Here is a 144,179-nt window from a genome sequence, read left to right on the forward strand (position 1 = left end):
AAGATATCTAAATTGCATTGCATGGTCTATGGTAGAAACTGCTAGTTTACCATCCTCTTTCAGCTAAACCTACACTTCCCAGCCCTTCTTAGAAGGCAAGGCAGGGGCGCCTGGGTGGCTCAGTCAGTTGGGCGGCCGACTTCGGCTCAGATCATGATCTCATGGTCTGTGAGTTTGAGCCCCGCGTCGGGCTCTGTGCTGACAGCTCAGAGCCTGGAGCCCATTTCAGACTCTGTGTCTCCCTCTCTCTGACCCTCCCCTGTTCATGCTCTGTCTCTCCCTGTCTCAAAAATAAATAAAATGTTTAAAAAAAATTTTTTTTAAAAAGAAGGCAAGGCAAAGCTCTAGGATTAAGTTCCAACTCATGGAAGATAAGTAGAGGTGATAGCTTCCGGAACATTCCTTAAAAGGAATGCCACAAGACTTTTCTTCTCCCTTTCTTTCCTGTTTCTGGAATGTGAACATGGTGCTAGATGCAGGAATGGCCATGCTAGACCGCAAGATGAAGCCATGTGTTATAAATGAATATAAATGGGTATAAATGGATAGTGACAAGCTGGAAAAAGCCTGGATCCCCAGCCCTACTTAAATTTAGATCTTTCCATGTAATAAACCATCTTATATAAGTCAATGTTACTTTGATATTTATTTCAGTAGTTGAACCAATACCCCAACTATAACATAGCCTTTGCATGGAAAACCAAAAACGAATGACTGTTTCCTACAAGAGGAATTGTAGCCATTATTCAACAAATGTTTATCAAGTCACCAAGGTCTGAATGTGAACAGCTGAGCACCCTTGGAAAAACTGTTCAGGCTGGTGAAGCAATCCAGCCCATGTGAGTTGATGCGTGCCCAATGGAACACAGGGCATACAGCCCAGGGAAAGAAAGGTTCAGGATAGGCCAGAGAGCTGTCTTCGGACATAAGAAGAATTCATGTGAAAGAGGGGATAGACTTGTTCTGTATGGACCTAACGCGGTGAACTAAGGCCAACAGGTTTATGCAGGGCCTGAAGTGCTAAGATGTAAAGAGTTCTACGTTGACCCAGTTGTTGGCTTCAAGTAACATAAACAGACTCTACAGTCTTAGGCAAAAATGAAATTTATAGGAATAATATTTGGGGGAATCTCAGAATTGACCAGAGACTAGAGAACTGGTTAGGAACCAAGAGAACTTTGGAGTGCTGGTTAGCAAGAAGTATAACCACAGCCATTGAGAAGGAAGCGTCTGGTGAGCATGACGAGTGACCTCTAACTGTTCCTCATGTCACTGAGTCATTTACTCAGGACTCAAAATCATGAGAGAGAGTCTGATGGTTGTACATGGATCATTTTCCGTTTGCTGGCTGAACTTGGTGGAATAGGGGAAAATCTGTCCCTGTTGACCCTGGCATGGAAGTTAGGCACCACCTCCAAGAGGAACCCAGATACGATCGAACAAATATCTGGTGCTACCTTTTGACGCTTTCAAAGCCGATGAATCTGTGACCAGTGTCTCAGGATTGGGAGGGACTAGTCCATTCAGACAAGTTATCTCCTTTCCACCTTCCTCGTATATGCTCATACGCTCTTTGCTGAATGATTCTGACAACGAAAAGCTCTCTTCCTTCTTGTTGTTAAGATGAAATATAGGCTGAGAGTTTAGACTCTCTACCTGGAACTCAAGACCCTCCAACTCTGGTCTCACTTTTGTAGAGCTAAGTCCTGTGAGTCTTCTACAGACACCTTTCCTCCTGTCAGACTTATTCACTCAATGTCACCATTTTCTGACCCCACCAAAACATCTTGTGTTTATTCTCTTTTCTCCTCCCATCTATCTAAATGTTATCCATTCTTCACATTCCGGCTCAAATCCCACATCCTACATGAAACATTCCCAAGCCATCCCAGCCCGAAGTCATGTGTCTTTGGAAATTTTTGCCTCGACTGTTCATTAGGCAGTTAATCACTCCCCTTTTAGATGTTTTCTACTTCTTAGAATTGACACTTAAACCCCGTTAGACAATTTAGTTTTAAACATACTTATAGCTTCTCTCTCTGCGTAGATTACAATTTCTTAAAGACATGGAGTATTTCTTATCCGTCTTTGCATGTGCTGTAAAACTGAAAATTCTTTCCATATGGACCTATTTTTTTTTTTTCTTAATTGATGGGAATACCAGAGGTGAGTGTGGTCTTCACCTCTTATTCAGGAATTTGGGGAAGGGGAAGCAGGGTAAGAAGAGAGTAGAGATATATCAGAACAATGACCTAGAATGGCTTTCCTGAGTATAATAATGATGTGAATGATTTAGATTTTCGTAGGTTTTTTGAGGTTTAATTGATACATAATAAATCACACATATTTGAAGTATATAATTTGGTAAGTTTTGACCTAGGTATACATGCACGATAATATTGCTCTAATCAAGATAATAAAAATATCCATCATCCCTAAACATTTCCTCATTCACCTTTATAATCCCTCTTCTTCACTTCTGCCTCAAGCAGCCACTGATTTGTTTTGTGCCACTGTAGTTTGAATTTTCTAGAATGTTATATAAAAGGAATCACTTGGTATGGGCTCTTTTGCAGGGGAGGGGTCTGGCTTCTTTCATTTGGCCTAACTGAGGTTCGTCCATGTTGCTGAACGTGTGACTAGCTCTCTTCTTTTTACTGCTGAGTTGTATGAAAAGATGGCTGCGTTCAGGCTAGTCGAGCAAAGGTTGGCGTGAACCCCAGCGTGCCAAGGAGGGTTGTGAGCAGAGCATAGGGCTCAAGCTGAAATGTCATGAACCAGATGATACTGTCAAGGAAGACTTAATTTTCAGTATCATAACCAGAAAAATTAACCACCTCCCAGAAGCAGAAAGGAATCTATTTGAACATGGATCAGTATATATTGCACTTAATGCTGCTCTCTATTGTCTAATAGCAAATAGTCTTTTTTGACGCATCTTAAATGTGATACAGGCTCACACAGCTGCTGGCTTACCAATGGCAGTGATCCCATTTTTGACTGCACATGCACCTTACAAAGGTTTTGTAAATCTACCTTTGAATACAGGTGACTTGAATTGTGAAACCTGTACCATAACACAGGGTGGACTGGTTGGTCTTGTTTTTGGTGGTCTATACCCTGTTTTCTTGGCTATACCTGTGAATGGTGGCCAGTTATGAGTCAGCCTTGCTACCAGAAAAAGGAAACATCTTAACTTGCTGGACTAGAATTTCTAAGCCTGCCTTTAGAAAGATGTTATTTCCCATTTTGCTCCAGACCGTGTTTGCAGCATACCTTGGATCTAGACAATATAAATTAGTTATAAAGGCTCTTCAGGTACCTGAACCTGGCCTAGAAATTCAGTGATTGTTAAACAACTTTTTACACAAAAATAAAATTGTAATGTATGGATAAATGTCTAATGTATGAATAGAAAAAAAAGAAATGAGGATGATAACAGTACTCACCCATGGAAGTTTATATATATATATATATATATATATACATATATATATATATGCCAACTTATATAAAAGTTGGCTTTTATATAATTTCCCACATAAACTAATCATAATTAGTTAGGTATTACTTAATCCACTTAACGGATAAAGAACCTAAGACATAAAGAGATGAAAATGCCTTGGCCAGGGGGTGCCTGGGTAGCTCAGTAGGTTAAGCACCCAACTCTTGATTTCAGCTCAGATCACGCTCCCAGGGTTTGTGGGGTTCGAGCCCTGCCTGCATCAGACTCCGCATGGACAGTGCTGAGTCTGTTTGGGATTCTCTCTCTGCCCCTCCCCCACTTGTGAGCGTGTGAGCATGCTCTCTTTCTCTCAAAATAAGTAAACTTAAAAAAAGAGTTTAAAAAAGAAAATAACTTGGCCGGTGCCCTGTAAAGATAAAGGTTACACTTAGGTCTTCTGACTCTCAACCCATGGAAGCTCCAGTCTTTTTATAATGTAAACTCAGAAGGCAGATCCTATCACTTCCGCTGTATACAATTCCTTAGGGTTTTTAAATGTGGATCACAGTCAAGGACAGGGAATTATATAAAGTGTAATACCAGTAGGCAGAGATCATAGGAGACCATCCGAAAGGCCACTTACCATAGGCCCCTTCTCTTTGCCACGTGGCAGTGACACAAGTCTGGTAGGTTGGGGTTGTGATCAGAAGCTTCTGAAATATGGAATGAGGTGCCAAAGAGAGTGTTCCCAAGCCAATGACCTAATGGGAGACTTTGCCCTTCCCTCATGGAGAGAAAGTGAGATCTTAGTTCCTTTGTCCGTCATTGCACACTGGCAGCACCTTTTATTTTATTTTATTTTTTTTATTTTTATTAAAAAAAAAAATTTTTTTTTAACGTTTATTTATTTTTGAGACAGAGAGAGACAGAGCATGAACAGGGGAGGGTCAGAGAGAGGGAGACACAGAATCTGAAACAGGCTCCAGGCTCTGAGCGGTCAGCACAGAGCCCGACACGGGGCTCGAACTCACGGACCGTGAGATCATGACCTGAGCCGAAGTCGGCCGCTTAACTGACTGAGCCACCCAGGCGCCCCTGGCAGCACCTTTTAAGTAGAAAGCACAGTGTGGGTAGGCCCACGGAAAGAAGGGAGGTGGGGTGCCTGGGTGGCTGTCTTAAGCTTTTGACTCTTGGTTTGTGAGTTCAAGCCCTGCATCATCGGGCTCTGTGCTGACAGTGCGGAGCCTGCTTGGGATTTCTCTCTCCCTCTCTCTCTGCCCACCCCCCCGCCCCCCCGCTCATGCTCGCTCTCTCTGTCTCTCTCAAGGAGGGTAGGAAGGAAGAAAGAGAGAAAGAGAGAAAGAGAGACAGAAAGAAAGAAAGAAAGAAGGTACTAGAGTTGGGCCAAGCAGTTTTCTTCTGCCTTCAAGATGATGCCAGAAACATGTTCATATGGAGTAGGCATCTCATTTATTTATTTATTTATATTCACTTATTCACCAATATTTACTCGGCATCTATCACATATCAGTCCCTCCGGTTGGCACTGCGGGCACAAGAGTTTCTTTTTTGAGAATTTACGTATTAATTGTTAAGGCCACAGGGTAATGAAGAGATAGACACGCTGTTAGATCGGGCTGTCTAAGAAGCAGACACCAAGACGGGATTAGACAGGTAAGAGATTTCCTGGAGGAAACGCCTGTGAAGGACAAAGGGAGGGAAGCAGAGAAGGCTGGGGGAAGACATTGCAGGTCTGACACCTGTGCAGGAAAGGGGGAAGGCCAGAGGGGAGGGGACCGTCGTACAATTCCAAGAAGGGTTTGTTCAGGTCACTGCGAAGTCTTTGAGCCCAAGTCACCTATCAGAGGAGTACTGTGTATAAGAGAAATGAACCTGGGAGCAGCCGGAGGGACATGTGGCCTCAGAACTAATAGAGCAATGGATCCAGAGGGACAGCAGCTGGGGATCTCAGCAGTATCTTTTCGCTTCTGTCCTGTGCATGCTGTAACACGGTGTGGTTCATGTGATGATGGAGTAAGCACAGGTGCTAAAAAGAGCACAGATCAGGTGCACCTGATCCAGACTTTCAAGTTTAGAGTAGCATTCCACTCTGCACATGTACCTATATGCACCCGTCTATGCGGACAAGATGTTCCCAGTGTTATCATTGGTTAAAGCCACCCACGAAGGAAACAACCATGTCTGCCATCCCAACGGATACACAGCGGTTTAGCTGGACAATGGAGCATCTTCAGCGATGAAAATAAATGAGCCACAACTACACTCCGTAACTTGGGGAAGGGCCTGGAGTGTGTTCCAGGCAGAAGACGAAGGACAGAAGGGGAAGTGTGCACAGGGCTCAGGGGTTGCGAACACCAAGGAGTGACACTGAGGAGTGGCGAGAGGGGTGGAGGTAGGCGTGTGTAGGTCGGGGTGGGGGGGTGGGGGGGCTACTGCAGAAGGAAGGGCCTTGTAACCAACTCCCTGTTGAGAGTTTGGACTTTACCTTCAGTGCAAAGGAAAAGCCACTGAAGTATTTAAGCTGCGGAGAAACTGAATCAGATGTACGTTTTCAGAAAGATCCTACGGCCGCAGTGTGGGGATATACCTCACAGTACCCAGATGGGTGGCAGTGAGGTGGGCAAAGAAAGGGTTCCTGGTTCTAGAGTGTTGCCTGTGGCACTTGTCCAGGGCTTGCAGCTGTTGGCTTCCAGCTGGAGTCGAATTTAATAGCACCGATTCCCAGGCCTGAAGGTGATCTTCCTGTCAGACCAAAGGCCCTCCTTTCTGCATGTAGGGCCTTTGCCGTTTCTTAATTTTTTTTTTTTCAACGTTTATTTATTTTTGGGACAGAGAGAGACAGAGCATGAACGGGGGAGGGGCAGAGAGAGAAGGAGACACAGAATCGGAAACAGGCTCCAGGCTCTGAGCCATCAGCCCAGAGCCCGACGCGGGGCTCGAACTCACGGACCGCGAGATCGTGACCTGGCTGAAGTCGGACGCTTAACCGACTGCGCCACCCAGGCGCCCCCTTTGCCGTTTCTTAATCACCGAATCATTAACAATAGGAGGAGATTCTCCTATGTGGCTGTTCTCTAATGTCAACCAGGCATATTATGGATTGAAGATAAAGTGTCATCCTTGGTCCCAAAGGCCCTCTCATTTAGATGCTGAACATTTTGGGGGCAGAGGAAGAAAGAAAAAAAAAAAAGAATTTGTAAATAACTGATCACTGCAAAAGCTAACCCCTTAGGAATTCCCTTTCAGGAATCATTTAATGATAGCACTACATGTAATGATTCTTTAATTACTAAAATGACTTGTTCCATTTGCAATATTATAGAGGAGCACTGGGTTAACATGGTTGTTTAATATTTTCTTAGTAATTATGTATTTAGTATTAAGTTGTGGACTTCTTTATTCAAGTTGGGAGCTAAATTCCCAAGATATTTCCTGCGTATTCTCTTCAGGTCTTGGTAACCCTAGGCTGAAAGTTCAAGATGATTTATTGTAGGAGGTATCATCGGATAGCTCCCAACTACCTTGTAATTTTCATTGCGCGTAGGATTTTTTTTCCTTTTGGCAGCATAGATAGCTGCTGTTATTGTTGCCATTAAGTTTGTTTTTTTTTTTTAATATGGGCAATTTGAAAAAAAAAAATAGAGATTATCTAATACTAAAATATTACATCCTGACTTGGTAGGCTCTAAAGTATAAAATCTTCCTGATAGCTGCTTTTGAGGGGTTTGACTTCCTCCCAGACAATGTCTCCATTGCAAAAGATCATTTCCTTCCCGAATATGTTGTCTTTTGGAATCCCCTCTGCCTCCCACATGCTCATACCCGCCTGTCATCTGCCTTAGTAAAAGGAAAGTCCAAAGAAGTTCGGATCAGATCAAGGACACAATTCTGTTTTGACCCTGAGTCAATGGGAGGGCTGCGTTAATAACTCTTGGATATAATTTAATGCCGATGGGCTTTGCTCCTTTTATCAAATCTGTGCAAGCCTTTCTTCTTATAATTAGGGCATTCTCCCCCACACGAATCAACAGAACCCTAGCAACACAGACGAGATGATCCTCACAGAGGGCTGGACTTTGAGATGATACTTGTATATTGATCTTCTTACCAGGAAGTGTTGACTAGCGGTGTCATGACACCCAATTTTCAACATTCCTTGGGTGGCCAGATCATTCAGGTGGTGGATCCTCACAGGCTTTAGGACTATCGCTTTCTTTCTTTGGGTTAAAGCCCTGAATAGGGAGACTATTTAGAGCAATGAAAGATACCCTGTCAGTTTTTCAGAAGATTATAATCTCGCTGTGAAGATTTATGAAGCTAAGACACCCTGAGAAAAAAATACCAATACGTTGAATTGTAATAGAAGTTTCATGAATTAGGAGCTGAGGAAATACCACATGTAGGCGGGACCAGAACCAAGGAAAGTCAGTCCAGAATGTCTATTGAAGAGAAACCTGGGATCCGTTGTTGCCTCACCAGCTACCCGGCAAGTATCCAATCAGTCACCAACTCCTACAGATTCTATCCCCTCACACCCCTTCCCTCAACTTCTGCCAGCCCCCACCCCCTCTTCGGCCTGTGCCACGCCCTCTGAGCTTGACACAGCTCCTGCACTTGCCCCCTTTGAATCCGTTAGGGTCTGATTACCTTCTGCCTGTTCATGTCCAGCCTTAAAACTGCTCTTTGCTGAGCAGGCCTGGCTTGCACATGTCTTGGGCCTCACCCTGAGCGACGGCCCCCTAGTTTATTTTGCTGGGTGCTCCCGCTCGCTTTATACAGCGCCTCCCCTGGGGAAGCCTCGTCCCCTGAAGACCCCTTCAGATGCTTCCTCGTCCCCCTGCACGTCTTCAGCTCGCAGCCTTTGTTCCTTTTACTGAATCTAAACTCCTTCCAGGTGCGTTCTGGATTTTGCACTTGCGGAGCAAGAACATAGAGCTGTTTCACACCTCCGACATTATTGACATTTAACATTAACGTCCCCCAACGTCGGCTGTTGAAGACATTGTAACAACGTCAGAAGAAAAACTAAGCTCTTCCCTAAGTGAAGATGCAGCAAGGATTTTGTTTTTTTAAAGTTCAAAAATATAGTATTTTTTCCTAAAAAAGATCTCACTTTTTTTTTTTTTTGCAAGGGAGGGGAGGCAGAGGAGAAAGTGAGGAAACATTCCATTGAGGCAACCTTTGCTTCACTTCTTTTTTCTTATAAAGTGGAGCCCAAATCTGAGCCATCTCCCCCACCTAAAAACTTTCTTGATCAAAATTAGAAAAATGATTAGGAAATTAGTGGATCAAAAGAGCTCCAAAAATGCCTGACCTAATAACATACGTACGTTGCGCAAAGTGTTTCACGCCGGAGGGCACTCTGCCAATGTCACGTGGGAGATGACCCTATAACGGTCTACAAGGGTGGGTGATGGTGTGTGCAAGGGGGTTTGGAACTAACAGAGTTCAGGAGTGCCTGGGTGGCTCAGTCTGTTGGGCGACCACTTGGGCTCAGGTCATGATCTTGTGCCTTGTGAGTTCGAGCCCCGCATGGGGCTCTGTGCTGACAGCTCAGAACCTGGAGCCTGCTTTGGATTCTGTGTCTCCCTCTCTCTGCTCCTCCCCCTCCTTGCTTGCTTTCTGTCTCTCAAAAATAAACATTTGTTTCTTTTTAAAGAAACGCCAGTGAGTTCACTAGTAAGACATTAAACACAAAATAAGTTTGAAATGTGACTTGGGTCTGGGCCATCAGCTGAGGAACAAAGATAGCCGCTGAGCCGTCAGGCAGAGAAATGGCGGCGTCCTTTCCTCAGGGAGAAGATGATAGGCTGGGGAGAGTGATGACTGACAGCTTAAAATATGACTTGGCTGGACTGTGGGATTATTTTCTCCATTAATTGAACACATGCACATTTCTTCACTTTTTGAGAGTTGTCTTTAGGTGAAGGAGGCCTGTCTTTGACATATCTTTGAGAATTAACGACCTTGTGTGAGCTCAAGGTAAAGCCTTATTATACAGTAATATAAAATAAGAAGGTAAAAAATATGATTAAACTGCCCCAGGGCATATGCTGAAGTTACTTTGTAGAAATAGGGTTGGATTTCAACTTCTGTCCTTATTTCTTCTTTTCTATTGTCTCTCATGAAGCCTTACTTGAAGATGAATCAAGATGTCTGGTTAACCAAATCTTAAATCCATACCATATAAAATGTTTGGGAGACGCTATGTGGCGGAATAATTTTTTTCTTGTATAACTGCAGTTTTGGATTCTTTCACTAATATCACTCACCTCATTGCCCCTTTCTCCCAGCTCCTGGCTATTAGAATCTCTGCTTCTATGAGTTCGACTATTTCAGACGCCTCATGTAAGTGATACGTAGCATTTGCCTTTTTGTGTCCGTATTTGTCCTTCAGTTTCACCCGCGTTATCTCAAATGGCAAGATTTCCTTCTTTTTTAAGTGTGACTACTATTCCATTGTACCCCATTTTCTTTATCTGCTCACAGACATTTCGGTTACTTTGATGGCTCAGTCAATGCGAATAATGCTGCAATGAACATAGGAGTACAGGTGTCTCTTCAAGGTCTGATTTCAATTCCTTTATTTATTAAAAAAGTTTTTTTAATGTTTATTTATTTTTGAGAGAGAGACAGAGAGCGCAAATGGGGGGAGGGACAGAGAGAGAGGGAGACAGAATTTGAAGCAGGTTCCAGGCTCTGAGCTGTCAGCACAGAGCCCAACGCAGGGCTCGAATCCACGGACTGGACCGTGAGATCATGACCTGAGCCAAAGTTGGACATTCACCCGACTGAGCCACCCAGGCGGCTCTGAATTCCTTTATATATGAAACCAGAAGAGGGATTGCTGGATCATATGGGAGTTCTGTCTTTGATTTCTTGAGGAGTCTCCATACTGTTTTCCATAGTGGCTGCACCAATTTATATCCCCACCAACAACGTAGAAGGGTTTCCTTTTTTCCACATCCTCGCCAACACCTGATAACTCCTGACACCATTCTAACAGGTGTGAGGTGATAGGTCATTGTAGTTTTGATCTGCATTTCCCAGATGATTAGTGATATTGAGTACATTTTCACATACCTGGTGGTCCTCCTTTCTTCGTCCATTTTTAAACCAGGTAATTATTTTTGTTTGTTGCTGTTTTTGTTATTGACTTGTATGAGCTCCTTATATGTTTTGGATATTAACCCCTTATCAGACATATAGTTTGCAAATATTTTCTCCCAATCTGTAGGTTGCCTTATCATTCTGTTGATTATTTCCTTCACTGTGCAGAAGCTTTACAATATCATGTAGTCCCATTTGTCTATTTTGCATGTGTTGCCCGTGCTCTTGGTGTCATGCAAAATATCATTACCAGGGCCAACATCAAGAAGTTTTTTTCAAGGAGTTTTATGGTTGCAGGTCTCATATTTAAGACTTTAGTCTATCTTGAGTTGATTTTTGAGTGTGGTGTAAGATAAGGGTCTGATTTCATTCTTTTGCATGTAGATATCCAATTTTCCCAAAGCCATATATTAAAAAGACTGTCTTGGGGCACCTGGATGGCTCAGTCAGTTAAGTGTCCGACCTCGGATTACAGCTCAGGTCATGATCTCACGGGTTCATGGGATCGAGCCTCGCGTCGGGCTCTGTGTTGACAGTATGGAGCCTGCTTGGGATTCTCTCATTCTCTCTCTCTCTGCCTGTCCCCCTCTCATGCTCTCTGTCTCAAGATAAATAAACTTAAAAATAAAATAAAATAAAAAGACTGTCTTTTTTCCATTGTGTATTCTTAGGTCCTTGTCAAAATCAGATGACCATTGGTTGACCATATATGTGTGTTTATTTCTGGGTTCTCTATTCTGTTTGGTCTATATGTCTGTTTTTATGCCAGTACCCTACTGTTTTAATTACTATAGCTTTGTAACATAGTTTGAAATTAGGATGTATGATGCCTTCCACCTTTGTTCTTCTTGTTCAGATTTGCTTTCACTATTCTCTTGTGGTTCCATATGAATTTAAAATTTTTTCCCCATTTCTCTAAAAATTGTCATTGGGCTTTGCTAGGGATTGCACCAAATCTGTAAATCACTTTGGGTAGTCTGGGCTTTTTAACATTACTTCTTCTAATCCATGAACATGGATATCTTTTCATCTGTGACTGCTTCAATTTCTTTCATCAGTGTTTTATAGTTTTAGCGTACAGATTTTTTATCTTCTTGGTTAAGCTTATTCCTAAGTACCAGAGTAATTTTAATACATTAACTACTACAGTGATATTTTATAACTCTAAATGCTGACTTACATACATAGTACAAAACTCAAAGAATCTTTTGGTGAATTTAAATTTGTACTTATAACAGGAAGACACTAAATTTGCATCAGCTTTCCTTGGGATTTTATCATTTTATAATGAACCCATGAGCATTCTGGTGCTGTGCTTTAAAAAAGAAGAAGTTGAAGGGGGCAAATCAGGGCAGCTTGCCCTTCCTCTTCTTCTCAGAAGAAATGGAGTGAGCCTGTGGGCAGCCACCAGATCGGGAAGGCTGGGGGTGCTGTGTTGAGGCATTACGTAATCAGGCTAATTTCCTTATGCCAATTGACCCCCCTCACTCATCCCTGGGTATTAGCTAGGAAAAACTATGGAGCTTCCAAGAGGAAATACTGAAAGCTGAAGTCAACTGGTGGTAGTGCCCTGGCCTTTGGTTTGGCATATTACTTTGGGGTCTGTGTTTTCTCATTCCCAAAATGGGATATGTGGCTGATAACAGGAGGGACACCTGAAGTAGGGACCATCTTGGAACACCTGTATCTCACTTCTAGAGGTTCAAAAATTCTTTGCTTTCTTCTGTAATTTATTTATAATATTTTTTTTTTTTTTAACCAAAAGTGACATTAGTCAGCACTAACCAGGTCATTTGTATTAATGCCTGTGTAGTTTTTCTTTGGAAGAATACAGATTGTGGAGAAGCGCAAGAATAGAAAATGTTAAAACCCAAATATCACAGAGTAGGCGTGTTCAAATCATCTTTATCTTTGGTGGGAGCTGGGAGGTAAGCTACGGGAAATACTAAGGTCTCTGGATAAGGTGACAAAGGGGCTCTAAGTTTACATGGGAATACCTGGTAAATAATATTATTATTAGCACCTTAGTCTGTGTGGTAGGAGACAGGCAGAGGCTGGACTAAGTATGGGCTCAGCCTTCCTATGTGGATCCAAATTTTCTCTATCACTGTTTGACCTGGGCCTAGTTACATAACCTTTGCGTGCCTGTATCTTTGAATCCCTAAAGTGGGAGTTAATAATAGTACGTGCCTCATAAAGCAAGAATTTTTGGAGAGGCATGTAAAAACCTTAGCGTGGTGCCTGACACACAGTAAGTGCTCAGAAAGTTTTACCTCGTATCATTAAAGCACTTTGAAGGCAAACATTTCACCTACAGGCCCTTTTAATGGGACAAGCATGGGCAGGGGTGACAATGGCCGCACGCTCAGTCTCTAAGGAGTGGCGCTGGAGAAAACGCACTTTATACAATGCCTGCCAGGGAAAGTACAGCCAATGGTTGGAGGGAAAGGTGAGCCCTGCGTGCCTGTTTTGGGGGTAAAGGGAATGCACCACGAGACTCTCCTCCCTCCAGAGCACGCTCAGGCTCCCAGACGGTTACTAAACGGCTTTCCAAGTTCTCAGCTGGTCCTCTAAATGAACACTGAGCAAACATTTAAAGAATATCGGTTTGAGCCAAAGTATTAGTCTGCCCTTGGCAACAACACGTGGGTCAGACCGGGCTCACACAACAACAGATGCCTGTGTCGCGCCTCACTTTGTCTGTGCAGGCATCGTTGTCAGCGGTTTACGTGCATCAGCTCACTCAAAGGCATCGCGGTCCTGGGAAGTAGGTGCCCTTCACATCCCCTTTCCGCAGCAGCCTGCCAAGGTCAGGCTGCCGGCGAGGAATGGGCCTGACCCGACCCCGCGCGCAGCGGCTCACGGTCTGCGCCTTGCGCCCACCTCGCAGGGGAAGGGACCCGGGAATCCGCGCCTGCAGCCGCGTGAGGTCGGCTGTGGGCAGGGGGCGAGAGGGGCAGGGTGCACCAAGCATTCCCTGCGCGCAGAACCGTAGTCCTTGGCCGGAACGTTCTGGAACTCCCCTGCGCAACCAGAGGCGGGGAGAGCCCAGGTCCAGCCGCGACCCCGCCCGGAGCAGCGTGGACGCCTAAAAGGTCCCCCGCGCCGAGAAGTCGCGGGAGAGGGGCGCGCGCACGGACGAGACCGCACTGTTTAGCGCACGCGCACACGAGGGCGCACGCTCGCCCGCCGCCCAGGATGAGACGGAAGGCATGGAAAGTTCCAGCTGGTTCGAGAACCGTAGGTAGCTGGAACGGCGGCGGCAGGGTCGGAGGCGGAGTGCGGCCCGTACTGGCCCCTCCTGGCTGGGCTCGCGGAGCCGCCCCCACGCGGGGGCTACGGGGCCGGGGGGGTCCCGGCGGGGATGGCGAGCCTGGGGGGAAAAGAGACTGTCGAGGGGGCGCGGCGCGGCCGCCTTAAGGAGGGGGCGGGGCGGGGTGCGAGGGGGGGCGGGGCGCGCCGAGGGGGCGTGGCGGGCCGTCTGCGCAGCTGCCAGAGCCTTAAAGCCCGGGCTCGCGCGGCCGGAGCGTGCTTTCGCCGCCCGGGAGCCTTCCGGCCCAGCAGTCCGTCAGGCCCCCGCGGTTCCCTCCCCTCCTGCGTCCTGTGAACCGACTCGGTCCGGAGCCGCGCGCGGAGCGTTCGGGCATGCCCCGCTACGAGCTGGCTTTGATCCTGAAAGCCATGCAGCGGGTAAGTGACCTTCCCCCCCCCCAGAGCCCGCCTTCCCGCGCGGGCGCCCCCCCCCACCCCCAGCCGCTAGGCCGTCGCCCCCCGCCCTCCCCGCGCGGCCGGGGGGAGGCCGGGGCCGCGGGCGGGCTGCGGGCGGCGGGCGTCCGCGCTGAGGGGGCGCGCGTGGGCCGGCCGGCGCGGCGAGGCCCCGTGCGCGCGGGAGGCGGGGGTGTGCCCGCGCGGGAGCGCGGCCGCGGGAGGGTGTGCCTCGCACGCGGCCGGCCGGCGGGGCGGGCGGGGGGCGGGGCGGCCGCGGGAGTCCCTGGAAGGTCCGCGGGAGGACACGCGCGAGCGTCCGGCCCCGCTCCCGTCGTCGCGAAGCTGCCTCGTCGCCGGTCCCGCCGCCGCCGCCCGCTCCGCCGCCCGCCTCCACACTAGCGCCCGCCGGCCGCCCCGGAGCCGTCCGCGCTCAATAAAACGTCCTCCACAGCGTGTTTGTGCAGTTATCTGGACCACGGGCGTTTGTAACCGGTCTCACGTTAAAAAAATCTTTGACTTTTCTTTTTCTGACTTCAGCGAAAATCCTGCTCCGGGTGCCCTTAGCCCGGTTTCATTCATCCAAGTTGTGGCCTTTTTTGCGCCTTCCGGAAGAAATTTTTTCTCCCCCTGCTTTTGATTGCTCTTGAGGTAGGGAATTTCAGGTCTGGAGGGATGCTAAGCGAACCTGCAGCCCGTTCATTGCAAGTGATGGTGTGGCCGAGGACAGGGCCCCGCGGCCGGAAGGCAGCTCTTCGTCCTCTGTTCTGGGTCAGGTACTCCACCAGCCTTCGCCGAAATCCCCATTCTTCCCGTGAATTCGGTAACGTAGAGTGTGGTGTGTGCCCCCCACCCCCACCCCCAAGCCCAGGTATGATAAAAAAAATAATAATAAAACCTGTACCACGTCTGAACTTGGGAAGCAGAGCTGTCTACAGCTAGATGATCACGCTCTGGGTCAATTTTGAGGAGTAGCTATTCAATGAAGTTTGGTTCAACTTATTTAAGGCTGGGATCATGGTCTAACCTCTGTAGAAAAACTGGCAGTCAGGGAGCGGTAGGAAGTTGTTACAGTCTTGGCACACTATAAAGTGGGAAAGGACACCAGTGCCTCTTGATCAGGTCCGGAGAGTCTGGTCAGGCATGCCATTGTGTCCCAACTTCGTTCTATCAGAATTTGGAAGAAGATAGGATTGTGTTGTTTAACCTCTGGAGTATCTCCCCCCAACCCCGGGTCTTCTGTCTCCATGCTGAGACATTATGCCTAAAGAGAAGAGGAACGGGGGATGACAAAAAGCACATTTTTTAAAAGGAAACGTTTTTAATTATGTAGAAATTGGTTAGGCCCTGCCCTTTAATCTGTGCTTCTGAGGCGATACCATAGAGCTTGGGAAACGTGTTTTATTGACATTTATTTTACCTCGTTTTGGGACCAAACAGGTGATGGCTAAAGAGTCCGAGTATAGACCTAATGTTTGTTCATTCCATAAACCTTTGAAATGAAAACGCTGCGCTTTGTCTTTAGCATAGCTGCCAAGTACATTGGGTAGTTCACATGGCTCCAAGTAGATTAGTTAAATGTTTTGCCTTTGCCATGTTCTATGTATTTTTTTGTGTTCTGTTTTTTTGTATGCTCCTGTATGTGGCACAAACATTTTTTACTTTAGTGCTAGTTTGGGGAAAATAATTCAATAGTTTCTTTGAAATTCAAGGGGGTGGGGCGACCCACTAGCAGATAATCAAGGTGAACTCCTCCCTGGAGGAGGAGGCCTCCGTGGCCTCTGATAGGACATTGTAACAGTGGTGAAGTTGTATTGAATTCCTTGACCTGAATAAAAGTAAGATTAAACAACAGCAAAAACACCTTTTTCCCCCCCCATAAAACTAGTTTTGGAGGAAGTTGTGAATGTGTAACAAACAGACTTCTGGTTTTGAACAGTTTTGTTTTCAGTTTAGGAATTGGATTCTAAAATAGCATCGATGCTTGGGAAAATGAATGAAAAAGTGAACGTTAGGTATGTAATGCAAAATGCCACTTGCGAGCTTGAACACCTTTGGCAGGCCTGGGAAACCTCCGTTCCAGTCTGTGGCAGTTTGTTTCTGCTGCAGGAAGCCTCTTGTAACTTCTCAATTCCAAGTTGCATGTTTTTCATATTTTTAGATTCTGAAACCCCCTCTAATGGTGATGGTTTACCCCCCCCTCCCCCCGTCTCCCACAACCAACCATTTATGTGTCTTGGAATTGAGGAAATGGGTTTATGTTGACAGTTCTTAACAGGAGACATGGAAGTTGAGACTGTGTTTTTTCCAGCTTTTTGTTTTTTGGATTCCCAGAGAGGTCTTCCTCTTTGTTTCTTTTTTGTGGTACTCTGGAAGCCTGAAGAGCATTCCTAGTCTCTTTGGAGTATGTTACTCTCCCCTCCCCTATTTTATTTCTTTTGACTCCTAGCTGGGCTCCTTAAAAATGAGCAAACAAGAACTTTTAAAATTAAAACACACGATACCGTGTTGAGGCTCAGCATCTCGTGGAGCGGAGACCCAGTGCACTGTAGTACAGTCACTTGTGGGAGTTTCCGTTGACAGATTTCAGGGTGTAGCATACAGCACGAGTCCTTATTCAGCTATACAATTTTGTGTTGATCAGTCCCTTAGAATGTCCAGTGCTGTGTTCTTTCTCAGTTTGCAACTGGAAGTTAAAGGAGTCTGTTTTTGTTGCATTTCCCAGTTTATACATTCATGAATGTAGTTAGTTACCAGTCCTTCCGAGACCAGATTTATTTGGCGGGTGCCATTTAGCTTGAAGTTTGTTTTAATGTGTGTATATAAAAAAAAGTCATATTTTTGTTTCTCCCCGACTTTTAATTTAGCATGAAAAGTAGGTGAAAGTGTGGCTAAATTCTGAAATTAGAAATGGTAAAGTAATGGATGTTGTGAAACCAGGCCTTTAAAGGTGATGACTAAAGCCATTTGAAAAGATGGTTCGTTGCTTAGATCATTCTTAGATTATATTTATAGAAGGGCTTCCAGAATAAAAAGATTGGAATCTTGATATACCTATATCAGGTAGCATCGGAGTTTTCTGACGACTGAGAAACTACCTACCTGTGAGATGGAGAGTTCGTTCTTCACCTCCACCTTGTCCTCTTGCAGTGGGAACACTCAAGTAGAGAGAGGAGGGGTGATGCATTTCGGGTGAGGTCTGACACTGACTCCTGAGGACCTTTCTCTGGCGAGTTTGAGAAAATGGCTGATGTCCTTTCATTTCACCTTGAAATTAGATTTTAAAGGTTGGTATTTAATTTCAGTTAGGCAGAAGACAGCTGCCAATATGTGAATGATAAAGCCACGTGCTGTGTAAGAAACGCCTAGGAAAAGCTGTGTAAATTGTATAAAATTTTTACTTTTAGGATGGGTTCAGGAAGAAGAATTTTGAGATGAAAAAATCTATGCAGAACATTTATATTCTGTGGTTGCTTTGCTTAGGAAGTTTTTTTTTTTAAGTTTAGGAACATTTTAATTGTCATGTGTTAGTATGTTTCTCAGAGTTGGCATGTTTAAAGTTGTGAAAACCCTGAGCAAATATCTTTTCCTGAAGTTTTCCCATGGCTACTCAGGAATTTTTACATGAAGGATTAAAGATTAGTGGTTTAAATAATAACTAGTTTAATTGCTAAATGAATGCACATGTGTACAACAAAATAGTGTTTATTTATCTTGTATATACTTTTCTAATAGGAATAAAATAGCAGAGAGCTACTTTGGAAATCTTGAGTTCTTTTCCATTAAAACAGATTTCACTGGTCATTTTATGTTTAATACTCTCATTTTAAATTTCATTGGAAAGCAGATTATATTTTAAATTTTAAAATCAGTCATTGAAGTAGTTCTTTGTGAAGAGTTTTATGTTGTAATCTGAGTTTAACTTACTTACAACCTGGGTTTTACAAGTTTAGAAATAGAAGTGTAGTGATATTCCAATCCTTGAATATTTCTACAATTTCTGTAATTCCTATAGAAAGCAGTAGGCTTTCTGATTGTGCGGTGAAGAGTCTTCTATTTTTCTTTACTAAAGCCTTTTTGATGAGAAAGACTGGCAACAGTTTTGTGTTTGTTCTAGAGTTGTTTCCACCATAGAATCCTCTGAAAGTAATATCTACAGAATGTTTGCATTTGAGATCCCTTTTGGAGACATAAAGTGCTAATGATAATGAACTCAAGTATGGGACTGGCCAAACCTAGGTCATTGCAGCTTGGCTTGTTGGCAACATTTGATGATGAGGAAATAGTGACATTTCTGCTCTCAGGTGGTGGCAGACAAAAGTTCAAAAGGAAACCTCTTTGTTCTAGCTGTCAGCTGGAGAAGTTAGTCTTTTTCTTTTGGGCCCTCCTTGAACAGCTTAGCTTGTATCTTTAATAATCACCCTTTGTGTTTTGTCTGCTTGAAACCAGACAACTGAAAATAGTTCTCCAGTAATGAAAGACTTGAGCCTTGTGGGCAATGTTATACTCTCATTTGGTATTAAAGTTTTCTTGGGTTACAGCTCATTGCCGCAGCAAGTGATTGAAGAAGGAGTCCTGTTCCTGCCCCTGAGCTACAGCTAAGGTACAAGGAGTGGCTTGGGGGTAAGGAATCCTTCCTCACCAGATGTGGTTTGTATTTGTTAAGACTGCTTATCGGAAGTTGACATTTCTGCACTAATTTTTATTTTCTTAATTGTTACTCATGACCCGCACATTCGTTACTCATGTTTATAGGTTTTTAAAAATCTGGGGATTTATGTGCAGACTGCTATTGAATCTTCTCACCTTTAGATCACAAAATCACTTTAAAGGAAACAAAGAGTTTGAAAGCAATGAGGGACAAATTCTAAGGTAATAATTTTCATTCAGTTGCCTTTGCTGTATTTGTAGTACAAGCATAATTTTTCTGTTCCTTATAAAGAATACCTCTTCTTAGTGAAAGGCAATGTTCTTACCCAACAGGGATGTCAACACATGTTCTCTCTTAGTGGAACCAAATTTAAGGAAATCAACCAAATTTAAGGAATGTCTGGTAAGGTATTAATATATTTAAAGGAAAAACTGCCCTTAGGAGTTTGGAAAAGGACAGTTAATCCAATTCTCGTATCTTTGTTCTGTGCTACAGCAGGGAGTCCGCAAACTGTGGCTCACAGGCCAGTTTAGCTGCCGCCTGTATTGTATGGTTTGTGAGCTTGGAAAGAATTTTACATTTTTAAGTAGTTGGGGAAAAAAATCAAAAGAAGGGTAACTTATGTGAAAATTTTATGAAATTCAAATTTCAGTGTCCATAAATGTAGGTGTATTGGAACATAACCCTGTTTATTTTTTTTATATTTGTTCTCACCCTTTACAGAAGAAGTTTGCTGACCCTTGGTTTAGAGTATACAAACAAAATTTCCTAGGTTCAGTATTAGCTTTACGGTGCTGTTTTCTGACATTTCTGCATCAATGCCTTCCATTTTCCTCCTCATATTTATACCTTTTACTTTCATATGGATGATTTGCCTTTTTTTGGTAACAAGCCCAGAACCCTGGCGTTTTGTGCTCTTCTGTGTGCTGGTTATATAGCCTCCTGGATGTCCCCTTGGCACTGCAAACTCAATATGGTTCAGACTTGAGTCGCCTACCCTAAAACTGGTCTAACTTACTCTGTGGCTTCTCTGTCTTCTGTCACCTGTGGCTGAGCAAATGCAACTCCTTATATTCCTGCAGTCCCAATCCCATGTAGTGTCTTCTCTGCTCAGGTTGAACCACTAATATTTCTATCTTGATTCTTGCAGTTTCTTAGCTGGTCTCTAACACACTGCTGAGGGGAGGATAATTAATGCCTGTAGTAAATATGTTTCTTGGAGTACAAAAATAGTTCTTGAGATGCTGTAAGACAGTCAAATTCAGATTCAGTTGAGATTCATTTTTAACTAGGAGATAATACAAAGCATTGTATAGTGGTGGCTTTCTGACTACTTCATTGTCTTTCATAGTTGATTGTGTCAACACTTGCCAAATTCCAGCACACCTCTCTTTTTCAGAGACATTCAGAATGAAGTCTGGCATCTAAGGCCACCTGTGATAGAATGCCCAACTTTTTTGTTTTTAGACTTCATATCAATTTCTTTCATTCCCCTTTCCATATATTAAGTACACAGACCTGTTGTAGATCTCCATAAATACCATTACGTTTCATTTTCTTTGGTGCCTGTGTCATCCTGCTTTTCTTGGAATGCCCTCCCTTTCCATATTACCCATGATATACATGAAAACTTGCCTCAAATTCATTTTCACTCCGCTAGTACATTAAAAAAATATTGAGGGCCTGCACTGTTGGGGGAGTATAGACTGTAATTTTTCCTTTGGATTTGCATGGTGTTTTCCTGTGTCTTATCACATGGATCACTTTCTACTGCATATTGTAGTTAATTGGTGAATGTTTATCTTCTTTGCTAGATTACAAATTCTTGAGAGTCCAGCCTGTTTCATTTCTATCCTCTCCGCTCCTCTGCACTGCACATGTCTGTGTTCACTTAGCTGCCTTATGGGATTCCTACTCTCATCTCTGAAACAGTTTTGGGTGATAGCATGCTGACCTCTTGTGTTAGTGAATTGCTTTCAAGTCAGTGCACTTGGCTTGCACTGGGCAAGATAATATGCCTACCAGAAGTGGTGTTCGTTTTCAAGACTATTTGATGGCAGGTAATCTTGTTTTTATAATAATTAAATATCATGTAAACTGATAAAATGAGTGCAAAACTTTTTTTCTCCCTGAAAACCAAGTTGGATTCTTTGGAAAGACTTGATAAAGGTGAGTTCCTAAAATAATGGCTGTAGAATTAGATATGGCCGTAGTAACTAAAAGTTTGGGAGGAAGAACATTAGTCCCAAAGGATTCTGTGTGCTTTCCACTTTAATGAAACTGAAAATGGAAATTGTAGATGATGCATTAATAGGTGTGGTTTAGATCAAGCAGAAGGAACTTCAATCAGCAAGGCGCTCCTCCTCATCGATCCCATTCTCCAAGTGCTTTGACCCCATATTAAGATTGGCAAATGAATGTACATTTATGTGTAAACTTAAATAAAATGTTTAAGGTACGTATGTATGATATTTTGACTTCCTGCTTTAGCGTTAATCCCCCCCTTTTTTTTTTTAACCTGTTACGTTTGGATATGGTTGGGATATGAAAGCTTCTGCTTCAGTAAGTGTTCTGATTTTTGTTTTCTAAATGATTAGAAGAACATAAGACCCTCAATGAAGATACTGGTTGTATTATGTCGAAATAAACAAAGAACTGGCACGGGGATACTAGAAAGAGCTAGAGACAGATCGACCTGGTTTTGGTTCCTGGCACCTATCTCCTAGGGATCTTAACCTTTCTGGATCTTCATTTCCTCGCTGTAAAATGGGAGTAATCTCTAAGTTGGAGAGTCTGAAGATAAAGTGGTAACAAGACCTTGGAGGTAATAGGTGTTCAGTATGTCACTGAAGTAGCTTTGTGATATCAGGCAAGTTATTGAACTTTTATTATGTAGTTTTTCATTATGGCCGCTTTATTGATAAGAAGACTCCAAAAGGTAAATTTTTTTATATGTAAGTTGTTTTGTCAGAATCTGACAGTTAGTCAGACCTGGAATATGGTAGTTGCTCAGTAAGTATTTGAATTTATAACATGAGTCATACTGCATAATAGCTTGCATACTAATTAAGCAAGGGCAAGCTTTTGATTCTAGGAGATGTAGCATGTGAGTATGAGGGTTCCTACGAACTCCACCAGCTTAGAACAATCTGTCAGACTGATGTCCATCATTTATATTAACAACTGCTGGCTTTTGCCAGGCACTGTGCACTGGGACTCCTCATAAAGAGCTACACTATTTGCATCTGGTCTTTGTGTTATCATTCCCATCCAACTTTATTATAACTAGTGCTTAGTAAGACTTAGTATTTTAGGTGAGAAGTTGGGAAAAGTGACAAATAGGGAAAATCTAAACAGAAGAATTCCTTTGGATACGCTCTTAATTATTAAGGTGACTTGAGGCAAGTGTAGGGGGAAACAGTATTTTGATTTATTCAGTGAGTATTCGATTGCTAATGTGACCAAATTGCTAAAGCCGTAAGGGTGAACTCTTCGGTACGAAAAACAGATGGAGCAGATAGATGATAGCCCAGTTGATTTCTCACATTCCATGCTATTTTCAGTTAGTATTCTATTTTTCATTTCTGATGCAGCATTGTATTATAAAACTAAATATTTCATTTTAATTGGTGATTTTAAGAGATTTGTTCCATTCCTGTTGGTACAGATTTTACTTTTATGAAAGAATTAAAACTATTTTACAGCACATGTTGCTGGAATGTATATATTTATTTTATTAATACGCTTTTATTTATTTTTTTTTAGTAATTGTTTTGTAAGCCAGGAATACTCGTGATCTAACGAGTCCAAGATAAGATCTTCTACAAGAGAATGTGCATTTTTTTTTGATGTTTACTTAACTGTCAATCTTTTAAATCCAACTTCATTTCAGACTTAATTTGTTACTTTGTACCTGATTATTTTATTTTGCTGAAGTTGCATAATGGGATTGGGGATGGTATGAGGTATTGGGCACCATTTGAAGCACACTTGAGAAATGTGTATATGTGAGTCTATAACGGAAGAAACCAGACTGTGACCAAGAGGAATAGCAATGCTGGTAACTTAAGTCCTTTTCATTCTGTTTGGGAGCCGGCAATGTGAATGTAAATGTATTCGTGAGTTAATAAAAGCTACTTAACAAAGTTGCCTGAGGAATAGCCAGGATGTGTGTTGGATTCTTTTAACTATTGTGTTTTAAAACCGGGTAAGTATGAACTGTCGTCCTCGGTTTAGATTATATTTTGTCCTAGTTCGGAGTGTCTCAACTCAAGACTGCAAAGGGTTGGGAGGGCCTGTGGCAAAATGGAAGGGCTGCTGGGTGGAGGAGATTGTGTGTCCTGGTAGGGACGGTGCTTATTAACCAAGTCTGTTGCCTGGGAACGTGGGTCTGGTTTTGCCAGCTTGTCCTTTTCTGCCCTAGTGTTCACAGCCAGAAATCCAGATTTTATAGAAAATTTGATGTTTAAGATGTTGGCAATTAACTCAAAAATATTTAAACACGATGAACCAAATGAAATCTATCTGTTGGTCAGATATGCTACCATCTTAGAATTTATGATTGAGATCATTGGCTTTAGACATTTTTTTAAAGGTGTCCCTGATGGTCTTTAGACTTCTTTTAGAATTTAGGTTTCAGAAATTGCTGCTCACATGTTGATAAACTCACTTTTTAACTGGTCATTGGTTTACGATAGGACTAACAGTTAATTACTATAAATGGCAAACATGTTTAATTCTTTTTTTTTTTTTTTTTTTTTTTTTTAAATTTTATTTTTTTTTTTTTCAACGTTTATTTTATTTTTGGGACAGAGAGAGACAGAGCATGAACGGGGGAGGGGCAGAGAGAGAGGCAGACACAGAATCGGAAACAGGCTCCAGGCTCCGAGCCATCAGCCCAGAGCCTGATGCGGGGCTCGAACTCACGGAGCGCGAGATCGTGACCTGGCTGAAGTCGGACGCTTAACCGACTGCGCCACCCAGGCGCCCCAAACATGTTTAATTCTTAAAAGTAGTATTGGTTTCTAGTTGGGGCTACTGTGTTAGGTATGCCCATTTAGGCTAAAGTGTATGTATAGACTTCAGAGACTTGCACAAGAACTGCAGTATGACTTAATGTAAATTGTCAGAAATTAGTATTTTTAGTACTACACTTTTTTTTTTGTATTTTGTATTTTAAGCATGCATTAGTGCAGTTTGGTTTATACCTATTGTACTAAGCTGTTTGGGGTTTGCAGTACTATTTTGAGCAGACAGCTTGTCGAGAAAATGAAATTTTTTGAAGTTTGCATTAGCTTATATGACCCATGAGCCTTGGAATATAATATTACCCTGAAAAAATGTAGGTGCTCTTCCATTCACAGTTTAGAACAAGGGGATGATACAGTGTTTTTTTATTGTATTAAAAAATTTTTTTTTTATTTTTGAGGGAGCAGAGAGCGCAAGTGAGCAAGCATAAGTGGGTGAGGGGCAGAGAGAGAGACACAGAATCCAAAGCAGGGTCCACGCTCTGAGCTGTCAGCACAGAGCCTGACGTGGGGCTGGAACTCAAGAACCGTGAGGTCACGACCTCAGCCGAAGTCGGATGCTGAACTGACTGAGCTACCCAGGCGCCCCTAGTATTTTTATTTTTTTAATGTGTATTTATTCTTGAGACAGAGACAGAGCATGAACAGGGGAGGGGGCAGAGAGAGAGGGAGACATAGAATCCGAAACAGGCTCCAGGCTTTGAGCTGTCTGCACAGAGCCCAGTGCGGGGCTTGAACCCATGAACTGTGAGATCATGACCTGAGCCGAAGTCGGACACCCAACCAACTGAGCCACCCAGGAGCCCCAGCTAGTATTTTTATTTTTGACCAGGCTTCATGTTTCTGTAGATTGGAAGCCAAGTTATCTTGACTGACATTTTTTGTCTTTGTTACTTCCCCACTCTCACTTCATATACATAATAGCAAATTAAAAATCTCAGGTCCATCTCCGGTTCTTTCTTGCCTTTCTAGTCCTGCTTCTCCCCGCCCCCCCCCCCCCAATTCATTTTTACCATGATTGCAGTGTCCTGGTTAAGGCAATCCCTACCCACTTTGGGGGACATTTCAGGAGTGGTTGGTGTGGGTGAGAGCTTAAAAACAGAATTGCAAGTGAAGAGTGCGGATTTAACAAAACCTTAATCTGAATCTCCTCAACCTGGAGCCCTCAGTGCTTGAAAACTGGCTTCGGTTGCTTCTGCCCCAGAATCCAGAAGTGCTGGTGTTGTCTTCATTTGGACTTCAGTTTTTAAATGTTCTTGTTGACACCCACCCTTACTGTTAAAATGCTGGCGTTTTCGTCAAGAAATCCAAGTGCAGCTATCATATAGCCAGACTGCTGTGGAGTAGTCCAGTGTGGGAACATTCTCAGGGTGGTGATCAAGACCTTAGCTGCACTTGGATTTCAGGTGCTGAGAAGGTCCTTGACTTGGAACCCATGTGTAGCCTTTGCTTTAGTTAGATGGGTACATTATGAATATAAAATACCGTTCAGTTCTGGTTTTGATTCAGTGTTAAGGTGAGTGTTGGTGAATGAAAGGCTAAATTTGAGAGTAGGGTCTATGCCAGGTGTATGTTACATATAGAAAAGATGTACTTTTAAAAAAATCGGTTGAACCTGTTAAGTAAATGCATGATCCAGTGATACGTTGTTTTGATTCTCATTCTTTTGCTGGTATGCTATTTGCCTTCTGTTTTGTTAGCATACTTCACACAGTTGCTTTCTCATACACAGTAATTGCGGTTTTGAAAACCTTAGACACCACATTTCCATTAGGATGAGCTTAAGTCCGTAGTAGCTGTAGTAGCAGTGTCGGTCTCAGGAACCATTCTCGTATGGGCTAAGGGCCAGGAGTGCTTGCCAGGTCAGTTTAAGAAAACCAAGGTGAAGAAAAAGTCCTCCTGATAAAGTTTTTTAAATTAAATATTTTATCTGATTAGGCTGAAATAATTGGAAGCTGTAACTTAAGCATCTTCAAATTTCTGACATTCATGGAAAGCAGTTGTGATCCTATTTTTCCGGATTTTTTAGACCAGTCTCCTTTCCTATCTTTGAAATACAAGGGGAAAATCTAGCTGCATTCGTAGTCTGTAACACCATACCCCGGTTTTATGTTCACTTTTTACATTCAATTCGAGCCATGATTTCTACCAATCCTTCCAAATAGAAGTAAAGTTATCCTGTTTTGTGGTCTTACTTTTTACTTCTTGAAAATCTTATATTCCCCAACCTTTGAAGAAAATTAGAAAGTTTAAAAGTTTTCCAACCAAATGTATCTGCTTGAGGAAACATCCCAGTTTCAGGATCTTCTATTTATGCCTTGGCCTCGTGGGAGAATTAGAATCTGGTCTACAAGAAGGCTTGTGTTTATATTTTCTGGCCCTTGTTACATGGAAAAAGAAAATTTTGGCATGTGTTCCTTCTAGGAATCTTTTTTCCAGGAATATAAGACATCAAGTTGGATGAGCACAGAAAACATGAAGGTGAACCACAGAGTTGACATGGTGGATGTTCTCCTTCTGAACCTTCTGTTTGATACTCCTAGTCCTTAGTGGGTGGTTCAAGCAGGGTGTGTGTGTGTGTGTGTGTGTGTGTGTATTTTCTCCTTCAGTACTTGGCCATCTTAAGGGTGAGGTGGTGTGATCTCCATTTTCCAAGTGAAAAACCTGAAGCAGAAAGGTGCCCAGGGTCACACAGCTCAGTGAGTGGCTGGGCCAGCATCTCACGAGCAGTCTCAACCTAGAAGCAAGCTCTGCTTTTCATCACTGTATCTGTAAAAGGAGTTTACAACATCATGGTGGTACAGTTAAAGTCCCTTTAGATTGAAAGAAGTAGTTCACATCTATTTTGAGTGCCTGCAGAGAGGACTGGCAGTACCATGTTTTGGGGGAATATAGTGGTAAACTGGAAGACAAAGTTCCAGCTTTCTTGGAGCTTACGTTCTAGTAAGGGAGACAAACCAGCAGATGCTAGAGAAAGCATGATGAGAGACAAATGTGGCAAATTGCATTTTTGTTAGAGTGCTCAGGCAAGGCGGAAACTTAAGTGAGGAGTCTTAAGTACACTGCTGCCGGTAACTGGGGGCAGAAGAGATGAACAAGTGCAGATATGTCAGAGTTCTGTGTTAGCTTTGCATTCAGTTCAGCAGGCTTTTGTTTTGTCGGTTGCCTTCAAACCTTTCCTGAAAGAATTGACAGTGCATAACAATTGTTTATTGCTTATTTTTTGTCCACAGGGCCTTTTCATTTAGTAATCTAGACGTTGCTTTAAGGTACATCTTTTTCCCCATTTTATAGAAGTGAAAATTAAGATCCAGAATTGAGCACACATAAAAGGACATAGTGTAGTGAATCTCCATACTGTGCCCATCACCCAGCTTCAGCAACCAATCAACGCTTACCAATCTTGCTTCATCTACACTCTGCCCCTTTGGTTTTGTTTTCGGAAGTATTTTATCTTATTTTAACTTTATCTTAAAATTTTAAATCTTCGGAAGAGTTACAGGACCAGGGATGCTTGGGTGGCTCAGTCAGTTAAGCGTCTTGACTCGATTTTGGCTCAGGTTGATCTCATGGTTTGTGAGATTGAGCCCTGCTTTGGGCTCTGCACTGACAGGGCGGAACGTGCTTGGGATTCTTTCTCTGCTCCCCACTGCCCCCCACCCCCCAATGAATAAACATTTAAAAAAAAAAAAAAAGACCAGTTCAATTAACACTTGCAGGCTTTTCACCTAGATCACTGGTTGTTAGAATTTGCCATATTATATGCTGTTTTGTTTTGTTTTTGTTTTAATCTGCACTGTTGGAGAGATGCAGACATCTTGACGTGGCCCTTTTTTTTTCTTAAGGAATAAGGGCTTTACTTCCTAACTACAACATAACCATTGCACAATTCTGACATTGCTACTGTATTATAAAATGTTCAATACACGTTCAGATTTATTCCATTAATATCTTTTAACTTTTTAATCCAGTATTTAATCGAGAATCAATCAAGGATTTAGTTTAGTCTCCTTGATCTAGAACAATTCTCTGGTCCTTGTCGTTAATGACAGTAGCACTTTGAAGAGTCCAGGCCCACTGGTCTTCAGAATCCCTCAATTTGGATTTGTCTAGTTGGTTTTCTCATGACTAGAGATAGGTTAAACATTGTTGGCATAATTATTAAAGAGGGATGTCAGTGTATTGTATCAAGAGGCATGTCAGTTTGTCTCACTATTGACGTTAAGCATTCAGTTGGTGTAGGTGATAGCCATTAGATTGCCCTAATGTAAATGTATCTTCCTTTTGTAGTCCGTGACCTCTAGGGTGACAAACTTGAGACTGAGTATTCTCTTCAGTCTTCCACTGGGGTTAGCATCTGTTGATGATTCTGAATCATTTGTTGCTGGACTACGTTAAAGCAAAGTACAGATATAAGATTTCACCTGTAAGTGTTTCGTATGCATCCAAAAGTTAAGGGCTTTAAAGAAAAACAAAAGCCAACCACAATGCTTTTATGACATCAAATGAATTCCATAACAGCTCCATGTTCAAATTCTCCGAATTGTCTCAAATGTTTTTCCCCAGTTGGTTTGCTTGAATCTGAGTCCAAACAAGGTCCACAGGCTACATTTACCAGATGGCCTGTTGAGTCTTTTACTCTAACAGATTCCCCACCCTTCTTTTCTGAATTTGATAATTTCCTGGTGTTTTATGTGTTCATCTATTCCAGGTATTTTCGTAAACTGGCAGGTAGAAATTTGATTGTTTCGTTTTGCAAAAGGACATAAGTATTCTGGGTGTGGCATTATATGTCTGCCTTTTAGAGAAGATTGATTCTTGATACTGTCAGCCTCATCCATCCAGTTTAAAGTTCCCCATCAACCTTTCACCTAAGGATTCTAGCATGCATTGTAACCATTGCGTAGGATTTATATAGTTGCTTTTTCATGATTAGAGATAAGGTTAGACTTTGATTCATTAGGGACTATAAAGGGTGACTGTCTAATTGCATTTTTCCTTTTGTATCAGTGAGGTTTTTTTCTGACTTGTGTTTATTCCTGTTATGTGTATCATCCTAGGGAACGTTATAAAAGGATACATTCTTCATCTTCGTTTCGCTGAGGATGTTCTTGGACTTCCTTCATGATACGTCCTCAATTTTCTCATCTGTAGATTGAGGATAATTACCGTGCCTTCCTCTTGGGGTTTTTGTGAAGATTGGATGAGCTGGTACATGTAGTGTAGAAATGGTGCCTGGCACTAGTGTTGGTAAGTGTAGTTAACAAAGTAACTCTCAGTTCTTTGGAAACATTTAAACCGTCAGGTGTAATGAAGAGGCGGAGAAGGGAGAGAGTCTTCATAAGCTGACGTTAGCGAGAGGCTTGGGCTTGTATTGAGTGGGCTAAAGGAAGGTGCTGCTTGCCCACACTGACGTGCCTTTTGCATGGAAATGACTGCAGTACAAGAAGCACTTGGATATCGCTGCGCACTACGAGGTGGATGTTGCTAATACCTGGAGCACGTTCTGAAGTGGAGTGAGCACAGTGAAGTATGTAGACCACTCTTACGGTGGGCAGGTAGGATGAGATCGTGTCTCCGGACACAGATTTTTACTACCTCATGGCCCATTGAGATTTTCCCCCCAATTGAGATTTTTATCTGAGCAAAAGGCTTCTTGCCTAGTTGGATTTGCCTGGTCATTCCACACACCTTCCACACTTTGTGATAGCTGATGTTTTTGTTATGGGAGGAAATGCTATACTCCCTTTTGGCCTTTTAATAATCTGCCATCATTTATTGCCTGAAAAGACCCACCATTGATGATTGTGTAGGATATTGAAAGTATCGGGTATCTCGGTTGGGTACTTGATCATTAATATTTGATTCTTTTACTTAACAAACACTTGGCCTGCCTGCTGTGTGCCAGACTGTTCTAGACATAGATTGCATCACTGAACAGCACAGACAAGAATCTCTACCCTGATGGAGTTTACATTCTGGTAGTGAGGAGACAGCAAACATAAACAAGTTTACAGTATGTTAGAAGGTATCGAGTGCTGTGGAAAGAAATAAAGCAGGATAGGGTGCCTGGCTAGCTTAGTCAGTAGAGCATCAGACTCTTGGTCTGAGGGTCGTGAGTTCAAGCCCCACGGTGGGTATAGAAATTACTTTTAAAAATAAATAAAATAAAACAGGATGAGAGACTGAGATGGCTAGGGCAGTTACTTTTGAGCAAAGATGTGAATGAGAAAAAAGCAAGTTTTGTGAAAATCTGGGAGTGCTGAGTGTACCCTGCAGAGGGAACAGCAAATGTCAGGGCCCATAGGTGTGTTTGGTGCATTGTGAATAAAGGGGTGACTGCTTCCTGTGTTTGTTGATACCGTGCGGCGGGCCAAGGGCCAAAATTTGGAGGTAGGTGAAGAGGTGAGGGCATTTCGTTAACTAGACAAGATTAAATGGTGATTCGGATCAGAGTTCTAGCATTTGAAATTGTAAGTGGATTGATTTTTAGATACATTTTTTGAGGTAGACCCAACAGACCAGTGGACTGATTGTGTGTGGCTTGAGAGAGACCGTGCAGCAGCAGTCAGTCAAGGATGACTGTGTTACTGACATCGTAGGACTTGGGCAGTAGTGAGGATGGGTTCCCATTCCTTGAGATGGGGAGGACTGACAGGAAGACGGGTCTAAGGGATATGAGCCAAGTTATTCACACTCCCAAACAAGGATAGGTGGTCTCCAAACTTCAGTCAGAACTGTGCCCCACAGATTTTACTACGAGAACTCTTTCGTCCGAGAGACGAAAGGTATTGCCAGTTCTTTTAACCTAATGTCTTAAGGATGGAGGATTTAGCAGGTGAAGGAAGCCTGGCTTGGGTAGTAGATTGATAGAAAGTCAGGTGGAGAAGGGACTAGATTTAATTTTTTATTCTCTGGTGAAAGGACTGATTAACAGTGCAGAGAGAATGAAGGCAGAAGCCTTGGCTTTGGATGGTGAGAAGGAGGATAAGCCCTGGTCTTACAGCTGACTCCATCTGCTCTAATTGTTTACTTACCTCAGTTTCTCCTTACATGTATCCATTTACATGTGATCGTACATAAATACTTCAGTTGAATTTTTATCCTGTGTTGTTGTTGTCCATTTTGTAAACATTTGTTGTATGTACATATATACATCTCAGGTATTTTCTCTGCAAGCACAGATTTTTAAACATGGTTGATATGGAATGATCTTTTATTAATTGATACGGTTTATGTTTCTTCCTATGAGTAAAGAAATGTTCTTGTCATTAAAGTTGGTATTGCCTAGTGATGACAAGGGCGGAAACTATTTAGACAAATGAATGTGAGTGCAGATTTGATGTAAATACAAATAATAACTGATAATAAGTGGGGCAAGTTATGCTACTTTTTGGATTCAGGTTTCTCATCTGTGAAACGGTCATTAATAACTACTTGTCCCGTGATTGTTGTGAGGAGCACAGTCATGCACACAGCACTCTGGGTACAGTGTCTATATAAGGTGTTAGGACTTAGGTCAGTTAGTGTCATTTATCACTCACTTGTCTTTGACCGTCACCTCTTACAAGCAAACATAGGCGCTGCTGCTGTCTTATTTCATATTCTCATTTCTCTCAAGAAGATTATTGGAGTTTGTTCCATATACGTGATGTGGTATCACCCACATAAACGTTGAGATTGGTGGTAATTTGAAAGTTGTCCCCGTACCCAAAAGGTTTTCATTCTCTTGAGACTTTTAGAACAACAACGACAACAACAACAGTACAAAACATTGTGAGCCAGACTTCTGTATTGATAGAAGCAAGTTACAATGAGTATATCTTGGGGAATGTGTGTATATGGATAAAATGATAAATCTGGTAGTTTATGATTTTTCTTAGGTGAATAAGATTTTATTTGAAGAAATGGTTTACTTACATGGGAAACCGTCCTCCTAAACCCCTTCCCTCCCCCATACTTCGCTAAAAGTGGAGCTGTTCCCATCGGTAGGGGGTTGCTCGAGTGGGGCTCAGATCCCTGCCCACTCTGCCTCTCCTTCCACCCCTGTGATGATACACTGGGACTAGAAATCCCTAGAATACACTTTAAATGCCATTTGAATTCAGAATTTCATGCATTTCTTATGTACTTTTAAAAATTTGAATAGGTAAGGTTGTAGGTATAATAGAAATGTTTTGTGGAGAGATTTTAAGGGCAAACTCCTTACATGTTTTAGGGACTGTTCTATCATATGATTACATGTAGTGTTATCTTTAGCTCCACTTGTAATTTGAAATTGGCTGGAATTCATATCAGTTGTACTAGGAACACTTCTTTCGCTTTTCAAGTGTCACTGATAAACTGCTACCAATACTCATTTCTACGTTTTTAGAATAAGTGTGGGTTGAAGAAGGTCCTGTATGAGTACTCACATACTCTGTACCATGCACCATTAGTCTACTGTGCTAGTGGAGTTTGCTTTACTGAACCTTGAGTCAAGGCGACAAAAGTGAAAATGAGTTATGAAAAGTCCCTAAGAATTTTGTATAAATTTAGTTTGTGTTTTACTTGAAGTGACGTAAATAGGAACTAATTATTCATGATACGGTTGAGAGCCTCTTTGAAATATTTGTGGGAGAACTGCACATTTAATATATTACTTTACCTAGTTCTTTTCTTTGTAAATAACTTTTGTGAAGAACCTAATATGCCTGTATTATAGTTGACAATTTAAAAGGAGTTGATATCATTTTTAGTCCACACAAGTTGTAGAAGGTAAAGAGACACTTACTGAGTGCCTGTTTGTTGTAGCGTCAATATTCTGTTCTTTCTGTGTTAATTATTCCTTATCAAATCATTAGGAGCTAGTTGGTGATTTGATTTTACAGAGGAGACACTTGAGGCTGATAGAGATTACTTGCCTCCATCCTGCGTTTAGGAAGAAACAGCTTGGGCTCCAGCCCTTCAGTTTGTCTGCTTTCTTGATTACGCCGCTTATATACATGTTAGTTTTCAGAAGTGTCTGTGTTCTATAACCCTGAAATTACTAGCTGTTACAGTGAGCATTTTTCCATGGATCAGAATGTAAGCAAGACCCGACAAGAGTACTATTAGTAGTGCTGGACTGGCCTGTTCAGGTGGTCCTTTGTGTGGTTTTTAAAGTGACTCCAAAGCTAAAATGATTGTTGTTTGGTCACTTTTAGTGTCACTGTATTCTACCCTTTGTTAGTCCCTTTGCTTCATTGAATTTGTTATGATGTGGAGCCCTGATAGCTTTAGGAATTGTTTTTCTTGTTCTCTGTTGGTGACTTTATTTCTAGAGTGACTATATGTCCTGGATTTTATAGATTGTCCCAGAATAATTTCCTAGTTTGGAAGATAAATTACCTGGTCACCCTAGATACTAGGAAAGAGATGTTGGATTTGCTTATTATAATAATTATATTTTTATTCTATTATCTAATGGGAGGTTAATAGCTGATTTGATTTAATTTGGTGTTACCTGTTTTCCCTTTTTAGTTCAAACACAGCAAATATTTAGGTATGCTTCTCTATTTAGATTAATTCTTCGGTTGTAATTTAATTCATCTGAACAGTACCAAAATTGTATTCTAATTTTGTGCAAAACTATCACCAAAACACTTTCTGAGAAAGAAGCTCTTTCCTCTGTGGGGGCTTCTGCTCTGTTTTACACTGACTCCCCTTGTGTTTTGAGATTTGGCTAAATTCATTATACTGCCCATCACCACTAGGGGACCACTTTATACATTCTACAAATAATACTCCTATGATAGAAATACTTGTTTCCTTAAAAATTTACTACCAGGGAACCAACCCATATATTTATCATTCATGTACCTCTTTTATTACTTGTCTCACTCGATGGGATTTACCTGAACCAAGTAGCAGCTTTGTTCTAATAATATAAAAACATAAAAAGCTTCTTTTTGGCTGATGAAAAAATTTCTGCATGTATATTTTTTCTGAAAATAAAGGAATTCTGGTTAGTGTTCATTGTGTTTTTGTCTTAGAAATATTTACTTCAAAGGAAAGAGAAAAATACGAAGAACTTATATTGTATATTCTATTTGGAACCATTTTTAAGGAATGCACAGTTTATTTCCTAACAGAGTAAAGTTCAAGGCTGTGACCATCTGTATTCCTGACTGGACTGTAAAATTTAGCTGCATTGCATTATAGTATTTTATATCGTTCTACAAACTAAGTTGACCTATTTTTGGTTTTGTTTGTTTTTCCTTTTCCAGTCTACCGGGTACTGGTCTCTGGATGTTTTTCGTTTAAATTGGAAAAATCTTAAGCCTGCCCACAGACTGGTATGGTATCCAGTGAGATGGGGACTTGTTGGCAATGGCTTTTGAATGGTCTGAGGAGGCATAGGCAGACAGAGTTGAGCTAGTGTTTGGCCATTCTCTGCTACCTCTCCTGTGGGCAGAACATCTTTTCTGTAGCTTACTTGCTGTTGTAGAGAAGTTAGGGGTTAGACCAGGGTGAACATTTCATTCATCAGGGAGCAGAATGTGGTTCGGATATCTGACTTGCATAGATTGTATTTGACAAGAAGAACAAGGATACTGATATTAGCAGTGCTTACTAGTGATTTAGTGATTGTTCTGTTTCTGAGCACTTGGTTCTCTGAGCAAATAAGCTACTGGTAGGGGCTGCTACAGCATGTATTCTCCCCTCCCCTCCCAGCAAAACCCCTGGATGTTTTGTTTGTCCCTTCTTGGGGGAAACAACATGGTTGGTTGGTCAGCTACCGCCACTGAGAAGAGCAACACCTGAAAGGGCTGTTCTGATTTGTGAGTTAGGCTTTTCTGTGTAAGTTGAAACAGGCGGCTTGGTAGTTGAATGGTGGGGAGAGCTTTGTGGAAGGCAGGATTTCATAGCTACCAGCAACTATTTTCTTTGTAATTAAGGACCTGCCCCTTATACTGAAACCTTAAAGGTGCCCCCCGCCCTTTTAGAGAGAGAGCCTGCGTGAGCATGAGAGAGGGGTGGAGGGAGGTGGCGGGGTGGTGTGTGTGTGGAGAGAATCTTATTGACCTTGGGATCATGACCTGAGCCAAAATCAAGAGTCAGACGCTTAACCGACTGAGCCACCGAGGCGCCCCTAAAGGTGCTCTTTTAAATAGTTAATGCTTATTAGTCATCTGATTATATTTTATAAAAAATTTAGGTCATTCTTCTTACATAATGTCCAAGGGTTCCTTTAGAAAGTTTTGGAGGTCACAGAACTAATGACCAGCTTCAAGATTTGGCAGGTATGAAGTGATACAAATCCCAACTGTTAGTGTATTTTATGCTTTTGTATGTGGGAGTTTTATTCAGTCATTATTGACACTGGCTTTTAGGAGGAAGGATTTTAATCAGTTTTCTAAGTATAATTATTATAGTGCTTCACGCTTAAAAAGGCATAAAGATGGGTTTAAGTAAGACATGTCTGTCTAGGCAGCATTATGAATAAGGCCTAATAACCTAACTTGGTAGAACATTTCTGTTTAGGCATTGTTGCCAGCTCCTTTCCTTGCCAGTGAGAGGTGTGTTTTTAAAAGTTTTTAAAGGGGCGCCTGGGTGGCTCAGTCAGTTAGGTGTCCGAGTTCAGCTCGGGTCATGATCTCACGGTTCATGAGTTCGAGCCCCACGTTGGGCTCTGTGCTGACAGCTCAGAGCCTGGAGCCTGCTTTGGATTCTGTGTCTCCCTCTCTCTCTGCTCCTCCCCCTGCCCATGCGCGCGCATGCACGCTCTCTCTCTCACAAAGATAAACATTAAAAGGAAAAAAAAGTTTTTAATACTGTGGTCTGTTTTGAATAGTTTTGGAAAGAAGTGGCTTTAGTATCATTAATAGGGTTTAAGTTTACTACTGATTTTTAAAGGAAGTTGCCTAGATTCATCAAAAAGCAACCTACTTTGTTGAGTATAGGAAAACATTTCACTTTGCGGTTGCTTTATCACAAAAGGAGAAATCACATTAGAAGTTGATGTGTGGAAGGCATTAGGTTGAATAACAAATTGTTCTTTATATTGATCTTTCAGCTACAGTTATAATTAACTTTGTAGATTTAGAATTTGTCTCTTTTTCCAGGAGAAAAACCATCAGAGTCATGAACTTGATTTTAGGTGGATTTAAATGTCTGTTTTCCAGAGTGATTTTTTTTTTTCTTAATCCAGGACTGAAAAGTTATCTGATTGACTTAATTGAAGATAATATATTATCTAATGGTTGATAAATGTTTGTTTTATTGAGGTTTGGAAGATATAATAATACTTTATTTTTTGGACTTTCAGAAATTTTTTCTTCCCCTCTCTACTCTCCTAGCTTTCTATACCCTTTAACAAGAAAGCATTATTAAAAGGAAAAAAAGTACTCAACAAAATCAAACCTTATGTCTGTGTGCCTTTATCCTCTCAGATTCTCTTGGAAATAATGCCTGATGAAAAAGAAGGCAAGGAAATTACCTTTTTGAACATTTTTTAAAAATCTTCTGATGTCCTCCTTTTAGCTAGCAAAAATAATAAAATTTTAGGGTTTTTAAGTTGTATGTTCCTAATTTTTTTGCGTGGAATGTTTTGTTTTCCTTTAGGGCAGGAGTCCTCTCACAGTTTCTACATTGCTGTATAACTACCACAGATAGACATTTGTGGGGATTTAGGAAAATTTTATTATAAATTTGCATAGACTAAGTGATACTTAATTTGGGGGTAGATGATAACATCCAGTAAACTCTACCTGCCTGTTCCATCCTGGACCGTAACTGGCTATAAGAAGTGCATTGTTCAGGATTTATAGCATTTGAAGATTTATTCTGGTGCCCTTATGAATAATTAGTGTTTTTCTCCCTTGCTCCTTTAAGGTGCTTTAATTAAGATCTTGGTGTCTCTTCCAGTCTGAGACGATCACAATAAGACAAGAAAAGGCAATGTCATGGTAGGCAGTTCTTAGTTGCTAGAGAAGTTAGGCCACTTAGTTATCAGGTTGATGAATTTTTGTTCTTAGTTCAAAATGATAAATATTCTCATGACTTTTAAGTATCAGATGTGCTAGTATAGTTCTTTCCTCTGGAACTGAAGTATATTTTAAAAGTTTTTCTTTTTATAAAGAATGTCTTGTTGCGCCGTTTTGCTAGACTGAAAGTTTCCTCATCACTTGGTGAGACCCTCCTCTAATTCAATCTTTGTCTTTTGTCTTTGCTGCCTTGCAGGGTTGGTACAGTAGGCTTCACTAACTTAGCTGCAACTCAGAATTTCTCCTCCAGCACCTGAGTAAATGCTGATGGTCTTGTGGAGAGTGGATTAAGAGTACGAGCTAAGTTCTCAATCCCAATTAAGAAGCGGAGGAAAATTTAAACTGTCTCCTTCAAAGTTTATCACAACCACCACCATCAAGACAGCAAACCAAAGGACAAAGACTTTGACCTGCTGTATTGCTCTGTGTAGTCCAGTTCACGTATGGTTTACAGACTTGGCTGGGGTTACTAATGAGTAAATAAAAAGTTGGACACTTCCTGTCGTTGGACACTTATTCACAAAGTTACCAAAATGAGGGCTGTACTGGAGACAGCAGACATTGCCATAGTGGCCCTGTATTTTATCCTGGTCATGTGCATTGGTTTTTTTGCCATGTGGAAATCTAATAGAAGCACCGTGAGTGGATACTTCCTGGCGGGGCGCTCTATGACCTGGGTAGCAATTGGTGCCTCTCTGTTTGTGAGCAATATTGGGAGTGAGCACTTCATTGGGCTGGCAGGATCTGGAGCTGCAAGTGGATTTGCAGTGGGCGCATGGGAATTCAATGCCTTACTGCTTTTGCAACTTCTGGGATGGGTTTTCATCCCGATTTACATCCGGTCAGGGGTATACACCATGCCTGAATACTTGTCCAAGCGATTTGGTGGCCATAGGATTCAGGTCTATTTCGCAGCCTTGTCTCTGATTCTTTATATCTTCACCAAGCTCTCAGTGGATCTGTATTCGGGTGCCCTCTTTATCCAGGAGTCTTTGGGTTGGAACCTCTATGTGTCTGTCATCCTGCTCATTGGCATGACTGCTTTGCTGACTGTCACCGGAGGCCTTGTTGCAGTGATCTACACAGACACTCTACAGGCTCTGCTTATGATCGTTGGGGCACTCACACTTATGATTATTAGCATGATGGAGATTGGCGGGTTTGAGGAAGTTAAGAGAAGGTACATGTTGGCCTCGCCCAATGTTACTTCCATCTTGTTGACATACAACCTTTCCAACACAAATTCTTGTAATGTCCACCCTAAGAAAGATGCGCTGAAAATGTTACGGAATCCGACAGATGAAGATGTTCCTTGGCCTGGATTCGTTCTTGGGCAGACCCCAGCTTCAGTATGGTACTGGTGTGCTGACCAAGTCATCGTGCAGAGAGTCTTAGCAGCTAAAAACATTGCTCATGCCAAAGGCTCTACTCTTATGGCTGGCTTTTTGAAGCTTCTGCCAATGTTTATCATAGTTGTCCCAGGAATGATTTCCAGGATACTGTTTGCTGATGATATAGCTTGCATCAACCCAGAGCACTGCATGCAAGTATGTGGAAGCAGAGCTGGGTGCTCTAATATTGCTTACCCACGCCTGGTGATGAAGCTGGTTCCTGTGGGCCTCCGGGGCTTAATGATGGCAGTGATGATTGCGGCTTTGATGAGCGACTTGGACTCTATCTTTAACAGTGCCAGTACCATATTCACCCTCGATGTGTATAAACTCATCCGCAGGAGCGCAAGCTCCCGAGAACTAATGATTGTGGGGAGGATATTTGTGGCTTTTATGGTGGTGATCAGCATTGCATGGGTGCCAATCATCGTGGAGATGCAAGGAGGCCAGATGTACCTTTACATTCAGGAGGTAGCAGATTACCTGACACCCCCAGTTGCGGCCCTATTCCTTCTGGCAATTTTCTGGAAGCGCTGCAATGAACAAGGGGCTTTCTATGGTGGAATGGCTGGCTTTGTTCTTGGAGCAGTCCGTTTGACACTGGCCTTTGCGTACCGTGCCCCAGAATGTGACCAACCTGATAACAGGCCAGGCTTCATCAAAGACATCCATTACATGTATGTGGCCACAGCATTGTTTTGGGTCACAGGACTTATTACTGTCATTGTTAGCCTTCTCACACCGCCTCCCACAAAGGAACAGATTCGTACCACCACCTTTTGGTCTAAGAAGAGCTTGGTGGTGAAGGAGAGCTGCTCCCCGAAAGATGAACCATACAAAATGCAAGAGAAGAGCATTCTGAGATGCAATGAGAATAGTGAGGCCATCAACCACATCATTCCCAATGGGAAATCTGAAGATAGCATCAAGGGCCTTCAGCCTGAAGATGTTAATCTTTTGGTGACCTGCAGAGAAGAAGGCAATCCAGTGGCTTCATTAGGTCATTCAGAGGCAGAAACACCAGTAGATGCTTATTCCAATGGGCAAGCAGCTCTCATGGGTGAGAAAGAGAGAAAGAAAGAAACAGAGGATGGAGGCCGGTACTGGAAGTTCATAGATTGGTTCTGTGGCTTTAAAAGTAAGAGCCTCAGCAAGAGGAGTCTCAGAGACCTGATGGAGGAGGAGGCTGTTTGTTTACAAATGTTGGAAGAGCCTCCACAAGTTAAACTAATACTAAATATTGGACTTTTTGCTGTGTGTTCACTTGGAATTTTCATGTTTGTTTATTTTTCCTTATGAACTTTTAAGGATATGATGAGACACTAACTTAAGAAAATACTGGTCTTTGGAAAGAAAAAAAAGAAAACATGTAACTGTTGCATCTCTCAGGCATTGTTTACGCTGTAGGTTTTAGCCAAATTTTACTTAGCAGAAAATCATCTATTTGCAAGACTTTATTTTCCCAGAGATGGATGAAAGCAAATTTTCAACCTAAATGAAGTAAAACTTGTTTAACAGACTGAATTGTGCAAATGTGGTTTAAAATTTTCCATACCAAAGTAAGGAGAGACCAATTATTCTCATAGAACATGTAGAGCAGAATATATGCTATCACAAATAAGGTATACTGTCTGCACTGCCAAATCTTGGTAGGCCTTCTTAACCTGAAGTAGAAGACTTGCTCATTTCAAAGTTTTTTCTGTCTTTGTAATCCCTACTACCATTTAAAACTGAATTTGTAGACATTGTATAATCAGTTGTGTACTGAAAACCTAACTCATGTTCTTGTGGGGTACTTGTGTCAGGACAAGTTAGTTCATTTGCCAGGCTCATTTTGCTAGCATGAGCCTATGGATTCTGAATGCCAAAAGAAAGGAAGAAGAATGTTTTCCTGTAGCTGTTCTTGTACCACCAATATATGGAATGTTGAGCAAAAGTTGTTCCAGTTCCTTTTTTTTTCTTTTTTTCCTGCTTTGACTGAAGTTTAAGTGAACCATACTCAAATGACCATCAAGTCTATCTTGATACATTTATGTCATGACTGTATTGTCAGATGATTAGGGGAGAAAATGAAGTAAATATTGCTGATGATCCCCAGATTTATTGACCAAGTTCAGGTTGTTTATACAGTTTGGGAATTAGCAGTCCTCAAGCAGTGTTTGGTCAGCTTTATGCTAAACAGGTGACTACTCGTACTCCACTAATTCTCTAGCTTTGTTCTTTGTTCTTGTCATTTGGTAACATTTTTTATTAGCCACATATCTTTCCAAGTGGATTCAGTCAGAAGATATGTCCAGAAATTTGAAAAAAAAAAAAAAATTGTCACTGCCTTTGTGCTGGGTTGCCCCATGATATATTGAAGTTGAGCTTTTGGAGGGAAAATTTAATTCTGAGATCATACTGTGTCCTTGAGAAGTTCCCCCCCGCCCCCCGATTTACTTTTTTTCAAAAGACTTGCCATCTGTACACAGCCTCTACATTTTTGTTTAAAAAGTTATATTGACCTAGAGCATGAGGAGGTTTCAATGCAAACTGGGCATCAGTAACAGAAAAGTCAGAGTGCATGCTTTGCCATTGGTAGATTGTCAGTATTGTCTTTCTGTGGAACAGCATGTTAAAGAGGTGTCAAGAATAAGAACTTCTGGGCTTAATAGTATGTCTTGTGGAGGATATTGTAGGACTTGTGTAAATTATAGGACCCTCGATCTTCACATGGCATGGCACTCCGTTGTAACCTTCATGGATGGGAATCTTTTTCACAGTCTGATTCCCCTTCGTGAGGGCAGGGTACAAAAGATATTGGAGGAAAGCTCTATAGATCATGTAGTTATGTGTCTGTGTGCTCAACATGGTCCTTTTTCCTTTGTGACATATGAAGGAAACTAATTGTGTATCTACTTTCTTTGACTTTCCTGTAATCTCTGATACTTTTTAAATTGCATGATTTTATTAAGCTTGTATTCTTTAGGGAAAAGTATTACTTTTTTAGATACTTTTGTAGATTTTGAATCAAAACTCAGTCCTAATAACTTTCAATTTTTTGTATTCTGTAAACTAGTTTCATTATGATGGACTTGATTAGTCCAAAGTTGATTTTAGAAATTATCAGGTAGCATAATGTCTTCCCATCTCCAGGAGGCTTTCTGATGGACTGAGTCTGTAGATGAAAAAGTAATTTATGTATGAGTAGCATGATTTCTGAGAGCTTAGAGTGCCTTGTAGAATTTTTTTTCCCAATTTCATTCTTAAGATTTAGAAGTTGGGGGCCAAATAAATAGGGACCATCCTTTTCTTGTATGGAGGAGGCTGTGGCTGTGACATATCTAAGGTTACAAAAAGTCTGTTGGGGAGAACAGAGAACCATGTATCCAAAGCTGGACTCATGGTTAGTCCTTTTCTCAAAGGAACTATTTTCCTTTGAGACAACCTTTTTGGTATTTGGGAAAATAATAGGACCTTAGATTTTTCAAATTGGCTTTTAAGTCATAGGGATTAAAATTTTCTTTGAACACATTGCTGTGTAACTCTCCACAAAGAGGATTGACACATTGGCTGGGCAGCCTTCTTAACCCTTCTTTTTACGGCATAAATTAATAGGTGGTGTTTATGTAGGTTTTTTCCTCTTTGTTTAATGTTGAGTCCTAATAGTTTGGAGTATTAGGATCCCCCTATTTTCTCTTTGCTGCTGTCTTAGTACGATACGTGAAATACATCATCTTGTGTCTATTTGTGTGTATATAGCAGTAGGTCAAGTTTAGAGTACTAATGTCTGTAAATAAGGAATGACTATTAGCATATCCATTAGGATGTTTATTCTTGTCAGTATAAACATCACTGTGTTGAGACTGAAGTCCCTGAAGCTTGCCCTTCGTATTGCTTTCCAGTAATAGATAATGTGCTTGAATAAGTATGTGGATTGCCGATTGCAACTTCATTCAGGGGACCATTGTTCAGTCTAGATTTCATTAGAATGATTGCTCATGGAATGATACATGGTCTGTTTTAAGCTAGCAAAATGTTCATACTTTACACTAAATGGGTCCTAAATGATGACATTTGCTCTGTAGACATATGTATATATTTTTATATTGGCTCAAGCTAAGGTTCAGAATTGAGTAAGAGTGATATTGACTAGAATAGTTACCTAAGAGTCCAAATGAAAAGTGAGAACACTGGTCTTCAAAAAGTAGAGACAAATATTGTCTTATCTGTTCTTAATGGTATCCCCAGTTCTTAGATTTTTGTCTTTCCACACAATCTCAGTCTTAAGATCTGATGAGAAGAGCTTATTATTCGGGCATGCAGAATAATTATTGGCTCCAAAAATAACTATATCCTTTTGCCCCGAGATAGTATGTGGCTTTAGAAATAGCTGAGCCGAGCTTTTTCTGCAGCCATTCTTTTCCTGGTGAGGTTATCACTCATATCTTTAGGTTAGAGAAGCATCAAGCAATAGTGGTGGTACTGTGTCCTTTAGCCTAAATTCAGCAGATCTGCTCTCCCAAGGCTTCCGTTTCCCTTGGCTCAAAGGATCCATTGTCTTTTTGTACAAAGAGGCTGGCCAGGGTCATAGTTCTTAGCATGTCAAGTAATTAGCAGAGACCTATCATATGTGAAACTTCACATTTTAAGAATTGATTGGGAGGTTGTCACTCAGTTCTCTAACCTGAGGCTAATTGGGAGTGGGGGACTGAAGTCTTGTCCAGGGCGCTTAGAGTCTATAAGTGTCTCCGTTTCTCAGTCCGCTGTTTTCTTCCCTATACTTACAGGGTGAGTGGATCTTCTCCTCTGTCTTCGAATATCATTTAGTGTAGCCTGTGGGCTATTCTCATTCTTTACCGTCCTGAAGACTGGCCATATTATTAGACCCGTCAATGTTCCCACTTGGCAGTATTTGGCTTACTTACTTTGCTTATACTTTTTACTCTGCTGTGTCATTTTCATCTGAGGTATGATGGCTGGAAAGGACCATGTGGGTATGGAGTAGTTACACCTTACCATTCCCCAGGTTTAGATTGAGAGATGTATGTAGACCATTCCTGTTACATTATGTGACCACGGAGACATGCCAGGACAATTGTTCTAAGAAGCCAGAAAAACTATAAATGAGATGCTGAGAAGAAATACCTGGGTGATAAAAACACAAACTTAACAAATTAGGTAACAGACAAACATTAGGTTAAAATGTGCAGACGTAGAATTCTATTCAGTGAATTCCAGAACTTGAAGCATCTTGGCTATCAGCTTATTTAAGCCTTTCCTCATATAGATTCGTATATCAACGAATAAGATCCAGCCTGTTAAAAACCCTGGTTTGATGTTAAATATTGTGAAGTAGGAGTTTTTAAGCCTATTTGAGGTTAAATGACTGATATTTGATAGTGACGCTTTAGTAGAAAAAAATGCTTTTAGGCTTGTATTCATAAGATTTCTCATTAGCAAAATGTTACATTGCATAAGTCATTCTGATGTTAGCTTGAACAGACTTTACAAATAGGGTATACTCCTATTTGTGTGTATACTCACCTACCATTCAGAGAGACTGGTCTTTCCCTTTGTCTTCCCTCACATGCTTTAATTTTTCACCTATTCTTTTAACATTTCTCAGATTCCTGTTTTGATCTTTTATCAGCTTACTTCACTTTCAGGTTTATTGCTGTGATGTGCAAAAGTGCTGCTTTGCCCCAGTTTTGAATACTTGGATCCAAATAATGATTCATTAAGTATAGTCGTGTTTAAATATACAAAATTTCTATAAGCTTAAACTGTTAATTCTCCAGAATGATCTTCTCAGGCTAATGTTCACTAATAAATGCCCTAATAATCCATCAGTATTTTATTCTGAAAACTCTTTTCTTCAAAAATTAGGGAGACAACAATAGTTAAACTTCATACCGATCCCTTTGAAATGGTGGTATCACAATGCAGAGAGGAATGGAGTTTGTTTTGATGCCAAAAAGCCTTGTTCTTTCAGTACTTTAAAGGTGAAAAGTTGGAACTAGTCAGTTGGCATATAGAGAAACCCTTTTGTACTAGTAAGGTGTGAAGCTGGATTATATAAGAAGTAATCTTTTGATTACTACATTCGGTTAGCTTATTAACTCAGGGCGGCAAACCCCTTTTCCTCCATTAAGGTCACTTCTCTTCATTTGGTATCCTTTTTATCAGACTCTCCCCTCTGTTGGAAGACTTGGTATTCAGCTACTCTGACTCCTAGAATTGGATTTAGCTAAGGTTCAAACTATATAATAGGCTTTGCCAGTGCTGAGTCCCACACCATCATTCACATAGTCATATAAATGTTTTTATTTAAACTTCTCTCTCCAATGCCGGGAATAAGGCTTTCAACTACTGATTCACCTTTAAAGGAATGTTATGAGAATGGATATAATTTATGTTTCTGTTTCCATCTCAAATCCTTTAGAAAAGATAGGACTTTGGCTTAAGCACTCTTGTTTCTCTGGTAACTAACAGCCTTAACCATTGATATATTGCCTTTTATTCAGAAATAGACGAGAAAGATTTGATGTATTTGTATCGTTACTCATTTCATGTACTTTACTTTTAAGGGGAGGACCATAATTGGAAGCTGTTGGTTTAAACCAAATAACCTTACTTTATGTAATAATTTTTCAGTGTGGTTTGGTTACCTGGATTCATACTATGTGTGAAGAGAGGGATGCTAGAACAAATAGGCAAATGAAGAGCAAGTCAAGACAAAAAGCACAGCGGTCTCAGATTTTTCTTAGTGTAGGAGCAATGGCTTTACTCGCAGAAAAGCACTAGATCATAATTGTTGCCCATGATCCTAAAGCCCCTCCAATCCTTTCCTACCCCTACCCCCAGTTAAAAATAGTTTACAGTCCGTGAACTCTATCGATAGGGGAAATACATATTTCAGTGATTTCCGTAACAGCACAAGTTGACAGTAGATAACCACAACCTTATTGGAGACTTCTATTTATCTTGGTAAATTCACCTTGTACCCCAGTGCTGCTGGAGGAAGGAGTGTTTACTTTGTTTATCGCCTTTGGACAAACTAGTCTGGATAATTTTTCAGTATTTAATTGTAGCCTAGACTTCTGTAAGTGGAATTTTCCTTAATAACTCGCTTTTTGGTAATAATAGTTGGAAACTGAAATTAAGCTTATTGCTATTATTGAAATCCCAAATTGGCAAAGGCCAGTATATAGGGTATTTCATAATATAATCAGCTTCTGAAATTTCTGTTTTGATTAGTGCCTTCTGGTTGCCAATATTGACCCTGCTAGTTTACACATTTCCCTTTCTTGATAGAATATATTTATTTGTTACAATTCCTCTTTTTAAATTTTGTTATAACTAGTCAAGGAAATACAAAAAATGCATTTATATTTACATACTTTATATGCAGCGTTTGTTTAGGTTCAAGGAAACCAAGTAGCTCTAATTCCTGTTGCAGTTTAAATGTTATTTATTCATCTATATTTGTTTTGTATCCTTCATTAAAACTATAAAGTTACTTATTCTGTGAGTATATTTTAACTATTGTGTTTCCAGTGTAGGTTTAATAGGCATATCTGAGAACATACATGTGGCAACAGTTTCACATTCCATGTTAGATAAAGAGCTTAAAGTAGAGGTCCGTAGAAAGCACAAATCCTGTTCACGCAGGTGTGTATCTCCACACGTAGAAAGCACAAGACTCACAGTGTTTCTCAGTGTCCCGCAAGTGCCAGTCATAAAGCCCACCAGGCGTCTGTCTTGGGAGTTATGGAGGACCACCGTTTTGAAAGCCCTAGACAGTGAGGTCATCTAAATTGTGGTCCTAAATGAGAAGGGATTCAAATGTAATAATCTGGATAAGTTTGTACTGTTGTGGTAGAGGGAGAGAAGACCAATGTCAAGAATGTTGCAATTATTCTTGGGGTTACAAGTGAAAATGGGGTTTATGGGTTCTTTCCTATAATCTGGAACTAACTGGGACAGACTTTTAAGCTTTTGGTGGGTGGGACAGTTTGATAAACTTCTGCTTTAAGTTGTAGACCCATTTGAGTTGGTTTTTTATCTTAAGTCTTGAGGAAGTTTTACCTGCCATCAGTAGGTTCCTGAAAACATGGAGAAATTTCACATTTTGACAGGGCAAATACTTGTCTTTCATCTTTGTGTAGGTTTGTAAGAGGTAAACTTATCTTTATTTTTTCGTGTGCTTTACTGCACTTCGTTTTAATAGAGCGGAATTTGGTCCAAGTATTCTGAGCATCAAACTAAGTCTGAGACAGCTCTGCCAAACGAGCTACTTTGCTTTTCACAGTGGTTGTAAGAGTCTAAAGGATTCTTTTACCTGTACCATTCCCCCCGCTTCATGACCAGATGAGGTGAAATCTGTGGGTGCAGCAGAAGAAAATGTGTTTTTCTTGCACTCGGTTTTGCTCTTGTTTTCTTTACCTGCATAGTCCCAGTCTATCAAGAATGCATAAATAATCCCTGTCTTGAATTTTGCCCGTATGTCAAAAGCTGTAACTCTCAGAATGGGAGACAAGTGACTACCTTTGTTCCCACTCTCCTCTATTTTGTGTATTTATCTTCTTAGGGAAAGACTTGGTCAACTCGGATAATACATGGAATGAAGATTAAAGCTGGTGTAGACTGGTATCACATGTTTTAGAGGGGTTAACCAGAGCGCCTGAAGGGAGAGATTCATTCCCCCTCCAGCAAAAAGCAGTCAGGTGTGTTCCCTCAGTATTAGAATGTAAAACCTCAGGCTTGGGGTGGGGGTGTGTGTGGTGAGGGCAGAGGGGTGCCAGAAATACAGGAAAAAAAAAAGGCTTGAGGAGTATCTTTGGCTTAGCGATGTGTGATAAGGCAAAACAGTTATAATCTGTTAATCCTATATAGTATGCGTCTGTACCTTTAAATGTTTTTAAATTTAAAATCATTTGCAAGAACTTCATGCTTTTGAAGATTCCTTTGGCAGAATTTCTTTCATTTAAAATTCCATGGAAAGTTGCTTTAATTATTCGTCTAGGTGAAAGTAGTCCTAGCAGTGTAAATATGTATAATTAGAATTTTCTAATTTCACTTTGAGATCTCTAACTTTTGAGTGGCAAAAACAGATCAACAAGTCTTTTGCTCATGGACTTTTCTGTGGCGTTGTTAAAATGCAAAAGCTTTATTTTTGTTAATAATGACATGTCACGTTAGTGTCAGATGATGATACGGCATCTGTTCCCTGCCTTTCCCCACCGGTACTGCTTTGGTTTATAGATTGCCAGCAGAGTTGAGAAATGGAGCAGGGATCTACCCATTCTTTGCTTGGACATCCCATTTTCTGTTGCCCAGACCTGTGTTGGCAATCATGTATGAACTATGTTATGCTTCTCAGTACTTATTATTTTTTTTTGATAAGGTGGATATCAAAAATAGTTGCTGTGCAAAAGTTAGTAGTCTTCTTCAAGAAGAAAACCAATTCCTTTTCTAATATCCTGTGAAATTGCTTCATTCATTTCTTTATTTTTAAGCCAAATGTCAGCAGAGTACTGCTGCTTTTATCTAGTACTTTTGATATGTAAGTATTGCATTTTAAAAAGATGTCTACATTGAAAGCTGTTTTTCCCAGTGTCCTCCCTATTATACTCTGTTCATATTTTCTGTAAGAGACCAGTCTGTGCACTGGGGGTGTGTATTGTGTAAATGTACCATTTCGTCAGTTATGCATTGTAGACCAAATGTGATTATAAATGAAGCTGTTGAGTCATTGGTGAGTTTTTTGAATTGTAAACTGATTTCCAGTGACCGTTTGTTGTCCACAGGTTTTTTTGTTTGTTTTGTTTTGTTTTGTCTTCAGGTTTGATCGGGGTCCATCTTCACATTGTACAATGTTTTAGTTGCAAGCAGAAAGTAGAATTTGGTATAAACCAGGTTATTTCTGTATTGAAAGGAATACCATTGAAATTGTAGATTTAGGATTGTTAACCATACATGACAAGTCTAACTTGACTATTATTCTAACCTACTGTATACAATCTGATTTTTAAAATTGTAGACCTGTATGATCTTGGTTTAATGTGTTTTTAAAAGTGTTATTGTTGAAAAAATGGAAAAACAATGAAGCAAATCTGCTAAAGAGCTGTCAGTTTTCATTACTGACTCTGTAAAATACACTGTTCTTTGTGTACTGTGTGTTATTTTGCCAGCTGCTGCATTAGCCTTCAAAAGTATTTGGAAACTTCAGATGAACTACATTTCTTGAAAAGTATATTCCTTTCTGTGGTATCTTGTCCTGTAACTGAAGTATAGTAATTATTTTATGGAAATGTTATTAGCACTTCTGTACCAACTTTGAATAAAATGAAAAATTTACATTTCTGTGACTGAGTATTTTCAGTATGAACACATCTGCCCTCAAAACTTGACGAGGTTCTGTGTCTAGAGTTGAAGAGGTTGTACCTCAGTGCCTTTTCTCTTGGCTCACCACAGGTTTTCCCTGCCAGTTAATGCTGTTCTTTACCAGTGTAAACCAGGGCGTACAGGTGTTGATTCAGAATCGAGTGACATGGCAATCACCGAGTAAATAAAAATTCTCTTAGTTTATCACTTCTATTTCGAAATGACTTCAGATCACAGGAAAGTTGTGAGAACAGTATGAAGAACTCCGGGATCATTTTCATCCAGATTCACCAGTAGTACACATTTTTGCCACATTTGCTTTGTCATTCTTTTATCATGCACACTTTTCTGAACCATTTGAGTGTTAAGTTGCAGACATCATTCCCCTCTACTCCTTCAGTAGTTGTAGTATATTTAAGACCAGGACAGTCATCTAATCAGAATGTAATTATCAATATCTGGAACATGACAGTGATGCAGTATTTTAATCTGACGTCTTTATTCAAATGTTGCTGTTCCAATAATGTCCTTTTGTAGCATTTTTTTTTTTTAAGTTTAGAAGCCAGTCCGTTGTATTTAGCTTTTATGTCTTTCTCCTTTAATTAGTAATTCCTCAGTTTTTCTTTGTCTTCCATGGTATTGATAGTTTTGAAATTTAGAGGCCATTTTGTGAATGCCCCTCATTTCCTCATGGTTAGATTCACACTGTGCATTTTTGGCAGGAGTATGACATAAGTGAAGCAATGATAATGTCCTCAAAGCTTCATGTTGGGAGGTACGTGATGTTGTTCCCTTAATGTTGACATTAACTTTGATGCTTGGGTAGGACGGTGTCTGTCGGGTTTCTCCACTGTCAACTTACTGTTTTTCCTTTAGCCAATAAATAATTTGTGGGAAAATAATAAGAGATTACGTAAATAACTTACTCCTCATCAAGCTTGAACCCCTGAATTCAGTGTCCATAGGTAATTTTTGCCTGAGCAAAGTTACTACAATGATGATGCAAAACAGTGATTTTTTTTTGTAAGTTTTGTTGTTTGCTATACTCAAATGAAGAGCTTCCTCCTCTTCCCATTTATTTGTATGAACTCATTTAGTGGGTTATACTCCATTACTGTCATCATTTTGCTCAAATGTTTCCAGATTTAGCCATTGATACTCTCTTCAGGCTAGTTTCTGTGTCCTTGATGCCCATTTGTATCATTTTTTCAGTGCTTCCTGATTTCCCAACACAGCAAGGGGTTGCAGGCTTATCTTGTACTTTCCTTTCCCCATTGGGACCAGGCATTTAGTTAGGGAATGGAATTTAGAAATCAAGGTCTGGGTGTGCCCATTCTTTACAGGGGTGAACATGGCCCTTTTTCTGGGCCCTTTTCAGTATACAGAAGTAGGGTATTCGTATACATCTGATGCCTCCTAATTCTACACCAGCGCTAGAAGGTTCTTTTAGCTTTCCCCATTATTCCCTTTTCCAGCTGCAAGAAATCAGATAATATTGACACATTAACTCATTTTTCAATCTTACAACTCTTTAGAATTAAAGTTTTTGCAGGTGTATAGATGTTTTTAAGAGTTTTGCTGAATATGGAATTGTAGATTGGGAAGTATTTTTCTTCAGTTTTTGTAAGCATAAGACTTTTTTTTTTCCCTAGCTTCTAGTCTCAGTGTTCTGAAATTTCATTATTACATGCCTTGAAAGTTTTTCTTCCATTGTGCTGGCCCTCGGTGGGCTCTTTTCAGTTTGGCAACCGAGTGTCTTTTATTTCTAGGATGATTACTCTCTGTTTTCTCCTTTTTGGAAAAAAGGAGTTCTTTCAACTTTGAATTTTGTTCAACTCTTTGGATCATGTGGACTGGTCCAGTTTCATAGAGTCTCTTGTTTTTTAATTTTCTTAATTGTCTTTGTCTTTTTGCTCTTTCTAAGGGTGTTTCTAACTTTATCTTCCAACCCTTCTGTTGAAAAAATTTCTCAGATATTTACTTTATCAGTGCTGCTTTGTTCCCCGAATCTTCCTTTTTTCCAGTCTCTTGTTTCATGGTTGCTGTATCTTTTCATCTCTGAAGATAGTGTTTTCTCTTCCTGCAGTGTTTGTTTACTTCAGTTTTTTCTGTGTTGAGCTCTCATGTTAAAGGCTTTTCTCAAATGTATGCGGTCTTTGGTTTAACAGAACGCACTACTGAATGCGTGGGTGGAGCTTGTCTGCTTCATTGTCTGGCCTGGCTGTTTGTTGCATGACTCCTGTGGTATCTTTTGAACAGGTCAGATTGCCCAAAGAATAGTCTTAAGAGTTTTTGACTGAAGGATGAAAGGCCTTGGGCCATTATTCTGGGAGCTAAGTGGGGAAAGAGCCCAGGGGTCTCATCATTCAGTATGCATTTTTTTCCTCAGTCTCTTTTTGGTGTGGTGCCCCCACTTAGAGCTGTGCCTGTGTCTCATAGTCCAGAGGTTTCTCTCTGTTTTGTCCACTCCAGAGAATAAACCTCCAGACATGCATCTAAGGATCCAGTTTATCCTTACGCTTTTGACAGACTTTATTTTAGCCTCTTACTTCACCCCCACTTTCACAGGCATACCCCGTGTTGCCACTTGTTAAGTACGGTTGATTCTTGGTTTTCCCCATTGCTGCTTTCTTTCATATATTTTCTTTCTTCTCCAGATTGAATTGCTGTGTTCCCGTCTCGTCTTCCTCATTCTTTCAGAGTTGTACCTTAAAAAAAAAAAAACACAATAAAAAGCTTTTTACTGTAGTTCTAGTAGGTTTTTCAGAAGGAGCATAATTAGATGCTTGTGTTGCAACTTCCAACTTACTGGGAAGTTTTGGTATCTGCTCTTTGCTTAGTATTTGAAAGTTGACATTTCTGAGTCTATAGCCCATTTCAGTCCTTCCCAAAAAGAACATGTTGACAACCAGAAGCACAGTTGGAGTTTTAAAATTCTGTTGGTCTCTGAAAGCGTGGAGCTAATGATGGTTCACATTTCAAAAGGGGCCTTAGGAATTGTGTGTTTGATTCTTCTGTACGATGCACGAAGCCCACCTACGAAAACATTTTTTGTGTGTGGAGTTTAACATACATACTCCATCCCATGAAAATGAACTGGTATACAGCACAGTGAGTGTGGTTGCTACTTGTTACTTGTGGCAGTTACTTTCTGTAAAGTGGCCTCTAACGCTGAATTCGTGAATACAAGTCATTGCCCCTTGAGGAGATGCAGGGTTGGGTTCCTGTGAGCCTCTGGCTGGTCACATTTTAATTAACTGACCGATACATAACCTCATTTTATGTGTGTTTCTGATAAAGACATTATATTTAATACATTTGATTCATAATCATTGAGCTCAAAGCCAACAGCATCCTAACCCGTGCCACGAATGAAGCTTTACCTAATGCATTTTTCCTGTAAGGCACATCACATCCTTCTTACACCGAGGAACATTTAGGACAGCATGTCACTACACTCAGGGGACCATTTTAAATAGCATTGACAAAAAGCACCAGAATGCAGGAAAACATGGCACTACGTGGACCGCAGAAAAGACACCTGCTTATTACCATGGGAGACCTGAAACAAGAAGGCAGAGCCTTGGTTGTTGGGCCTCAGCCGGGAATGTGCATGTCGGGTGGCACATTTTCCACCAGTGTCCACATGCGTGTGTCTGCAGATGACTGCAGAAGTTGGTGGGAGTGTCCACCTGGGCGGCACAAATAAGTTTTCACTAGCAGACGAATTGGCACGTATGGATTCCGCGCGTAATGAGGATCCACTGTACCTGCGAAGCAAACACCCGTGTAACCACCACCCGCAAGAACTAGAACTTTGTCAGCGGCTCTCCCAGAAGGTGCACTTCAATTACAGGAAGTTCTGATTTTAAAGGGGTTTCTTACCTCCAGTCTGCCTCTTTAATTTGCAAGCTCAAGTTCTGCCTCTGAAGTGTTACCTTTTTTCCCTTTGAGTATTTGAAGACAAATATTCAAGATAAAGGTACTCTTAAGTCTCAAAATCCAGCTTTATCTTTTTCATTCTCTTGGGTGTGCAAGAGAGCCTTTACCTGTCTTTTTTTTTTTTCCAGACAACTTTGAGGCACTTTGACGTCCCTTTTTATATGTTTAAATCCGCAAATACAGTCTCCAGGGTACACACTACTGACGTTAGACTGTAGGGATGGGAAGTAAACACAACAGTGAAGACTACCATTCCCTTGGTTTCACTGTCCTTCCGGTTGTAATAGGAAATTTCATTGTCACACCCTCTGGAAGACACTGTACAATGCTGTTGTCTCTACTTGGTATGTAGAGACAGCACGACCTGCTGACTCGGTTTCCAGAAGTTGTCCTAGCTTTTCAGAGTCCTGAAGTTGGATGCGTAATATTTCCTGTACACTCTAGGTAGGAGTAGAATGTCCATGATTCTTGATTATGTCCCAAGAATTCTTAGAAGTCTGGAAGCACCTTTATGAGTCTGGCTGTGTCTTTGTTTTGTATCAGTCTCTTACCTGTTTATTCCTTCTTCCTTGACTGTGCATCTGTTTTTGACTAACAGGATGTGCTTTAGCTTTATTATGCATATCTGTCTTTTGAAAACAAATGGTGCTGTTTTCCTCTTTGCAGTTGAATATCTTATTTCTCCTTGAATTTTCTGACTTGGCTTAGCATTTTCTTTCTCTTCAGTGAATTAAAGTGCAGTTAGCAACTTCCATCCCTTCATTTTTCCATTTATTCTTTGACTTATGCATTCATCAAATACTTAGCAAACACATTCTGTGTGCCAGTTGCGTTGCATCTCCAGCATGTAGTAAAGATGAATAGATGCAACCTTGAAGAAGCTTAGTTAAGGAAGGGGATGGTACTGGACGTAATTGTACTTGCAAGATGTGTGTGGAATGGGAGCGGTCCGTGTAGGATCGCAGAGGAGAAGCACACTTCTAGGAAGTAACTGAATCTGGAAGGATGTTTTTATTCCTTTAATTCCACTGTGCCTTTATACCCTGCTCCTCCTGCTCTTCAGAGTAGTGCAATCCCTCAAATGCCTTCTTCTCACCTCCTAAGTTAAGCACCCCTGCAGTGGCCTGGTTGGTGGACACAGTTGGTCTGTAGGGTAATGCAGATCTGACTCTTGCCAAGGCCCGAGTTTCTCCATCAGTGCATATTTAAAAAAAATACTTCTCTTAACCAGTCGACGAACACATTTTTTGCTAAACTCATACACTGATGTTTAGAAGATTCACAGGATATAAAATATGATTCTTTCTTTAATAACCCTGTTGTCTCTAGTCACTAAATCTTTTGCGGGTTCTTACCTCCCTTGGTCTCCCTGTCATTCCAGTGCTGTCCTCCTACTCCCTGCAGAGGCCGAACTGTAAGATGAAGGCAGGGAACTGAATTGTGTGTGAAGGAGAGCAGTCCACAAGACAGGTAGCTCAGTGATGTATACCTGATTCCTGCTCTCACTATCCGTTTCATGAGCTTTGGCATTTCATTTACTTGCTGCCATAGTAACCAGGATTCCTGCCAGTCTTCCTCTTTCCCATCTTTTATTCATCTGTACAGGCATCTGGAGTGGGGATGGGGAAGATAGAAGTGGAAATCTCCCAGTAAAAGGGTGTGGATTTCAGAATGTCCTCAGAATAGCAAAGATGGACATCCTAATTTTGGCATTGTTTCCAGCTGTTCAAGTACTATTAACCACAAGTAGTCACCTATTGGGGTTGTTATTTCTCTATTTCATGTCAGGGAGAGCTCTGTTATTGTGAAAAAAGAAGTGGAGCTTTTATGTTTATTAAATTAGAGTTGTAGGAGATCATTGCTGAAAATCCTTGATAAACTACAGTTCGGCCGGAACCACTCGTTTTTTGGCTGATGAGAAGCCAGCCAACTTCATACTAGAATGTGGTTCTCAGCTTTGTCTGTACCTGGAGAGTTTCAAAAATGCTAGTGCCCAGGATTCTTAAATTCCTAGGCCAATTGAATCAAAATATCTGAGGTGAGACATAAGCATCTCATTTTTTAAAGTTCCTAGGTTAGGGGTGCCTGGATGGCTCAGTTGATTGAGCATCTGACTCTTGATTTTGGCTCAGGTCGTGATCCCAGGGTCATGGGATTGAGCCCCGCATCGGGCTCCGTGCTGGGTGTGGAGCCTGCTTGAGATAATTCTCTTCTCTGCCCCTCTCCCTCTGTCGCTCGTTCTCTCTCTCACAAAAAAAAAAAAAAAAAAAAGAAAAAAAAGTTCCTCAGATGATTCCACTGTGCTCTAGAGGATGCCTTGGTGATTCTGCCCTTTTCTTTTGATGTACCCAAATCATGAAAGGAACTGCTGGTTGTATGCAATTGAACCTCCAAATTTGGCCTGAAATGGCGTCTATCTGATTGATATTCTTTGACTTGAGACCTGGGAAACAAGTGGATTAATTAAGGAACAAAACTGCATTATAGTCGAACTACACAGATTTACTGTTAACCTGGGCCCGTAAGTAACTGACAAGTCATAAATTCATACAGAGTTGGATCTCATGTAATCATGACTTTCTTCTTGTTCTGTGAGGTCTTGAAATTCATTCATTTATAATCTTTTGACACCAAAGCTGGTATTGGTATTGGTGACTCACTGTGGGCTAGCTGCAGGGTCCCTTAGTAAGTCCAGTTTATGATTTAGAGGCAGTCTTGCCAACCTTGCAGCTGAAGTTACTGATCATCCTACTAACTACCTTTACATTTGCAAACTCAGCCATGCTATGAAGTGTGACTGCTTTATTATTTTCAGTTTGTTATTGGCACACATTAATCTGTGCTGGACTCAGCAGTTATTGGACTCTTGCTCCTCTGATTTTTTTTTCTTCCATTCTTCCCTGGGTTCTTTTTATTTTTATCACATGCCCCAAAGAATAAATTTTTATGTTTGATTTCCCAGGTCTCAAGAATCTCAGTCCTGGTGCATGGCCATAGAATATGGTCAAGTTCCTCTTTTCTCATCACCTTGATTTCTTCTTCTTCTTCTTTTTTTTAATGTTTATTTTGAGAGAGAGCGAGAGCATGTATGCACATGGTGGGAAGGACAGAGAGAGAGAGAGAGAGAGAGAGAGAGAGAGAGAGAGAATCCTAAGTAGGCTCCACACTGTTAGCGCAGAGCCTTACTTGGGTCTTAATCCCATGAACCATGAGATCATGACATGAGTCAAAACTAAGAGTAGGATGCTTAACCCACCACTCATTACCTTGATATCATTGACCACTGTGTTCTGAGGGCCAGACTTGGTCTTGTCCTGTCACATGTCCTTAGTTGGCTCTGATTTTAGGACCAGTGATCTCTAGGCTCCTGACTTCTAGATTTCTGGTTTTTCTCTGATTGTCAAGAATCCGAGCAGCCAATGTAAACATAGCTCATGATATTAGAAGTACAGCTTGCAAGGCTCTCTCAGTAACCACTGAAAGCTTATCTATCAATACCTCTCTGGTCAGTATTAAAAATGTATATGGAGGGGCGCCTGGGTGGCGCAGTCGGTTAAGCGTCCGACTTCAGCCAGGTCACGATCTCGTGGTCCGTGAGTTCGAGCCCCGCGTCGGGCTCTGGGCTGATGGCTCAGAGCCTGGAGCCTGTTTCTGATTCTGTGTCTCCCTCTCTCTCTGCCCCTCCCCCGTTCATGCTCTGTCTCTCTCTGTCCCAAAAATAAAATAAAACGTTGAAAAAAAAAATTAAAAAAAAAAATAAAAATGTATATGGATGTGGAGTCTGTGAATGAGTTCTAAATGTTTGAGGCTTAGGTTTAGGACTTCAGTACAAAATTTGCAAAGTATGGCATCCATAGTAAGATAGCAAGCAAGTCTCTGGCATAGACTTAGGGGAAGAAATCCTCTTTAAATCAAAACAAAACTGAATTTTCCCCAAAAGCAGTTTGTTTCTAAAACAACTTTTTATTGCTCACTGTAAAAAGTCAGGTAATAAAGCAACATGAAAAGAAAACACAACAGAATATTCCTGTCATCTTACTACCTAGGGAAAAGTAGTAACATTTTGTTGTATATTCATCCAGACTTTTTTCCAATGTATGTGTACATAAGTACTTTTTTCTTTTAGAAAGAAAATGGATTGACCCTACCGGCTGATTTTTAGTTTTGTTAAAATATTTTTGTGTCTTACGTAAGGATCAACGTCCCTTTTTTAAATGGCTGTGTTACTATTCAGTGAAAATAATTTATTGAACCAGTGGTCTGTGATGGACAACTACATTTCTATTTATGCACTATCCTAATAACTTTATGGTGAAGTTTTTCCGAGCTAAGTCCTTGTGCATGGGTATGGCAGTTTTCTCAGAGTAAATTCTTAGAAGTGGCTGTAGTATTGAAGGTATACACATTTGAGACTAATCTAGATTGCCATTTGCCCTCCAGAAAGTATACATTTTTACCAGCAGTATAAGTGAGTGTTTGAACAGAACTCTTAATGTGCTAAGCAAAAAATTGCTTAGAATGGACAAAAGTGATGGCTTCTGCGTGTGCCAAACACAGTGCCCATGTTGATTCTATCCAAAAATAAATGCCATCTGACTCTTTCTGTCCTTCTTTCCTGCTGTTAGTCCAGACCTGCTCTGAGAGCACCCTAACGGACCCTCTCTCCACCTCTAGGAGAGGTGTTTGGCTGTCCTGGACCAGTTGCAGTCCGCTGTCTCTAACCCTGCAGTCAGAAGTAGCAGCTCCTTTGGAGTTCTTGTCACATTGATGCTTTTTGATTCAGTCTTGTTTAGGTTTAACTTCTGTTTTAATTAGTTTACTTACATGTGTCTGTCTTCATGTCTGTATCACAAACTTTGAAAGGGCTGGGACTTCGTGTTTCACATCCTTGTGGCTACCCTTTTGGAGGTGGATTTCACAGTAAGCAACCTAGAAATACTTGGCTTGAAGAGGCCTTTGAGAGGAATGCTTCCAGATTAATATTAGGTGGAGCCTTAAGAAATGGTCACTATATGGGGCGCCTGGGTGGCGCAGTCGGTTAAGCGTCCGACTTCAGCCAGGTCACGATCTCGCGGTCCGGGAGTTCGAGCCCCGCGTCGGGCTCTGGGCTGATGGCTCAGAGCCTGGAGCCTGTTTCTGATTCTGTGTCTCCCTCTCTCTCTGCCCCTCCCCCGTTCATGCTCTGTCGTTGAAAAAACGTTGAAAAAAAACGTTGAAAAAACGTTGAAAAAAAAAAAAAAAAAAAAAAGAAATGGTCACTATCTGACTATACTTAATCTCCCCCAATGGCAATCTCAACCTGTATTTCTGAACTCACAGAATTTGGTATGCTTGTTCAGTTTTCTTTCCTTTTCCAGATGTCAGGAATATGCTTCCTCTTTTATAATTGATTTGTGTCATTAAAATTATTTTAAAGTTGTTCCCCAATAAAGATTTCTAGGTGGTCTCCTCTTACAACTGTTTCTCGTAAAGATGATCGTGTAAATTAAATCTCGTATTCATGGGTTCTTTTCACTTGTTATACATTTTAGCAGCTCTTAGGGCTCGTAACTTTGTTAAATGATCACTTGATATGTATGAACTGTGAATGTACAGTTTTTAATCTGAAATTGTTTTTAATATTTGAGGTACTTTTCTTTTTGCAGAGTGCATGATAGTTGCTTACAAAAAGGGTTTCACTGAATTCTAATTATTTGTTATTTTCCTAGTACACTTTATAGATGCTGGTTCTCTTACTGTCTCCTGTCCTCTCCCCCGCTTTTGAAAGCCTGTTAAGTCTTTCTTCAGTAGCTCGTCCATATTTGTTACAAATGGTCTTTTAAATAAGATTCATAGGCAAAGTAGTAGAGCAGTGCAGTTCTACTTCTAGAAGCATTTTCTGTCTTTGACCTTTGAAAAGCCTTTGAAAGTTACTATGCTGGTCACTTACCCACAAGTTATACAGTGTACATATTATGTAATCACGTTTGGGCATGTATTTATGAAGTTTTATTTTTTTAGTTTTCTGTACTTCTCTTTACTGAATCTTAGGCTAATTTTTAAAATTGCTTCTGTGCTTAATAATTTTTAATCTTTAAAGACTGCAACTCTTGATTCAAATTGTGGGGCAACAGGGGTTCTCTGATCATAAAAATATTTTATGAAACAGTTCCCATGGAATCATTTTCAGAGTTGGGCTTTGTAGATGTTGTTAGGCAGTGCTGGCACTTTACACATTTTGTTCTAGATGGTTGTCCATTCTGTTCTTCTGAGGTCTGCTAGTGACAGAAACCTTCTTTAAATCCTGTTCTACTGTTGAACGGTGCTCACAGATTTCCTTTTCTCAAATTGCTGTGAGAATCTCATTGCAGAATTTCCAGGGACATTCTCTCTGAAAATGCAGGTTTCAAGGGAATTTTTTTTAAGGACATAAATTCCAGAATTAAGATGTGGCAGAGAACGAGAAAGGCTTTCACTCTTACATTTTCACAGGTGTTGACAGTTTTCTGGCCTGGCTCCGCCTTCCTTAAATCCTACCTGCTCCTGGGAGTTGCACACCTCTTTGTTATGTGAGAAAGGTGAGGGGTACGTGGGTGCTGCACACTGTTAGATGTTGTGTATTCTGTGTGGTTTTTATTTCCTGGTGGACTGTGAGGCTGTTGTAGCGATAGCTGAGCGCATCTGAGGGCCACTGGCTTCAAAAACTTAATGGTTGGCAGAGAGTCAAATTGACAAGATAATTTTGTTCACAAGCTACTCTTACTAGGACGAACATATGTTTAATTAGATAAAATGTTGGTATTGACCAATGGTGGTGGTAGAGTACTCCCATGAATTCTTAACTTAAGTCACCTTACTGAATGGAGATTTTATGTTGCGGGCAAGTAGAGATGTCCTTCCTTTTATTTTTCCCATTTGTTTGCTCTCATCTTTATTGTAGAAACTTCGACCATTAGAATCTCTAGAACTGGGGTTTTCAAAATGTAGCCTAAGGAGCCTGGGCTTCCTAGGGACCCTCTCAGGGAACCGTTACAAAAGCAGTAGAAGCAGTAGTGGGTAAAAGCTGTTGCCTTAATATAAATCCAGGCAACAGCACCAAACCTGACTAGTAGGCATTGTATTCTTCACCACCATGCAGTTATAGTTTTTTTTAATGTTTCTGTATTTTTGAGAGAGACAGAGAGACAGAGCATGAGCAGGGGAGGGGCAAAGAGAGGGAGACACAGGATCTGAAGTAGGTTCCAGGCTCCAAGCTGTCAGCACAGAGCCTGATGCGGGGCTCAAACCCACGAACGGCGAGATCATGACCTGAGCCGAAGCTGCACACTTAACTGCCTAAGCCACCCACTGGTGCCCCCCAGTTGTAGTTTTTTTAAAAACCCACTTTCACTTCACAGTGTCCTTCAGGATGATGAGTGGTGCCAGAATAGTATTGGAATTTAATCTTGGCTGGGGCTTTAGAAGTTAGCAAGACCAGCTTCCCACCTAATGCAAAGATTGATTCAGTGGTCATCCTCTACCTGTGCACTTCTAGTGATGAGAGGGTCATGCCAGCCCATTTCACTTTCATACAGCTGTAATTTCAGAAATGTGTTGTTTACACATTGAGGCTCTCTTTCTGTAGAATTTTTACCCTCTGATTTCAGAGATTTTTATAGATTACCACAAGTGCTAAAGCTCAGTGATCAAAATATGACATACCTATGTTTTTTCAGAGTAGGCCTGCAAGTATATGAAGTTCGCTGTTAGATTTTCCCTGAGTCGTCTTTTGTAGCCTGAATAACGGTAGTTTTAGTAATTAATAATAATGAGACCAAAATTGGTAATTTTGTCTAGTGTGATTTTTTTTAATTAATTTTTTACTTTTTTTTAATGTTTATTTATTTTTGAGAGAGAGACAGCGTGCGAGCAGGGGAGGGGCAGAGAGAGGGAGTCACAGAATCCGAAGCAGGCTCCAGGCTCCGAGCTGTCAGCACAGAGCCTGATGTGGGCCTCAAACTCATGAGCTGTGAGATCATGACCTGAGCTGAAGTCGGAAGCTTAACCAACTGAGCCACCAGGCGCCCCCACAGTGTGAATTTTTTAAAGTATTGTTTAGTGTAAATTTTTTTAGTACTTTATCTTTTCAGCAAATAATTAGAGCAATGAATCCAAGTTTAATTTATATTTGTATATATATTTGAACTTGGTCTCTGAAATACATGACTATTTAGTTTCACTTCCATTAGATGAGTTCTGGATTCTTTAAGACTACAATATTAGTATTAACATTTTGGCATTACATGAAATAAATAGAAAAACACTATTGTCATTTTGCTTCAATATTGCAATTACTAACCGATGGTGAGCTACATTGAAAAGTGGCTTCAAATTGTAGTATAGATTGGAGGAAGCTTGGGGTTCCTCAAGAAAAAAAGGGAGAAAGCAAGTAAGGGAGGTAGAATTGATACATTAATTTACTTATTTAAGCACTATTTCTAGTGCCTGCTCCCTGATATGTGGACTGGTTTAGACTTTGGGAATACAGCTGAGTCCATGATGGACTACAGTCCTTGCTGTCTTGCAACTTACATTCTAGAGATGAAAGAATATTTACGGATTGCCACAAGTGCTGTATAGAGATAAACGGGAATGACAGAGTAAGGCAGGGGGCACTTTTGGATGAGCACAGAAGAAAAGACGGGGAGACCTTTTTTTGTATGCCCCTAGGATATTTTGAGAATTACAATATAAAAGTTGCTTGTGCAAAGGTTGTAGAGGCAGAAAATTTGTTGGGAACCATTGATTTTGCACAGGAGAAAACTGAGGCACAAGTTTAAAAATGGGCAGATTTTAACAATTCACCCAGGGTTGTAACTCATTTGTGAATGAGCTGGGACCGGAATCCAGTTTTCCTAGTTCCCATTCACATTCATTCATTGTTTCTTTTCCATAGTTTTTTTTCAACTGAATGTTTTTAGCCCCTCAGTCTGTGCCTTGCCAAAATTGTGTTTCATTGCCATATGGTGGATTGAAGGAGAGTTTTAAGGAGTTGCTTTCAGATGGGGTGGGAGAAGCCCATGAGAAGCACACACAACCTTTCTTAGAATAGTTGAAATTCAGTGGTTCAGAGACCTTGTGAATGAGAATTATGACACTAAGATCATTTACTTCCTGTAGACCATATGTTCTTACAGATTGAAAATTGTGCTGGATTGGATTAAGGAGAACTTTGGGTTTCTTTTGAAGCCTAAGAATTTTATTTTAATAGAGCTGTAGGTTTCACCAGATGAGGAAAGCTGCAGTTGGCACTCTGGGTTGATTAGGAAGTTAGGAGCTTGGAGGTTGGAATGGTGAATATTGTAGAGTCACTTCTGTGAATGCTGTGGGGTGATTTGAATGGCCAGGCTAATGTTGTCCAGTTAGGTTGGTGCCACGTCTGTCTACCTGATTACCCATCCCATGGGGAATTCTCTGTCTGCATACCTCTGGGCCAGGCTCATGGTTTCATTTGTGGCGCATCTTAGGGTTAGTGGATTGAGGCCTTGCCGGCATCTGTCAATCCATTACAGTATAGAGCAGAGGTTGGCCAGGGAGTAAATAATTTAAGCTTTGCAGGCCATGCAGTCTCAGATGTAATTAGAGATCTGCCTTTAGCATAAAAGCAGCATGGACACTATTTAAGTGTATGAGCTGCTCTGTTCCAATAAAACTTTATTTGCAGGAACAGGTACTGAGGCAGATGGCTCACAGGCCCTCGTTTGCTTGACCCCTGCTATATATAGAGTGATGAGGTAAGGGATATGGGACAAGTGGAGCTCCCCTAATAAACCAGAATTATTTTTGCTTCTTCATCTTTCTTTTAAAACTTTTGAAATTACCTATGAAATTACCATGAAGTGAATGTGGCTATTCCAGCAGTTTACAATTTGACTTGACATACCTAAGTCAAACAAAATAGGTTTTGATATTTTCCTGAGTTACATTCTTTTTAAGTAGCTTTACTCTATTTTTGGATAGAAGAAAATTTTTTATTTCAGAGGAGGGTGCTCCATGTTTCATACTGTAAACATTGCAGTTGGAATTTAAACAAGACAAGAGTTATTGAGATATATTCTTTTTTAATCAGGCAAAACTGAAATTAAAATTTATGATTTGGATAGCTAATCAGAAGACTGCAATCCATCAATTTTTTTTTTTTTAACCTTACCCATTTCTTTATTTGGAAAGACTGTTTGCCAATTATCATAAGTTAATTGGTGCAATACCAGGTCAAGAAATGGCATTGTTAATGAAATGAATTATTACCCTGCTGTTAGTAATGAGGCTTCTGCAGAAATACGGAAATGTCTGTGAACTCATGAAATGTGAGAAGAATTTAGTCTACGTGTTGATTAGAACTGTATAAAAATATGTTTGTGTACAATCATAAGGAGAGATTGCCATAGATTTTTCACCTAGTTAGTGTTCCTGTGAAGGAATTTGGGCTCCTATTTTTATTGTTTGCAGGAAATTTCTGTTTTATCATAAAGTTAAATACATAAATATAATTTTCAGCAGGAATTAAAAAAAAAACCCAGTGGGCTACAATGTGAAATGAAAGTAAAAATTTTGTTGGTTAACCTTAAACTAATACTTAGCGCATTCACAGCATTTTAACAGAATTCGTCCGAAAGGAAAATTGATAGGAATGGTGGATTTTCTTTGGTTCCTAAAGTGCTCACTTAAAATGATTCTGCATTATTCTTTTCATTTGATCTGGAATGAGCCACTGGAAGGTAGCCTTTTCTGAAGTTCATTCCTGCACTTCGCGATCCCTTTACCTTCATCCCTTCAGTTAATGTCTTTGAGGAGAAGTGTCCCTTTTCCTTGCTGAGGTGTCCTCGGCCACCCTCTGCCCGCCCCCCGATTTTACTTCGCCGGCGTTCCTTCCCTTGCATCAGGCTCATCCACTTACTCGCGGCCATGGCATCTCAGAGTCCGGGCATCCCTCAGAGGCCCAGATTCCAAATCTGTAAACCTTTTGTCTTTTTTATTCGGTGAACATTAACTGCGTAACAGTATGTAGTACGTACCAGGCCAGTGCTGGGCTTGCAGCAATTACACAATCATACTGGCCACTGCCACTGCCACCGTTGTCGTTGAAAACAGCGTACGTTCCATCCTCTTCACTTGCTTCGTTCCCCTTTACTAACTTGCTCATGTGTTCTGCCCCCTAAGACACTCTGCTCAGACTTGATGCCCCTCAGGCCCTGGCTCTGTTTCTCTCTCTTCCTTGCTGTCACACCTGTACCGCGGAAACTTGCCATCCAGCTTCTAGCCCCATCCCGCAGTGTGACCGTGCAGCCAGCACATGCTGGCCTTGCCTTCATTTTCGTCCTCTACCCTCTTGTTCTGGAGTCTGCCTCTTTCCTTTTAGTTTCTCTGACCAGGTGGGCCTGATTTTCCTCATACTGTCTGACTACCTTTTCCGTTTGCTTTTCTGACTTCAAGTTCCCTGGTCAGCCCCCAGATGGTTGTGTTCCCCAAGGTTCTGTTGGTTGATCTCTTTGCCCCCTCCCCCACCCTCTCTCCTCGTCTCCGCTATTCCTAGGGCTTCAGACAGCCCTCCTGTGCAGATGATTATTAAATGGGTAATTCTAACCCTCCCTGTTGTTTTGAGCTTAAGTTAACATTTTGAGAGGTCAACTTTGAGGAGCTGTAGGCATCTCAAACTCAGCATGTCTTAAACCGAATCCATCTTTCCTTGTCCCCAACCAGCTCCTCCAGATTTTCCGTTAGGTGTTAGCAACAGTACCGTTTTCCCAGCCACCGTATTTTGGCACCCCTCTTTTGCCACATCTCTGCCTCATTCTCCACATTACATTAGCTACATCTCAGGTTTACCCTGTAAAGTATCTTTGCTTCCAGAATTCTTTTGTGTATACATATGTAAAGAGCGAGATCTGGAAAGAAATTCACCAGAATGTTTAAAGTTTTTTTATCTCTGGGTGGTGAGATTTTACATTGTTTGAATTTTGTTTTTCTAACAGGTGTTTAGTATTTGTATGCTTGTGTCCAGCCTGTCACCTCCCAGCCCTCCCAGGTCCTGGTCTTCATCCGGTGGAACTCCTAGTTATTTCCTCAGTGCGCTCAGACTTCTTTGCCTTTGCTCCTTCACTCAGCACCGGTTTCATTTGTTCTTTGCATCTCCCGTTGTCATTTTTCAGGGCTCCTCGCAAATGAGCTTTTCTTTAATGCAGTCGTTCTCACAACTGAATGTGCCTTCTTTCAGGAGCTCTCCAGCCCCTGTGTCACGTCCTGTGTTCTGCCCTCGTGTCTTCTTACCTGGTTTTTTTGTGTTAATCCCTTTATTAGATTGTAAGCTCCACGAGAGCAGAGATTGGCTCTTAATCATCCTTTTCCCTCCTTTTGGTTATAATCTGCCTGTTTTTCTTTGGGGACGACCCTTTTCCCCCTGGCTATGGTTCTGGTGGGACGGCCAATCAGAGTGTCCTGCCAAGAGGATGGGACGCTCTTCCCCTGGAATTTAGATTTTGAGTCATGGGATACGAGGACTGACCATGATTGGCGTGGATTCATCCTGGCCAAGGTGCTCTGAAGAAGCCATTTATTAGTTCCTGCCTCCCAGATCCCTGGAGCTGCTCTGGTTCCCGAACTCTCCGAGGCCTGGTTCTTCAGCTTTTCCTTCGTTATCTGTGAGCTATCTCCTATCTTTACGCTAAATGTCTCTCTCTTTAAATTTTAAGTTAGCAAGACAGTTTCTGTTGCTTTTTTCCCTGCCAGTAGAGCTGTTATGATTGGAACTGACCAGACTTTATCATTCTAGTTCTTCTATTGATTCTGATATGTTTTTTTTCTTTTCTTTAAAAATGAAAACAAAAAAACAGCCAGAGACCGCTGCTGCTTTGAAACGTACAATAGAAGCCCTGATGGACAGAGGGGCGGTAGTGAGGAGCTTGGAAAATCTGGGTGACCGAGCACTGCCTTATAAGATTTCTGCCCACAGTCAGCGGCACAGTAGAGGAGGGTAAGTGTCTACATGCATCTTGAAAAATGTCTTTGATAGGCTGTAAAGAATACTGGTTAGTTCATCTTAGAAATTATTATAATTTCTCCGTAGATCGCCTTTGTGCCAGGTGGTGTGCGGGTCCACACTCCAGCCATGTTGTGTGTCAAATGGGGCTGGAGTAAAGCTGGCCCGTAATAAACCATAATCAGAGTACAAAAGCAAGTCATGCTGGGAGCAACAGGTATATAAGCTTTTGATGGTGGGAAACTTTTCTTGTCAACCTAAGCACAGTTTTCTGTTGACATTTCTTAAGTTTTGCCTTTAAAACACCTCAGTGAGCAATGTGCTGGGCACACACTCAGTGCATCCTTTGTAAACATGTGGCTTGCGGGTAAGAAGCAGAAGGGTACTCCTTCTGACCAGTGCCTAACCCACAATAGAGAAATGGTTGTTTATGTACTCCAGACAATAATCACAGTTTTCTGTTATGAAATTTTTTCTCATAGCAGCTTCCTCAAACATGTCAAAGGTCTGACTCTGTAGTAATAACTATCCTTGTAGAAATTCTTTGATACCAGTTTGCTTGGTGAGTTGGTTCGAAGCCTCTCTGAGCCCTGATGGTGTTATTTTTACACTTGTGATTTCTGGTGCGGATGAGGAATTTTCTCATATTGTTGAGTTTCCCAAAAGTAGTGATAGAGAAGATGGGAATCGGTTTTCGTTGTCGTGGAAAAGTGCGGGAGTTGAAGACTTGATTCTCCCTCTGATACTTGCCAGCCATGTGGCCTTGAGCGAGTCTTTAGTTTCTCTGGTTCTTGCTTCCTTGGATACTTGAACTCAGGTGGTCGTTCTCCCATCCACGTTGTCGTGGGGATCGAGTGATGCCATCTCTGGATGTCTCTGTGGACAGCACGGAGTGTTATCCATGTAGAGCTGGTGGGCCCGCGCAAGCGCCGTGCACAGGAGAGGCCTGCGTGCAGTCACGCTGCACGCTGAGGCTTTCCTGCCGCCTTTAAACCTGCTGCCAGGGCGTAGCACGTCCTGCGGATTTCATCTTTGGATCGCTTCACCTTGTTTTGTGCTAGTGTTCGGCTTCTCGAGAACACCTCTGAAGAGCGCCTGAGGTGTTGCTAGGCAACATGAAATGCACAGTGGCGATTTTCCTCTCCCACAATCATAACAGTGAGGGATGGAGATTGTGTATGTAACATTTTTTTTTAACCACAAAGGGGCTTCATTTTAACAGCAAGGCCGTGAATCATTTTGCCTTTTGCTTAGAGAGGAACATATAAAATTGAGCTAAGAATGACTAGTCAGGTTCTCTGATGGAAGGCACTGAGCAGGGACAGAAGCCTGTACCCTCATTCAGGTGCTCTCAGGGATGGACACTAGGATTGTTTTCTTCTGCCCCTTTCCCAAGTAGCGGATTTGGCTTTGTTAAGGGTTGGTGTGACCAGCATTGTAGATTTTGCGCTTCTCGCAAGTACTTGGGTGGCGCTGATGCCTCTGTCCGAGGACCACACTTTGAGATCCGCCTTCTGTGTGCGGTGCTGGGGTTGGGTGCTGCTGTTCCTCTTTTGTGGACGGAATAAGTTCAGACCCTGGAAGAACTTCCCTGGAACTAAGCCAGAACTGCTGACGATGTCTAGCCCTACGTTCCGGATTCCTGGCAAGGTGCACGTGCCCCACCAAGGACTCTGTGGCATCTCTTGGTTCATTTACATTTAGCAGTTTTATTTTTGGTTCTTGTACTTTCAGACTCCTCAGCGAAGGAGGAGCAGCATTCTTAAAGTGTAATGTATGTGTGTGCTCTATGTAGACACAGAACCTCCCAGTTGGGGAGGTTCATGTTTTAAGCTTGTTTTTCTGGGATTAATCAATGTCTGGTATGTGTTTGTTTAAGGTGATGTTTCCCAAAGTGTGGTCTCTGAAATACTAGATATGCTCCACCAAAAAATGGTGGGTGTGTGTGTGAGAGAGAGAGAGAGAGAGAGAGAGAGAGCATTTAGATGTAGTCTGATCCCTTCTAGAGCTGTGTAGCATACATCAGTGTACTGATGGTGAGAGGCCCTTCAGTTAGATCCCTTCATTTGTCACCTTTATTTGACCATTATCTTTTATTTTGTAACACTCATTAATACCCTTCACAGTGATTTTTGGTAAGAGAGGAGATGAGGGGCTAATATATTTTGGAGTTACCTGGATAAAGATTTAAATCGAGTGGTGTGTCAGATGTCGGCAGCGTGGAGCTTGAGGGTGGTCTGATGTCCTGTTGACTTCAGCCGGTCCTCCCCTAGGGTCACCACCCCCAGTGATGTTTGTACCAGGCATTTCGTTCATCTGCTAAGTTCTGTGTGTGCACTGCACGTAGCCACATAAAGTGTTACAAACATGTATTTAGTGGATTATGTGTCAGGATTAGGTACCAGGTGCTAGGAAGGCTCACTTTTTTGAGGTGATTAAGAAGAAACAGTGGACTTGTTTGTTACGAATTCAGCATTCAGAAGTTTTTTTTTTAATAATGTTTTTTTAAAACATTTTTTTAAATGTTTATTTTTGAGAGAGAGACAGAGCATGAACAGGGGGGAAGGGCAGACAGAGAGGGAGACACAGAATCTGAAGCAGGCTCCAGGCTCTGAGCCGTCAGCACAGAGCCTGACGCGGGGTCTGCATTCACGAACCATGAGATCATAACCTGAGCCAAAGTCGGATGCTCGACTGACCAAGCCACGCAGGTGCCCCAGTTTTTGTTTTTGTTTTTGTTTTTTTAACTTTATTTATTGTTGAGAGAGAGAGCAGGCATGAGTGGGGGAGGGGCAGAGAGAGAGGGAGACAGAGAATCCCAAGCAGGCTCCGAGCCGTCAGCACAGAGCCGGAAGAGGGGCTCGAACCCATGAACTGTGAGATCATGACCTGAGCTGAAATCAAGAGTAGGATGCTTCACTGACTGAACCATCCAGGCACCCCTAGCATTCAAAAGCTTTTAACTCTTTGAACAACCCTGGAGGCCATGGCACATATCAATTTTCGGTGAGGCACTGATTTGAATCCTGAGGTTGGTATGTGAGAGCTAGTTTTTTAGCTGGCTAATGAGTGAGCCTAGATGCCCTCCAAGAATCCACATCACATTGTGGTGCTGTTGGTATTTTGTGTTTGTTGCTTTTGCATTTTATGGGAGGAAATATATGTGCTGGTGGTATTCCTAGGTCTTAGGATGGTTCTTGTGGTTGTTGTGGTTCCTGGTCACAAGGAGTTGTCAGTCTAGTCGGGGACTTGCCAGCATATTGCTGACCTAGGCACCGGCCACAGACTGCCGTATACCACTGCTACACACGTGCCACCTCGGCCCAAAAGAAGGATGTGTGGGTAGAAGAGTGCGTAGGTAGGGGAGATACCGCTACCTCAGGGTGATCTGGGGAGTCTCCCCAGAGAAGGAGACAGTGCCAGGTGTTCATTATTATACCAGTGTATGCCAGAAAGAAAGTACAGATGTACAGACGTATGGATGTACGGATTCCACGTACTAGTTAAGTTGTCCCCCAGGTGACGTGACTTAGACAAGGAAGGAGCTAGCCAGATGCTCTGTTGCTCTTTGGGCCAGGTTGGGGTGGTTGGGAAGTTTGGGTCTTCTGGACCAGCTTTCCAGATAGATAGAGGCTTCTGGCCTCACCACCTGTTGTGTCCAGGCAGTGTCTAGAAACGATTGGAGCAGGACTCAGAGTTGTGGAAGGCATGGGGGGTGGCAGGTCTTACAAGTCTTGAGATGTATTCTCAGCTCTGGATTTGCTTTGGTCTCCTGGGGGCCACTAGATTTTCTCTGCTTGGTACCTTCAGATGTTCACCTTGGTACCTTCATCAACTCAGAAAGGGAAGGTGGGTGTTGTAAAAGATTCTTAACTGCATTCCTCAGAGTCTAAATGGGGACGATGTCACATATGCAGAGGGAAGCAGTGGGAGTAGATGTTCCTTTAGACCCTTGCTAAAAAGGACAGGCATTTTCTGAGTCGTGGTGTCTGTCACTCTCGGCCAAAACCACTCCAGTGTCAGACTCCGGGACTGCACATACTAGTTGAAGGCTCTCTTTCCACTAGATGGGGCTGGACGGAGACTGAGCAGGCTTTCTGGTGGAGGAGAGAGAACTGTAGAAGAGACTGTGGTCCATATTTCAGTGTGCTTGTTTTTAAGAGGGTGCCCCTGATTGGCTCTGACCATTTTTACCAGGTCTGATTTTACTGCGTTGAGATAGGACCTATTCCAGAAGGCGTGTGTAAAGACACTCTGAAGTAGTGAAGGAGATTTTTCTTGCCTGTTTCTTCCCTTCTTTCTCAATTCTCATTTGCATTAAAATGTGAATAAGTGCTTATAAGGTCTGCTGGCCTACATATAAGATGCCCTTCTATTTACGGGTAAGCAGAATGATAAAAATAACCGGCACTATGGTGAATCAGTGGAATTTTACTGACTCGCTCCCCAAATGTGTCTGCAGCTTACTCCAAGAGAGCTGGCACCCTCTCTAGAGGAGATTGATTCTTCTCTGTAGTTTTCCTGTTAGCTAACATTTCCATGTTCTCGTGCTTTCCTGCCAGCATTAAGTCCAGGCCAGCATCCTGACCCCATTCTTGTGTGAAGGTGCTCCACAACTGGCTTTCAAGGCAGGGCTGCTGTGGCCTTGGAGGTTTCTTTTTTAGTGGCAGCGCCCCAAGATTTGTAAGGATTCTGCTGTAGGTTTAGTGGTTTTAAAAATGTATGAGACCCAACAGATATAAAAGGAAATAGGGCTTTTCCACGCAGAGTGTTCCTTGGTTTTAAGGTGAAGAATTCACTGTCTCAGCGAAGCCTGAAGCCAGCAAGGTTTAGCTGATACAGTCTAGAAACTGGCATTCAGATGATCTGTTTCCTATTTTCAAAAAGGCTCGAAGATGCTCCATGGTTTCAAATCCCTCCCATCCCCCTTCTCCACCCCCCACCCACCGTGAGCCACTCAGCGCTTCGGTGGAAATTTCCACTTGTCTGCCAGGGGGAAGGGGAGGCTGTGAGTGTGTGACTGTGTCTGAGAGAAACAGAGACAAAGAACATAACTCAAATTCAAGCGAGCGCTTTTACGGTAAACTTGTAAATAACAGGGTTAAAACAAAAGTGAAATAAAAAACAAATACGACCTTTAAACGTAGGAGCGTTGCCAGAAGACGCATATCTTCCCTCAACAACCTGGGGCAGGGAGGGGGCTGGTGACAGCTTGGGCTCAAGGTGACTGAGGGAGACAAGGGGTAGGACCCCAGAGAGGAGGGGGGAAAGGATAGTGAGAAGAGATGCTGCTGCTGCCTCCCCTCCGCGCCCCATGAAGACACTGCTGTGGATGGAGTGTTCCTAGTGGCATCATTTTCCAGTATCGGGCTCAGTCTGTCCTGGGGAACCCATTTCTCTGCATCTTCTCAGATCCCTGGGGTTTTCAGTCACAGTAGTGGAGAGATTTGTAGTGTTGAGAGTGTCTTAAGAAATACCGAGGAAGGTAAATTACCACCTTGAATATGGGGGCAGGTTCTATCCATGAAATAGTTCCCTCCAGCTTTTGAACACTGGAACCTGCAGTGAGAATTGCATTTGTGTATTGAACCTCTTTCTGTCCTTTCTCTCCTCGCCTGGTGTCAGTCACCGCTTCACTTGTGCTTCTGCAGAGTTGGTGCTGCATAGAAGGTCAGTGCTTTTCTGTAGGAAAGAGAGATGCCTGGGTAAAGCTGATTTCTACCTTGTAGGTGAAGTGATTCATTAGAACCACACGTGGGAAAACCCCCATTTAAATGTAAACACTGCTGGGCTTCGTGTTTCAGGCAGTGGCGATGCTTCCATCAGCCCTGGCCGCCTGGTGCGCAGAACCAGCTCGCCGGTGCCACCGAGCAGCACAGGGTTGAAGGTGCCGGGAGTGTATAATGTAATTAGACTTTAGATCACTAAGCTGGGTTCTCCAAAATGATCTGTCCATTCGCTGACTTAAACATTGTTTGGGGAATGGAGGGCTAACTGAAGAACTATTTTTCCTTATTGGAATGCCAGCTTTTGGGGATGTCTAGGCAGTGGCAGTCGTAGTCCTACTTCTCTGCTCTTTTCAAGCTCAAATCTTGAGGATGGAGGTAAGAGAGAGTCCACATGTGTTGTGACTTTGGTCTTGTATTTTGGTTCTGGCTTGCTTGGTCAGGGGAAGAAGGAAAAATTGGTATTTAATTGTGGTTATTGAATCCTCTTGATCCTCCCCTCCCCGAGGGCCAGGCTGAAGGGGAGGGCAGGGCCTCTCGGATTCCTCTGGAGACACTGAGACATTCCTCTTTTGGCTCCCTTGCCTTGAACAGCAACTTATCTGGGTTTCCGAATGGTTTCTCCCGGGTAGCCTTTGGGATGTAAGGAGTGGGTATCAGGGGAGTTCAAGGTCATTTTTTTTAGCCTAACTCCCACTTTTTCAGTTCTGTTACGGACCTGTGTGGTCACAGGAAAGGGATCCTTGCAGGCATCAGGAGCTGCCCAACCCCCTATTCTAAGTAGGCTGTTTCTAGGCTTCACTTTATTTGTGTGCAAAACTGGAAATGCAGGGCTGCGCTTGGTACTCTCTCCTGCCCCTGTCACTCCTCGGGTCATCCTTCTGTAGTAAGAAAAGCCCAGCCGCCAGGAGGCGGATGTCCATGACCACCTCATCATCGCCACAGTCTCCTCCAGAACTGGCAGACCAGTGTAAATAGTGGGAGCCCAGGTTTCTGCCAGCCCAGTAGCCCTGTGACCTCTCTCCCTGCCTGGACTACATGTTCTGGGTGGTCCAGGCCATTATGTTCCTCCTTTTTAGCCTCCCTCTGAGGTGTGCCCATAGCAGATGTTCACTGACCAGTTCAGTTTGTCCACTTACGTGAAAAAAGAATATATACTGGCAACAACCAGGAATTGGTCATAGTCTTTTCTGTGTGGGGAAGCCATAACGGACCATTGACCCGTGGGCTTGGGCCACTGAGGTAGATGGAGATTGAGTTTGTCCTGGACTTATGCTTGGTTTCCTCATGGTGGGGTGAGACCACTTAATGCCCTAGGAGGGAGCAGGGGAGGTAGGAGGTTCAGCTTTCACCCAGGACTGGTGAACACAGTAACATCTGCCCCTCTCTGAGCTACTTCCCCTCTTTTCCGTTTTGGTGGTGTTTCATTTTTGTGGAAATTTCCACGGTATAATAAGGAGCATGGGAGTAGAAGCAGTCTTTGCCCACACGAACCCTAGGCACAGATCAGCAGGGTGATGAGCATGAAATGACTGTCACAGCTGTGGTGGTGGGCACAAACGCATTTGCATTTTGGCCAGTTCTCTTGTTTAGGTTTGGTTGCTAGAGAAGTGTCAGGACTGGTAGGGGGAAGGCAGCGTAGGTAAAAGGTAAAGGCTGTAAGCGTTTTTATAGTAACAGCGATCTTCCAGAAGCCAAGTTGCAGCCCAGTCTTAGGACTTCCAGGCTTTTCTAGCACTTCTCCTTATCCTTGAGAAACCTCCAGAATTCTGGCTGCAGGAACCAAGAGATGTGGTTGATAGAGTGAGGAACTATGGGGCCTGAAGTCTGGAACTTGCTTTTTACCCTGTGACCTGGAGCAGATCAGTTCCCCAGTTCCCTCATAAGTGACATGAAGGGGTTGAACTGCATTGTCTTCATGGTCCCCTCCAGCACCTACGTTCTGTGATTCTGTAACCCATTGGTCCCAGAGCAGTGTGTGGCTTCTTGTATCCTGGAGTCAAAAGATCTGCTCTGTTAGAAACCTGGCTGTGGCCACTCAGTAGCTGAGTGACCTTGAGCTAGTGACTTAATCATTCTGAAACTCAAAGGAGGCCATCTCTAGGAGGCCCACTTTGAAAACTGCTAAAGCAGTAGTGTTGCTAAGAGAGGGCTCCTGGACCAGAATAACACCCAGAGGAACTTCCTCTTGCGTTTTCTGAATGGGCCACGTGGGGTGGAGCTTCTACTTCCTGCTTATCCTCTTCCTCAGAAGCTATCTGAAAGATGTGAAAGCACTTTGAAAATTAGAAAGTTCTATGTAAGACCCTTTCCTTTTAATTTCTGGAATAGGAGGTTTCTGATAATAATATCTGGCATCTAGCTTCCTTCTATCCTTGGGTATTTTTATCCTTATCACAAAATGGTATCCAGAAGCTTTGGATGTCTTAGGATTATTTGGTGAGTGCGAGTGTATGGAGAATGTTGTTCAGGAAGACTGCACGAGAGAGAGTTGAGCTGTGGGCAGTTGAGTTGGTCGTTGGCAACTGTACACCCGCTTTCTTTTAGAAACATGTTTAGTAGACACTGAGGCTAGCCCACAAAAATGCCTCTGGTACACTTGAATGGAAAATGGAAGAAAACAATGGCTGCTGAAGCCCAGATGCGGTATTTGAATAACTTGAATACTGGACTGTAAAGAAAGCCAGGCTTAACTCTAGAGCAGGAGATGTCTGTGGACCTTCTGGAGGTAGTGGGCACTTGGAATACTTCAAGGGCTGCCAGTAGTGATTGCCTGGGTTATTGAGTGCCCAGAGCATGTCCAGCCCTTGCTTTAGCACCTTCTTCCATATTACCCTATGTGTGATATGTGGCATTTCACCAGCACACTGCGTCAGGCTTTCAGCACAGGGCTTTAAGTGTAATAAAGCAAAAGAGGAAGACTAGTCTAGGGAAACTAGATGAAAAGCAAGGGAAGAGGAAGGAACTGTAGAATTAAGTATGGTGGGAATGTTGGCAAACAGAGGGTGAGATCCTAAGTTGTCTGTGGTAGTTTGGAGGGACATTTTGATGAATACAGAATGAAAGAACAAATGAATGAAATAGGAAGAAAGAAATGCTGGGGCAGTGTTGAGTGAGAGAGTTCCCTGCCCTGCCCACCAGGCCACCATAGTTACTGGGGCTTGGGGGAGTTGGATAAAGGGCTGGGGATTGGCAAAGAGAAGGTAATTTATGATTGATCACAGTAACTTTTTAGGTTCTATATTAGAGCCTTACTCAAGGTAAGTAATCAATAATTAAATATCGAACAAATGAGCAGTTCTTAAGTTTGATGATTTGCAAACCTCGTGCCTTCCATGTGGTGCAGAAATAAACCAGTGGAATTACACCTTGGAGAATTTGGCCAGGTTGGTGTGTGATTTTCATGGTAAGTACAAATGGTAATATCATCAGTGAGCAGAGGTAAAAGTCACTTCCTAGAAGTTTGCCTGATGATAGAGGACTTTACACCATTTTTATTTCATTTCTTTTTTTTTCTTTTTTGATTTTTTTTTTTAACGTTTTATTTTATGTTTTGAGAGACAGAGCACAAGCAAGGGAAGGGCAGAGAGAGAGGGAGACACAGAATCCAAAGCAGGTTCCAGGATGTGAGCTGTCAGCACAGAGCCCAATGGGGTGGGGGGTGGGGGGCCTCAAAACCATGAACGTGAGATCATGACCTGAGCCAAATTCAGATGCTCGACTTACTGAGCCACCCAGGCGCTCCTGTTTCATTTCTCGAGAAATTCTGGGCGGCTTCATTATCTGTAATTGCTCCCTCATCGCTGCCACCCATATCAAATCATTCACCAAGTCCTGCCCTTTCAGCTTTCTATGTACCATGATTAAATCAACAGCCTTACAGAGATATAATTGACAACACAGTAAACTACATGCTTTTATTAATACATATTACATAATGTAATACATATACATAATACATTCACATATGTATCATATGTATATATACCCACAATGTATGTTTGACATATGTATATATACCCATGAAATCACTACAAGCAAGACAATAAGCAGACTGGTCACCCCAGAAGTTCCCTCCTGCATCTTGTGATCCTTCCCTCCACTTGTTTCCCGTCTATGACAACCATTGGTCCGCTTTCTTTCACTATAGATTAGTTTCTATTTTCTAGAATCTTACTTAGATACAATCAGACAGCATGTACCCCCCCGCCTTTTTTTTTAACCATAGTTTCTTTCAATCAGCCAAATTATTCTGAGATTCATCAATAGTGTGTATCAATAGCTTATTCCTTTTTATAGCTGAGTACTATTCCATCGTATACCATAGTTTGTTTATTGGTTTACATGTTGTTGGATATTTTCTGTTTCCAGTTTGGGATTGTAAGTGTTGCTGCTGTGAGCACTCCTGTACAAATTGTTGTAAGGACTAATGTTTTACTTTTCTTGGATAAATACCTGGGAGTAGAATGGCTTGATCATAATGCCAAGTGTGTATGTTTAACTTTTAAGAAAATGCCAAAAAAGTTGTATCATTTTGCAATCCCACCAGCAGTGTGTGAGAATGCCAGTTCCTGTCTTTCCTCACCAACACTTGGTATTGTTCAGTCTTCTTAATTTTAGCTTATATAGTAGGTATCTCTTTGTGGTTTTAATTTGCATTTCTCTAATGACTAGTCCTATTAAGCATCTTTCTCATGTGCTTTTTTGCCAGAATATATCTTTGGTGAAAAGGCCATTCACATTTTATGCCCCATTAAAAAAAATTTTTTTAATTAAATTTTGAGAGTTCTTTATATTCTAGAAACAAGTCCTTTATCAGACATGGGATTTGCAAATCCCAGCCTGTCACTTGTCTTTTTTATTAGCAGTATCTTTCAAAGAGCAATTTTTTATTTTGATGAAGTCTAGTTTATCACATTTTTCTTTATGGATTTTGCTTTTAGTGTCATGTCTAAAGAATCTTTGCTTAACTCAAGGCCACAGAGGTTTTCTCTTGTGTTTTCTTCCAGTTTTATAGCTTTGTGTTTTATATTTCAGATCTGTGTCCCATTTGAGTTAATTTTTGTATATGATACAAGTATGGATCGAAGTTCCTTTTTTGCATACATATATAGAATTGTTGGCCACCATTTGTTGAAAAGACACTTTACTGAATTGCCTTTGGTCAAAAATCAGCTGTGCGTATATGGATCTGTTTCTGGACTCTGTTCTACTGATCTGTTTGTGTATCTTTATACAAATACCATAGTGCCTTGATTACCATAGCTTTATAATGAGTCTTGAAATCAGTGTTAGTTCTTCAACTTTATTCTTTATCAGAGTTGTTTTGGCTGTTCTAGATCCTTTGAATTTCTCTGTGTACCTTAAAATCAGTTCATCAATATCTAATAAAAGTGTCTTTTAGGGATTTTGATTGGGATCCTTTTGAATTTATTCATCAGTTTTAGAGAATTGACATCTACATAAACCTCCATTTAGGTGGGTTTTCTTTAATTTCTTTCAGTAATGTTTTATGGTTTTTGGTGTAGAGGTCTTGCATACCTTTTGTCAGATTTATCCTTAAGTACTTCATATTTCATTTCAAGGCGTTATTATTTGTTGCTAATATATAGAAATACAGTTGACTTTTGTATACTGATCTTGTATCTTGCAACCTTGCTAAACTCACATATTCTAGTATCTTTTTTATAAATTTCTTTAGATTCTCTTGTATACACAGTCATTTCATGTGTAAATATAGACAAGTTTACTACTTATCAATCTGGATACCTTTTCTTTTTTTTCTTGCCTTGTTGCACTGGCAAGAGTCTCTAGTAAAATATTGAATAGAAATGGTGAGAACAGACACCCTTGTTTATTCCCAGCCTCAGGAAAAAAGATTCAGACTTTCACCAGTTGATATGATGTTAGTTAGTTCTAGGTTTTGCAGAGATGCCTTTTGTAAGGTTGTAGAAGTTCCTTTGTAGTCTTACTTTGCGGAGAGTTTATCAGAAATGGATATGAAATTTTGTTAAATGCTGCTGCTTTTTTTTTTTTTTTTTTGCTATTATTGGAATGATCACGTGATTTTTCTTTTTTAGTTTGCTAATAGGATTTACATTGATTTAAAATGTTAAACCAGTCTTGCTTTCTGTGATAAACTCTGCCTGATCATGATACATTATTCTTTTCATATATTTTAGTAGTCAATTTGCTAAAATTTTTTTTCATTTATGTTCATGAGAGATATTGATCAGTTTTTTCTTTTCTTGTAATGTCTTTGCCTTGTTTTGCCATAAGGGTAATGCTGGCTTCATAGAACACATTGAGAAGTGTTTTCGTATTTTCTGGACCAGTTTGTGCCAAAACTGGAACAAAATTTCCCCCTCACACGTTTGGTGGAATTCATTGGTGAAACCATGTGGGTCTTTGGTTTTCTTTGTGGAAACGCTTATAACTACAAATTTAATTTCCTTAATAGATACAGGGCTATCCAGGTTATCTATTTCTTTTGGAGTGAGTTTTGGTAGTTTGCATTTTTTCAAGGAACTTCATCTAAGTTGTCAAATTTATTGCAAAATTTGTTTATAATAATAGTCTGCCACATCCTGTTATCATTTCACCTCTCCCATTCCTGAATATTAGTAATTTGTCTCTTTATTTTTTTCTACTGATCAGTCTGACTAGAGATGTATCAATTTTACTGGTCTCGGTGAACTAGTATTTATTTGGTTTTGTTGATGTTTTCTTGTTTTTCTGTTTTCTGCTTCAGAGATTTCTGCTCTGATCTTTATTTTTTCTTCCTTCCTTCCTTCCTTCCTTCCTTCCTTCCTTCCTTCCTTTTCTTCTCTCTTCTCTTCTCTTCTCTTTTTTTTTTTGTCTTAGTTTGTGCTTAATTTGCTCTTCTTTTTCTGTTTTTTTTAAGGTAGAAATTTTGAGGCTTTTCCTCTTTTCTTACATAAGTGTTTAGTGCTATAAATTTCCTGCTTTAGTGGCATTCTGATATGTTGCTTTCATTTTCATTCAATTCACATTTCCTTTTGACTTCTTATTTGACCTGTAGGCTATTTAGATGTATGTTTAGTTTTCAAGTATTTGGAGAGTTTCCCGAGTTTTTTCTGTGTGATTCAAGTCCCTTTAGATTTATTGAGACTTGTTTTATGGCCCAGAATATGGTTGACCTTGGTAAATGTGCTGTTAGCAGTTGAGAACAATGTGTATTCTGCTCTTTTTGTTTGGAGGGTCTATAAAGATCAGACCTAGTTGGTTGATGGTGGTGCTCATTTTTTGTATAGCCTTGCTGGTTTTCTGTATACTAGTTTTATTGATTACTGAGAGGAATATTAAAAGTCACCAACTATAGTTGTGGATTTCTCTTGTCAGTTCTGTTAGTTTTCTTCCTGTATGAGGAAATTCTGTTGTTTGATACATACACATTTAGGATTGCTGTGTCTTCTTGGTGAACTGATTGTTACATACTATCTTTTTCTATCCCTCGTAATTTTCTTTGCTCTGAGATCTACTTTAATATTATTGTAGCCACTGGAGCTTTCTTTTGATTAGTGTTTTTGCATAGTATATGTTTTTCTTCCATTCCACTTTGAATAATTATTTACTTGAAAAACTTTCCCACTAGGCTTGGCTAAGGGTGAACGATCACCTGGCAAGTTGTTTTGTGAGTTTGAACCCTCTTTGTATGGAATTACACAAAACGTCATCCTTTTTCCTGTAACTTCCTTCCTTGTTGAATTTGTCCATTTTCAGTTTGGTCTCTCCTGCTTTCCGTGAGAAATCCACCTTTCATGCTAACATAACACTACCGCTGTCAGATGTTTACTGTGGACCTGCTGTGTGTTAGTCTCTGTTCAGGGTGCTGGGGAGAGATTAACAAAGTCCTTCTTACAGCAACTATGTTTTGGTGGAGTGAGATAGACAGTAAACAACCATATGCTGTATCGGTGGTGATAAGCTCTGTGGGAAAAAATAGAGAGTAAGAGAGAGTAATGAGGCTTGGTACGTGGAGCAAGGAGGATGTTGCATTAGGAGAAGTGATCAAAGAGGTCCTCTCTACAAGGTGACATTTGGACAGAGACATGACAGAGGTGAGGGGTGAGCTATGGGGAACTCGAGCGAAGAACATTTCTGGCAGAAGGAACAGTGAGAATGAAGACCTAGGATGGGAATGTGTCCGGGGAGGAGAGTGTGGCTGGAACAAAGTAAGTGGTGTCAAAGGTCGCCTTAGCCAGATGGAACACTGCAGAATTCTGAATGACTGCACTGAAAACTGGCCTTTTGCAGCACTGTGGTTCAAACCAAACGGCACAAGAGAGGCTTAAACTTTTAGAACTGAGCGGAGGGCGTGGGCAGGGAGAAGGAAGGGCTGCTGCTGCTTTTGTGACATCAACCAGCTGAGCCGATCCAGTTGTTGATGTGGTGAAGCCACTGAGCCGTAGGAGATGCCCTTCCGCGTTATTCTGCTGTGAGTGGAGGAACGGTAAATTCTTTCTCTTACTCAGGATTCACAGAATTTTCTTTCTGGTCTTTGTCAGCTCTTGAACATGGAGGGTAGTCTTAGACAAGTCCCAGGCCTTTCAGAATGTTTTTCCTTATTTGTGAAGTGTGGCTGGTGGTCTGCACTCTCTCTGGTGCACTGAGTTACTTGTGTAACCCTTTGGAAAACTATAAGGCCTTCCCTAATAAGATGTTTTCTCAAAAATAGTTTGCAAAATCCAGCCTTGTTAAATAGTAAATTCTGTTCTTAAACCCATCATTTTACCATATTGTCTCTATTTCCCTCTCTATGTAAAGTCACGGCACCTTTTGCTACCACAGAGTTTGGATTCGGATTTTCCTGAGAGTGTTAATGAGAAGAGCCATAGGAAGGGTTGGGGGTGGGCAAACACTTCTGTGTAGCTGGTCAGCTGGTACTTTCTATTTTGGCAAAGGTGTGTATGTGTTTTTGTGTAGTTGATCTTTATCTGGGCAGGAGTAGAAAACATTGTCCAAAATAGTGGAAGTGTTATATTTCAGAATGCAGGAATTCACACATTTTTATTTTATTGCAGGTATTTCTTGGTGGATTTTTATGCACCAACAACTGCTGTGGAAAGCATAATGGAACATTTGTCTCGAGACATTGATGTGATTAGACCGAATGTTGTAAAACACCCTCTGACCCAGGAAGTAAAAGCGTGTGAAGGGATTGTCCCAGTCCCACTTGAAGAAAAACTATATTCCACGAAGAAGAGGAAGTGAGAAGATTTACCAGATTATAGCTTTATATTTAATTCTGTCACTTTTGAGTACCATGGATTAATAATTTACAGACTTGACCCTTATATAAGAGTGTGTTACAGGTGCCATTTGATTTTTCAAAGGTATTTTTTAGCTCTTGATCTCCCTTGCCCTAAGAGGTTGGGGAAGGGCTCGGCTTAGAGCCACTTTGTAATCTGTGGTACCAGCACGTTGTTCTTGACTTCATTTCATTCGTGTGATTTTTTTGTTGGTGAGGACTTTGCCCTACAACAACGCTAACACCATTTTGAAGACCAGAGCTTCTGAAAACTGCCTCAGACTGCAAGCTCGTTATTCAGGCTAGTCAACCATGCAAAATAAAAATTTAAGACCACTGCATTTATATGAGTAACTTTTGACCAGAATAATAAACATAATTTCAGAAAAACTCGGGGAGGTCTTTTGTCTCTTCACCTGCCCCAGCACAGTGAACCGCCGGAGGCCCTGAGCGCTGTCTGCCCAGAAGCCCGGAATGCCCGCAGTGCGTGGGAGGGTTACCTGGTTACCAGCCCGAGTGCAGAGACTGGGAGAAGTCAGGGGCGAGGGTGGGGCAGGAATGTGTGTGTCCCTCCACTACCGGGCATTCTATAAAATCAGTGACTTTTTCTTTTATCTCACAGTTAACTTGACCATACGTGGGTGTTGCTGTCTGTAGAGGGATGTGAAGTGCTGTGGATTGAGCTCTCGCGCTGCTTCCTCTCATTCTTCTACACTCCCCCCGCCCCCGTCCACACCTGCCTCCTCCCCTCTCCCCCTACCCTGACCAGTTGGAAGCCGGTGGGGTTGCCCAAATCGCTGGCTGACTCCAGTGCCTGTGGCCAGTGGCACTCCGAGCTCTTAACTTAGGGAGACTTCCAAGGAGCTACATCTCTTTTTTTCTGTTTTTTATTTGATACTTACGGACCTGCTTTTTAAAACCACATCTTGAAATAAAAAGACAAGTTTTGTATTGAGCGTTTTTTTGTTTTGGCAGGGGAGAGGTTGGTTGTAGGATGTTGTTACGCTTTTGAGACTAAGAACCAACCGGTCTTTGCTTGAACTGAGTGCAATTAAGGTTACCATATTTAGCAAATAGAAATGCAGGGTGCCCAGTTAAATTGGAATTGCAGGTAAACGACGAATCTTTTTTTCCTCGTAAGCATGCCCCAGTGTTGCATGGAACATACTTAGAGCAAAAAGCGATGTGCCGTTTGTTTGAAATTCAGATTTACCTGGGTGTTCTGTATTTTACGTGGCAGGCAACGTTGCTATGACGCCTGCCCAGAGATGGGGTGTGCTCTGCCTCGCCGAGCTTTGGGGAGCGGAAGCCGGCCTCGGGCAGCCTGGCTTTGCAGCTGGTGGCGTCACACCGAGGCGAGTTTGAAGAGCATCAGGAGCTAACAGAAGAGGACGCAGCTGGCATGCTCGTTTGCCTCCAACTCTGATTCCCTCAGGCCGCCAGAAAACCCATCTAGAAACTAAAATTTCATCCCTGGTCAGTTCCAGATCATCTGTTCTGTGAGCCTTAAGTCACACTGCAGTCTTAGAATCAGTAAGTGCCACCGGCCTTTAGCAAGAAACAAATTCTCCTTTAAGGAAGGTCCATCTGCGGGCTCTGCCCGAGGCCTAGCAAGCGGAGGACCCGGTGTCTCTGGCAGCCGGATGGCTTCTGTGGCGGGTGAGGAGGCGGCTTCTTCCCGGAACGGTCACTGGCGTCTCCTCCTCGGTCTCCTCAGAGCCGGTGAACCGGAAGAAATTAACCAGCCTGTCCACCTTCCCAAAGGGGTGCCCTGCACAGGGTGTCCGTAGTGGCAGAGCTTCTGTGCGTTAATTGTTGGGGGGAGCGCCAGCTCCTGAGTACAATCTCTGGTCGTTGTAGCTTGTACAGTCAGATCATGTTAAAGCAGGAAGGGGCCCAGAGATTAGGCCTCTGCCTCTTTTAAATCACGAGACGGAGACACAGATGTGCAAGCCCGGTGTCCCCAAGAATCAGGAGGAGTCCAGCTCCTAACTAAGCCCAGGCTTCCTCCCTCTGTAACGCTGCCCGTCTCTGCCTTGTCCCTTTGCTTAATTCTTTCTTTGTCTTCAGTTGATGTATAATTGACCCACTACGGTATTATATTAGTTTCAGGTAGCCAACGTAGTGTTTTGGTATTTTTATACATTACAGATGTACAAAATGATTGCTCAGAGAGGCCTGGTTACTCTGTCACCATATGGAGTTATTACTGTATTGTTGACTGTATTCCCCATGCTGTAAATGACATCCCCATGACTGATTGTATAACTGGAAGGCTGTACTTCTTCATCCCCTTCCCCTATTTTGCCCACCCCCCTCCCACCCTTCCTCCCTTCTGGCAACCAGCAGCGCTCTGTATTTATGAGTCTGTTTCTGTTTTGTTTGTTTTATTCTTTGGAGTCCGCAAAGAAGTGAAATCGTTCAGTGATGGTCTTTCCCTGTGTGAGTTACTTCACTTAGCATAATACCCTGTAGGCCCATCCAGGTTGTTGCAGATGGCGAGATTTCACCCTTTTCCTTAAGAGCTCAGACAGCACCGAGCTTCAACTTCCTCACTGTAAAATAAGTCTCTTGAAGAGCAGTAGTTCAGCAAAGAGGGTCATTAAAAACTGTAGCCTGGAAATAAAAGGGATAAAGTGGAGGTTATCTGGGAAAATATGCTACTTCCTGTTTCATTAGGAATTTCCTGAAAGTTTGGGCTTTCAGCCAGGGCGCGTGAGAGCACTAACTCTTCTTCCGAATGGCTTGCAAGTGTGTGTACTTCCGCTCAGGTGCCGTCCGACGCATTTTCGCTTCTCCTAAAGTTCAGTATGTGCACACTGCGTGCCATATTTGGGGCCACACACGTCTTCTCTGGAACCTCATCTTAGTCCTTTCGGCAGCGTTACAAGGAAGCATTGTCATCCCTGGTGTTTGGATGACGAAACAGGCTCAGAGCGATTTGACCTTGACCCTACAACTACCAACTGACAGCTGGAATCTTGAACTGGGGACCCTGAGGCCATCCGGTCTTTTCCCTTCAGTCACAGCGAACTTGTCTTTATTCTGTCCGGTTAAACTAGGCACCTGGATGTCTGGGGCGAATGATGACTGCTCAGATGAGTAGTAGTGGTCCTCATGGCCTGAGAGTGGTGCTGGCACATTGTTTTCCTGCACTTGCTGGTCCCTGGGAAGTTGATTGACGTTCTTGAGCATTCCAGGTCATGCCAGTGTTCAGAATCCTGTGGCACAGTTTAGAGAGAGGAAGGAGGCTGGCTAAGTAGGGCAGCCATGCAGTGTGCCACTTGCCCTCCTTGGAAGCTCCAGAATGAAGGCACAGTCTCTCCTCTCTGAGCTGCTGACTCATAGCTAGACCGTCAGCCACTAAGGGGCCCTTGTCCCCTTGCAAAATACCTGGTGTCTGAGCAGGGCCTGTGTGGGGGTCCTTTCCAGGCTGCGTGTTTGCCATCAGAGCCAAGAGTGTCTGGTCCTCCTGCCCAGGTTGGCGGTGGTCTGCTCCTTCACGGGGCGATTAGGAGCAGGGTTCTGGAAGGAAAGCAGTCAAAAGACAGCCCCTGTCTTCATGGGCTCCTCGCAGAGAAGGCAGGAAAGTGAGTGTGGCGCCCAGCATGGGGAGGGCTGCAGAAGTGACAGGCTGAGGTCTGGGGGGTGAGCCAGCCCTGCGCATGCAGCCGCCCTGGGACCCTGAGCTAGAGAGCAGAGCGGCCCCTGTGGAGGGGAAGAGAGGTCCCTGACAAGAATCCCGTCAGATCTGGGGGACCCACAGGGATAAACTTGGAGGACTGGAGTCTGCCAAAATGCACTGAGCCTCAGAAGCACAGGAGGCCAGGGCTGAAGGTTGAAGCAGTGATTGCAGAGCGTTCCCTTTGGGCTCACTTCTTGAAATGATGCGTCTTCCTCAGTTTTGTTACCTTGACTATACTTGTGGTTCACTCTGGACAGGAACAAGCTTCTGGAAGTACTTTTTCACACGGGTTGGGCTCAGGAGGCAGGTAGAGAGTGCGACGGAGGCTGTGGGCCCAAGAAGCTAGTTTCAGATGTGTCTCAGAAACTGCCTCCTGGAGACGTTTGTAAGTGATGGAGGCATTCAGCAGGCATCTGAGTCGGAGGACTGGGTCCTGTACTATGAATGTCAAGGAAGGACCATTAAGCACAGGTGAGCCCCTTAGATTTTTGCTGAAAGGCAACATTTTTCTTGATTGAGAGGAAATATTTGTTTGAAGGATTAGGAGGATTGAAAGCATGAGCTGTGCTTCCCTCCTTGTAGTCGGGTCCAGAAGAGTCATGGTCTACCCCACACAGCCAGGGGATGCATGACAGCACATCTGAGGGACACTTTCAGCAGGTGCTCATGTTAACAGCAATCTTTTATGCTCCCTTAACATTCTACAGATGGGGCACCCAAGGCTCAGAGAAAATAAGTGACTCGTCCAAGGCGGCAGCGGGAGGATTTGGATTGGGATTTGAAAGTCCAATTTTGGCTCACTGCATCCTTCTGGAGGTGGACACCGGCAATCCCTGCTGAATCAGCCATGCTCCGGGGGGCTGGTTCCAGGATTTGATGTCCTGGTCCCTTCCTACCCCACACCTAGACCAAGGACCCAGGCTTTATCATTTTAAGAGGGGAGAGGGTGGATCTGGGACTTCTTGGGAGTGTTTTTATCTCAGGTCTTCAAAGAGAAGTCATGAGAACGACAGAATAAAAACGTTAGCATGCCCTGGAGACCAGGCCTCCTTTCTGCACATTTTTTTTTCTCCGTAATTTCCCGTAGTTTTTCTTTTCTTTTTTTTTTTTTTTTTTTTTTTTCCCCTCCATACTCCAGGGGTATGTGTATGAAGCACACACATGGCAGGTGATGCCCTGGGCAGGATACAAAGATGAGTGGGCAGTGACCCTGACCTCAGAGTCATAGACAGGGGAGGTGGAAACACTCCGCTATCTAAAAACAGGCCATAATAAAAATGGTAATTAAGATTTAAACTAAGTGCAATGGAAAACACAGAACTGGATTCATTAGCACTTGGAGCTGGGGAGGAGGGTGCGGTTTCCAGCAGAGATCGTGTTTCAGCAGGCATAGGGACTAGTGTGGAGCATGGGAGGGTAGCAGATGGGAGGTGGCAAAACTATAGTGTTTTCAGTACACCTGGGGGCCAGGCAGGTATGGTCTGGCACACGACAGGTTGGGAATTCAGGGAGGGGCCAAGTCCCTGACTGCTGGTGAGAAGGCATTTCGTGATTGAAGTTTTCTTGAACTGAAAGGATCATTTTGAAGAGCCAGGAACGAGTAGTATGCATACTAATTCCCTACAAAATGTGCGTCCTAATTGACCAATGCTCTACCCTACCCACATGTTTGTAAGAAAGAAACTATTATGTAAACTCATCATGGAGAAGTACGAAGGGGGTTGGGGCGAGGTTGTCAGATGTCCACCAGCAGGTGGACAGTGCACCGGACCGTGTGCTTGCCCAGTGACCCCCAGCTGAACTGGGTGTGCCCTGAAATGCTGTGTGTGGGAGCATTGTGAGAGTATACAGCATCCTCTCCTTTTGTGGTCTGGGCTGTTGCCATTTGTTGTTCAGAGGGCTCGGTGATAGATGACTGCACCTGAGCTTGACCTGGAATGCCACCTGCCAGGACCTGCCCTGTCTCCTGGCAGGCCAGGATCGTGTTGACGGTGGGAAGATCCCAGAGCAATTTGTGGGATTCTTGGTCACCTTGAAAAAAGTGTTAGGAGCATACAACTTTGGGTCAGAGACCTCCTCAATGGCCCTGCGTTGCCACCCTCCAGCCACAGGATCTCACACACTTTCTTGTCTTCCCTCAGCCTCAGGCTTCAGAGTCTTTGAAAAAGTGTGGCCAGTGAACCAGCCGGTCTTAAAGAGCCTTCCAAGTCTGCAAGGCCCTGGATCAGGTCCCACTGCCTGGTTTGCTGAAGGGTTATTCCATTAGTGATTCGGGAACCTGGTAGGGAGAGGGGGAGGGCTTAAAATAATTTCTCAGGGGCTTCTTTGCACACTTCTCTTCATCTTCTGATAAGCATAGCTGTTGTTTTCATGGCTTGCCAGTGGGGTCTGTGGGGCTGTTACTCGAAACAGAATAGGCTCTGTACCCGACCACAAGAAAACAGCAAAGGGAGCCCCAGAGGCCAGCACGAGCATTTGCTGGGCTCAAATTGCCAACATACTTTTTGCTTTGAGAACACAGCTTTAAGGCACATGGACTTAAAACCAAACACAGGCACAAGGCACTCTTATTCCACAGGAGGAAAACATAGTGTGGTGGCCAAGAAGTTTCTGGGCGGTGGCAAAGTCTTGTTTTTGGAGCGGCACACCGCGACCCTAAAAATCAACCCCTAAGTCTGTAGTGACAGCAGCAAGACCTAGATAACCCTGCGCAGTCCCAGATCCCCCAAGCCCGGTGGGGCAATTAACAAAAGATTCCTGAAACCAGATGGAGTCTCCACAATGTTCGAGAACATTTGGGTTGCTGCAAGTGTTGTCTGGTACTGGGGAATTGGTGTCTGTGTGTTGTATCTGCATCTTCTCCCCCAGAGCAAGCTAAGCTGTGCGTCCTCTGGGGAAGGAAATGTGATTTCATCCCATTTCCCAGAGAAGGTTTGCCTGAGATGCTTCCATCGTGAGTGGAAAAGACAAGGATGCATTGTTCGGTGGACAATGCCAGAAGTAAGGAATATGCAAAACGGACCTGATCTCTCCATTCCAAGTCAGTAGGAGACCATTGTTTCCATAAAGCTCCTATTGAGCTAATGACTTGACTCTAAAGTTCTTTGTCCAAATGAATCCCAAAATGTGAGTACCTCTTTGTGGAGGACTAGATCCTGCTATTTTTTATAGATGTCAAACCCTGTTAACTGTCAGTTCTCATTATTCAAAGAATCTGTATTTGTCAATCTGCCTACTTGCAAACGTTTATTTGTACCCCCTCCCCCAAATCAATACAGTATTTTCACAGTCATTCACAGATGGGGAGGCAAAAATTTGAGCCTCCTGTCGAGTCCTTTTCCAGATGAGGTTGTACAAAGTGACCTTCTGCCTTGTTTCAGCTCTCCTACTGTGAACAAGTGTCTTTGTTGTGATCTATTCAGTTTGCATCAGTGTTGTTTTGCATCAGTGTGCTTTTTGTTGGTGATCTTACTGTTTAAAATGGCCCCAAGCATAGTGCTGAAGTGCCGTCCGGTGTTCCTAAGCAGAGAAGGCTGTGCTGTGCCTTACAGAGAAAATACATGTGTTAGATTGGCTTCCCCGAGGCATGAGTTACTGGGTTGTTGGCCTCGTTCAATGTTAATGAATCAGTATAAATTAAATAAGGTGTCTTTAAAAAGAAACATACATCACCAAGACTGTATATTGACAGGTTGACATAAACACGGTCAGAGGCTCACAGGAACCTCTCCTAGGAGCATTGGGTTAGTATTCTCCAAACGAGTATTTGCAGCCCCAACTTTATAGGACATACTCTCTCAAATAACAAGAATCAGCTCTTCCTGGACTCTGGTGTCTGTAATTTGTTTTTCTGCTGAGGACTTCTTTGACAGATTTCTATAATTCTCTGATTTTTGTCTGCGTTAGGGTGATTTTTATTCCCACTGTTGTTCTTAAGATTGCACGTCTGGGGGCGCCTGGGTGGCGCAGTCGGTTAAGCGTCCGACTTCAGCCAGGTCACGATCTCGCGGTCCGTGAGTTCGAGCCCCGCGTCGGGCTCTGGGCTGATGGCTCAGAGCCTGGAGCCTTTCCGATTCTGTGTCTCCCTCTCTCTCTGCCCCTCCCCCATTCATGCTCTGTCTCTCTCTGTCCCCAAAATAAATAAACGTTGAAAAAAATTAAAAAAAAAAAAAAAAAGATTGCACGTCTGGTTGTCTTCTGCCATCCTGCCTCCTCTCATCCACACTTACTTTCGTTATCTAGAGTACCGTCCACTAGAGAGCTAGCTCTCTGTCTACACAAGCCAGGGCCCTTCTCTTAAGACGTACCTTGGCAGAAGCGTTTGGTGACGTGGCCAGAAAGAGCCAGACCGGAAGAGAAGAGCCTGGACACGGTGCTCCATGTAAATCCTAGCCATAGAAGCAGGCGGATTCTGTGGGGTTTAATTAAGGCCCTGGAAAGGGGTAATTAGATAAGTAGTGTAGCAACCCCCCACCCCCATCCCCTGCAAGGCTCCCAGGGTATTGCGACGCTTTTCGTAGCATCCTCCAAGTCAAATACATTTTAATGACCTTGAAAACAAGAGCAAAACTTTGGTCACAAGGCAAAATCACAAGGAATTTTAAAGGCGTTGATTTTATAGTTAATAGTTATAAACAATGCTTTGGAAGCTTATTCCTCTTCCATATACTTCTTACCAGATCTAAATACGGCATCTAAATATGGCATACGATATTTAATGTGATTCAGTCAAATATTGAGGAAATTTCTGTTTGGTCTTTACTCTCATCCCTCCTCATCATAATGAAATGGTTGGGTTAAATCTCTATTCTGGTCAAATGTGATGGCATTACAAAGACTGCCCTCACCTACGGCACTGTTCGTACTCTGCTTTCTTTCTTCAAACTCGTATGTGTATTGATAAACTAGAAACATTCTTCTTTAAAAAAAAATTCAAACATACATAAAAGTACACAGAAGATACCATAACAAACTTGAGGCACTTACCACTTAGATTAGACTGATACTGTATTTTTGCTGTATTTCAGGTCTTTAAAAATTTTTTTTTTCAACGTTTATTTATTTTTGGGACAGAGAGAGACAGAGCATGAACGGGGGAGGGGCAGAGAGAGAGGGAGACACAGAATCGGAAACAGGCTCCAGGCTCTGAGCCATCAGCCCAGAGCCCGATGCGGGGCTCGAACCCACGGGCCGCGAGATCGTGACCTGGCTGAAGTCGGACGCTTAACCGACTGCGCCACCCAGGCGCCCCTATTTCAGGTCTTTGAAAGACATAAAATGTTAGACCTAGTTGAAGTCCTTTTTTTATCTCGCCTGTTCTTCCAGGAGGTTACCATCACGTCAAAGTCAGTGCGCATTATTTATCTTATTTATATGTATGTCCCACTCCATATACATTGGGTTACAATTTATAATACTGCTTTGTGGATTGTTTTTTTTTTTTAAGTGTCCTTCACCCCCAGCGCAGAGGCCAACATGGGACTTGAACTCATGATCCTAAGACTCCAGCACTTAACCAACTGAGCCACCCAGGCCCCCCACTGCTTTGTGGATTTTGAATGAACTAAATGGATTCGTGGTATGGAGGCTTCAGCAATGTGCTTTTTTTTTTTTTCATTCAACACTATCATTTTGAGATCTGTTTTGTAGATCTAGTTCGTTCATTGATCTCCACTGTCCTAAAGGGTTCTGTGTGTGACTGCATCACACTTTGGCCACGTCTTAATGGGCACGTCCAAGTTTACAGTGTTTCAAGCAGTGCTGCCGTTCACTTCCTGGGGATGACTCCTGGAGCATGTGTGTATTTCACTAGACACCAAATTGCTGGCTCATCAGGCATTTTCATTTTCGCTTTTACTAGTTATTGACAAATTTCTCTCAAAGTCATCATGCCAACTTACACACCCAATGGCAAGTTTTGAGAGTTCCTGTTTTCAGACACCTCCCAATACATGGGCTTATATTAAAAAGAAAAAAAAAAGTCCCCAGACTTCGCCAGTCTAATGAGCGTCAAGAGCTATCTCTTTTTTAAACGTACATTTTCTCTATTATTAATAGGCATGAGCTTATTTTTGTGGTAATGGTCATTTTGGTGTTTTTCTGTTAGTTGTCTTTTTATATTCTCTGCTAATTTCCTTCCTGAGTTGTCATTTTTCTGACCTAAGAAAACAGAATAGCAAAGCTTTCTATACAAGTGTAGTTCAAGAGGGTCTAAGACCACCACCTTGCTCTTGCCCTGCCACTGGCAGGAGTGAAGAGGGGGCCCCAGATTCCATGTGTTTCTGGCAACGCCCCCTTTCATTTTTGCCTCCCCACCCCACTCGACATCCTCTCAATGTGTGTGTGTGCACGCACACACACACACGCACATGCACACACACATAGAGTCTGGCTCTGCTGTCTCCCTTGAGAACTTCTGGACCAATATAGCAATGCCCTTTATTCTTGTTTATGAGAGTCACCACGAGAAGGCCAGCATTTCCAGGTCATCCCTCACCCTTGGCAACCCAATCCCCATTTTTCTCAGTCAATCCATCTTTTGACCCATCTCCCTCTCTAATCCTGAAACCTGTTTCCTGTGCCTCTGGAACTCACAGCCATCAGCCACATCTCCAATCCCCTCAATCTCTTCTAAAATGGTTCCTTCCTCTTGTCGCCCCAACTGAAATTGGGATTGCCCTTGGAATTGCTGGATTGTATGGTAGATCTGTTTTTATTTTTTTGAGAAACGTCCATGTAGTTTTCCTTAGTGGTTGGGCCAGTTTCCATCAATAAAGATGGAAGATGTATAAGGATTTCCTTTTCACCATATCCTCAGCAGCACCTGTTGTCTCTTGTCTTCTTGATGATAGCCATTCTAACAGGTGTGAGTTGAACGCTCATTGTGGTTTTGATTTGCATTTCTAACTGCTGGTTAGCAATGTTGAGCATCTTTTCTTGTACCTCTTGGCCATTTTAATGTCTTTGGAGAAATGTCTATTTAGTTCTTCTGCCCATTTTTTAATCAAGTTGTTTATTTTTTGTGTTACTGAGTTGACTGAGTTCTTTATATATTCTGGGTATTGACCCCTTATATGATAAATGGTTTGCAAAAATTGTCTCCTATCCTGTGGTTGTCTTTTTTTTTTAATTGTTTCTTTTTCTGTGTTTCTTTTTCTTTTTCTTTGATGTAGTCCATTTGTTGATTTTTTTTCTTTTGTTGTTTGCGCTTTTGGCATCATGCCCCCAAAATTTATTGCCAAGATCAATATTGATGTTTCTTCCCTATATTTTTTTCAAGGCGTTTGATGGTATCAGGTTTTGTGTTTAAGTCTTGGATCCATTTCAAGTTAATTTTTGTGAATGGTGTGAGGTAGGGGTCCAGTTTCATTGTCCTGCATGTGTTTCTCCAGGAGAACACGTTTCTGCTGACTGGTCTCTTCAAGAGACCACGTGTGGGCCTTGGGTGCTTGCTGGCACAGCGGTGCTTCCCCAGTCCCTTGACTCCCATCCTTCCCAGGCAAATCTTTCCTTCCTTCCCTTCCCCTCCATCTTCTAGTACCTTTTTGCCCCCATTTCCCTCTCAGCTGATGGATGATCTGAAAAAATTAAGGCAATCAGAAAAGTTCCACAAATGCTCAGACCACACCTACTGTACTCCTTGTGTCTGTAGCCGCATCCCACCTTCCCTCCTGGAGGGTACTGCCCACATTCATGAAAGAAATGAAAGAAGAGCATCTATTGTGTTGAGGTACTTTTCTCCTCGCCTCCTTGGCTAGCTCCTGTCAGGCTCACATCACTTGGGTCAAAGTCCCCAAGCCCACTGCCTGCTTGGTTCTCATGTCACTCTCCTGCCAGCCCAGCCACAGTTGCTGAAAATGCCACCTTCATTCAGTTTCTAGGGCATCACGGCTCTGCTCTTCCTGCCAGTGTCTATTGTGGGCTCCTGGGCTGCTTCCTTTTCACTTCCCTGCCTCCTAGTGTTGGGGCACTCCAGACTCCCCCTCCTCTTGTCTACTCTCACATCCACTCTTCTGGTTTTGCATATACATACAACTTAAGACCCCTCGTTTTGGTCTCTAGCGTGGATTTCTGTCCTGGGCACCACCAGGTATCTCCAGTGGCCTAGACGCCATCTTCCCTGAAAGCCTGATGGGTACCCCTCACACTTCACACATCAACACTGAGCTCCTCCTTACCCCTCCCCTCGCCCAAGCACAATCTTCTGAGTCTTTCTCGCCTTCCACTGGCTGGAGCCCAAAATCTTAGAATCATCCTGGACTCCTCACTCACTTCCCTTCACAACCCCCATCCTGTCCCCTCAGCAGATCCTGTTTTCTCACCTTCAAAGTGTACCTGGAATCCAACTGATGCTCACCTCCTGCACCGCCACCACCAGGGTTCAAGCCACATCATCTAGACCACAAGAACCTCCTGGGTTAGTTTCCTCGGGCTCTGATAATAAAGTACCACAAACTCGGGGACTTGAAACAGGTGTCAGCAAGGCTGTGTTCCTTCCCAAGGCTCTCGAGCAAGATCCTTGTCTCTCCCAGCTTTGGGGGGGTGAGGGTGGGTAGGGAGGTCCTGACATTTCCTTTGCAATCTCTGCTTCTGCCTTCACATGGCTTCTCCGTGTCTCTCACTGTCTCCTCTCCTCTCCTCTCCTCTCCTCTCCTCCCCTCTCCTCTCCTCCCCTCCCCTCCCCTCCCCTCCCCTCCCCTCCCCTCTCCTTAGATTATCGGGTTTCAATTTAGAGTCCACGTTAAGTCCAGGGTGATTTCACCTCACCTCAAGATCCTTAACTAATTACATCTGCAAAGACTCTGTTTCCAAACAACGTCACATTCTGAGGTCCTAGGGGGACATGCATCTTGGGGACACTATGCAACCCACTCTGTCTCTTCACAAGGCTCCCTGCTTTGCTTTTGGCATCCTCTGGTCTGGCCCAGCAGCTTGAGCACATCAGTCCTCTGCTGAAACTCTGTGAAGGCTCCTGTTTTGCCCATAGTAAAGGCCAAAGTCCTAATGGCCTATGGAACCTGGCTCAATCTGGTCACCCAATTACCTCCCATCTTCTCTCCCGCCCCAGCCCCTCCCCTGACGCTGGCTCCCCACACCTTTGGTTCGGGCAGTGCCCTCTACCTGAACGCTTCCTTGAAACTTCGTGTTTAACAGACACACATCTAACATTTATTGTATATGAGGCCCACACCCCTGCTTTGTCACTTCCTTACCCTGCTATATTTTTCACCACTGCACTTTATTTTGCCTATAATGGTGCCTGATGCATTGCAGCTGGATGAACGAAGAGGAATTTTCCAAGATGAAATGGTGTATCTGAAATTAAAGTGTCCTGGGCTGTGAAACCTCTGGTTCTAAGAGAGCCGGCTCCAGTAGCCCTGCCATACATCCTAGGTGGAGAATTGATTGGTCAAAAACTAGGTAGATTAGTAAGGGAAAGTACAGCAAAAATACCTGTAGGTGTAAAACACAAACTACCAAGGCTGAGTTGCCAGGAGGTAGCAAAAGCCATTAAAAAAAAAAAAAAAAAAAAAGGCCTGCATCCCATGGCCCAGAAGTTCCACTTGTAGGCATTTACCTTGAATCACGATGGCACACAGAGCTAAGGTACCAGGATGTTCACCAAATTATTCTTTAATAAAACCAAAAAGCTGAAAATTACCGAAATGTTCCATAGTTGATTATTGAAATAAATTGAGTATGGATTTACTATGTTACCATTAAAAATCAATAAAAAATGGATTTTTATTGATTTTTATTTTCTCAATAGCATGAGAAAATATGACCTATCATTGGGAGTAAAATGAAATTTAAACAGCGCCTAATGGCATTTTAGATACATAAACTTAATATGGAAATAAAACAGATTTGCATCAAAACAAGAACTTTACAAAGACAGTAAAATACATAGATGGGTCATATTAGTCGTGTCAATGGGAGTTCATAAAATATACTAGAAAATCAGTGATTGGATGTTGGCATAATCTTGAACACAGAAATATCATTAGGTTGGCACCGATTTAGAAGAAAACCATCTAAGCATGAGGGGCATCGCAAGGGACCGACCGGGTAGACACCAAGCAAGCTAGATTAGGACTAAAACCACTCCTGCAGCCGCAGTGATGTTAGCTGGTGCTCACCTTAGGGCCTTTCTGTAGGCCTGATAGACCCACTGTGGAGGCTCGGAAAGGTCCCTGGAGTAAACCTGAGTAGACTCAGAAGACAGAACAAAGGAGAGGTTTGGGCTCGAATAAATATCTCCACTTCGCCTTTCTTACTTGCCAGTGTGTTCTCCCACCTATGGGGCTGCTTTCTCTCTGGTTAAATGAATCAGCGTTGATAGATTCATTTTATTTTGTCTCTGTAACTGATCTGACCTGCTGCTTGGACTGCTTCTGAGACCAGGAGCTGCTTTTGTGTCGAATTCGGCTGTAGCAATGGTGACAGTCTAAGGCGGTGACCCAGCAGCCGGAGGGTGAGAGGCAGCACTGAGCAGGGAGGCAGTGTGGGACCCCCACATCGTAACTGGGCAAAAAAAAAAAAAAAAAAAAAAAAAAAAAGTTGAAGAACACTGCAGTACAGTCTGATAGCTTCTTAAAAATGTATATATCAGGAAAAAACCCCAAAATGTTAGGCACCAACATATGAGCAGTAGTTGTCTCTGAGAAGTGCGATGATGGATCATTTTTCCTTTTTTTGTTGACTATAGTTGCTTATTTTTTTAAACAATGACCATGTGGTGAAGAACATAGTACAAATATTTCCAATAACAACGAAGAGACCGAGCACACCTGAAACTAATATAACACCGTATGTTAATGGTATTTCTGTTATAAAAAAAAAAAGCCTAAAAGCTAAAGCATTATACTGGAAAAAAGGAAGAAAAAAGAAAAGAAAGAAGGAAGGAAAGATTGAAAGAGGGAGGAAGGGAGGAAGGAAAGAGGGAAAGAAGGAAAGAAAGAAAAGACAAGAAAAGAAAAAGAGAAAAAAAGGGGAGGGAAGGAAGAGAGGACAGAGCAAGCAAAGCGACCTAACAGATTATCATAGCAAATGTGTGTGAGGGAAGCCAGGCTTTTGTTTGGAGAAAGCTCATGTGGTGCGGAAGACAGCAGACCTGGCTTGTGAAGTCATCATCCCTGGGGGCTTTGTTAATGCTCTCCCTGGCCTTAGGAGAGACCCAAGAGGGCTCAGCCAAGCACAACTAATAATAGAATTAAGAAAATAGCCTTTCGGATTATTTAGCCTAAAAGAAATTATGGTTTAAAAATTGTCTTAAGGAAAGAGGTTTTAGATGAAAACACTGATCAATTGCAAACCATTTTCGCAGAGGATCGAAGAAGAAGAAATGGCCTTAAGTTGATTAAGAGAGGTTGAAGAAGAGATCCTTGGCAGGGAGGCTGATGAGAGCCTGGCATGGGCCGATAGTGGGCTTGCTCAGTCCTGGGAGGACTGAATATAAGAAACACCATCTGTCCTAGAAGATCCAGGGAGACTTTCCAGAAGGTTCCTTGAAGTTCCAATCCTATGATGTCTCGATGAAGGTATAAACTCACCTAACCCATTCCTGAATGACCTGTCATGGAACTTGAAGTGTCTGTATTCTTGGCCAGGACTGGTCTTGGGAAATCTGGTGGCCATCTGTGTGATGGGAAGGCTGGCTGCCAAAATACCTTTCCTACCGCTGAGTCATGCTGTCTGAAATTCTACCAGGTGACAATCATTCTTTGGTCATCAAGAGCGCAATGGAGGGTGAGCGATGCCCTTATGGTTTTCTTTTTTCTTTCTTTTCTCAAGTTCAGGAGGGAATAAGTATAGAGATTTTGAGAGAACTCGTTTAGAATTTTCTCTCTTTAGGGATTGTTAAGAACAGCGATCCAAACTTTAGACGTAAGGCAAAGGGCCGTGTCCTCTCAATGTCAGACTGAGGCACTGTTTGACAGGCTAACCCAGGGATTATTTAATTCTTGAGGAGAATATACCTGTGTTTGACTTTACTATTTACTGGTTGATAAGTCCAGACACAGTAAAGTTACATGTTAACTTGTCGATTTCTGTTGCTTAGAAAAAATAACCACAAAGGTTATGGTTTTATTGCCATGTAGGGCATTAACCAGTTTTGTACCTAACGAAGCAGTGATTCTAACAGTCTCTTTTGTGTTTAAAGGCTAGTAGATTCTGGGACACCTGAGGGGCTCAGTTGTTTGAGCGTCTGACTTTCGCTCAGGTCATGATGTCACAGTTTGTGAGTTCGATACCCACATTGGGCTCACTGCTGTCAGCATAGAGCTTGCCTTGGATCCTCTGCCCTCTCTCTCTCTGCCCCTCCCCTGCTCATGCTCTGTCTCTCAAAAAATAAAAGAATTTTTAAAAAATAATTAAGGCCAGTAGATTCTGCAAATGCTCTTTGAACCATCATTCCTGTCCTACTGGTTTGCTCGTTAGTTAAATACGTTATGGACACATGTTCATTTTATATTTGTATGCAAGTCATGAGTTGAACTTTTTGAAAATTATACTTTGACAGGAAGGAGATGAGGTCACGTTAGGACAATAGCTTTAAAGAGCATGACATTGATTCTCATCTGTATAGATGTTTATATGATCATTCTTTGAAAGAGGATTCATTAATTCTCATGTAATAATTGATGATTAGCTAGCCCCTTGATGAGCAAGAGGTAATTGGATTTTTTCAAACCTAACAGAGGTCTTGGTTTTTTTGTTTTTTGGTTGGTTGTTTGCTTAGTTTTCCTTTGGGGTTGGTTGTGGGTGAAGCCCACACTGTCAGAATGGAAAGGAAGGGATTCTGAGTGATAGAACGATTAGGATCCTGATGGGTGTACATGTCACATTGAAGAGCAAGATTTCAGAGGCAGAGTGATTTGGGGGAAGTCAAGGTTATGGCACCATCGTGGGAGAAGGTGGCTAAAGCTCACTGGTGTACAGGAGTTAAGGCAGAGAGCAGCTTCCGAGAACCAAAGGAGCCACGTGTGGGGATGTTGAACCCCTCCCTCGTGGTGACAGACTAGTGGTGGCAACAGGGCTACCTTGCCTGATGATGTCTGATGAGCAAAGGAGTCAACATTTGAGACCATTCCTGGGATGAGAGGCATGAGTGGAGAAGTTGGCCATGAGAGACCCAATCATTAAAATTATTTGGGTGACATATGGGCATCTATATGAGGTTGCTGCCTGTCCTGCCCCAAGACACAGAGACACAGGTAAGCCTCAGATGCCAGCCTCTATGGTGTTGACATCTCATTCCAAGCCTTTCTCAGAAAACAGCCTCCTCTGTCTCATGAGGGTCCACAGATGGGGAAAGCTGAGGCTATCTTCCCACGCCACAGAAAGCTACACACAGCCTGGAAGCCTTTGGACCTGCAGGGCTATATGTCACTCTTGGTTAGCGGTCTGCAGATTCTTTTTTAAAAGAAAATTTTTTTAATGTTTATTTATTTTTGAGAGAGACACAGAGTGCGAGTGGGGGAGGGACAGAGAGAGAAAGACACAGAATCCGAAGCAGGCTCCAGGCTCTGAGCTATCAGCACAGAGCCTGATGCTGGGCTCGAACTCATGAGCTGTTTAAACTGTACACGAAAGAAGCCTCAGTGTTGTATATTGGCTCAGCTCCCTACTCTCTGTTGGGCATAATTTGCCACTTTACTCAGGACTACTAAAAAAAGTGATGACGCTTTTAAGATGCCAGGATCCTGGGAAGAAAATATAAAAAGGAAAAGAACAATGTATAATAGACCCTACTGGTTATTCCTTCTGGATATATTCTTGTCCTAGAGGTAAAAAATAAGAAATTCTCTTCCATCTTTTTTTTAAGTTTATTTAATTTTTTTTGAGAGAGAGGATTAGAGCACCAGGGTCAGGGCGGGGGGCGGGGGAGCACACAGAGGGAGAGAGAGAATCCCAAGCAGGCTCCACACTGCTAGTGCTGACCCCGATGTGGGGCTCAAACTCCCCAACCGTGAAATCATGACCTGAGTCGAAATCACGAGTCGGACACTCAACCAACTGAGCCACCGTAGGCGCTCCTAGCAGTCTGCAGATTGTTAAATTTACTCCCTACCTCCTCCCCTGGGGCTGCTATTCTGCTCCGGTTCGAGGTTCAAATGCCACCTCACGCTGCTGACCCCTGGGTGCTGGTCCAAACTAGGGAGTGTTGGGGCCCCCACTCATGAGGTCAGAGCCCCACGTAGCCATCTCCCAAACAAAACCAAACACCACACTTCTGTGCACTCATTGTGTGGGGCTGTTCCACTCCATGGGTCTTTCAGTTGCAAATTCCAGTTTTCTCTCTGTTGTGTTTTTGAACCTGTTTGCTTTTGATTGTGGTTTGATTTTGAAAGGGAAGAGTCACACACAATCTAGCTCCCTGTTTCCTTTCTCAGATGGAGTAATAAAGCTTATTTGTAGTGGAATTGTTTTTTTCCATTATGGCATATTTAGTTTTATTACTCTACTGCCTTGTGCTTTGAATTGCATAGGGGAAGCAATGCATAAAAGAATATTCCGTTGGTTCCCCCCCACCCACCCACCTCTTGTAGTTGATTGTGGAAAAGAGGATGTAGCATCCTATTAGTCATTCTGTACCACAGTGATTTTTTTTTGCCTGTGACCAACAGAATTACATTTTACACTCGAAAGAACTCTCCGAATGAACCCTTTCAATTCAACATATGTGGACATAAGATTCAAAGTATGGCCAACCCCATGCATCACATCCAAAGTCCATTTCGTCCATGGTTGATGATTCCATGAATGCAATATGGTGCAGAGCACGATGGGCTTCTGATGAGAAGTTGGAGCACGCTGTTTATTTTGTTCTTCGGTCTTTCTATCGAAACCACTTGAAAACATCACTTAACTAGGTAATTTGGGACAGACTTCGGTTTACAGCCACCTTGGCTCCTTGGCTCATTTCTCTATCACTCTCGTCTTTGCCTTCTTAGGCCAGGAAAAAGGACAAGGAAAATCTCTCTCTTTGGCACCAAGGAGGTTCCTTAATTGTTCGAATATGCTTACAAAAGATATGGTTGTATTTCACATGCAGGGTTTTTGTTTTGTTTTTTACGTGTTCTAAATTCTTTGGTTTGAATCCACATTTTTTACCATTTTTCAGTATGTGTTCTAACCTTGTTTTCTATCATGTTGGACCAAGTAGGCACTTTAATGAGATGCTTCTGCCTCTTTGTTTGTAGGAGAGAAAATGGAATCAGAGAGGAGGATGTTTGCCGTGACTGAAATCCCCACAAATGGGAAGAAAGACTGATCAAACCCTATTGCTTCTGTCTCAATTTGTACAAATGAAAGGGAAGCAGATTTTTACCAATTTGTGACGGTCGCCAGGAAAGACGTGAGGGTGCTGAATATCCCAATTTTCTGTTGTTCAGTGGCCCATCAGTTGCTTTAAAAAGCATCCTGCCGATAAGGAGAAACCAGAACCCTCATACACTGCTTGGGGGAAGGTAAAATGGTGCATCTGCTGTGGAAAACAGTGTGGCAGTTCATCCTCAAAAAGTTAGACAGAGAATTACCATGTAACCCAGCAGCCCCGCTCCTATGTATGTATATGCCCAGGAAAATTGAGAAACATTTGTCCACATGGAATTTGTACACAAATGTCCATAGTAGCATTATTCATAATAGTCAAAAAGTAGAAGCAACCCAAATGTCCGTTAGCTGATAAATGGATAAATAACATGGTCTACTCATACAGTGTAATATTATTTGGCTGCAAAAAAGAATTCTAGCAAGATATTTAAATCAAAAATAAAAATAAATCATTGGGGCAATTTCTTCAAATCAAGGAAGGCTTTATATCTAAACATGTAATAGTAATAATAATGCTCACTTGTTTATTATAGTTACCATTCTATATATCTCGTTTGAGTCTCATGATAACCCTCAAAAGTAGTTGTGATCATTCCCGTTTTCAGACAAGCAAACGGAAGTTCAAAGAGATATGATACTTTCTGAAGTCTTCTAGTTGTCCTGTTCCCAAAGCCTGGCCTTCTCGTGGTTTCTGAAATGTGTGATGCCCTTGGCCTCAGGCTGGCAGAGGAAGTTGGGGGTAGTGGTGAAAAGAACCAGCTGCAGTGTGGTTTTGTGTTTTCCGACAACTATTTCTTGGGGTGAAGAAGCAGGCTGCCCATCACATGCAGTGGTCTTAGTTCTTAATAGTAGAGTTCTAGTTGGTAATTAGATAAAAGATTCAGGCACCAGGAGGTAGTTTTGCACCTGTACCCCAATAATAAATGGGAGGGAAGTACTGAATTCAGGGCTAAGAGGAGACATTACAATCTATTCAGTCATTCCAACTACTCAGGGGTAATTCTTTGCCCGTCTGTGGCTTGGTCTAGGTTTGAAGCAAGCTTCTTGGGTCCACGGGTAGAGTTCTTCTAGTTGAGATTCAGGAGCCAGGTCACCCCAGGCAGGTCCTGGTTTCGTGCCCGTGGCTCCTTTCAGCTGCCAGCCTCTCCCAGCCCCACAGCCTGAGCTCCTCTGCCAGTACGGACCCCGGTCCTAGCCCCAATGTCCCAGACCCGTGCGACGCTGCCAGGCTTTGCACGGTTATTGGCACTTTAGCAGTACTCACGTGCTTTGTGCCTGCTGCCTTTTTTCTGGTTTCTGGTTTTTGAGCTCAGCTCTGTAATAAAATTCCGTTGTTGTGTTTTATTCAGTATTTCCATTCATTGGGAGCAGGACATCCTTTCTCATCATCTGGGTCTTCCACGTTGATCAGAATGTCTACATTTTTACCGTTTCTTTTGTGGCCTAAGTGTTATGGACTGAATGTTTGCGTCCTCCCAAATACGTCTGTTGGAGCCCTCATCCCCGATGCGGTGGCGTGAGGAGGTAGGGCGTTGGGCGGGGATCAGGGTAGTGCCCTCTCCTCATCTCCTTGGCCCTATTTAAAAGCTGTTGGTCTTAAATTCCACTTTATCCGATCTTCATATTGCCTCCACTCTCATTTTGTTTACTCGTGCCTGATCTAGTTTCCCATCTCTTTCTTTCCGAGCTTTCTTTGTGATTTCATTTGGCTGTTTCCCATAAATAGCACATAACAAACAGTTCTTTAAAACTCTATTTTCAATTATGTGTCAATTCAATGGAGGAATTTAATCGAGTTCTATTTATTGAGATGCCTGATATCTTTGGTATTTTTTTTCTTTTTCATTTTTTTCACTATGTTTTACATTTTCTTCTTGTTTTTTTCTCCTACCCCTCCTCCCTTCCCTCTCCTTTGTGTGTTTGTTGTTTTTTTTTAACTCTTCCTACACATCTTGTCCCCATCCTCACTGGTAATTGGAAGTTCACCTGTGTATCTCTTTAAAAAATTTTTTAATGTTTCTTATGTATTTTGAGAGAGAGAGAAAGAGAACACAAGCAGGGGGAGGGGCAGATAGGGAGGGAGAGAGAGCATCCCAAGCAGGCTCTGTGCTGTCAGCTCAGAGCTCAACGTGGGGCTTGATCTGACAAACCATAAGATCATGACCTGAGCCGAAATCAATAGTCAGACACTTAACTGACTGAGCCACGCAGGTGCCCCTTAATTGATTTTTTTTTTTAAATCCAGAGTACTCCTAGGTCTTTTCTCCAAATGGAACATGGGCAAGTACACTTAGGTAGGTCCCCAGGTGTCTTTCCTTGGCCTCCCATATGCATGATATTGGCTAGGCAGAGGGGTCTTGGATCAGAGCCTTATCTCTCAAAAGCCTTAAGCCTGGCTCCACTGCCTCAGTGTTCCAGGTGTTCCCAGTGAAGATTGTGGTGCCGTTTATAAATAATTTGCAGTGTAAATCTGGTGCTTCTGTAAATAATTTGTCTTCATTCTCTGGTAGCTAGGATTAGGGAATTCTCCAGATTATGTCCAGACGTGATTCTTTTTTTTTTTTTTTTTTTTTTTTTTTTGCTCTTCAAATTATTGTTAATTAATCTTGCTTGGTACTTGAGTTTACTTCTGGCCCAAAAATTGTTCTGTATTCAGGTAAGGAGTATTCTGCTTTTTTTTTTTTTTCCGAGTGTGCTTCTCCATGCCATTTTTCTCGAGCTCCTAATATTCAATAGCCAGTATTCTCCAGTATACAAATTCTTTTTTTTTTTTTTTTTTAGTGTTTGTTTATTTTTGAGAGGGTGGGGAGGGGCAGAGACAGGGAGACAGATGATCCAAAGAAGGCTGTGCTATGAGCACAGAGCCCGATGCGGGGCTCAAACTTCACAATCGTGAGATCACGACCTGAGCTGAAATCAAGAGTCTGCCACTTAACCGACTGAGCCACCCAGGCACGCCCCCCCTCCCCAGAATGCAATATTCTTGAATCTATACTCCCTAGCTCTTCTGTTTTATTAATGCTTTTCATTTCATTGAATTTTTGAGCTATGCTCTGAGATCAATCAGGTCATTGATCATGCAGAACTTGTGCATCATCATGAGGAAGTTCAGGACTGAGGGATGAATGTACATTGTTAGCACGCTGTGCTTTTTGTGCTAGCTGCTTGGAGATAGTTTACACCTGGAAAGAAACAAGGTCCCCAAACCCCTTGATAGGGGAGCTACTTCAGGAAGGGGGAAACTTCAGATTCCCAGGCTGACCCCAGATCACATTTCAGTCTGACACATCCCAGGATGAATCCAGTTTCTAGAGGAAGTAGCAGGGCTGATGGTTTTTGAAGTTGAGTTTGTCCTTTGACCCAATTGGTTATTTCCTGTAATCATGTCTTTTTTCCCCTTTGTACCCTGTTTATAGCCCCACACTCTTGCTCTTATCACCCTGACATGGGTCCTGGGTGTTGTTACCATTTGTTCCTGGGTCAGCTTCCTTCTGAGCCTGTGAGTTCCATTTACCTTCCTGCCTCTATAACAGAGTACCACAGCCTGGGGTGCTTAAACAGTGGAAATTTATGTCTCAGTTCTGGAGGCTGGAAGTCCAAGATCAAGGTGTCATCAGGTTTGGTTTCTTTTCACGGCTCTCTCCTTGGCTTGGAAGATGGCCGTCTTTTGGTTGTGTCCCCACATGGTCTTTCTTTGATGTGTGCACGTGCCTCATGTGTCTGTGTGTCCAAATTTTCTCTTCTTCTAAGGACACCCATCAGATTGGCTTAGGGCCCACCCTAATGATCTCATTTAACTTTAATTAACTTTTTAAAGGCCTTGTTTTCAAGTATAGTCACATTCTGAGCTACTGGAGATTAAGGCTTCAACATATGAATTTGGGGGACATGATTCAGTCCATAACACACCACTAGAGCTTAGTGCAGGATTTGTTGATAGTAGATTGACAGATAAAGGTTAGTTGAATGCCTGGATGAAAGCTCCCCAATTTGTTCTTTAATCATGTTGATTTTCAAGCAAGTTGTGTTGCATGGGATGGTGCCATATGCTCTTTAAAGATAAATGAACTGTCTCTTTATTGTCTTCTTTATCCTTAGCCAGTCATATTTTGTATAAGGAACTCTATGCTAGTATGAATACTTCCCCGACCCCTGCTCCAAAATAGCCTTCTATTGCATGGTAAGGAAATAAGTTCTATGCCTTAGGGCAGGTCCAATCCATAGTCTCTGTGGCATAGTCACTGGATTTCTCGCAACAGGCCTATGTGTGTTTGTCTGTGAGGATTTGAATCTGTGTTATTACATACCGGATTTACCTGCCTTGGGAATTTAGTTCTTTTTTATTTCTTAGCACACTTTCTCTGTTTCATCATATTTATTTCAATGCTCTGCCCCAAGCTCTGGCAAATTTGAATTTTTCAGAAAGCACAGAGAAATGCATTATACTGATTATGTCAGTTATTTGTGGTTATTCTTCTAGTTTATAATAATGAAAAGATGGAATTAAAGTTTTTCCTTTGGCTATTTTATTCTTTTGCATTCTTCATTTTTATATTTTGATTTCGGTCTTCTTATTGAATTTTTGCTATTTCTTGGAAATAGCAATTTAAAATAGCTATCCAATGGTATATGTATCCACAACAGAGTGTGTTGCCAAGCATACAAAATGAATGGGTTCCTTATTCAAATGTTAAATGCCTACATACAGATTCTATGTATAGAACTGAGATCGAGATCTGGAATTGGATTCTACAATGGATATCATCAGGATGACAGCTTCCAGTGTACTTAGGATTTCATTGAATTGAATAGTCCACCAATGCTGTCTGATAAAACAATGTGATTCTCTTCTGTGCATGGTCTCAAGAGCCAAGAGAAGTTCATGTCTTGGCCACTCTGAACTGCTTGCTATGACCCACACTTTCCACACTGGTTCTTTTCTGGCTCATGAGCACAACTTTCCATCTGCTGAGAACACTCTTCCTCTCCTGCCCACTGGGAAGCCATCCCTGATCCCAAACTAGCCTAGGTGCTCTCTACAGCCTTCCAAAGATCCTAGCTGCTTCTCCTGAGCATGTGTATGCTGATTTGCAAATGACTTTTCATATGCCTGCCCCTCCGTTTTGGCTAAAGGTCCTTTCCGTGCCATGGATGTCTTTGGAACCTAATGAGGCCTGTGAATCATATCTTAGAATCGTTTTTTAAATGTATAAAATAAGACACATTGGGTTCTGGTTCAGGGCAAGATGGAGTAAGCACATTCCACTCTGTCTCCAAGCAAATGCTGCTGTAGGAGTTGGCAGAATGTGAAAAAGACAGAATCTGAAGTACCCCTGAACTGGTACTGAGATACCATTTTTCCTTTCCAGAGCCACATAGCTTGGATTCAGCACGGCCCAAAACCCAGAAGTAGGCACTGGTGCCAATAGAGAGTGCCCCAGGAGAAGTCCTACAGAGAGCAGAAAGGAGGTCTCCTAATATTTAGAAGGAGTGGAGAAATCTCCTATAGAGTTTTGTTTTTTCTTCTCTCCATTCTCTTGAGACTCAGCCCCCCAAACAATCCGTGGTGTCAGAGGCAGAAGAAGTCTCAGAAGCCTAAAACTGAAGGCAGGAGAGTCTTCCTTCTGATCAGAGGAACTGTGGTCCCAAGAATGAGGGGCAGACTCCCAGTGCTTTTTTCTCTGTGTCCTCTCACCACTTGTCGCTGGGTGCAGATACAGTTTATGGAAAGTACTTAGAGGGGCAGGCTAAGTAAAGCCCTAGATTTCTGGCCAGAGGACCAAAAAGTTGAGCCCCTGGGAACTGGAAAGTACCAGACAGAGGGAAGAGCTAGAGAAAGCAACCTCATGAAGTTGTCTATGAACTTCTGGGCTTATCCCTGAGATTCACAAGAATAGACCTAAATAGCACACCATTGTTTTTGGGAACTGAACTACAAAATACACTATCCCAGGTTTCAGACTGGTCACCTACTACTGTGCACAGGGACAGATCTGAAGTCATGGAAAACAGAACTTATATTAGAACTACAACCCATAGAAAACTGGTTGGAGTTTGTGACCTGAATTGAACCTGGTAGATTCTCTGTTAAAAAAAAAAATCAACATTTTCCATAGGATTTGGTCACAATCTAGAGTCCTAGAGTCTTGTAAAATTATCATCAAATATCCAGGAACCAGTTAAAAATTACTCAGTGCATATGAAGAATTGGGAGAATCTCAGCTGGTATGGGAAAAGATGGTCAACAGAAGCCAATGCATAGATGACACAGAATTTAAAGCAGCTGTTATAAAAATACTCCAACATATAAGAGCAAACATTCTTAAAATGAATTAAAAGATAAAATCTCAAAAAGAAATGTAAGATATGAAGAAGAACCAAAAGGAGACTTTAGAATGGAAAAATACTATAGCTGAAATAAAAATCTCACTGGACAGGCTCATCAGGAGAATGAGGATGAGCGAGGAAAGAGTCAGCAAATTTCAATATAGATCAATAAGAATTATAAAATATGAACAATACAGAGAATAAAACATTTAAAATAAAAAAGAACAGAGTTTCATCAACCTGTGCGAAAACACCAAAACATTTGTCTTTTCATAGGAGTCCTAGGAAGAAAAGATGTGGTGCACAGAAAATGTTTGAAGGAACAATGGCTGAAAACTTGCCAAATTTGGAGAAAGACGTAAACCTACACACTCAAGAAGTCTAGGAAACCCATTCTCTTGTTGCTAGCACTGCCATAAACATTTGTACCTGTGCCCCTATATCAGCACTCCTATATCCAAATGAGATAAATCAAAGAAATCCATGCCGAGACACATCATTATCAAACTGCTGAAAACTAAAGAAAAAATATGTTTAAAGCAGCCAGAGAAAAACTACACATTAGTTATAGTAGGGAACTTGATTTAAATAGCCACAGATTTTTCCAGAAAGAAATGGAACATTTTTGAAGAACATTTTAAAAGAATTGTCAACCCATAATTCTAAGTCCCATAAAAATTTCCCTTCAGGAATGAAGATGAAATAAAGACATTCTCAGATGAAGGGAAACTAAGAGATTTTAGTGTAACCAACTCTATTACTAAAGGAAATTCTTCAGACAGATGGTAAATGACACCAGAAGGAAAGTTGAAACAACCAAAATGAAGGAAAAACAAAAGAAATGGTAAATACCTGGGTAAATATAATAGACTGTTCTTTGCCTCTTAAGTTCTTTAAGATATGTTTTGGTTTAAAACAAAAATTATAACATTGTCTCGAGATTTTCAGTGTATGTTGAGGTAATACAACAACCCAGCATGAGGAAGGGAGGGTAAGGGAATGTATGTGGTGTTAATATATCACTTGAAGTGGTAAATACTGATTCTATATAGACTATGAAAAGTTAAATATGTATATTTTAATGCCTAGAACAAACACTTAAACATTACACAAAGAGGTACTTAGTAAAAATGCCATAGATAAATAGGAAACTAGGTAGATAAATAGGAAAAAAAAAATGTTTAAGAGACTGAGAAAAGAGAAAACCTAGAAACTGAAAATAGACAAACAGAAAACAATAGTAGACTTAAAGCCAAAAATATCAGTAATTACATTAAATGTAAATAGATTAAACACAGTAATTAAAACACAGGTGGTCAGAACAGATTTTTTTAAATGACTCCGTTAGTGGGCTGCCTGGGTGGCTCAGTTGGTTAAGCATCTGACTCTCAATTTCAGCTCAGGTCATGATCTCACCATCGTGAGATCAAGCCCCACAATGGGCTCCACACTGAGCATGGAGTCGTCGTCTTCTTCTTCTTCTTCTTCTTCTTCTTCTTCTTCTTCTTTTTCTTCTTTTTTGTTTTTTAATTTTTTTTGAGGTTTATTTATTTTTGAGAGAGAGAGAGAGACAGACAGACAGACAGAGTGCAAGGGGGGAAGGGCAGAGAGAGAGGCAGACACAGAATCGGAAGCAGTGAGCATGGAGTCTTCTTAAGAGTCTCTCTCTCCCACTCCCTTTGCTCCTCCCCCCTTCAAAATAAAGACTCAATTATATATTGTTTATAAGAAACTCACCTCAACATCCAGATGGCCAACAGACATAGGAAAGGATGCTCAACATTGCTCATCATCAAGGAAATACAAATCAAAACCACATTGAGGTATCACCTTACACCAGTCAGAGTGGCTAAAATTAACAACTCAGGAGACCAGATGTTGGTGAGGATGTGGAGAAATGGGAACCCTCTTGCACTGTTGGTGGGAATGCAATCTGGTGCAGCCACTCTGGAAAACAGTGTGGAGGTTTCTCAAAAAATCAAAAATAGAATTACCCTATGACCCAGCAATAGCACTACTAGGAATTTATCCAAAGGATACAGGAGTGCTGATTCATAGGGGCACATGTACCCCAATGTTTTTAGCAGCGCTATCAACAATAGCCAAATTATGGAAAGAGCCCAAATGTCCATCAACTGATGAATAGATAAAGAAGATATGGTATATATATACAATGAAATACTACTTGGCAATGAGAAATAATGAAATCTTGCCATTTGCAACGACATGGTTGGAACTGGAGGGTATTATGCTAAGTGAAATAAGTCAGAGAAAGATATCCTATGTTTTCACTCATATGTGGATCTTGAGAAACTTAACAGAAGACCATGGGGGAAGGGAAAGAGAAAAAAATAGTTTCAAACAGAGAGAGAGGCAAACCATAAGAGACTCTTAAATACAGAGAACAAATTGTATTGGGTTGATGGTGGCGGGGGGGTGGGTGGTGGTGGTGAGGCAGGACGGTGGGGAATATGGGTGATGGGCATTGAAGAGGGCACTTGTTGGGATGAGCACTGAGTGTTGTATGTAAGTGATGAATCATGGGAATTTACTCTCAAAGCCAAGAGCACACTGTATACACTGTATGTTAGCTAACTTGACAATAAGTTATATTTAGAAAAAACTTCAAATATAATGATCTAGATAGTGTAAAAGTAAAAGATGGAAAATATATAACACTAATCAGAAGAAAGCTGGAGTGGCTGCAGTAGTATCAGACAAAGCAGACTTCAGAGCAAAGAATAAAAAGGGTAAAAAGGGACAATACATAATGATAAAAGGATTAACTTATCAAGAAAACACATAATCCTAATTTGTAGATACCGACTAAAAGAGCTTGAAAATACCTGAAGCAAAAACTCACAACTGAAATAAGAAATAGATACGTCCACAATAACAGCTGGAGACTTCTATGTTCCTCTCTTGGTAATCAGTAGAACTAGCAGACAGAAAGCCAACAAGGGTACATACTGTAAGTTACTGGTTTGAAATGACATTTATAGAACACTATACCCCAAAGCAACACAATACATATTCTTCTCAAGTATACTTGGAACCGTCACCAAGATAAATCATATCCCTGGGCATTCTAAAAATTTTTAACAAATTTAGAGAATTGAAATCATGTGAGGTATGTTCTCTGACTATAATGAAATTAGATTGGAAATCAATAACAGGATGATAGCAGGAAAAATTCCAGACCCTTGGAAATTAAACAGTACACTTCTAAATAGTCCTTGAGTCCAAAAGGAAGTCTCAGGGAAATTAGAAAATATTTTGAATTGAAATGAATTTGAAAATATGTATCCCAACTTGTGGAATGCAGGTAAAGCAGGGCTTAGAGGGAAGTTTATACAATTAAAATGCTCATATTAGAAATGAGAAAACTATTGGGGCACCTGTGTGGCTCAGTCGGTTGAGCATCCGACTTCGGCTCAGGTCATGATCTCGCGGTTCATGGGTTCGAGCCCTGCATCGAGCTCTGTGCTGACAGCTCAGAGCCTGGAGCCTGCTTTGGGTTCTGTGTCTCCTTCTCTCTGTCCCTTCCCCACTCGTGCTCTGTATCTCTGTCTCTCAAAAATAAATAAACATTAAAAAAAATTTTTTTAATGAGAAAGCTATCAAACCAATAATCTAAGTGTTATCTTAACAGCCAAATCCAAAACAAGCAAAAGAAATGGAATGATAGAAATAAGAACACAACTTAATCAAATTGAGAACAATTCCAAAACCAATAGAGAAAATCAATGAAACCAAAATTTGGTTCTTTGAGATCAATAAAACTGATAGATCTCTAATGAGATTTGGAGAGAGAGAGAGAGAGAGAGAACACAAATGCTCAATATCAAGGATGAAAAAGGAGTTATCACTATAGACTCTGTTCACAAATTCAACTGTTTAGATAAAATGGAAAAATTCTGCAAGAAACACAAACTACCAACATTTACCCAAGATGAAATATAGATAAGCTGAGTAGCCCTTTAACTTTTAAAAAATGATTTGTAATTAGAAACCTTCTGTTTCTGAAATCTTCAGGCTCAGATGGTTCTAGCAAATTCTACCAAATATTGCCAGTGACGGTTCACTAGCAAATTCTACTAAATATTTAAAGAAGAATACAACATATTCTACGTAGTCTCTTCCAGAACATAGAATAAGAGGTAACACTTCTCAAATAATTTTATAAGGCCAGCATTACCCTGATACCAAAGCAAGACAAAGATGGCTCAGTAAAAGAGAAGTACAGAACACTATCCCTCATGAACACAGATGCAAAAATGCTCAACAAAATATTGGCAAATATCCAGCACACATAAGCACACGAAGAGATGTTCACCATCATTAACCATTAAAGAAATACAAGTTAAACTCTGATGAGCTATAACTACATGCCCAGAATGACAAAACAGAATGGTGCAAAATAAAAAATCCTGACAATGCCAAGTGCTCATGGCAGTGCAAAGTAACTGGCACTCTCCTACATTCCCAGGGGCAATGCCACATTGCACAGCCACTCTGGAAAACCACTTGGTGGTTTCTTATAGAGCCAAACAAAGATTTGACCTATGATCCAGCAATCCTACTCCTGGATGTTTACCTAAGTGAACTGAGAATGTACGTCCACACAAAAATCTGTACCTGAATGCTTACAGCAGCTCTGTTCATAATCCTCAATATCTGGAAGCAATCCAAATGTCTTTCAATGAGTGAATCTGTAAATAAACTGTGGCACATCCGTACAGTGGAATACTACTCAATCTAGCAAGAAAAAGGATGAACTCTTGACGCACATAACAACTTGGATGAATCTCAGAGGTGTTTTGCTGAGAGAAAGTAGCCAATTTTGAAGGTTCTATGTACTGTATAATTCCATGTATGTGAATTTTTGAGAAAACAAAACCATAATGACAGAGACAAGTCGGTCTTTTCCAGGGGTGAGAGGTTAGTTAAGACAATGTTTTTTCTCCCCACCCAAATTCACAAACCACTCAGGGAGAGGGTCTGTGGGCCCCAGGTCAAGAACCCAGCCTATGCTGTATATTGCTTAGAAATTGTCTTTTTTGTTTATTCTTCTATGTCCTGCACCCAATACAGCAGACTGGCATATGGCAGACACTCAGTTATCTGGAAAATAAAAGAATAAATGGATGAACGAACCAACAAAAGAGCAAATATATAACAGCGTATTTAGAGACTCTAGAGACTTTAAGAAAAAGAGACCCATTCTCTTTAGCCTAACATGTGATCACTGTTCATAATTATGAACTGGATTGTCTCTAACACCTCCTCTAACTGGGCTTTTCTAGTTGGGCCACTGACCAGTTTTGTCTTGTGGTGTACCTGCACTATTTCTGAGCATCTCTTTGTTTCCAACCTGTAGAGGGGACACAATTAAATCCTTTCTCAGAATTATACAGCTCTTGTCACCAAAGATGGTCAATAACTGTCCAAAAGGTACACTTTGCAATTAGCATACATACAGTGCTGAAACAATAGTGAGATTCTGTCAATGGGCATCATTCAGTCTTCGCGACGAGACCAGGTTGAGGAGCAGAACTGGGAAAGCGCAGCAGGGCGCTTCACGTGAGAGGTCACCAATGGGGAATTGATGGGGACCCAAAGACTGAAGTTGGTGTTAGAACCAGAGAGCCCTCCTCACCCCCAGCCAGTAGTAAGGGCTGGGAGAGAACTCAGTCACCAGAGGGTTCTAGAAAATTGCACAAACCTAATGCATTGCTACACTTGAATGACCCCGTCATGTACCAGCAATCTCCTTGGTGGTCGCTGGGAAGGCTGTTCCAGACCTGAATAAAAGATCGGATAAAACTAATACCTTATTTCATTAAGTCAAGTCTAAGATGCCCTTGAATGTAGAGCTCCACCATCATTTTGCGCACCAATAAGAAAGGAAAAACACTGCCAGTAGGCTGGCAGGTACCTTTAACAACAGTCCTCACTGATGTATGAATCAATCGCAGCAGAATTTTTTTGTTGTTGAAATTAATCTTCATCTCTTCTGAGAAATTCAGCAATAAAACAAATATCCCGGTGATAGAAAGTGACACAGCTTGCCTGTCTTTGTTGGTATCTTCCTTTCTGAGATTTCTAAGGCACTTGGTTGTTCCTTTGCAAGAAAACATGGATTTAACGATCATTCCTCTGTGACAAATATTCGTTACTAAAATCACATGTACATCCTACTGTTTGGCTTCTCTTCCTTTCTGAGTACAAAATAGCGTGTCGCTTCCATGCTGAATCGCGGTGAAATTTCCTTTGAGAACATTTCTGGGTGGCAGTTAAGCTCTCGAGTTAAACTAACAGAGGCACAGACCGCACCATCAAAGTGAGGACAGGGTGAGCAGCCACGACCGAGTGGACGCACAAATGGAGACAAAGGCAGCAACATCGCAACCGCTGCCACTGAGGCCAATCGATGGCTTTTGAAAGGCACTGTTGATGGACGCATCTGGATTCCAGAGAGGTGAAATTGTGAAGAAGTGTACACTTTCGAATTGGTGGGATGCAATGATTCCGTCAGATTCCACGATTTGGGAGAGAGTGCCGCATCCAAGACCTGTTTCTTAAACGTCCTCCGTTTGCCGGGTAATGTTCTAGGGCCCATGGTGGGAAGCCAACAAGGTGATCTCCTGGACCCCGTGGAGCTCACAATGAGTAGGGAGAATACGCAATAAGTGAATACCCAGAACAATAATCACAGCGTTTTAAGTGCCGTGAAGGAAACAGACCGGGCTGAGAGAGCCTCGTTGTGAGGGGGGCTCAGGGTGTGTGTCGGGTACTTGTGATGAGTCCTTCAAATCTTGCTGATTTCCAACTGAGTTGACGTTTGGATTGTGGTCTCTGAGAGTCACTGACGGCCTGCAGGGCGACCGCCTGCCAAGGTTTGCCACCGACTGGGGTTTCCTGGGATGTGGGAGTGGCAGTCCCAGCCACACCGACATGGGCACAGTTGGTCGCCCTCCAACAGGGCTCTAACTCAGCTCCCTTTTGGTTTAATATTCGCGTTACTGTCTCCATGCCTAGTGAAGTTTCATTGAAACTTGACAACCGTGACTTCCATTTCCACCTCTTCTATTTTCATTTCAAAAAAGGTTAATTTGATAAATATGACTACAATCTTGTAATTACCGAACACACTCAGTCATTCGACAGCACTGATGAAGTTCTTACCTCAGATGCCGTGGGGGCTGCAGGGACGGGGCGACGTGGCCGCCAGAGGTGACAGCGCCTGGGTTCAGATGCTGGAGGAGGATGGGGTGGGCTGGGGGTGGGGGGACACCGGGGTCTCCAGGAGTTAGAGGCAGGTGTCGGATGATGCAGAGGTGAGGGGGGCAGGGGAGGCTGCCCCCTGTTTGTGATTTTATTTTACTTGAGACAAATAATACAAACCAAAGGCTTCAGAGAACAGCCATCTTCTTTGCCTTTGAAATGAGTCGAGGGCAAACACAGAACCATTCTTTTCCATTAAGGATCGTTTCTGTAAAATGGTGTGGCTTTCGGCTTCTTAATGAAATGACTTGCTGGCCTCTGGACAGCAAATGCTTTCATGACTATTCAAACTGTATACTTTTCTCTCTTTGAAACAATGAAACACGTACCCTTGGCTTTCCCTTCAAGCAAGGGCTCCCCACATGAAGAAGCCCTGTTCACGTCTGTGTGCCAATATGGTGGGGTAGTTGTCAGTGACCCCACGGTCCTTAGTACTTATTAGTGTTTGCCAGCCCTCGGTGAGCTTCGTGTTGGATCTCTGCCTTCGGCTCAGGATTGATGTGTGAGAACTCACACATCCACTGCAATATTCCATAACTCTCCCGTGATTTCTTTTCTTTCCCCTTTCCCTTGTCCACTTCATATCCCCTCATATCTCCTGAGCACCTAGTTCCTTCTTTAATGACTCCTTGCACTGAACGCCGTGATCAGTCTTAGAAGCATTATAATCTGAAGAAAGCAATCAACTCTCCAACAATAAATGGTGGTTTACTATTTTTTTTAAAAGATGGAAATTGTCATATGGAAATGGGGGCATTGATGCCTTAACCTATTCCAAAACTTTATTTATCTCATATCCGGCCAGGAAATAGAATGTAGGTGTGAGAGAGAGAGTGTGTGTGCCGGCTCACGTGTGCACAGGTGCATGTCTTTGAAGCAGCATGAAACCAAAAAGTCTTATCAATTAAAGTTCAGTAAAATTTGTAATCAATTTTTAAAGTAGGTATGTTTTACGGCCTGGTGTTATTTGAAAGCTGAACAGCTGATGTCAAAAATAGACTTCCCATTCTTTCCAAAGTGTGGCAAAAATAACCACATGCCTTTCTTGGCCTCCCGACTCTCACCCCAGAGGGTTTTCTTGTATAGGAACCAACAATGCCTTGGATGGAAACTCTGGATAGGCTAGTCATTATTTTAAGATTTAGGAGATTGCAGATTCTTGGCAGACCTTGGTTGTTTTTCTAGAGTAGTAGGCAAGTAGTTGGACAAAAAGCAAGGAGCCGATCCATGTTGCTGGCTTTGGGTTCTTCGTGAACAAATGAGACAAGGTGAGTAGCTGCCCTGCTCATCCCCCTCTGTCCCAGGAGGAAAGGTTCTGGCGGCCGCGGTCCTGGTGTGGATCTGGGTTTTCTGGAAAACATCGGGACCTTTCCCCCTTTGCCTTTAGGCTTGCCCGCCACTGGAGGAAGACCCAGACGATGGCTGCCCGGTGCCGGCACAGCCCATCGAGGGGTTAGAAATAGTAGCATTGCTTGTGGAGGGCGAACAATCACTGTATTGTCAGATTTTTTTTTTTCTTACTTTTCATCCAAACGCTGGGCTGCTTGGTAGCACAGTTGGAGATACTGTGTGAAGGAGCCTTAGCTCATGGCAACGTTTCCTCCGTTCGCTTTCTGCTGCTTCTTGCATTGGAAAATTCCATCCTTTCACACTGGGATTATATGTCACCACTGCTGAAATGATAGACAGAGTTCACTTAATTTGCTGCAAGCGTGAGAGACAGCCAGAGAAAATGGGAGAGCATAGCATTCCCTTGTATAAAGGGAGGATTGAACAAGGTCAGTGAACCAAAGAACCAGCAGGTCACAAACCCTCAGGGGGTCATGAAAATCTTCCCTGGTTTCTGGGTTTTGAGAGCAAAATTGATGCCTATTTAGATTGTTTAAAAATCTTTTTTAACGTATTTAAGATTGGCCATTATAATTGAGCTGGGAGAAGTATTTGAGGGCTCATTCTTCTTGTTTCTGTACTTGAGCATATTTGTGAACATTTTAATGAAAGAAAGCTTTTTTTAGAAAGTATTTAAATACTTCTATCTCTCATCCCAGAATGATTCCAGAGCCCCTAAGTGGGTACCATGCACGCATTCATGGCAGGGAGGGGTGGCTTCACTGGGCATGCTCGTGAGTTGGCCTCAGTCTGTTTAACTGAGCTGAACCCCCAAAACTTCTAACCCGTTGTACAGTTTCAAATAGCATTTATTCCTAGCCATATGTTCTTTGGTCCGTATCCTGAATGGATCATTTGTTAAAGACTAGAAGCGTTAGCAACGCAGCTCCTGAAACTTGTGTTATTAATTCAGTAAATTGCCTGATGGTAATCTTCTCTTCATCTGAAGATGATCTTTTTCTCATCAAAATCTATCCCTCCGAAGATGCCCCTGGACTTCCGAAACTAAGTGTTACAGGGAGAGAAAAAAAAAAAAAAAGAGACAGTGACAATTATGTCTAATCTTAGTTTTCATTTATAAAGAAGCAACGATTGTTTAGAAGTGATTATAAATAGCAGCAAGTTGATTTTCTAAGCTCAAAATATAGGAATTTCAGACAGGAGGTCACGAAAGTAGTTTTTCATGCCCCAACTCCTAGTTAATTAATTTCAACCCGTATTTTACTGTGAGCACCACACGGCCAACACAAAATAACTCTTTTACGGACTTCCTCCCTGTATCTGATGACCTTGCAATTGTTATCATGAAATTTATTGTTTCATCACTGTTTCCGAGTGACTTTTGGGCACAGAAATGGTAGACTTTTCTAGAAATAGGGCAGGGGCACATCTTATAAGGCTTATGGGTTTTAGACACACGCCCCTGAAACTCTGTGTTAATCCTCCCGTTCAATTAAACTTTTTTAAATATATTGAATATAAAGATTATACTGATATGAGATTTATCATATATGCGGATAAAATAGAAAATATTTTTTTTTGCTCCCGGTCTCTTCGTTTTATAATGCATCGTATTGGACATCTTGTGTGTGTGTGTCTCTCATCTTCTGGACCACCTTTGATGCCAGCCATTATTGGAGCAACCACCTCTGTGCAGGTGGACCAGTGCCTTGTTTCAGCCATACCATATGCCTCTGTCTGGGCCCTGGGCTCCTTGGAAACCGTATCCTGGTAGACATGCCCGCGCGAGCTAGAAGTTGCAAGGGAGTCAACACCCCATGAGACAAGCCTCCAAAAGGGACTGGGAGTCCGTGGGTTAGCGCTTTCCTTTTTCTCCCCTCGGACTGAAAATTCTCATGTGCATCCTCTGCGGCTTCTTAGAGCATCGTCACGGGAGACGAGATGGATCACGAGGCCACCTTCTCTCCTTCCTTCCTTGCTTCACTGCCTCCTGTCCTTGACTCCTGTTTGCTGGGATCGCTCTCCAGAATAAGCCCTTGTCACGGGCTCTGCTTCCTCTGAGGAATCCAGGCTAGACGCTAGAGTCATGCACCAGAACTAAGACATGGATATGGATTGCTAAGGGATTGGTTGGGTGTATCTCTATGAGTGGGGCTCAAAGAGAAGTTTGGGAACCGCCGGATCAGATGCCTCTGGGGATCACAGCACGTAAGATGAGAATTGTCAGGTCCTTGTCCAGCTCTAACAGGTTTGTGGCTATCTGAACCTTCCGTGATGAACGCTAGAAGATCCCCAAGCTTTGTCAAGCCTGCTCAACACCTGTGAGTACACATGACATCCAGGGGAAGCAGAGCGCAAAACAAAGCACTCTTCACGAACATTCAGAAATCCCACAGCCCTGGGAGCCCTCTGCACAATTTCTGGATCTGGTTATGAAACCGCGAGTGGTGCTGGCCTCTTCCAAGGAAATTGCTGACCTGACTCTGGGGCATGGTCTCTGCCTTCAAGTAAAGGTGGAGGAGACCCAGGGGGGCCTCTTTGCTTTTGTCATGATCCATCTCAGGGAAGGGTGGCCTTTGCCTCGGCCAGGTTATTGACGGGATGCTCAAGATTCTGAAAAGCTAGTTACCTCCCCGTAGCCTTTCTCTACCTGTAGTATCTAGGCCAGCGGCTCTCAACGTGTGATCCCTGGGCAAGATCATTTCTTCTGAAGGCAAATTTTCCACTGGGGGGAGGTTAGAAATGCCAATTCTTGGGTCCCTCTCCAGATCTTCAGCAGCCTTCCAGGTGATTCTGATGCTGGCTTAAGTTTGAGAACCACTTCCCTGAGCTTTTCCCTTCTCAGCCAGGCTTACGTGCTTTGGGGGCCTTCAATGTGGATTTCACACTCCTGCGCAGAGAATGAGCTCCAGAAACAAAAGATGCCTTGATTAGTGAGGAGGAGAAAAGAGGCTAGAACCGTGTAGGCAGCCACCCAGCTTCTAAGCAGATCATATTCTGGACTTTGGAAGTCAGCTGTTTGGAATGTGAGCTGTTTTCCTAGGAATGGTAGAAAGGTTCCCACGCCAGCACACAGGGCATATTTAATCCTGAATCTAGCTGAAATACTGCTGCGTCACAATGAAAAAGAGCAGATCACAACGCTCCCGTAGTATTAGCAACCACTCAAGGCAGAGTAATAAAGTGATAAACGAAACACAGAGATGGTATTTTATTTATGCTAATATTGCTGGGTTAAGGAAAGGTGGATTTGGAGGCAGAGGGAGAGGTTCGTGGGGATTTGTCATGACTATGAAGGAGTTGCTGGCCTTTCTCTTCAGTATGTCATGATACTAATTCCTTTAGTTCAATTTCTTAAATGTGGTTCTGGACTGTTCCCTTTTTGTGAAGATAAGTTTCGTCCTAGGAGGGATGTAAAGAATTCTAGGAAAGTTGGCAAGCGTTGAAAAGGAGAGCGGAAAGAGTTCAGGGATTAAAGAAAATGTGGGTGCGTTTTCTGTTAACACCACCATCAACAGAGACAGAATTAACTTGAGTCGTGCGCAGTGAGAGATGGACGGGTCAGGATTCTCCCCTGACAAAAGAGGAAAGAAAGCAGACAAAAACTGCCCTCGCGGTTGGTCAGCCGATTTTCATTTTGATAAATATTTATGAATATACAGTTTTATGTGAACAAAAGCGGCGTGGTTTGGGAGCTGCTGTTCTGGAAACCTTCTCTCTCATTGTATTGCCTTTCAATCACATTTCATGTCACTTGCCCCCTCTCCTGCCACAGATGGGCAACTGACCAGAGGCCTTGACCATGTCCACTCGTATGGCATAAGAGGATGATCTGGACCACTCTGATGTCCCCTTTTGTCCTTGTAGGCATTTGGAGTAAGGAATGCCCAGAGCATTTGTTCAGTCCACGGTGGGAAGAGGTACATGGCCAGCTTCGATCACTTTACATGTTTTCAAATCAAGTGCTCCTAGCTAGGCTTTCTGTGGTGGCTAAAATACTTTCTTCCTGGATTCACTATGCAGTTATTAACCGTTCTATTTTTGTATCATATGAATTATCATCACTGATGGCTGAATGGCTGGATTTAGAGAAACGTGGTAGCCCTAATAGAATTAATTAATTGAATAATATTGCCTGAAAAATGGCTCTGTATACCAAAGAGGGCTTGAGACTTAATTACTGATGTCATTTATCTCTCTATTTGCACCCCAACAATAAGTGACTCGTTTCTCATTAACATTGGGTCATTTTCCAAAAGGAAGAAAAGAGGCCAAAATAGCAGGAAGGGGGAGAAAAAAAATCGATGTCTTTGTTCCCCACCTCATTATCCTGATAAATCATAACAGACTCTGTTAATTAGATGGGCAGCCTTAACTGGCTGACTCCTGTCCAACAATTACCTCAGAAAGAAGCACCACTGGGAACATTGCCTTCCCTTGGGAGGAGATGAAAGGAAATCTGTAACAAAAAAAGGGATCGTTTCCCCAGCCATGCTGGGGGGATCACAGTTGTCAAGGCGAATTTCTAGACCGAAGGACGGGAGCTGTTTCGGGGACGGTGCTGTGCATTACGGCGACGAAGGGTATCTGACGCTGCCCTCCTAATCTAAGGCTTAGGTAATGGTGCTCAGTGCTTCCAACTCCCCCGGGGAGATTAGAGCCTAATTAAACAGGGGAACAGGTGTAAGAGGCCCGAGTTGATCTGGCCAAATTAATTGTGGACATTGGGCTTGCATTTGGTAACTGGAAACAGTGAATTAACCATCACCGGAATAAAACTAATCCCTTGGTCTCGCTGCGCCTGTGTATACAACAGACTGGACTTGCTGGGAACACAAACACAGAGGGACTTGAAGGGAAGGTACGACGCATCCTTGCACGGGAAAGCCTGGGCAGTGAGCCTAGCCACAGAGGGTGGCCATACATCCCGGACTGCCTGTCCTGGACGGTGCTGGTTTATGCCTGGTGTTCCCGCAAAAATTATGAACCATGTCCCCTTTCATTCTCAAAAAAAAAAAAAAAAAAATCTCTGCTTGGGCAGTAACTTAAATGGTTGCTGTGTTTCAATGTCAATTTGGGGCTACTTTCTTTTTTTCTTTGCCAGAATAGTGGTATTATAGGTTGAATGATGTTCCCGGCAAAAGTGTCCAAGTCCTAACCCTCAATACTTGTGAAAGTGAGCTTATTTAGAAATTAGGGTCTTTGCAGAACTGCGAACAAGGACATTTCTGTTGTGTTAAGCCACCCATTGGTGGCATTTTGTTATGGCAGCCCTAGCAGACTAATTCAAGCGGGTGCTGGTTTCCAAGTGTCTGAAAACATTCCCATTGGCCCTGCTTTGTACAGTTTACAGGAGTGAGCCATGTTGGTGGCAAAGTCAGCTTCAAAGCCGGTGTGAGAAGTCAGTCAGTGAGCCGACACTGATTTGTCCGTGCCGGGTGCTGGGGGCAGAGTGAGGGAGACAGACGTGGTTCCTGGTCTCCAGGAGCCAGCAGTTTGATGGGAAGGGAGGCAGTGCAGATGACCTTGTACTTCATCAGTTAGGTATGAATATGTATCGACTCTGCAGAGGAGAAGGACGCATATCCCTGGGCTGGAAGGAAAATGTCTCCTCCAGAAAGGGACATCTAAGCTGACCTGATAAGCATGGGTTACCTGGATCAAAAGAAAAGGGGGATACAGGGAGCATGTGTGAAGGCTCTAGGGCAAGAGGGAGCAGGAAGTGTATACTGTAACCCAGAGAAATCCAACTGCAGGAGCAGAGACAGAAACTGGACAGGGCTGAGTTCCAAATGAAGCCCCAGTTCTTCGTCTCAGCCTCCATCACCTCATTAATCAGAGGTTTAAAGACACAGAACTTTCAGGGCGCCTCGGTGGCTCAGTCGGTTAAGTGTCTAACTCTTGATTTCGGCTTAGGTCATGATCTCACGGTTTCATGAGTTTGAGCCCTGCGTTGGGCTCTGCTCTGACAGCATGGAGTCTGGTTGAGATTCTCTCTCCCTCTCTCTCTACCCTTCCTCTGCTCATGCTGTCTCTATCTCTCTCAAATAAATAAACTTAAAAAAAAAAAAAAAGACACAGAACTTTCCAGATCCCAAGCTAGTGGCTGGGGGATTCCAGTGCTGGAGACTGAGAAGTAAACTGCCAATCAAGCAGTTGATGGCCCAGGGCTAGAAGAAGAAGTGGGAGCCACCAGAGAGAACAAAGCCACCACTCTTGTCAGGAGAATTCCTCTGAGGTGAATCTTGAGGAAAAGCCATATGCAGTGGCCATAGGAAGAGATGGGAGAAACAAAAATATTAATCCCTAGCTCAGAAGAAGGGGACCCTTTGGTCCCTGAGCTCTTTGGCCAGTAGTTTTCAAGTGACTGGACTTGTTGAGGTCACATGTCCTGTCCAGAAGCACTAATTCTCTCTAAGTGTCTAATGCGAATCTCTTTCCCTGAAGTAGAATTTGTGTTGCTGCTTGTTTAGGTTTCATTTAGGGACATACATGGCAGGACATTTCAGAACCTTCTACAGAAAGCTTTTGTGATGGCCTCTTGCCCTTGAGGTGCCATGCCCACATCTTTGGACCTTGGTTCCCAGGACCTACCAAGATGGATGCCATCTTGGATTTAGGTTTCTATCTCCTTGGCCAGAGTCCGAGGAAATAATGAAATCAACAGACTCAGTCCATACTGTGCATATGGTTTTGAACTTTAGCTTTGGGGGTTCTTAGACGCAACCCAGTCAAAAGGGCTGTTAACAGTGCCATTTGCAAGATGGATTTCTAGGTCGGATGTTTGTCTTCTTGAATTGACTTCAATTATCTGTCTCTGGTGGGCCCAGGACAAAACGTTTTGGTAAGGCAAAACTGGGCTCTGATTTTGTAGGCATTGCATTTATTATGTAAGCATACAGGTCTGCGTTTCAAAATGAAAAATAACAATAACAATTAAAGTTTCTCTAGGCCTCTTGTGTCCAAACCACTCTTGCAAAACCACCTTTGGATGAGCTTTAAGTGTCAGCAAATCAGAAACATGTGGATTTAATTTCCTTTGAAATACACCAGGGGAACAAGGGGCAACAGGGCTTGGCAACCAGCTTCTTAGGGTTTGCCAAACCCCAAATATCTCACACTCTGTAAGAACTGTCCTGCTGGCCCCCAGCAGTCTTATCTGGCCAGTCCAGCCACCGCATTTTTTGCTGTACCAATGAGGTTTTCTCTAACCATTAGGCTGTTCTCTTGGTCCATTTTAGCTGCCAGAAGGATGCCGTTAACACCACCCACATGCTCAACAGAACTTTGGAAGAGAGACCAGACTGCAATGAGGTGTCAGCTTGGCTCCAGTCTTATCTGGACGAACAGGCCATCTTTGCAGCCATTACTGTGTCTTTAAAACCCAAACCAACTGTGAGAGAGGTTTTTCCAACTTGACTTCTAGATGGGAAAATATTTTGCTTTTATGGTGGTTGATGGTATCAGGCCCCAGATATATTAGGTTTCACGACCATCCAACACTCATGCATATAATGTGAAACAGGTCCATACCCTGCAGAGACCACAGCCACCCCACCATTAGGCTCCAAAGGAAATATGGGCCCACAGATCTCCTGGGGAGATAGAGAAGAAGTTTCCTTAAAGGAAAAGAACCACACGGTCGGATGGTTGTGTCGCCTCTCTGAAGCCCCCAGCACCTGGTCTACTCTGATTGAAGAGTAAAGACGTACCACTAGTGTCTTCCTCTGGTCCATTATTTTTCTTTCTTGATAGTAACGCTTCCTTTTTCCCTCCTTTATTTTCTATGACCGGTGTCTCTTTTGCCTCAAATAACAACGTACATTAAATGCAAAGGGCAAACTGAACCTTAAAAAGGTATTCTTTCACATCCACAACAACTAATGCGTTGGTGCCCATTCTTTTGTTATCTTTATCCTCCCGAGGAGGCAACTGAGGCAGCCCCAGAGAGAAAGAGTAACCTACACACCCCGCAGACAGTAAGTAAATAGCTGGGCCTTGACCTTGGGCCACTGGCCCCCAGAAATGGTGTTCTTTCCAGTACAGAATGCTGCCTCCCACTCCATCGTGATGGTTCATTTTACGTGTCAATATCACTGGCCCACGAGGTGCCCAGATATGTGATCAAACATTATTCTGAGTATTTCATTGGGGTGTTTGGGGATGAGATTAACATTTAAACTGGTAGTCTGGGTGAACCTATCACCATTCCCTAGTGTGTGTGGACCTCATCCAATCAGTTGAAAGCCTGAATAGAACAAAAAACATGGACTCTCTCCTGAGTAAGAGATTATTTCTCCTGCCTGACCTGTTGAGCTGGAACACTGGCTTTCTCCTGCTTGCACTTGAACTGAAATATCAGCTCTTCGGGGTGTTGAGCCCACTGGCCTTGGGTTAGAACTTCACAACTGGCTTCCCTGGTTCTCAGACCTCTGGAGTTGGGCTGCGGATATACCATTGGCTCCCCCTGGGTGTCCAGCTTGCCAACTCACCCTGCAGATCTGGGGACTTGTCAGCTTTTGTGGTAGCATGAGCCAGTTCCTTATAATACCTCTATCTCTGTCTGTCTATCTCACTATCTCTACTTACCCTATTGGTTCTGTTTCCCTGGAGAACCCTAATACTAGCATTCCTTATTTAATCTACCTGGCAATCCTGTGACGTTGATGGATCATTGCTGTTTGCCAGGCTAGGAAAAACCTAGAACATGTTTTATACATGCATTAGAACATTTATACATGCATTAGAACATTTTATACATGCACATATACCTGCACGCATACATGCACACACAGAGGCACACCTGAGCTCAGGACTAAGAGCAGACTCCAGACCCACTCGTTTCTTACTCAGCGCTTCTTCCGCAAGGCATCTACAGAGCAGCCACAGATGGCAATGTTAGGTTACTTTGAAAGAGTCCTTTATCTCCACACGTTCTCTCAGAAGAATCCCTCTCTGAGTATCAGGTGACAGAGGAGCCACTGCTATTTGTTCTTTAAATTCCATATTGTAAATTCCAGTTACAAGAAAAAACAGTGCAGTAAGGAAGGACTCAAGCTTGCAAGTTCCCACGTGGAAACAGTGAATATAGGGAATGGATCCTGGAGGGTAGAATTACCCTCTGAACAACTGCGTGCTGAGCGGGTCAAGGATATCTGGCTAGCAGAATTTTTGTGCAAGCAAGGGCAAAAATCTTATGATCTTTGTTAGCGCGGGTCAACTCCAAGGCCATTCAGTGTGTCAAGGCTATTGACACTTAACCTAGGTGATTACTTTTCAGGGCTTCTTCTTTTATAAAGCCACCCCAGCCCCGGGGTTAACGTCTTCTACCCCAACCCCAGCCTCTTGCCTTTACAATGTCTGCGGTGGCTGTCCAGGGCAACAGTGAAGCTATTAAATACTGAAGGGATGTCCTGACTGTCCACTGAAAGCCAAGGGAGATTGGTGAAGTCCTGCTCGTGCTTTCATCTTTAACTCCTCTTACCAAGTGGTCAGAAGCTCAGGAGGCGGTGGCTGTGGCTTTCGTTTTGTTTTGTTTTTTTAATGTATATTTATTTATTTTTGAGGGGTGGGGACAGAGAGAGAGAGAGAGAGAGAGAGAATTCCAAGCAGGTTCCCCGCTGTCAGCACAGAGCCTGACGTGGGGCTTGATCTCACGAACCACAAGATCCTGACTTGAGCTGACATCAAGACTCGGATGCTTAACCCACTGAGCCACCCAGGCGCCTCGTGGTGACTGTGGCTTTCTACTGCTGTGTCTAAGCAGGAGAGGGGAATTCTAGCCTGGGCTTCAGCAGCTGTCCTGCAGCATCCTCTCAACCTCCCAGCCTGTTTTCTGTTGAAATGTCTGCAGGAAGTGGGTGAGGGGACTGGTGCATCCACTTGAGGCATGCAACTCCCCCCCCCCCCCACCCAGGCACACCTCCCTGTGTCTCCGCAGCAGCAGGGAGGCTGGGGGCAGAGGAGGTTGGCCAGGAGGAAAGGGCTGGGGCTGATCCTGCAAAGATGTGGTAGCAGGCGGGGCCTGGTGCTTGTAAGCAGGGAGCTTTGGTTATAATTGATGAAATCCAGCAAGTTCCCACCTGGGGACAGCAGGCACAGGGATGGGATCCTTGGGCTGAGCAAGTGGATGGGTTCAGTTTGGCCAAGGCAGGCGGGGGGCGGGGGGGTGTTGGAGAATGGCAGACTCTCATGCTTTCACTGAAAACCCTCACTGTCTCTCCCAACCCCCTAGGCCTAGAACAATACTGTTTTCAAAAGGTCTGGTTAGGGCTTCATACCGTGCACGAGTTGCTGTGAACGGCAAAGAAAAATAAAAAAAAAGAGCATTTTCCATTTAAAAAACGAGCCTCAAATTCACCAGTTCTTCCTGAAGCCAGCCCAAAGCTCCTGACTTCCACTGGCTTCTCTCGAATGGATAATGGGTAGTTTTTCATACTTTGAAAAGCACTGCTTTTTTCTCTCCGGTCGAGTAAGCTCTTGCAAGTGGGGTTAAACAAGAAACGCCATTTCTCATGGAAATGGCTTTATTTCCATTATACCCACACAGGCTTGTTTTCAGAGCGGCTCAGACATGCTGGACAATGTCCTCTGAATTGAGGAGGGAAATGGAGATGGTTGAAACATTCGCTTTGAGGGAAGAAGCCAAGCAAAGAGATCTATTCATTCGCATTGACCTCGGAGATAGATATCAAGTAATGCTGCAGTTCAGGCCTAATTATTTGCTGAGGAGCAAGCCGGTCTCCTGTTCCGCGTTTCGTAGCTGTGGTCCTGCCCCGTGGGGAGCCTCAGTATCAGATGCCACTCCCACGCAGGCCGGGTGCTTTTGATGGGTCCTGCCACTGCCTGGTCACATTCCATCTCGGTAGACCTGTCCCTAGCAGCCAGCCAGCCCGGTGGCACTGGCAATGCCCCAGAATAATATATACCTGTCCGTATGATACTGGTGGCTTTCTCTGAAATATTTCCAGCCTGCGAAGGGATCCGATTGCACATGAGATTTACTTAAGTAGCCTTTACAAATACTGATTCAAATTGAAATCTCCTAAAAAAAAAAAAAAAAAAGATAGAGTCTAGCCCCACCGAATAGCATTTCAAAATATCTTCTCAGGTGGGTGCTTCTAAGGTACGGCCAGGACTGGATCTCCTGAACCAGAGGAAGGAAAGCTGTCTCTTGGCCATGTTTTCCAAGGACTTCTGGGTCCCTGTCTCCGCAGGTGGTGCTGGCTGTTTGGGGGGTGTGGGCTGAGGGCCAGCAGAGCACGCTCGTGTTCCTGGGTTTGGGGACTGTTGCATCCTTGTGGGCCCTGTTGGTAGGGAAACGGGCATTGCATGGGCTTAGCGCACCTGGCTGTTGGACACACACACACACACACACACACACACACTCAGACCCTTTTCCCAGGTTGAGAGGCCCTCACACTGGTCACCTGGCCGGGCCTGCAGGGTATCCAGTAACCATGGGAGCTACAGTCCCATGACCTCCACGTCTAATCTGTACTCACCTGTATTCTGGTTTCCCATTGATTAAAAAGATACCTAATTTCTGTCAGTGGTGTTAGAAACGTTTTCTTCTTAGGAACCCTTGGGGACTTTCTAAGCCGTATAAATGCCGAGCCCCCTAGTTGTGTGTAGGCCACAGCCCTACCCAATCAGGACAGAAAGGTTCACAGGAGACAGACTTTAAATGTAAGGGCAGAGACGGGCTAAAAGGAAAAGGATGGGAAAGATGTCCTGTGCCAGCTCAAAGCATCAAGAGGTGGTGTGGTGACCTTAAGAGCAGACAAAGTAGGCTTTAAGATCAGGAGTTACCACAGAGGGAATCCCCCAAACCCCACAAGGTGATCCCCCTTCTCCCTACCCTCCCGCTGTCTTGGCACCCGGCCCTCAGACCCTGTGGTTCAGCTGCGTCCGTGGGAACGGGAATCTGGGTAGGGGTGCATGGAGGCCGCCTCTCTGGGCATGACTCTGGGGTCTTACTGCCTCCCCCCTTTTCTCCCTTCTCCTCCCATCTTCCAGGCCCTTGGCATAATCTCATCCAGGGATTTAGCGTTTACAAAAGCAGGAATCCTTTCAGCTGGCCCAAATCCCTAAGGCAAGAAAGTGTGAAGCTTGGCTGCCCGGTGGAAATTGGTGTGGGTGGGGAATAAGGGAGCCAATCCCGAATTAGTACTCTCGCAGTTGATCCTGCCATAACGCCCTGCCACTTTTCCCAGGGGCTCCCAGGCCGCTCCAGTCTCTTGGTTCTCTTGTCTGGACAATAGCTGCAGACGTGCTGGACTTTCTTGTCTTCTCCCCTCCAGACCCCCGACTTTAACCTGTGTAAAGCAACCCTTATTCTCCGCAGGGGCCTCTCAGCTCACTCAGAAACCGTGTGTTGAATTGAGCAGCACTAAGTCTTATTCCCTGTGCAAGAACACGTGGACGAGAGATTTGGCTCTCGGGCCAAATCCTCACCGGGGATGTTTGCTGGTCTGACCCTGCTCTGTGTGCCGAGGTCCCCTTCAGGAAGAGGGCAGTTCTCACCACAGATCCTGGCGTCTTCTGTCTCATCGTGAAATTGCACCGGTAGGGTGCCTAGGGGCTCACGTCTCAAAGTAGGTCTGTGCAGGCGCGCCTGGGTGGCTCAGTCGGTTAAGCGGCTGACTTCGGCTCAGGTCATGACCTCACGGTTCGTGGGTTCGAGCCCCAGTTCTGGCTCTGTGCTGACACCTCGGAGCCTGGAGCCTGCTTCAGATTCTGTGTCTCCCCCTCTCCCCCCCCCCCCCCCGTTTCTGGTGCTCTGTCTCTCTCTCTCTTTTAAAAATAAATAAACATTAAAATTGAACAAAAACACACCTTTTGGGATGAGCGCTGGGTGTTGTATGGAAACCAATTTGACAATAAATTTCATATATTGAAAAAAAAATAAAATAAAATAAAATTGAACAAAAACGAAGTAGGTCTGTGCATGCAGCACCTTCGGCATTTGGGAGCTTCTTAGAAATGCAGATTCTCAGCAGACCCCAGACCTGTGGCCTCAGAATAAGTAACAAAGAGTAAAAATAAAAGAGATTATGCCAATATTTTTGTTAGAGAGATACTCTTCTGTTTGATACTGCTGGTGGGAATTAGTAAATTAGTCCACTGGCACAGCTAGCTGTGGAACAATTTCCTTTCTATGATCTTCAGTTAAAATTTAGGTTGCGGGCGCCCGGGTGGCTCAGCGGGTTGAGCGTCCAATTCTTGATTTCAGCTCAGGTCATCATCTCACCGTTTGTGAGAACGAGCCCCACGTCAGGCTCTGTGCTGAGCATGGAGTGCGCTTGAGCAGGTGCCCCCTCCCTCTCTCTCTCACTCTCCCCTGTTCTCTCTCTCAAATAAAAAAAAAAAAATTATGTTCTGACCTATGACCTCTGCCCCCCTCCCACCACTTTATTCTGCCTGGAACGCCGGTAGGGTGTTGGAGATCCGTGACTCACAAAACTGATGGTGGCACCACCTCCTTCTGGACTTTTCATTATATTGAGAAAAAATCCTCACTGAAGTCACCATGTCTCAGGAGTGTGATCTTTGCTTTCGAACACAACTCCTACCTCACAAGCAACCTAAGCGTCCACAAATGGAAGCCTGATTAACACATTATCATTTACCCACACAATGAAATGCTAAGAGGCATGTAACAGATTGTGTAAAACTTTAGCTTCAGATTATTTCTAGTAGTGGGTACCTCCCTTTATTAGTACTCAGTCTTTCAGAGAATCCTAGTATATAGAATTGTTCCGAGTAGATAATCCTGAGTGAGCCGAGGATAGGAACTCATAATCTTCTTCCCCTCGCATAATCTGCCCTCCTCTCTTGGGGATCTTGAAACACCCTCAGTGGTCTCGAGAATTCCGTAGAACTACTGTGCACGGTTTGAAAACGGTGGTTGCAGTTTTCTCTTTGCCCACTTGACAGATATCCTCGTGAGATCTTGTTAAGCAAAGCAAACAGTTTACTAATCAAATTATGGTATGATCCAGTTTTATATTAAGAAGATAAAAGATATCTTACAGTGATAGATCGATTACTAATTCTCCAGGCTTCACCAGTTTTTGGAAAGAATGAAGTCACATGCGTCATGATTACTCAAATCCCCCTAGCTGGTGGCCCTCTTTCTCGAAAAGGTAGCTCCTTCCTGTTCAGCGTCCTCCAGTTATCTCTGAGGAGCCTTAGGGGTGTTCCCCACCTGTGAGGATCACAACTTTCTGTCTGGCGCCTTGGTTTCCATCACCTGCAGAAGTGCATGGGGACAGTCCCGCTTTTGCTGCTGGTGCCTCGGGGAGGTCTGCTCCAGATGCCCATCTCCCACCCACTTTGCTGCAAACGTCTGCCTTGGTCACATGCTGGGTGGGGTCATGCCGCAAAGAATAAGGAAGATGAACCAGAGCTGTTCCACGGGACTGAGCTGTGGCTCAGGGGCCGGCTGGGAACCAGAGGCCATGTCAGCAGTCATGCTGACCTCCTCATTTTCTAGCTGACCCCTTGCCTCCAAGTATTTAGCACCTCCCAGTTCTCCCTGCCCCCAGATGAGCTCAAGGGGGGGACCCCGTGTTCATCAGCCTGAGCTGGTTCCCTGTGTGTGTGTGTGTGTGTGTGTGTGTGCATGTGTACACGTGAGTATTATTAAAGCAATGTAAATAGGAATTAAAAATGTTAATAGTAGTAATTTCTGAATGGCAAGATTGGGGTGCCTAAATGTTCTAATTTTTTTCTTGCTTACTTGTGTTTTTAAAATTTCTACAATAAACATGTGTTACTTGTATTAACAAAATTAAGGTGCACTTGAAATCAGCCATGACTGTAATCACTGAATACACTCAACATAATTGCTTAGTACGTTTAACTGTGAGTTTCCTGCCATCCAAGGCAGAGTATTTTACCTATGTCAATGTTAGAGGGGTGGAGGGAGGTGTGGAAGGGGGGGAAGCAGGGTAGCGGGAGGGGGAGATACACCACAGGCATAAAAATCATGTAGATTTGTGGTTTCAAATTATTTCTAGTAGAAGACACTGCCCCTTTTTTATATGCAATTTTTCATAAAATCTCAGTATCTATATATACTGTTAATAGTTTGCACTGAATCCGTATCTTTTTTTCCCCCAGCTTTCTGGGACATAATTCAAATATAACACTGAATAAGTTTAAGATGTATAGGATATTGATTTGTACACTTGTTACCTCTGTCTCTCTCTTTGAATAGATAGATCTGAAGACACCACATTCTAGCAAAGCCCCAGCATCCCACACTTCTGGGGGTGGTGAGCTACTCTTTCCCCGAGGGCCAGTTCCCTGGGCTCCCTGCCCTGCAGCCCTGCAGCCAGGGGGAGCTGGGCTTTGGGGACACAGGCTGACAAAGCAGGAGTGTACCCGAGGCCACCGCTTCATTTGGGGTGCCCCTGGAGTTTACACTGATGCATGGCTAGGGAGCGGGTGGGGTGTCTCCAGTTACCAGGAGGGAGGGGGGGACCTTTAGGACGATGGTTATTACGGAAGCCGAGTCAGGTCACCATGGGAAACCATAAAACGTCCTGGGTCCCACAGAAAGGTTCCTCTTCCAATGGGGCTTTCAACTCAGGTGGGAACAAGACGAGGGTTCAAGGGTGCCTGCACGGTGGGTCTCCACTGACTTTAGTTCATTAGTCGTTTTCCTCTACGGGAGTCACCAGGCACAGTGGATCCTGCTTTGAGCGCTGGACTTTCCAAGTGCCCTGCTGCAGGGGACAAAATTTCAGTCCCCCTTTCACTGCAGCAACCAAAGAAGGCTCATCCCAGGCCCCGTGGAGACTCCCAAATTTGTGTCATTTGTGCCATCTGAGCCACTCCGGGCATCTGACACATTCTCTTTCCTTTATTTTCCGAACATGCCCTTTGGAGGACTATCCCTTCTTGTCATTGTTCTTCCCTGTCCCCATCCTTCAGGACTGCCCCTTACTGAAAGCAACTTCAAGGTGCCTCCCTTTTTGTTTTAAATGCTCGAACTGGTCCCTCATCCTGCTCACTCCACCAGTCCCCTGACAGAGCACAAACCACCCAAGATTTTTTGGGTTTTGTTTTTAAAATTTTTGTAGTGTTTATTTAGTTTTGAGAGAGAGGGGGAGGCAGAGAGAGAGAGGGAGACGCAGAATCCGAAGCAGGCTCCAGCCTCTGAGCTGTCAGCACAGAGCGCGACGCGGGGCTCGAACCACGAACCGCGAGATCATGACCTGAGCCGAAGTTGGATGCTTAACTGACTGAGCCACCCAGGCGCCCCCACCCAAGGTTTTTTATTCATCATGTACCTTCTGCTTAATTACACCAGCTAACATTTTTGAGCTCGTACTCTGTTTCCAGCACGTGCACTACTTTGCTTATTTCTGACAGCAGCCCCAGGCAGGAGGTCTTGCAATAAACCCAATTGTTGAGTTGAGAAAATTGACTCCCGCCAAGAGCCTTAAGCCCAGGGTCCCGCAGGGGGAAGGTCAAGAGCCAGCAACCCAGGCTGCCCGGCTCCCAGTCCGAGTGATGAGTCGCAACGCCAGTGTCGTGGTTGTGTCCTCCAAGGAACCTGCATCAAAATTTTTAAAAATTCCAATCCTACTCTTCAGCAGTTTTGGTGGCTTTTACCATCCCTCAAGGCCCTTCTGCCTACAGGACAGACCACTATGGAGCTCCCTGGGGCCAGAGCTTAGCCTGTTCTCACCAACACATGACCCAACATTAACATGGAAGGCATCAAAGAATAAGGTGTTTCACTTGCTCGGACATTTCTGCATAGAGGTCACATCCAATGTGATTTTCTTATTAAGTCCCGGTATATGTTTTCCATTGAAGTGAAATTCGTCGAACATAAAATTAACCACTTGAAAACGAACCTTTCGGGGGCGCGTGGTACATTCACAATGTTGTGCAATGGCCATCTCTATTTCTTTCCAAAACCTTTTCATCACTCCCAAGAGAAAACCCGTACTCAGTTAAACAAGTTACACCCTAGCCCTCCCTCCTCCAGCCCCTGGCAACCACCAACGACTTCCTGCCTCTGTGGATTCACCTATATGGGATATGCCACCGAAATGGAATCACGCAGCATGTGGCCTTGGTGCCTGTCTTCCTTCCCTTTAGCAGCATGTTTTCAAGGGTCATCCATATTGTAGGATGTACCAGTGCTGGATTGGTTTTTATGGCACGGTAATATTCCATTGCCTGCATGCCTACATGTTGTTTATGCATTCACCCGTCAGCGGATGCTTGGGGTTATTCCACCTTTCGGCTATTGTGAAGAGTGCTGCTGTGCACATTTGTGTACAAGTATCTGTGTGCAGTACTTGTTTTCAATTCCTGTTGGTGTATACCTGGGAGGGGCATAGCTGGGTCATAGGGTAATGTTTTAATTTAACTATTGGTGCCACCTTATGTTAATTTTTTTTTAAGTGTCTTTATGTTGTGAGAGAGAACGAATGCAGGAGAGGGGCAGAGAGAGAGAGAGAGAGAGAGAGAGAGAGAATCCCAAGCATGCTCTGCGCTGTCACGCAGAGCTGGACATGGGGCTTGAATTCACCAACTGCAAGATCATGACCTGAGCCGAATTCAAGAGTCGGATGCTCAACCGACTGAGCCCCCTCAGGTGCCCCTATTAGTGCCATTTTAAAAGCAAGGAGTCCGAGGCTGAAGGAGATTATGAGTTGTCCAAGGTCATGTGATTAGAAATGACAGAACCAGCACTAGGACCCAGGAGCCCACACTGCTGTCATTCTGAGGACAGACCTGCAGGCTGCAGGGGTCATCATTCATTCACTCACCAAACATTCATCTAGAGCCAGAGCGAGGCTTTGTGGCAGATTTAACAATAAGTCCCAGAAAGGAGCCTCCTAATGCCTGAAACTTCAGGAGCAAACACAAGGGGAGTATTTTTCATCGTAAATCAACGTGACCAGCTCACGCATAGACACCATTAAGCCAACAATCTATTTGAGCACAGGGAGGTTCTCGCACACCTTGCTGCATCTTTTAATGTCACTGTGGGGAGTTCGTGCTGATTCTCCAGCCCACCTGAAAGGTCCGCTCTCTCCATTTCTAATGGTCTTTCACTGTCTGCATTTCTGGATTGCCCCTGGGGATGGGCCACTGCGTGCTCCAAAGGGTTAAATACCGGGGGCCGGAAGAGAGACTTTAAAGGGAAGGGGGGTGGAGGGTGGGGGAGGCGGCAGGATTGAGCATTGGGAATCTTATTTTCCTGTGGTTTCTAGGGGAATTTTTACTATGAAGAGGCAAATTCTAATGTCAACCCCCGACTGTTCCCGGCTCACTGGAGCATTTTCTGTGTAGATAGGTGACATCCAAAGGCTTCAGCTGAGCTGGCTTTGATAACAGGCTTGGGCTCCTCCTGGCTCCCATCCTCCCTGGCCTCGCCTCCCTGGCCCCGCTGGCCTGATTAATCAGAACCCTGCCAAGCCCACTGAGGAGGGCTCCCTGGCTAATCTAATCTGCGTCCCCGCGCGGGACAGACACCCCCGCTCGGCCAATGAGAGGCGATTGTGCAAGCTCGGCCGGGCGGTGGAAAATTCCATGCGCCGGCGGCTGCGGCGGCCCCTGGTGGCGTCGCGCGCTCCGCATTCCGCAGCCGTCCCCGAGCCGGTCCCCCAGCGGGTCCCCGAGCCGGTCCCCCAGCCGCTCCGCCAGGCTTCCAGGCGCTTTTCTCCGAGTCACCGTTCGAGAAACTAGCGTTTTCTTGCTCCCCCACCTCTCTGCGAGAAAAGCTTTCAGCAAAGCCAAGACGAGCTGGCGATGCTTGTATCATTGTGTGTGTGTGTGTGTGTGTGTGTGTGTGTGTGTGTGTGTGTGTTGGGGGGAGGGGGGGGGGTTACGTGTGTGTGATGGAGACAGAAAGCACCGTCCTCAGCCCCCGTCTCTAAGCCCCGTCTGGAATTATCCCCCAAGTTCCTCGGCCCGGCTTTGCAACTCAGTACGTGCGGAGAATGAATGAACGGGGCACCTTTCTAGATCTACCCGCCCAAGGACTACGGTGACCTTTCAGAGGTGGCCTGTGGGTCCTAGAGAGCGAAAGATTAGGAGTTAGCAAAGGTACAAAATTGCTAACGAGGGGGAGGGGGGGAGGGGAGATCCAGACCTGTGCCCGAACCTCACGCAATAGTATCAGCGCCATAACCCGGGGACGCACAGAAAATTCCAGGGCCACAAAGGAGGGACCTCTTGCTCAGTCCGCCAGGGCGGGGGAGGAGGGGATGCAGAGGCGGTACACAAGGGTAGGAGTTAGCCAGACAGCGAAGGGGGAGGCGCCGGGGAGCCGGTGTTCCCGCCGCGGAGGAGGGCAGGCTGCTGGACCGGCCGCTGCCCTTCCACGAAGCTGGGCTGTGTCACGGGATCCCTATCTTTCCTAACTCCGCGGGCATTATTGCAATAAATCCACCTTCTGCAGGGGATCCAGGCTTGTTTCTGCCCCTTGCCATGTGAAAGAACCTCGTGAACAGAGTCCAAAAATGAGAATGCAATCTTGCCAGTTCTGCCAAAAGAGCATCACGATGGCTTCGTCGGGGATTGAGAGGTGGGGGAGGGGGACAATGGGCCCTGAGCTGTCTGGGAGGAAGGAAAGAGAAGGAAAGGGGAAGATGCAGGGTTTTCTTCTTAAAGGAGAGTATGAAGCTTCAGGAAGCACCAAGAAACAGAAGGAAGGGGCCATCTCCGGTCCCAAACCCCGAGGTGGGTGAACAAAGCCAAGCACAGGGAGACAGAAAAGCGGGATGCCCCAGTTCTGCTAGGAGCCAGTAAGGACCTGGAAAAGCGAACTTTCCTGAGTCTTAGTTTTCACCTCTGTAAAAGCATGGCGAAAACAATTCCTGTACTAAAAGAAAAATGAGATTTCTCTGAAACGGTTTGTAAAGAAATATATGGACGTGGGGGTTTTTTTACCCACATGTGCAAACGATAAGCTATGTCTTTTCGGTTGAATTAACTTTGACGAAGAGCCGCTGCTAAATTAATGGATCAGTACATAAATTAATGTATTCAGTAAATATTTACTGAGCACCTAATATGTTCCAGGCATTGTTCTGTGCCTGGGGAGACGGCACTGAACAAAACAGCAACCACTGCTCTTGGGAAGCTCAGATTGGCACGGGGGAGACAGGGCATAAAACAGATGACCCTATAGGGTATTTGAAAGTGGCTAGCCGGAAGAGCGGCAGGGGAATGGGAGGCAGGGGAGTGATTTTGAATAGGGTGAGTAGGGAAGGGCTCATTGACAAGGTCCTCTTTGAGCAGAAACCTAACAAAGAGGAGAGGGAGTAAGCCCTGCGGATTTCTGGGGGAAGAACTTTCCAGATGGGGGAATGCGGGGGGGGGGGGGGGGGGGGGGGGGGGAAGGGAGTGCCAGCAAGTGCCTCGGACCTGAGGTGGGACTGTGGCTCTCCCAGTTGGAGGAACCAGAAGGCAGACACTTGTCCCTGGAAGGAGAGTGGATGATGGGGATGGGGCCAGGGTTCTGGACAGCCAGAGGGGTCACTGCTGAAGATCCCTCTTGGGTTTTCACTGCCTGTAATGCAACTCCATTTCAAGCTTGGAGACTGGCAAGCGACCAGCAAGCATTTATTGAAAGCCTAGCTGTGTTTGAGCGCCTGCAGCAAGGGGGAGTGGGGGGGGGGGCGGTACAGGCTCTGGAAAACACAAGGAAGTATGACACAGACCCTTGCTCTGAGCGCCCCGCCCCCCCAACAGTCTGGTCCGGAATAAAGCTGAGCTGCGAAAAACAGTTGGTGACCAATACAAAGCAAGTTTCTAACACGTGTTGAATGGTGCAGATGGGCCCTGAAAGGAGGAAGAAACTGGGAGCTTTGGGAACCCCAGAGGTACCCTGGGATTGTGACGGGATCATAGTAGGTGCTCAGTGACCGTTTGTGGACCAAGGCAGAGAGAGCCTGGTGGCTAATTGTCTCCTCTCGGGTTGGGGTGGCCTGTAGCCTCTGGCAGCCGCTCACTTGCACACGGGTCAGTGTTGCCAGACCACCGCTGGGGCGGCTGTGAATGGCCCTCTAGCCACACGGTGCTAAAAGGCCTCGAGAAGAAGGAAATGACCATGCTGGTGGCTGGATGGAATGCTTCCCCAGGGGAAATCACAAAATGAATCAGGTGTCCAGGCCTCAGCCTCTCTCCTTTACCGGCCAGTCCAAGGTCGTGGGGCCAGCGCCTGGGGGAGGCTGCTTCCTCTGATAGGCCAGTCTCCTTTCCAGGTCTCTGACTCCTCTTTGCTTTTGTAATCCTGTCTGAGGCCTCTCACCAGGCAAGGAGGGTGATTAGGGACAGAGAAGTTCGATGAAGTTGGTTCAGAAAAGCCCACAATGCTGTGCCACTCGGAACCCTTTGCAGAACTGGCCAGCTGGCCCAGGGCAGCTCTAGAATGCAGCAGTGGTGGCCCCTCGGAGGCCCCCTGGGCACCTGCCTCCTCCCCTGGGGGCCAAGGGCTCCATTCTGAAATCATAGGACGCATCAAGGCAGAGTCTCCCAGCCTGGGGCTTCCAGCTCTAGAATCACCCTTGATCTCCCTGGACAGGCCTGAGCAAGTCCTAAAACCTTCAGGGACTCAGCTACTTTGTGAAACCAATTTGGCCACACCTTCCTCCACTCAGCCCAGCGGGAGCCATGCTGCTCTGGGGACAAGAAAGAGAGAGAAGGGGGGAGGGTGGGGCATTGTCCTATGCTTCCTTCTCATAGCTAAATGTTTATTGATTTAACATTTTGAATAAGTAATATATTATAGGGTTCAAAAAAAACCCCAACAGTTATAAAACATTGCACAGTGGAAAGTACCCTTTCCTATCAGCTCAGGTCTTATCCCTTCTCTCAAAAAGGTAGCCACTGTTATTAATTTATCTCTAGATCTCTTCCTTCCTTCCTTCCTTCCTTCCTTCCTTCCTTCCTTCCTTTTTCTTTCTTTTCTTTTCTTTTCTTTTCTTTCTTTTCTTTTCTTTTCTTTCCTTCCTTCCTTCCTTCTTTTCTTTCTTTCTTTCTTTCTTCTTTCTTTCTTTCTTTTCTTTCTTTCTTTCTTTTGCACATACAAGCAAATTGAATATATATTCCTTCCCCACTTCCAATTCTTTCTACTAGCTCCATGGTATAGAACCTGCTGTTTTGTGCCTTGTTCTTCTCTGTGAACTGTGTGTTAGAGATCTTTCCATCATGGCACATAAATCATGTCGTTTTTCTTCTTTATTGATGCTCACTTACTATGCAGAATGTTCGTAAACAATCTCCTATATATGGGCATTTAAGTTGTTTGAAATCTTTTGCTTTCAAATAGTGCCGCCATGGATAACTTGGTGATTCATGCAGCACACAGTTTATGCAGAAGGTAAATTCGTAGAAGTAAAGTGGCTGAGTCAAAGGGTAAATGCATCTCTAATGTGGACAGATGTTGCCGAATTACCCACGGCAGGGGGTATGCCAATGTCTCCTCATAGTAACAACGCAGGAGAGAGAGCTCCTGTGTCTCTAGAGCTCACCAACAGAGTTTATTTTCAAACTCTTGGATTTGGGCCATTTCTGATCAATTTTTTAAAAAATCAGTATGGTTTCCATGTGTGTAATTCTTGTTATGATTGACACGGAGCATATTTTCATATGTTTAGGAACCAAGTCTATTTCCTGCAAATTGTTCATGTACATGCCCATTTTCCTATTGGTTTTTTGGTCTCCGTCTCATCAATCTGTAGGAGCACTTCATGCACTGGGGCAGTAAACCCTCTGTGATATGAGTTACACACATTTCTCATTTTGTCATCTATTTATTGACTTTGCTTTGGGCGTTTTTAAAAATTTGTTTGCTTTCTGCCATGTGGAAGTTTTTTATTTTCATGCAGTTGAAATTGAAATAGTCAACCATTCGTTTTGTGGCTTCTAGATATTTAAAATTTTTTTTTTGTTTTGTTTTTTGAGAGAGAGAGAGTGAGAGCAGGGGAGAGAGGCAGAGAGAGAGAGAGAGAGAGAGAGAGAGTCTTCAGCAGGCTTCATGTCCAGTGCAAAACCCCTCGCGGGACTCCATCCCATGACCCTGGGATTATGTCCTGAGCTGAAATCATAAGTCAGACACTTAACCAACTGAGCCACCTAGGTGTCCCTTTTAAAATTTTTGTTGTGTGACTTCTAGATTTTTGAGTCATAGTGGCAAGACTTTGCTCATCTCCCATTTTTGTTTTAGTTTTTTTTTTTTATGTTTTTGAACTTTTATATTTAAATCTTTAGTACAGTTGGAATTTGAAGTCTATATACAAAATGTTTGTTATCAACACACATTATTGACTAGGCCATCTTTCTCCCGTGTACTTGAGATGTCACCTTTATCTTAAAATTTCTGTATATATTTGGATGTTTTTCAGAATTTTCAATTCTTGCCAGACGTCAGTCTGATTAATCAGATTCTACTATTACAATGTCTTAATTATTGAAGGTTTTAAATATATCTTAATATATGATATAACTATTCCTTCTCACTTATTTTCTCCATCAAAATTACCTGGATTATTCTTGTTTATTTTTCTGTGTGAGAGAATCAATCACCTTGTATAGATAGAAATTTCTTTTTATATTTTTATTGGGATAATATTTATCAATAAACACAAGTTGAGGGAAACTGACCTAAGGCAAAGTCATCTTATCTAAGGACACTGTATGTCTTTTACTTTATTCGAGCTTTTTACTTTTCTTTTTCTCTCTCTCTTTGTTCACTTATGAGTGTTCAAAAGATTATGTAGGCCTTGCACATATCTTAAGCTTACTTTATCATTTTTATTGTAAATGAGGTATTTTCTTACATTACATTGCCTTACATTGCGCATACTTAAGCTTATTTAACATTTTTATTGTAAGTGAGGTATTTCCTTATATCACATTGCCTAACAGAGTTGTTTGTATAAACAAAAGCTATTGATTTCTGTATTTTAATTTTGCATCTCCTACTACCCTACTGTCCTACCATATCCTCTTAGTGATTGTAGTAATTTTCATTCATTTCTCTTGGGGTTTCAAAGGATACAACCAGTCCCCTGCAAATAGTGATAGTTTTATCTTCTTTGGTTCAATTTTTATACTTTCAATTCTGTTCTTTCTCTAGTTGTATCAGCTAGTACTTCCAGCACAAAATTAATTAATAGTGTGATAGTGAGCAAAGACTCATCTGATTCCTGATTTACGGGTAAAAGCTTCTAGTATTTCATGATTCACTGTGCTTTTGGTTTTGAGGTTCAGATATACATTTTTAAGGTACCTATTGATTCCTACGTTATTGCCTTTGAAAAATAAAGAAAGAATCAGTTGTTAAATTTTGTCAAATTGTATTTGAACATGTAGGAAGGTGACTATGTAATTTTGTCCTTAGAATTAGGTGGATTTCCTCCTACTGAATAAGCCCCATTTGGTCATGCTGTGCGTTATTATCTTCACTTGCTGGTGAATTCTGTTTGATGGTGTGTTTGTTAACTTTTTTTACTGATAGTGAAAGTGCACAAAACTTAGGTGTAGAGGTAGGTGAATTTGTGCATGGGTATGTGTATGTGTGTATATATGTATATATGCAATATATACATGAGAATCTGCACATAAAAAGTATAAAAAGCTAATAGATGAGAAAGATGGAATAGAAAAAATACATGATTAATCCTCAAAAAGGCAGAAAATGAGGAACAAAGGAATAGAACAGATGGAACAAATGAAAAACAAATAGCAACATGGTAGGATTTAATGTGACTATGTTGGTAATTACTTGAAATGTAAATGTAAAATACTCCAATTAAAAGAATAAAGCAGTCAGACTAAATAAAAAGAGTTGAGACCTGGGTGTAGACTAACTATTTACAGTGAGCGCACATCAAATATAAGGGCAAGGTTAGAGGATGAAAAAGGTTAGGCCCCTCAATACTAGCAAAGAAGAAATTTGGTTGGCTGACTCGGTAACAGACTAACTACACTTTAAGGCAAGAACTATTACCAGAAAGAAAAGGAGATGTTTCGTTATGATAAAAAGGTCAATTCAATAAGAAAACCCAAGAAGCTAGAATTTGTATGTTCTCGATAACACGATTTCAGAATAGAAATGAACAGAAGAAATACATCAACAACCAGAGCTAAGAATTAATCATGTATTTTCCTATTCCATTTTCTTATGCATTAGCTTTTTACCTTCAGTTTTTATTTATTTATTCATTTAAGTAATCTCTATGCCCCTTGTGGGGCTTGAACTCGTGACCCCCAGATCAAGAGTCTCACGTTCTTCCAACAGAGCCAGCCAAGCGTCCTGTTATCCATTAGCTTTTTAATTATATTTTCTCAGGGGGTGATTGCCCTAAAGATTTCATCATGCATCTCTGACTCATTACCTTTGACTCTTAAAGGTATTAAGGTCAGGGGCGCCTGGGTGGCGCAGTCGGTTAAGCGTCCGACTTCAGCCAGGTCACGATCTCGCGGTCTGTGAGTTCGAGCCCCGCGTCGGGCTCTGGGCTGATGGCTCGGAGCCTGGAGCCTGTTTCCGATTCTGTGTCTCCCTCTCTCTCTGCCCCTCCCCCGTTCATGCTCTGTCTCTCTCTGTCCCAAAAATAAATAAACGTTGAAAAAAAAAAATTAAAAAAAAAAAAGGTATTAAGGTCAAAGGTATTGGGATATTGTATAATTTTACCTCTACATATGTTATAAAGCTCACAAGACATCCTTATTATTACTTTGGCTTCAAACAGAAAATATTCTTTTCTCTTTTCCCATGTATTTATTGTTTCCACTGTGCTTTGTTCCTTCCTGAAGTTCTGTGCTTCCATCTGGGAACATTTTTCCTTTACTCAAAAAAATGTCCATTAGTATTTCATGTAGTGCTTCTCCACAGGGATGGATTATTTCAGGTTTTTTTTTTTTTTAATGTCTCAAAAATTTTTTGTTTTGTCTTCCTATCTGAAGGACTCTTGCTGGATACCGAATCCTAGTTTGATGGTTGTTTTTTCTTTTTTTCTTCTGGTGCTTTAAATATATCATTCCATTGTAGTGTGGCTTTCACAGTTTCTGTTGAAAAAGTCAATATCAGTTTTACTGTTGTTCATTGAAGGTCATGTGCATTTTTTTCCCCCAGATGCCTTTATCATTTTCTCTTTGTCATTGGTCTTCATTGTTTAGCTTAGATGTGTCTTGACACATTTTTCTTTTTATTTATCTTCCTTGGGGTTCACTGAAACTCTGGATCAATGAGTTGACATCTTTCATCAATATTAGAAAATGTTGGCCATTGTGCCTTCAAATATTGTTTCTGCCCTTATTTCTATCCTCTCTTGACTCCAATTATACATATATTAGATCTTTAGACTGTGCCTCATGTATCACTTGTGCTCTATTCTATTCTTTCTGTTCATTTTTCTCTTTCTGCTTCCTATCAGATTTTTCTGTTGATCTACTTTTGAGTTTACCAATCCTGTCTTCTGCTATATACAGTCTTCTTTTGAAAATAAGCTTTTAATTTTAGCTATTGTATTTTTGGCTGTAGAGTGTCCACCTGATTATCTTCATGGATTCCAATTATTTCCTTTAACACATTTATCGTATTATTTTAGAAGCATAGAGGCTGCAGATGGTATCTTCTGCCAATGAGAGTTGCCTTTTCCTTCTGTTAGGCTCATGAGGCAAAGAGAAGATTGCTGTAGTCTAATCAGGGACTGAGTCAGGCTGGGGCTGGATTCCATTTTGGTAAGATGCATTCCACCTCTGGTTTGCCCTAAAAGTCCTGCCTTTTGGAGGTTTGAGCTAAGCAGCCACTCCAAAAGTTAAAATTTGGCAAATGTTTTGAGAGAAAGACTGGTCACGTTTCTGGCAGGCCTTTCCATCTTATGGGACTGAGTTTCCTAAGCACCTACAAGACTTGCAGGATATTTCTTCTCTCTGCCTTTCTAGCCCAGCCCCCAGCCTTCTGGGTACCCCCCCCCCCCGCCCCCACTCTCCTCCAGCCTTAGAACTTAGCAAATGTCTCATGAGGAAAATTAGCATTGTGTTTTGGACTCTTATAATTTCCAATCCATTACACTAACCCAAAGTTCTGCTGCCTTCTCTTTTTGGGTAATCTGTTTGAGCCAAGCTGACATTACCCCATATCCAGCTGGTGAGTTTCAGCTCATGTACGATGAACTCTTACTCCTCTGGACTTTTCTGTTTATCTAGTCTTTGTTTTCATGGTTCTCAACTGTCTTGAAAATACAATTATTTCAATTTATCCAGTCATCGCTACTGCTGTTACAGAAAGAAGGCTCATCTTCCTGACCCGTTGTATTCTACCTGGAAGCCCAAGTACCCTGTTTGTCAATGTTTTATTTAGTCTTTGTTGTTGCCATTGCTTGTTTGTTTCTTGCTTCAGTATCTGTAAGTGAAAGATAATGTGTGAGTCTTTTTTGTGAGCAGTCCCTGTCAGGTTTTGGTATTATGCTTATTTCATGAGGAACATTTGAAAACTTTTCTCTTAAAACTGCCCTGGCACAGATTCAATAGCTTTGGAATCACTACTCTCTAATGGAGCATCATCTTGATCTAGATCCACATTCAGCGCGGAGCCTGATTTGGGGCTTGATCCCATGACCCTGGGGTCATGGCTTGAACTGAACCCAAGAGTCAGACACTCGACCTATTGAGCCACCCTGGTCTGGAACTTTTGTTGCAGAGTGGCAGGGAGAAACTGTGGGACAAATTTCTTTGCTGTTCTGCAGGTACTAGTTTATTTGATTTTCTATCTCTTCTGGAGTCAGTTTTTTTTTTTTAATTTTTTAATGTTTATTTATTTTTGTAAGAGAGAAAGAGAGAGAGAGAGAGAGAGAGAGGGAGACACAGAGTCTGAGCTATCAGCACAGAACCTGACGTGGGGCTTGAACTCAGGAACTGGGAGATCATGACCCGAGGCAAAGTCAGTTGCTTAACTGACTGAGCTACCCTCTTCCAGAGTTAGGTTTAACAAATTATTTTTGTCTTTCACAGCACTGTCAAATATAAATATCAATATAATACAAGTCACACATACCATTTGAAGTTTTCTGGTAGCCATATTTAAAAAGTGAAAAAAGTTAGGTAAAATTATTTTAAAAATTTTTATTTAACCAAATATATTCCAAATATCGTCATTATCAATATTATCAACATGTGAGCAATTAAAATTATTAATGAAATATATATATATATTTTTTGCTTCACAAGTCTTCAAAATCCAGCGTGAGTTGTTTTTTTTTTTTTTTTCAACGTTTATTTATTTTTTTTGGGACAGAGAGAGACAGAGCATGAATGGGGGAAGGGCAGAGAGAGAGGGAGACACAGAATCGGAAACAGGCTCCAGGATCTGAGCCATCAGCCCAGAGCCCGATGCGGGGCTCGAACTCACGGACCTCGAGATCGTGACCTGGCTGAAGTCGGACGCTCAACCGACTGCGCCACCCAGGCGCCCCAGCCAGCGTGAGTTTTATACTTATAATGTATCTAGGCTTAGACCAACCACATTTTTTTTTTTTTTAAGATTTTGATTTTAAGTAATCTCTACACCCAGCCTAGGACTCGACCTGTTGAGATCAAGAGTCACGTGCTCTACCAGCTGAACCAGCCAGGCCCCTAGACTGGCCACATTTTAATTGCTCAGTTGCTACATGTGGCCAGTTGCTGCTCTTTTCGAGAGCTCAATTCTAGAACTAGAACACTGTCCTTTTCATCCCTGTTTTCAAATGTATTTGAAAAATTATTTTTATAACACTGGACAAACTGCTTTTAGATGATTTGTTTCACTCCCATGGTTTTTCCAGTTGTTGGATCCATTTAGTCTCATTTTATATATTTGCCCTGTCTACATTCCTCTTGATTTCATTAGCTATAAATTTGGATATTTTACTATTTTGTTTTTCAAGAAGACCCGGCTTTTCAATTTATTAACTAGTTCTATAGTCTTTTGTTTTATAATCATTACACTTTAACTTTATTAATTTATCCCTTTAGCTATCCTATCCTTCAGTTTGATTGTTTTTTTCTTTTTAAAATTTTCTTTTAATGTTTATTTTTGAGAGAGAGAGACAGACAGACAGAACATGAGTGGGGGAGAGGCAGAGAGAGCGGGAGACACAGAATCCAAAGCAGGCTCCAGGCCCTGAGCTGTCAGCACAGAGCCTGACACAGGGCTTGAACTCACAGACTGCGAGATCATGCCCTGGGCCCAAGTCAAGTGCTCAACCTGCTGAGCCACCCAGGAGCCCCTGATTGCTTTTTCCAACTTATTTATCATGTTATTTCATTCACTTATTTTTATTTTTTCTGTTTACTAATGAAACGGTGCAAGGCATATGCATTTTCATTCCATTCTGCTTTAGCTGTATTGCTGTGAGCCCTCACACGGTCATGTCTTTCTTGTTACCATCTTCTTTTGTTCTGTGCTATCAGTTTGTACTTTTTTCCTGTGACTCCACAGTTGTTTGAAAGAGTGTTTAAAATTTTCCAGTAAGTAAGGGCTTTTTGTCTTCGGATTTTTGACAATTTCTAC

The 144,179-nt window shown here is 42.8% G+C and overlaps 2 protein-coding genes and 1 pseudogene across 7 annotated transcripts; all 3 read left to right on the top strand.

Annotated features, from left to right (window-relative positions):
• Nucleotides 1–463: 463 nt before the first annotated feature.
• Nucleotides 464–3,348, top strand: LOC124527309 (transmembrane protein 126A-like; annotated as a pseudogene).
• Nucleotides 3,349–14,083: 10,735 nt separating this feature from the next.
• Nucleotides 14,084–81,048, top strand: MRPS6 (mitochondrial ribosomal protein S6). The gene is made up of 3 exons (XM_047100240.1): nt 14,084–14,266; nt 65,516–65,655; nt 80,432–81,048. Exons 1-3 carry the CDS (start codon nt 14,222–14,224, stop codon nt 80,619–80,621), a joined length of 375 nt encoding a protein of 124 aa, XP_046956196.1. The 5' UTR covers nt 14,084–14,221; the 3' UTR covers nt 80,622–81,048.
• Nucleotides 14,183–48,749, top strand: SLC5A3 (solute carrier family 5 member 3). 6 transcript variants are annotated; one of them, XM_047100235.1, is made up of 3 exons: nt 27,583–29,209; nt 29,401–29,517; nt 37,163–48,749. In XM_047100235.1, exon 3 carries the CDS (start codon nt 37,500–37,502, stop codon nt 39,654–39,656), a length of 2,157 nt encoding a protein of 718 aa, XP_046956191.1. In that variant the 5' UTR covers nt 27,583–29,209; nt 29,401–29,517; nt 37,163–37,499; the 3' UTR covers nt 39,657–48,749. The 6 variants fall into 6 exon arrangements, with proteins under 6 accessions (XP_046956192.1, XP_046956191.1, XP_046956190.1 ...); XM_047100234.1 differs by lacking the exon at nt 29,401–29,517 and having other exon boundaries at nt 27,583–28,385; nt 29,020–29,209; XM_047100237.1 differs by lacking the exon at nt 29,401–29,517 and having other exon boundaries at nt 27,583–28,385; nt 29,114–29,209.
• Nucleotides 81,049–144,179: the final 63,131 nt, after the last annotated feature.

Source organism: Lynx rufus, unplaced genomic scaffold (assembly GCF_022079265.1).
Source record: "Lynx rufus isolate CCGP_SWC_20201006 ecotype Redwood Valley unplaced genomic scaffold, mLynRuf1.p SCAF_5, whole genome shotgun sequence".
Classification (NCBI taxonomy): Eukaryota; Metazoa; Chordata; class Mammalia; order Carnivora; family Felidae; genus Lynx; species Lynx rufus.

Coding starts and splice junctions, on each gene's coding strand:
- MRPS6 (XM_047100240.1), top strand. CDS start 14,222: ATGCCCCGCTACGAGCTGGCTTTGATCCTGAAAGCCATGCAGCGG. Junction 14,267..65,515: donor TCCTGAAAGCCATGCAGCGG/GTAAGTGACCTT, acceptor ACAAAAAAACAG/CCAGAGACCGCTGCTGCTTT. Junction 65,656..80,431: donor CAGCGGCACAGTAGAGGAGG/GTAAGTGTCTAC, acceptor ATTTTATTGCAG/GTATTTCTTGGTGGATTTTT.
- SLC5A3 (XM_047100236.1), top strand. CDS start 37,500: ATGAGGGCTGTACTGGAGACAGCAGACATTGCCATAGTGGCCCTGTAT.